This window comes from Lethenteron reissneri, chromosome 27 (genome assembly GCF_015708825.2).
Source record: "Lethenteron reissneri isolate LAM-NWPU_2019-01 chromosome 27, ASM1570882v1, whole genome shotgun sequence".
Lineage (NCBI taxonomy): Eukaryota > Metazoa > Chordata > Hyperoartia > Petromyzontiformes > Petromyzontidae > Lethenteron > Lethenteron reissneri.
Genome location: NC_083805.1, coordinates 15,588,121 through 15,728,547, shown reverse-complemented (window position 1 = coordinate 15,728,547; position 140,427 = coordinate 15,588,121). Strand labels below are relative to the sequence as shown.

The 140,427-nt window shown below is 49.4% G+C and overlaps 1 protein-coding gene across 1 annotated transcript; it reads right to left on the bottom strand.

Moving 5' to 3' along the window:
• Positions 1-20,962: 20,962 nt before the first annotated feature.
• Positions 20,963-120,123, bottom strand: LOC133348458 (barH-like 2 homeobox protein). Its single transcript, XM_061561274.1, has 5 exons — positions 119,647-120,123; positions 109,560-111,512; positions 88,464-88,830; positions 81,328-81,744; positions 20,963-21,095 (listed from the first exon to the last, which is right to left on the bottom strand). Exons 2-5 carry the CDS (start codon positions 110,326-110,328, stop codon positions 20,963-20,965), a joined length of 1,686 nt encoding a protein of 561 aa, XP_061417258.1. The 5' UTR covers positions 110,329-111,512; positions 119,647-120,123.
• Between the last annotated feature and the right edge of the window lie 20,304 nt (positions 120,124-140,427).

Sequence of the window (140,427 nt, the reverse complement as noted above, 5' to 3'; positions counted from 1 at the left end):
CTGCCGCCTCCACTAACAATAGAGCATAGACCACCGTTAGCTAACAGGAATCGATATGCTCACCACATTAGGATGGAAAAAGAGCTCCTAGGGAGTATGAAGACTCCCATGCAAGTAGCGAAGGGAAGAATACCAACTATACCCACACAGGAGGAGGACACACCCAGCGCAAAGGTAGCCCAAGTGAACGTAGGGAAGACAAGAAGCCTCGAAGCAATCACCGAAGTGGTACCAGAGGGAAAAGGGTACCATCTGGGGGAATTGATTCTCGTAGGACCAGTCGGACGAGTCCACGTGGAAGTAATACTGCAAGACACCCTGACCAGCCAGGGCCTTTGTGATACTGGAGCAGAAATATCCATGATATCCAGAGAATTATTTGACGAACTCCAGACTGCCCTCCAGAGGAAGAATGAAACACTACAAATGATGCCAAGTAAACTTACCTACTCAGGATGTGAAGGGACCCACATGCGACCATTGGGCAAAGTTATGACGAAGTTGACGTTCAACAAAATCAACATGAACCATCCCCTATATGTCGTACAATACCCAGGAAAAGAACTGATTATTGGGATCGAACTACTGAATCGCCTGAAACCCATTATGAACCTTGAATCCCGACAAATTTGGGCACAGTCAATGCCGGAGCAACAAAGGGACTCAGAAGATGAAGACGTTATGAGAGACTCCACGGGAATCCAAGTGATAACACAAGAGCTCGACGACCTATCAACGACAATCAGGAACGAAGACGAGCTCCCAGCAGGAATTCGAATCACTCAGCTAATGACTAACAGACTGAGAGAAGACCGAAAGGAAGCCGACTTAGAGTCAGTATCACCAAATGAACGTCCCCTCATAGAGTATATACCGCCCCCTGGAGGCCAAACCGACGAACTGCAAACTGATGAAGGAGAACACAAGGGCAAGAGCGTATTACCCTCGGATGAAGCCAAGGCAACTCAACCGATAGTAACGCAAAAGGAACTTTCAACCGAGCCGCCCGAAACCACGAAGGCCTTGGACCCAGACCCAGGACAAGGAGTCTCCATAATAGAAGAACAAATCGAACAACAAATTGAAGCAGCAGACGCCCTCGAGAACGACACTCAACGAAATGAGCTTCGTCAACTGCTCCACAAATACCACTTCCTGTTCTCAGAAGACCCCTATGATTGCGGCAAAACCGACCTACACGTGGTATCTATTCCCACACTGGAAGGAGCGCCAGCGGTATATGTGAAACAATACAAGGTTCCACTGGCTGCCTACGAATCAATCCAAGAAACCTTGGAGAACCTACTCAAGAAGAACATAATTCGAGAATGCAACTCAACCTACAACTCACCGATTTGGCCTGTATTGAAACCCACAGGCAAGTGGCGACTCACCATCGACTACCGACAACTCAATAAAACAGTTCCCCTATCTCGATGGCCAATGGCAGAAATCGACCACGGTCTCAACCAAATAAAAGGCGCAAAGGTACTCACCACAATGGACCTAGCAAATGGCTTCTGGACCATGCCAGTAAAAGAAACCGATCAATACAAGTTGGCCTTCACCTTCGACAGAATACAGTATACTTGGAACCGATGTCCATTTGGATACTCAAATTCACCTGCGGACTTTAACATATTCCTACACAAGGCAATGGACGACGCAAAAGAGCGAGGTACCATCGTCTACGTCGACGACATACTGGTCAAGGACTCCTCATGGGAAGAACACCTCGAGAGCCTCCAGCATACCCTCGAGCAGTTAAAGGAAGCAGGCGCAAAGATTTCAATACAAAAAGGACAGTGGGCACGCAAAAGGGTGGACTACCTCGGGCTCCAGGTCGGCACTGAGGGAATGTTACCCCAAACCAAAAGACTTGAAGCCCTCCTCGCACTCAAATCGCCCACCACAGTCACGACCCTTCGGAGCTTCTTAGGGATTTGCAACTACCTTCGACAGTTCGTGGACGACTACGCAGGAATCGTTCGACCCTTAGTCAAACTACTGCAAAAAGACGAACCATGGGAGTGGGGACAGGAACAGGAAGCCGCAGAAAAAGAATTAAAACGACAGATCACAGAGGCATCCTGCCTAGCATACCCAGAGAAAGGGAAAGAATACTACCTGAAGACCGCATACTCAGATCATAGTATCAGCTCGGTACTGTACCAGAGACAGGAAGCAGAGAAACGAGTTATTGCCTATGCCAGCAAAGCCCTCCGGGGAGTGGAGATGAAGTTCTCCGAGTGTGAGAAGGCGATATTTGGAAACATCTGGGCCATACAACATTTTCGGAACTTGTTGAACGGAGAGAAGATCATCCTGGAAACGAATCATGAATCCTTGGCATACCTCAACAGTAAGAAGATTCGAGAGGGCCGCGTAACCAGCAGCCGAATAGCCAGCTGGGCACTGACACTCCAAGGCCTACCAATCACAGTGAAATACGCAAAAAACAAGAAAAGTCCAATGGCCCAAGGTCTTGCCGATTTACATGATTGTACCCTTGACAGCATAGAAGCAGAGGACGGAAAGATACCTCCGGAGGACAACAGGTACCTGCCCTTCAGGAAGGAGACATGTGCCGACCTACCAGTGGTATACATCGATGGATGCTCCAAGATGAAGGAGAACAAGCTTCACGCTGGGTCAGGAGTTATTTGGGAAACTGGCCCACTCACAGGGATTCAAGAGGGATTTCAGCTGGGACCAAAGTCAAACCAGTATGCAGAGTTGGTCGGGGTACACATCGCTGTCCAAATGGCATCCGATAACCAAATACGGACCATGGTGGTGTGCACTGATTCCAACTACGTACAGCACAGCTTCCTGCACCACCTACCCATATGGAAAAAAAACGAGATGAAGAACCATAGGAATAAACCAATTCGCCATCGAGAACTATTCGAGGCCATAGATAAGATGGTTCAGAACAAGGATATGAAGATATTTTGGAAGAAAGTCAAAGGGCACTCCAAGATACCTGGTCAAGAGAAAACTGGGAACGACCAAGCAGATGCCATAGCAAAAGTGGGAAGCCTGGAAGGCACCCCGTGGAAGCTAGAAGACCAAACCGACAGAGACGGACAACAAGAGTCGACGAACCAAGACATCGCCGTGATAAGACTGGTCACAAGAAGTGGGAAGAACCCGGCAGAAGCTGGAACCAGAGCCCAATTGAACAGTGCCCAGCCTTCCGAAGACCTGATCAGAATGCAACAAGAGGACGAAACACTAAAGACACTCGCCGATCATATCCAAGATCCAGCAGGAAAACCAATCACTACTGACAACTTGAATGACAACAAAGAGCTCGAGATCATGCATAGCCAAATCAAAAGGTTCTCAATGCGAAAAGGGCTACTGGTATACACAAACGAAAAAGACGGTCGACCTAGATGGGTAGTCCCCTCTCAATATCGAGAAATAATGTTACAACACGCCCACAATGAACCGTGCAGCGGCCACCGATGCGAGGTGAATACGGGACAGATGCTGCGACAGGTGGCCTACTGGCCAAAAATGGGGGAAGACATACACAAACATGTGTCCAACTTGTTGAACAGTAAAGAATTCCATATGGTGAAATTATCCCTCAGCGAATCAGAGATTAACATAACAGATCTTACTTGGGCGACCGAAGAGGCTGGATATCAGCGAAATCAACAGATGGGGATGGGAATCACAGGGGCAACAGGGATGATCATACTAGTCCTGGCTATTCTAACCTTAACATACCATGTGGCCAAAATGAATGCCGAACTTAAAAGACTAATCGCAGGCACAAGCCACCTACCATTCAAGCCCAGGAACAGGGATAGAGCCAAGGCCTGATGATGCCACCCAAGAATAACCGTAGAAACTATCTTTTTAACGATAGCTCCTATAACACGTAGTCAATAGAATAATTTTTCCCTCCCTTATCGTCTTACCTTCCTTTAGAATATTTTTTTTTCTCTCTTGTCACATATAACCTGTTAAGTTGTGACACGTACGCGCGCGTTGTAAGGAATAGCAGCAAAACTTGAGGACAATCGATGGTTCATGATGGAAGAAGGGTATACATTTTTTTTAAAAATAACCCGTGGCCATTTGACCACTGGTCATTTTTAAAAGGGCGGAATGTTGTATCCTAACCCTTCTTCCATAATTGAGATTAATAATATTTGATGATTTTTATATATTATCTTTTTACTTGTTTTTTTAATGAGTGAAACACACCAAAGCGCACCAAACTGCAAAACACCAGGTGTTGTTAAGTAATGAACGAGAGGAGGGCTAGGATGACAGAATTGCAACCTTGCTTCAAGGCAAAGGCAGTGAAAGGAAGCAGAGGCGCCTTTGTCTAAGTCATAACCACAGAAAGCCAGGAATCATCACTGATTGTGTGTTAGGGATTCCGAGCTAATTAGAACACGTGCACACAGAAAGGGAGGTAGAAGCACGCCTTGTTCTCCTGCAGCTGAGGAAACAAAGATAAACCCAAAAAGGCCTTGGACCTGAAATTAAGAATAACATTCCCAGAGCAGAAGGTTGGAGGGCCACAGGGAGCTGATTTAAAAGAGTGTTGTATATCTCTCAAGGCGGGCAAGACCCAGCTGAACAACAAGGCTGCGGGGGTCACCAGAAGTTCGCGTTCGCCTAGTTAAGGCAAAAAGCTCAATTATTCCGTATTGCTATTAAAGTAACGTTAAAGTCGGAATTTAACAACAGGGTAGGCTAAAGTTTGATATTCACACCCACTCCAATTAAACCAGGCCACAAGTTACGCCTACTGAACCATCACCATCATTAAGTCAAATGAAATGTTATTTCCATACTTTAATACTTTCTATGCAACTCGACCCGAAGCATATGACAATCAGAACCTTCCTAAGTCAAAATTGAATCGCACCCAGACAGGAGCGAATATATCATATATAAGGTTGAAGAGGGAAGGAAATTAAGAGCACGGCGGCAGACAAAAACCAGAACTGACTCCAAGGCTCAACCGCCCTCACCTCAGGAGTGACGGAAATTAATGAGGCCTTGAACAACGGCCAGCTGGACGGCAACAACAACGGCGAGCAGAGATAGGGTGGGGCAAAGACTGCGGGGCTATGAAATGCAACTTCGTGTCAGTAAAGCTCTGACAAACAAGTTAAGTTAAAGACATCACAATACATAATATCTACATAACATCAATGTTAACGCTATTCACCGTAAACTAAAGTAAAACTTATGAAAAGCCAGGATAACGGGATGAATCACCACCAGGTCGAATATAATACATAATAAAAAAAAACGATGTTAAACCCAGGGTCGGAGAGGAAGGGAGATCCCGGCCGTCTTTGTATCCCCGCAGCGCGGGATAGGAGTGTGTATACGCTCGGGGAAACACCTCCACTTGAGTCAAGCACCACGATGGGAAACGACAGACCTTAGGTTACATACAGAATCATAACTGTGAAATAGTAAGGGACAAATGTTAACTTAAAACTTTTAACCATTTCTTTGTGCGCCGGGTCGGAGAGAGCGTTGCCCCTCCCTCCAGGTGGTGCGAACAAAGACGCCTATGAGACATTTGTAACGTCTGTGTTTTGGGTTCATGAAGAAGGCCAGACAAGAGATAATATTGCACCCAGACAGAGAGACGACCTCGAGGCAATTTGTAACATCTGATTGTTGCTCGTGGGTTCATGGAGGGAGTGGGACAACGGAATACCGTGAGTAATGCACACAAGGACATACGGACGTACGGACACACACATGGACACACCTGCCTACGGACAGATCCTGACACAGCAAAAATCGGAAAGAAGCCCCGCCTTGTGGGCGGGATCCAGGGGGATTTTTCGGCATAAAGTAAAGGATCCTGAGCATTGGAAATCAGTGCGACGGGAGGGTCGACTCAGGAACGAGTGCGACCAGAGTGGGTCCACTCAGGAGTGCGACCAGCGGGTCCACTCAGGAGTGCGACCAGAGGGTCGACTCAGGAGCGAGGGCGACCAGCGGGTCGACCCAGGAGCGAGCTCGACCGGGAGGGTCGACTCAGGAGCGAGCTGCGACCAGCGGGTCGGCTCGACTCATCTTCAGCTCGTCAACCTCTGCCGAATCGGGGGTCTCTGCTGTCACCGGAGTGGTGAGCATCGCGGTTCGGCGACAACCCAGAGCTGCACGCTACGAGCGAGTTGTGGGCGCCACCTACCGACCGGGTTCCGAACTGCGACAGCGTATCAACAGCCATCCGAACCAGTTCGCCACGGTGACAGGGGATCGACTGATACGTATGACGCGCACCGCCCCCTCACCACACGACCACCAGGCGTCTGTTTGACCTAAAGAATCGACTCCGAACACTGACTATTCAAGACAACTCTTACCACTCAAAAACACTCGAACCCATAAGCCATCCGTGGCTGGAAAGCATCACAACGAGACCGAGTGATGGCCCTCCGTCGTTTATAAGAGTATTCTTAATTTTTATCTTTAATATTTAGTGGGCTGTACTCTTAATCGCATAAATTCCCAACAGATCCATCAATACGAACTGATTCTTGGCACCTCCTTCCGCCGAGCTACGCTCACGTGGGGAGTGGTGGCCCACCGGATCCTTATCAGGTGATCTGGTCCCCAATTAGTAAACTTGGTATAAGATAACGATCTTCGGAAAAGGAGCACCGTCGCAGGCCCTTACTCCGAGCCGTTCTGTTGTCAGATAACCTGCCGATGTATCTGTTGAGATTGGTGCCTTTAAGAATAATAACTGTTTTGATTGTGTTTTTTTTATCGCCGTATAATCTTTCAAGTATCTTCCAGTCATAATCGCCGCACGTACTCGCATCCTCTACAGAATATTCAACTGTCCCGTGACCCAAGGTGTTAACAACGTGATAAGGGTTGCGTATGGTCAATAAGGAGTGTGGTACTGCGTGAACAATATTGAGTATAATCATTCATTAGCGTTAAGGTTTTCTTAGCATAGTATTTGCATATTTCAACGACTCTCTCTCTCACTAACAACCATCGCGTTATGAACAATATTGAGTATAATCATTCATTAACATTAAGGTTTTCTTAGCATAGTATTTGCGTGTTTTAACGACTCTCTCTCTCACTAACAACCATCGCGTTATGCGGGATCCATGTGCAGTTGTCAAAGTGAAATCAGACAATCGTTGATGATACTGTATTGATGCCGTGTTGACGTTCCGGGATTGAGAGTTCGCATAATATATCATAGTTAAGGTTGAATTAGTAATAAATTGATTAATACAGAAGTGGTTGTGTGATTCTTTCCTGAAATCTATGCATAAGATCTGCTTCTGCGTTGAGATTTGAACTTGGTGACCTTAATAAACACACTAATACATACTCAGTAAATGTTAAAGCGATAACGGGGTGAACCGGGGACCTAAATATAACCACGAATACACACTCTGGGAATGTTAAAGCGAGAATGAGACGAACCTAGACAACGATGCCGAGTTAGTCTAAGTTAATCTTGCATACTTACACCACACCTGCATAACCGCATACGATTAATTGCCTTATTCCGATCATAACCCACCCTCGTCACCGAGGCGGGGTCTGGTTATCATAACGACTTGCATTGTCATAATTACACCCACTCGCATAATTAATACGATTGCCTCTCGAATTGGCATAATTAAATGTGCATAATTACATAAATTAACATATTTTCGGATAATTACACATTTGGCCAAATTTCATTTAATTATTATTATTTTCACTGAATATTCATAACCCACATATACAACATAATAATTTCACCCACGCACGCATACAACATAACAAATTTTGATAACCAACATATACAACAACACGATGTGCCCTTTCTTAACATAGTAGCTTACTCTCTTGTATAGCTGTTCAGTACTAATGTGGGTGCCTGGTCCATCCAGGATCTATTGTTGAGTTTCATGTTATCTAAGACAATGTTATGATGCTGTAGTGTTCATTCATTGTGTAATGCGAGCGTAAACGTGGTTTGCTGCTAGGATCTGGCCCAAACACATGGCCCGGGGTATTGGGGGGCGGAGCCCAGTATGAGGGGCATGTGGGAGGCTCCGCCGTTCACCTCGGGTCCAATTGGAAGCGAGGTGAATGGGGGTGGAGCCAGCAGGGCAGTATGGGAAGGCCGGATCTGACGATCCGGAAGAAGAGGAGTCAGGGTCACGTGGTAAAGAGGATATAGGTGGGAGCCCGGAAGGGATCGGGGTCAATTGCTGGAGTAAAGAGGCTGAGCCACGTTGGGTGTCGCCTGAGGGGATCCGCGCCATCGGCCAAGTGGCTGAAGGATCTTCGGCACGCCGTCGGCCAGCGGTGTGCAGAGTGGGGGAGCAGAGGAGCTGTTGGAGAAGCGCGCGTGGGCGTGTGCGAGGAGACGATGGTCCGCTGTCAGGACCAGCGGGGTGCGAGGAGGAAACTAAATAAAAGACCAACGGAGACCAGCAGTGCCTGACAAAGTCTTTTATTACAATTGTATTGATATTAACAGATGCAGTATTTGTGCTGTGTTTTTCTATCAATTTTACCTCGTTAAATTCATTAAATACGTTTAGAGTCGGATGTTCACCCTGGCTCTGAAGGTTTATTGAATGCGAAGTTATCTACTCGGATAGTGGTGCAACGCAGCACACAGCGAGGCCGAGACATCATGGATAAAACCACTTACAACAACAAAATTCAGGACCTTCTTAATGATGGCAGCTATACCAAAACCACCAACTGCCTAGCTACAAAAACCAAAAATATCATCACTAAATCGACTTCTCTAATCGATCAGACCAGGCAGAGCTCCCTGAAATCTTCAGCTGCTAGACCACTCAGATTTTATGGCCTTCCAAAAATCCATAAAATAGATACCCCGCTCTGTCCTATCGTCTCCACCATTAACTCGCCCATCTGCAAACTGGCCAGATTTATTTCTGAGACCCTGCTTCCGTTCACGGGCAAGTCCACCTCAGCTATACTTAACTCAGCTAACTTGGTTTCTCTAATCAAGGACATCTCACTGTCTCCAGATAATTTGCTTGTCAGTTTCGATGTCGTCTCTCTGTTCACCAATGTACCTGTACCTGACACCATTGCAATCATTGAAGACTTGGTCCAACAATGACTGAATCCAGATATACCAACTTTGGTAATGCACTGCCTTACCAACACATACTTCACCTGGAATGGTACATTCTACAAACAAAATGAGGGTACCCCAATGGGTTCTCCCTTATCGGCAGTGATAGCAAATGTTTTCATGGAGAAATTTGAGACAGATGCCATCCAGACGTCCACGCTACGTCCATCCTTGTGGAAGAGATACGTGGATGACACGTTCGTCATCTGGCCACATGGCCTGCCAGCACTGCACCAATTTCTCCAACACATCAATTCCATACATTCGTCTATCAAATTCACCATGGAAGCGGAAAAGGATGGCAAGCTACCATTCCTGGATGTTTTGATCGAGAAGAGACCTTATGGCTCGTTGGAACATTCGGTCTACAGGAAAGCCACCCACACATATGCCTATCTAAAGCCTGACTCCCACCACCATCCAACCCAGAAGAATTCCCTCATAAAAACACTACACCAAAGGGCCCATTGCATCTCCGACCAACACCAAGCCCTCAGGATGAACGGATACTCAGACCATACAATCCGCAAAGCTGTCTCCCCAACCATGGGGAGACAACCTTCTGAGGATCCAACCAAAACCATCATTTTACCATACATAGCAGGGGTTACCAAAAAGATTTCCAAAATCCTTAAACAAATACAAGATACAGGTTCGTTTCAATACAGTACACAAAATCCTTAATTTGATCCCATCTGTAAAGGATGTGATTCCTGACATGCAATACCCTGGTGTCTACAAACTGAGTTGTGGTTGCGGCAGCAGTTACATTAGGGAAACTAAATTACATGTCTCGGACTGCGTTTGATCTGAAATATGATAGTGTGGCACATTAGGAATGGATCACTCTTTTAATTATATGCTTGTGCAGCAAGGGAGTAAAGTGTGGTTCTGTGAAAATCCTTATGTGCTGTGGAGTGCATCAATGCATGTGTGTACAGCAGCATGTGATGACTGAGTTTGGCATATAGGTGGCTGCCATGGTTATTGAATAATCACACGTGTACACCAGCCACATGGTTAATGGCGACTCGGAAGAATTGCTGTGTGTGACACACGTGCTGTTGCATTCTACAGGTAAAGGACCCAAAGGTTGTTTTTTATTGTTATAGAAATGTTCTAGACTTGTTCTAGATTTTGCAAGAAACTCTCTATGGGTCACATAGTAATGCTGCTCAGCTGACGAAAGGACACGACGACCATAGGCGATTATGACCTCGACCCCACCCCTTCACCTGAGAGAGGACAGCCCTATTCCCAAATCACTGGCGTCGGTGTCGAGGATGAAGAGTATGGAGAAGTCGGGTATGCTAGGGGCGGAGCTTCTGTCAATCGATCGTGCAGCGTTACACAGGAATTTTACTCCTCTCTCCAATTAAACTTTATAATTTTAGGCAGTAAACGCATGCAAGGGCTTTGCAATTGTAGCAAATTGCGGAACGAACAGGCAGTAATACGAGGTAAACTCGACAAAACTCCGCCCATCACACACGGATTTGGGGATCGGCCAATTACGCACGCATACGGTTAACACCCGAGGCGCTCACCACATGACCCAAATATTGTACAAAGGTTTGCATCAAATGACATTTAGATGGTTCTAGTTATAAGCTGACTGATTGTACTCTGAACAATACCACGCACAATCGCTGCAAATATTCGACAAACGTGCAACCGAAAACCATGACGTCATAAATGTATATGAGGCACGAATCCAATTGCAATCCCGCTAAAACCAATTCCACCAGTCTTTGGAATGTTGCTGGCGCCGATTGAAGATCCATTGGGAGACAATTTAATCTGTAGAGCCCTTTTGAGTTTGGAAGCCTCGTCCAGGGACAATTGCCAAAATCCTGAGAGCAAATTCAGCGTGGAAAAATGTTTTGCTCCTGATAATGCATCTAATGAGTCGTCAATACGTGGGAGCTGATATGCATCCGCCAAAGTAATCTTATTTAGGTCTGAGATAATAGTGGCCGACGCCCCCATATCAATCAAGATACATACCTCTACCTCTCCTATTGAGCCGACTACTATGGAGGTACCTGTGGCTGCCGCTACAACCCACCGAGTTATCTTCCGCCACTGGTTGCCCAACTCGGGCCACCGGTGTAGAAGTGAGTCTCGGCCTTCCCCCGATGATTTTGTGACCCCCATTACAACTGATGCTCCCTGATACAGATGGTACATGCGATATGGCGATATGGCGATGGAGACGGTGAGAGGTTGTGTGGACTATCTAGCCGGGTGTCTGGGGTGTCGCAACTCACCTGTTTTTACAGCGCTGCAGATGCTGATGGAGAGGTGGATGCTGCCGATGCTGGTAGTAGAAGGTTGCTCCTGCACCTCCTTGTGATGTGTCCCAGTCGGCCGCAGTGATGGCAGGTAATGGGTGTAGTCCTCCGCGGAGTCGGCGTCCCCCCTCTCGGCTCCCATCCCTCTTGTTGCTGCGGCCCCTGCTGCTTTCTGCTGCCGCTGCGATGAGCAGACCCCCGCCGGCAGCGCTCCTCACCATACAGTCCAGGCAAGAGACACAGGCCACGGTTCCCTCCACTCAAGCCACCACCCGAGTCCACCGATTAATTTCCTCATTTGCCCACAGGCACCAGGCCACCCACAAGGAGGCCTGGGTCTCCTCTTCCATCTCTTGTACCAGGGCCAGGATCTTTTCCATTATTATGGAGTCCAGCGCTGCTTCATCTAGCCGAGGATACGCCGCCTGGCCGAGCGCCATCAAAGCACTGCGGCAGGCAAGGTGGGACTCGGCTTCTTCTCACTTGTGCTGCTCAAACTTCCTTTTCACGTTGGATGGCGGGTCGAATACTTCAGCCATCTCGTGGCAGACTGCTTGAAGCATAGCACTTCGCTCTACCGGTATGGCCTTAAAGATGGCGAGGGTTTCGTCGTTTAGGGTCGTGGGTAATGCCTTCAATGCCTCCTCCTCCGTCCAATTTTAGGCGGCCTGAAACCGCCTGGTGAAGGCTCCCCAGTTGCCTCCCGCTGCCACGAATACCTTGACCAGCCCCAGCTAGCGAGGCCTGTCGGGTGCTCGCACGTGCACCACCTGGGCTGGCTCTGGCGATGGTGCCCCAGCCACTGCTCTGGGCGTCCCTGGCTCCCTGGCGCCTCGACAACAGTCGGTCAGGCAGCTCCGATCGCCTTTTCTCCATCCGCCACCTCTGCCACTCCCGGTCTCTCATCCCTCCTGGTGAGCTGCAGCACCAGCTGGGAGACCGCGTCCGTGAGGCGGTCGATCCACCCCTCCAAGCGCTCCCATCATTGGGTCCCGAACGGCGTTCTGTTGAGTGGACGCTCTGGGTACTGCAGCTGCTCCTACTCTGTCATCATCAGTGCCGCCGCAGCCTCGAACGTTCGTCGCCTGGAACGTTCTGGATGAAGGCCTCTTCATCGTCGGATGTCATTGGTGGATTCTTCCATGAGCTTGGGCGCAACATTCTTTAGTAAGCCCACGCTTCTGATACTAGTTGTAGTGACGCTAACACACGTTGTGACTTTTAAGAGCCTTTATTCAGACACAGCATTAACGCTACCCAGGGATTGTTCTTGAGGCTTGAGCTCTGTCTCCTCTCGAACGTCCCCTCTCCTTGTAGTGTCTCATTTTATACCTCCCAAGTCCCCTCTCTGGAAGCTTCTATTACCCCACTCCCTTTGGCCAATCCTGACCCTTCCCTACCAATGGTTCTCAACCGTCCTGCTGCAGTCCATCTTTGCTTTCTGCCTTTTGACCTTTCAAATGTTTCCTTCAATCCTGTCTCCTGACCAATCACTGTGGAAGCCTCTCTGCACCAATGGGACGCCTTGGCCTACTTCCTGAGTATTTGTCTGACCGTACACTTGTGTCAGGTAAATGGTGTTATCTCGGTCATTAAACTGCTAAAGAAGCTATTCACCAGGGTCCAGGGAATTAGCCCGTCCGCTGTAGTGTTCAAAAAACGAGTGAGATGAGCCGAAAGACTCACCATCGGAACCATTCACTCTTGTAATCAGGAGATGGTCGCCTCCTCGTCCCTAGATGCTACAGACCGCTTAGTGGCAAGATATCAGTATGCCAGTGCAGAGGTAGGACATCAGTATTCTACGTGGACCTGTCAAGCCAAGCACCCAGCACTGTCGTGGTGCGGTCAAGGCAAGAGAGCCACCGGCTTTGACAGTGGCCCAAAGTGGGAGGTACACAGTTCACACAAGGCGCTTAGATTTGGTGAAAATGTTTACTGATATATACTCGCTATTTTAATTTATATTTTACATTTATACTGACAACTCGTTTAAATGTATGTTTTGTGTTTGTGTGTTTCTCCGGTTGTGCCTTTAGGAGTGTGCTGTAGATTTAAATGTTTCATAAATTATTGCTTTCGATAAAAAAGCCCATGTAAAATATACGCATTTGTGGCAGTGCATTGTGTATTATGCTAAAAAAGCAACTTTACACACAAGTGTGCATGTGCGAAACAAATGGCATACTGTAGGTTAGTGTGCACTTGCTTAAGATTTGTGAGATTTTTACAGGTTTTGGCAGGACATATCGCTATAAGGGATTACACCTGCAAGTCTACTGATGAGATCAATGGATGACATTTGTTCTAAAAGAGCAGTTCTCTGCGTTTTTGATAAACTATGGACAATTATACAGTTATGGAGGCTAGCTGAGGGAAATGTTTTTCATGACATAATTGGGAAGGTCTGTAATGAAGTAATTTGGTGTATCACATTTAATTAATTTGCTATCAGTTCCACGTGCTACACTTGATTATGGCAAGCAATTCGACTTATACATAGCATCTCTTATCAACGAGTCTATAGTTAGCAATCTTCTTTCCTTTCGTATGGCTGATGTAGATGCAGAGCAACAACTAAAATTTCACATTCGGGTGGTCTAGCTAGATAACTGCATCTGGAGCAGCGGAGTATATTACTTTAATGTCTCCTTCATATTTATGAATCAGGAATTGCGTCGTTATATGTTGTATGGTCTGTTCTGGATGACCACAGTCGCATACTAGAGAGTTTTTAATTTCCATTTGTGCATTAGGTATTCGCATCTGCCATGGTTTGTGCAGATGCAATTTAGGGTGGACCATGAGTTTTGTGGAAGATCAAACACAGGGATCTTCTGTGTTGGGGCTTTCACAAGGTGTTTGCGAGTTATTTTGAACTCAATTCAGCTCTTCAAGCAAAAGAAGTTACGAATTATAAATACAAGTTAATTTTTTTAAGGTGCCTTCTTCAAACCCAAGTCCCCTTACATACATTATCTTCCATGAAATTGTAAAAATAATTCATGCAATTAAATAGCAATTATGTTGATCGACAAGGATACATTTTGTATATTTAATTTTCCTCTAAATTTCAGGCTAAACAGGTATGTTATAAATTATATTTTTACAACATTGGTCAGGCAGTCCATTATCTGGGGTAGGGAATTTGACAGAGTAGAAGCATGTGAGTGTAGTGATTCAATCACAACTGAAAATACCTGACGTTATGGACACGGCGCGCATGACATGGCAGTCGGGAAGTAAAACAAGCGCTTTGATTGGTACTTAAGGGGCCTGATTAGAGGCAGGGAATTGAATGGATTGGAGGAGAAATGCAAATGGAAAGAGCGGGAACAGAGGATAATTGACAGGTGGATTGTTGGAATTTGTTAGGAAAAGTGGAAGGTGATTGGCTGGAGGGAAAGCAGGTCAAGGAACCTTCAGGAAAGGGGCTGTAGGGATATATAAAAGGGGAGCAAGGGAGTTTTGGACATTTGGAGTGAAAGGAATCCTCGAAGACCGTGTCAGGTGTCACTACATAAGTAAAGAAATGGGCCCTAGACGCTTACAGTCGTACCCTGGGGATCCGTAGCAATCCCTTTCAGTGGATCAAAACAGTCAGATGGGGCAGTCAGCACGAAGTACAGGGTGCTTAAACATTTTAACACTTATATGGGACTATCGTTTTCATGGAAAAAGAATACATAATGCACTGTAACATGATAACAAATGTATGTGAATAGCTTCAAAAAGTCAAAAAGTCTCCACTTGTTTTCCATCATTGTCAACACATGCCTGGAATCTTCTCCAGGTGGTCTCCAGCGCCTGGAGGCACATTTCTGGTAGTATTGTTGCAAATTCTCAGAAGTGTTAATTTTTTTTTTAAAGCACTCTGTATATATTTCCGGCAGTGGAGTTCCTGGTCATGTAAGGCTTGATCGTTCAAAAGATTGAACTTGAAAATAATGTGCACTGGCAGCCACTTCAGTCAATGGAACTTAGGCGTAACAGTAATATCTCAGTTAATGAAGTAGATGCGTTCCATGTCACTTCATTATCTTCACTTAACAAACTTCGTTACCAGAGGTAGATAATAACATGGAAGGCATAGGGTTGCATTCCAAGACCTCAGAGAAGGGAGGTACAAGAAGAAAACGTTGCTGCACAGCAGCCTTCACTTTGTCTGGTTTAAAATGGTCTTTAAGGTGGACTGCGGTAACCCTAATGAAAGCTCCACTTCACTTTTCATCTCTATACCTCCTTACGATCTGCATTTTAATCTCCAAATAAGATAAGCTTTACGCAGCACTTCTTGCCCAGTAAGGCCACTAGCCCTAGATGTTCGTTTGGATGACATAATGGGGGTAGTAAAATAATTTTATTACTGCAAAAAAAACGATAACATTTTACCAACACGAGAACATCGAGCAATGGCGGGCGGGAGAGGGAAGGACTGGGAAGCATGCCACTGGTTGTGTCGATTGAGGGAGACTCACAAAGCTCTTCGCTGATTGACTTCTGATCATGTACAGTAAACAAACTCCACTCAGTTGCATTTACAAGACATCCACAATCTTTAAAACTGTACTATTCTGCATTATTGCTGAAGATTGTTTTCACTAATATAAGAAGGGGCCCTCCACATCGAGGTATTACTGTATATATATAACCTGGCAGCTGCATCCTGCACCAGCTGCAGGTAATGGACATCAGACTCCAGTAGCCCTAGGTATTGGGAGTTGCAGTAGTCAAGGCAAGTCATCACAAAGGCATGAACCTAGATGAGATCAGCAGAAGGAACCAAATGTTTAATCTGGGCGATATTTATCATCTATTATAACAGCCCGGCATTCCGTTTTTCTGTCAAATAAATTATAAGAGCCTCTCAGAAGTCCTGAATAAAAAATTAGAAAAAGTTGACCCTCCCACCCGTCCCCCAGATGTGGGGGTAAAAAGTTGATGCAACAGGTTTCCAAAAATTGTCGTCCCCCAAAAAAGAAATGTATTTAGTAGGCATATATGTCTACACACCCTACATACAATAGTGTCAGTAGTATATGCGCACATGGGGGGGAGGGAGTACATCAGTGGGGGTAAGGGGTAAGGCATGAAGCGCTAAGAAGCCCTCCGCAGGAGCTTATCCAGGCACTGTCGCTTCTTTAAGGCCCTGGTTTCTGCTAGGGGTTGGTTAGCATTCCGCAATGCTGTTGATGGATGGTGTTCCATCCTTTTTGATGTGTTGGGCTACATAAGGTGCCCTGTGTTATATGACTGCTGGAGGGGATATCCCACAGAGTTTGAGGGTGGATATTATTGTTGTCTGTGAACACAGTACACAATGGGGTGAATTGTGGAAAAACACTTGGATTATATATCTTTGAAGGTGTATTATTTTCACAATTGATGCTCACTGAAGGGGTGTGGTATTATGTTACGTAAGTAAAGGTGTAAATATATGTAGTGTCTTACAACAAAAATAATCCAATCAAAAATGAAAGCCAAACAAACTGACATAAAACAACCTAGATGATGAATGAAGCAAAGTTCCGATGACCAAGCTATTTTAGTTTTTTATATCAGAAAAAATGAGGGGAGGGAAGGATAGGTTTTCTGATGTCATTCATTTTAACATGCAATGAAAATTCACTAGAAAATGTTCGAAGAACATCACCAAATAAGCTGTGAAAATAATGTACACGTATGTAGTGACATAAGAAGGGAGGAGCTGCTGGGGGCTCTGGGACCCCAGGCGGGTCCAGACGCTTAAGCCTCTTGGCACCAGGCGTGAGTTCCCAGGCGGGTCAAACGCTTAAGCCTCTTGGCGTCAGGCGTTGAGTTCCCAGGCGCTTAATCCCTTTGGCGCCGCCAAAGGGGGGGGGGGGCTGTGTGTGCTCTGTGGGATATCTGGGGGTGCACACGGCCCCACCCCTCGTTGGGGACTGGGCATAAAAGCGGAGCTCCCTGGACGATCAGGGCCAGTCGTAGCTCAAGACCCAAGACCCAAGACCAGCCATCGGAGGACCCTGGGACGCTGTGAGAGCCAGTGGTGGGACTCTGGAACTCCCGACTCTACGACCTTGTGAGGGCGAGTTCCAGAGCGTAGCCAGAGTAGTGTATCTAGGCTGTGTACCTAGGCTGTGTACCTAGGCTGTAACAGAGTATCAGGACTGTTGGAGAGTTGGAGTGTTGGACTGTTGGAGAGTTGGAGTGTTGAATCGTAATAAAGAAGTTACATCTACAAGTGTCTCCGGAACCCGATACATTTGGCGTCAGAAGTGGAAATGGAGACAAGAAGTAAGCCACGTACCTTCAGTCCTGACGGCGATGTTGAGGAGCAAGCGGCGACGGGGCAGCCAACTCGGGCCGACAACGACGCCGCACCGCCGGCTGAGCAGTCGTCCATCACACCTGCCGATCCTCCTCCAGCGTCAGGAGCAGCAATGGAGGAAACGCTGCTTCGCCTCACCGAGCTGCTCCACGCCACCGTCTCCATCCTGGACGACATGCGTCGCTCACAGGCGGAGACAGGAGGGAGAGAGGCGGCGCAGCGGCCGCGCCATTCCGCCGGCTCCAACACAAAGATGGCAGCCGTTCCCGCCGCAAATACATCCGGGTGTGTCGTCACTTCTGCCGGGGGAGCAATGACCGCTGGGAGCGACGTCACTTCCGGGCCCAGCGTCGGCCAACCCTCGCCGCCGAGTGACAGCGCTGCGAACGCGAAGCCGGGTTGCCAGGCAACGATATACAATGCTCAAATTAACAGAGCACTAAAAGCCAAATCACGATCGCAAAGCAACACTGCTGAAAGCGATCAGATTATTAAAACAATAAAAATACCATTTATCACAGGAGTAACTGATAAATTAGCCCGTGTTTTGCAAAAGCAAAACATTACAGTAAGATTTGGTACAGTACACAAAATTCAACAACTAGTAACGTGCACTAAAGACGAATTACCTAAATTATCAACAGAAGGTGTATATCGGATTAATTGTGTATGTGGCAGATGCTATATTGGACAGACAGGGCGTAACGTTAGTGTAAGACTAAAAGTACACCAGAGAAATATTAAACTATCACAAACACAACTGTCGGCAGTAGCAGAACATGCATGCCAACAGGGACACTCAATTGATTTTGACAACGTGGAAGTGTTGTGTAAAACTAGTTACTACTGGCAAAGACTAATTAGAGAATCGATTGAAATTGAGAGAAACAGAAATAACTTTAATCGCTCAGACAGCTACAGGCTTAGTGCGGCCTGGAAGCGTATTATTAAATAAGATACATTACAATTCCTTGTAAGGGAAACAACCACTAACTGATTACTAATGTAGCATAATCACAATAAAACACATTCCAAATGATTACTAATCTACAACTCGCATCGTAACAATAGCCTGATTACTAATCTAGTATATAATTACAATCACTCCCCCCTTGAATCTTTGCACCTGATGAGTTAATGAGTTAATGATGACGTCACCCTGCTGCTGCTCTATATAAGAACGGGAGACACAGCAGAGCCTCACCATTCTGGCGAATTGGCCGATGATGCTGGATGCAATTACCAGCGAAACGTCGTACTCAAATTGTAAATGTTGTGGCTTCAACACACCGGTGGGCTAAAGCAGTGAACTATTTGTCTTTGTCAACGTGACACATTTTTACTGATTGGCCGTGTCGGGTGGTGGAGGGTTACGACACATTTATAAATAACGCGATCTAAACCCAAAAACGTTGATTATGAATCTCAGATGTTAGTTCCCCTCCGGTTTCGTAAACCCCTTGACTACGACGCGTTCATGGGGGGTGCTGTGATCGGGCCTTCACGTTCAGCTGAGCGGGTGTCGGACCTCGTGTGTGCACAAACGCTCGTGCGAAGCGACCACGACCCCTTTATCCAGGTCCTTAACGCGGGATGAGAAACGGCTGTTATTTGTCAGGGAATGGTGCTTGCTCACGCGACGCCAGCCCCGTCAGAAGATGTGATCGTGGGTCACGTAGGGGGCGAGTCCTCTTCCATTGCCAAGCCAGGTCCTGACACAGGATGGCTCGACGCGCTTTGCTCCACTTCTGCCGATTTGTCACCATTACAGCATGCTAAATTACGCACGCTGCTGAGCGATTTAACCGACGTTTTTAGTCAAAGCAAATTTGACATTGGCTGCACTAAATTGCTAAGCCACCACATCGACACGGGTGATGCCGCTCCAATTCGTCAAAACCCGTTCCGGTTGAGCCCAGCCGAAAAGGAACATGTACGGGTGGCCGTCAACGATATGTTGGCGGCCGATGTCATTGCGCCATCAAATAGCCCATGGGGGGCGCCGATCGTTCTTGTTAAGAAGCACGACGGGAGCCTCTGCTTTTGTGTTGACTTCAGGAAACTTAATAAGATTTCTGTGGCCGACGCCTACCCGCTTCCCAGGATGGACGAGTCGATCGATGCCTTAGCAGTGCACACTACTTCTCCACCTTGGATCTCCTCTCGGGGTTTTGGCAGCTACCCCTTGATGACGCATCCAAACCAAAGACGGCCTTTCGCACGCCGCAGGGATTGTTCCAATTCAACAGACTTCCCATGGGGCTTCACTCGGCCCCGGCGACGTTCCAGCGCCTGATGGAGCTGGTCCTCGCTGGGCTCCAGTGGGGTTCTTGCCTAATCTACCTCGACGATGTAATCGTGTTCAGCAAAACTTTTGATGAACACCTCACACGATTGAAGGCAGTTTTCCTTAAAATGCGAGCGGCTAACCTCAAATTCAAACCGCAAAAGTGTCACCTCATGAGGGATTCGGTTCGTTACTTGGGCCATATTGTCAGCCACTCGGGAATTGCCACGTACCCCGAAAAGACAAATTGCGTGCGCTCATGGCCAACTCCTACCTCTGTTGGGGAGGTGCGGAGTTTTATCGGCTTCGCCTCATATTATCGACGATTTGTTGCGGGATTCGCATCCATCGCGAAGCCCCTCCACGCATTAACGGCCAAAGGGGTAAAATTCCATTGGGGAGAGTTAGAACAGGCATCGTTCAATGCCGTCCGAAAAGCACTGGTCGATGCTCCTACCCTGTCTTATCCAGATTTTACCACTCCGTTCATTCTGGATACAGACGCCAACAACACCGGAATTGGAGGGGTGCTGTCGCAAATTGTCAATGGAGTGGAGCGCGTCGTCGCCTATGGCAGTAGGGTGCTGTCGCCCGCGGAGCAACGTTACTGTGTGACGCGCCGCGAATTGCTTGCTATCGTTTTTTTCATAAAGCAGTACAGACCATACGTGTATGGCAGGCATTTCACAGTATGCTCCGACCACGCGGCGCTACAATACGCCTTGCGAGTGGACCAACCATCTGGACAGCTCTCGCGTTAGCTCGAGATCCTCCAGGACTTTGCGTTCACTGTCATTTACCGCAACGGGATTCAACACGGGAATGCTGACGGGTTGTCGCGACTGCCGAACAATGGGCGCTGTGCTTGTTTTTTGGGTGCGGGGCGTTGTAGGCAGCCTGACGGGGTACCGCCCCCATCCCTTGCGGCCGCGTTAGGGGATGGGGTCGGGGACCACGGGGCTCCCTCCACACAAGTTCCGCAGGACGCATTGCTGGGCCTCGGGTTGGACGACTGGGGACGTCTTCAGATGGAAGACGTCTCCCTCCTCAAATTGAGACGCCGTGCTAGGGATGCCGAGGGTCACAGGGGGCAGGGGGGCCCCGTATCATATGTCATCCGGGAAGGCGTCCTCATGCATTGGGATGGGGGGTCCCAATCCCACACGTTGGTGGTACCCACCTCCCTGCGGGGGCGACTTGTGTGGGAAACCCACAGTCGCCTCTTGCACTTGGGTGTTCAGAAAACACTAGCTAAAATCCAATTGGAATTTTTCTGGCCGGGCATGGCAAATGATGTGGCTGACCTTGTGCAAGGTTGCACAGAATGTGCACGGCGGAAATCACCTGCTAGGCCGTCCTGCCCGCCGCTCCAATCCATTAAGGTTTCCCGGGTCAATGAGATCGTCGCATTGGATATTTTGGGTCCGTTTCCCGCTACTCCTCGGGGTAGTAAGTACCTTTTGGTTGGGGTCGAATATTTTACCCGATGGGCCATGGCCTGGCCACTCCCCAACCAGTCTGCAGCAGCCATTACGGAGGCCTTTTTCCAGGGCTACGTCCTGGATAAGGGTGCTCCCGAACGCCTGCTGACCGACCAAGGGAAAAATTTCTTTTCCACCCTGTTGCGGGATGTGTGCAACCTGCTAGGGACACACAAAATTCGCACCTCGCCATATCACCCCCAGACTGACGGTATGGTCGAGCGATTACATAGGACACTTACCTCCATGCTAAGCCACCAGGTGTCTGAGTCACAGACTGATTGGGATCTCCACATACCTGGTGTCTTGGCCGCCTATAGAATGGCGCCCCATGCTGCCACGGGGTACTCGCCATTCTATCTTATGTATGGTAGGGAGGTTTGCCCCCCAATCGACGTACAATTGCACATTAAACAGCCCGCACCTAAGGCTAAGATTGCCGACCACATCCGTGCTAATGTGCGTCGTCTCGTGGATGCCCGGGAGGCTGCTCAAAATAACTCAGAAGCCCGTCAGCTTGCCAACGAGCGGTTGCAGAATCTCCGCACATCCCGCCACGTTTGGGTAGAAGGGGACCGCGCCTGGCTCCACTGCCCGCAGGTACCATTGGCTACTTCCTCAAAACTGCTTAAGCCTTGGAGAGGCCCGGTTGTTATTATTCGCGTTCTCCGCCCGCAGTGTGTCAGGATCCAGCATGGCAAGCGACGTTGGTTCGTACACCCGTCACGTCTAAAACCTTACATTCAACCCTACACACCTCCTTCACTTCTCCGGGGCCGAGAGCGCGACATGTCTGACGAGCCGCGCCGCGATGATGCTGCTTCTAACTCTCGGGCAGGTCCCGCTGTCCCGCCCTCAGGTGCCTTGGGAATGAAACCCGCCACGGCCGACCCAGCTGGCTGGTCTTGGGTCCGCGGGATAGCGACCCAAGACACAAGCGCAACAGCGGGTCGTCGGTCCCCTCTCGCCTCCGTCGCGACCGATGGACCTGCCACTCGGACTCGCTCAAAACTCAAACGATTTTCATGACCCCCGCCCACGAACTCTCGTCCCAACACGACGCCACTCACCTTGCCATCATGTATAATAGGCGATTGGGGCGTGCGTTCATCCTGCATATATGTGTTTATACAGTGTTGTTCTGCATCGGTGGCCTGGAGTTTTTTTATATATACGCGTGACCACAGGAGGGGGAGAGGCACTTTCTTCTAAAAAAAATTCTTGATTTGTCACACACTCATTCGGATGGTTAACAAATAATTTATTGGACAATTGTATTTTTTTTGGACAGCCGGGTCGGCTGGAGGCTACGTAGAGGGGGGTAATGTAGTGACATAAGAAGGGAGGGGCTGCTGGGGGCTCTGGGACCCCAGGCGGGTCCAGACGCTTAAGCCTCTTGGCACCAGGCGTGAGTTCCCAGGCGGGTCAGACGCTTAAGCCTCTTGGCGTCAGGCGTTAAGTTCCCAGGCGCTTAATCCCCTTGGCGCCGCCAAAGGGGGGGGGCTGTGTGTGCTCTGTTGGATATCTGGGGGCGCACACGGCCCCACCCCTCGTTGGGGACTGGGCATAAAAGCGGAGCTCCCTGGACGATCAGGGCCAGTCGTAGCTCAAGACCCAAGACCCAAGACCAGCCATCGGCGGACCCTGGGACGCTGTGAGAGCCAGTGGTGGGACTCTGGAACTCCCGACTCTACGACCTTGTGAGGGCGAGTTCCAGAGCGTAGCCAGAGTAGTGTATCTAGGCTGTGTACCTAGGCTGTGTACCTAGGCTGTAACAGAGTATCAGGACTGTTGGAGAGTTGGAGTGTTGGACTGTTGGGGAGTTGGAGTGTTGAATCGTAATAAAGAAGTTACATCTACAAGTGTCTCCGGAACCCGATACACGTATATTAAACAATATTTGTCATAAGGATTCAAATGGAAACCACACCAGAGTATGTATACTTACAGCAGTTATTGAGGGAGGGGGGGGTGAGAAGAAAATTCTTTAATAAAAAATTGAATAAGATCTGGTTGGAGTTCAATGCAAAACTGAACTTCACAAACAAAACCAACTTACCAATGTACCTACGATGACATAGATAACACAGATGGGCATGATAGAATAGTACAAAACCTTAAAATTGTCTATTGATCAAAGCTTTCTTCTTTTCACACTGATGTTATTATACACGTGTGGAGACATATGACGTCATTACCGTGTCGGGTCTGTATACACATGACGTGATTGCTATGTCGGGTCTGTACGCATGACGTCACTGCTAGGTCGGGTCGGTACGGATGACGTTGCCGGGTCGGGCAGTGTGGAGGCTGTTGACGAGTGCCACGGGGGTCGTGTCAGGCGGTGGAGTGAACCCGACGGGACACGTGACCGGATCAAGGTGGGGCAGGGGCCCCAGGGGGGACCTTGGGGGTCACGTGGTCGGGGAACTGAGCCTTCTCGAGGGTTCGAGTAGGTGGGCGTGGCCTGGGTGTGGCCGGCCACGCCGAGGCACATATAAGAGGGCTCTGCACGAAGAGCTAGGCTGTTCGTGTCCGGGATGAAGACGCCTTATGAAGACTGAAGACAAGAAGCTGCAAATCGTCGTGGCCAAGCAGAAGCCCTCCTGGCTTGGCCACGCCAAGTAGTACCCGAGTGTTAGTGAGACTAGGACGGTGGTCACCACTTTATGTTTAGTGTGTGTGTTGCAGTTGTGTTAAATAAAGTGCTGCCTCCACACGAGTGTGTGCGCCTCTGTCGAACCATTACACACATGTATGTAGAGTCAAATTTCATAAACTCTTGAAAGAAATGCTGTTCGTGAGCACATTAAGGGTTGCACAGTGCAAGATAAGTGGTGTGGCTAACACGCACCCTCATCCCTAATCCTACAGCCATTACCAATTCCACCTCATCCCACCCTATTCTCTAACCCCACCCTCATTCCCAACCCCACTATCACCCACAATTACCCCTTATCCCCATCCCCAAACTCAACCCCACCCACATCCCTCACCCCACCATCACACCCAACCCCACCCTTATCCTCAAGACTACCATAACCGCAACCAAAATACTGTATACTGTGGTCTGAATCAGAGTTGTTATTCACTATTTCTTCTTTTTCAGGTTTGACTGCATTCCTCTTGGTCACCAACGTGGATATGTTGATGGAGGAGAGCATTAAACATATTTTTGCAAACATACACGTGAAGGAAAAGGTATCTTGCTTTAAAACTGGCTTTGTTATATTAAAGTTCTTCATTAATTGTGAATATATGAATATAGACCAGTGTATAATATATTAAAGGGAGTCCACAGAAGTCGTCCTGGAAAGGGAATTTTATTGTTCCAGTCACAGAACACCCAGTAACACACTCAAAGCTCTTTCTTCAGCCACTTTCTTCTCCCGGAGCCTCGAACTGTCAAACATACATACTTTATCATCTCACTCCGACCTTCTCAGCTGCTCCTCCTTGTTTCCTGCCAAAAATGTATCATTTGGGTTTCCTCCAATCCCATCTCCCTTTCCACGCCTTCGTTACCACCATCTTTTAAATGTATCTTTGATGTGGCCCCGCATCCCCGTGTGACCCTTCCATCCGCTTGGGTGTTGTCCCATATTCCCCCAACTAACCTTAGCATGCCCCCATGTGACCTTAATGTCACATCTCCTTACTGTCATACCAAACCATCCTCGGCTTTACCAATCCATGCTTCCCTAATAACTACCCTGAAGCATAATGCACCATCAAACATACCCCCCTCCTAATGTCCCCGGCATGAGCGAAAATAGAAAAAAAAACAGCAGAATTAACGGTGGAGGGTAACTACAAAACAAAGGAAAAGCACATCTTCCATTGATAGCCCGTACTGTAAAAGAACCGTCCTTCCCTTTATTATCTCTCGCATCCACACCACCAACTCTGCCTCCTCTCTCTCTCACGACCACACTGACATACGTCCCGGCCCAGACACGACCCTGTCCGCAATGCACTGACGTCGCCGACCGGGACAGCCAACTACGTCCGGCTGCGCAATGATCGGGCGAAGGAGGCAGCGACGAAGGCGGCGATGACGACAGCGACGACGAAACGAGTCTACTCCCAGAACCAGCAGCCCGGAACTCTCGCTCTCCGCTGCTTATGTTCCTCTCGGCACGGCTTGGCTCCGCCCTAGCCGCGCCTCCCTTCTCGAACCCACCAGACGGTTCCAGGGGCCTCCCCACGAGGTCTACCATAACCCTTGCCCCAGTTCCTCCGCCCTGCCGGCACACCCGTGCTTACGCTCAAGTGTGTGCGCTAAGTGTCTACCTGCAGTTGCAGCTGCTGTACAGCAGTCAGCGCTGTGTCACTACACATGTACTATGCAACTTTGAAGACATGCTGACCGGCACTTGTGAACAGTGCAGCCATGCCAAATCGTCTATATTCTACTGTGTACATGTCGCAGTCTTTGCCCAAACCCATTCGTATTAAGTCTGGGCTGCAGCAGAGGATACCCGAGCAGCCTCTCTCGCTTCCTGCAGGGAAGTTACCATATGGCAGAAAGATGCCAAACATGAGCTTGTGTGGGCCGATGTTTTGGCTAGCTGATTTTCAATTAGGGGTGTAAGCTCCCTGCCGTACATCAAGTAGAATGTGGAAAATCCGGTAGCAGTATATGTAGCCTATCGGTAGGCTTTGAGAATGCCCGGAATGTGTAAATCACAGTTTGTTTCTCATTGACTTCCTAGAATAACATGGTCGAAAGAGCGATTCAGCCTTTCAACCATCCTATTCATTTGCAGGTGCTAAGGTGTGGTACGCAGTATTTTAGTGCACAAATCAACACATTCCTCCTTTAGCAATTGGGTTAAAAATTACAACCCTGTATGTTGATCTTCTTTTGCACCATAGCTAGCCAACCATGCCAAATAATGTTGTACACGCTGCAGCTTGGTAAAGTTTTTGGCAATTGTCGCATAGAGTAGTGAGTTGCAATAACCGAGCCTTGTCGATTCTATGTTACACGCCACCGTATTGGCTATATCATGACTCAATAGTGGGCGAATGTGTCGTAGAGCCCTGAAATGAAAATTGCAAGACTTGACGATATTTTGCACGTGGTTATCAAATGACATTCAGGCTGAATATGGTGCCGAGGTTCTTTAGATGCGTGGAAAACTGAATTCTGGAGTCTGCGACCACAACACCGGTCCCTCCCACAAATGTTTTCACCTGTGTCTGAGTGCCAACTTACAAACCTTCACGATTTTTCTTGATTAAGCAGGATTTCGTTTAATGCAATCCATACGTGCACCACTCATGTGTAATCTTCGAGATTACCGAGGCTCTCCATATCTAACGCTGACTTCACTGTGGAGTACAATTATGTATCATCAGCATATTGATAGAACTTGATGTCATGAGATGACATCGGCGATCAAGGAGACGTATGTTGAAAACAGAAATGGCCCGGGTACAGACCCCTGTGGTACGCCAACTAGACACGGCATAGGCGATGACTGTTCATTACCAAGCTTGACGAACAGTCATCAACGATGTAGATATGACTCAATCCAGTGCCGTGCTCGATACACTGAACCTTGACCTTAGCCGCCCAATACGTATCTCATGGTTGATGGAGTCGAAGGCAGCTGAAAGATTGATGCCAACCAACGCTGTGGCTCATCGGTCATCCATGACCTTGTAGAGATCATCAGTGATCTTTCGTAGAGCCGTCTCAGTGCTGTGTAACTTCCGGTATGCCGACTGCATCGGCTTGAATATGCACGTAGCAGTGACGTGGGGAAATAACCTTGACCCGTCTTATCACTTGCATTTTAACATGCAAAGTGACACTTTGGTCACATTTTCAGCATTAATACTTGCAGGACTTTTTCCAAACATTAGGGGTCAAAATGCTAAAAAAACACACAAAAAGAAGGCATCTTCTCGGTTGAAGTTATATCTATGTTTATATATATGGATGGCTTCATGAACAAACCTTTGAAAGTAGCCCGAAGGTTTGCAGAGTACCTTGGAAAAAAACAATATCATGCGAGTCCACAGCGTTATAACAATGGTCAGCCACGGCAGAGGTATTGGTTCTGCCGTGTTTCAGATCTGCCTTGTGTTCGCCAACATGGTCCGAGACATGTTGTTTCGTTTCCCCAATGTAACAGCTACCACAGGTAGACTCCAGGATATTGCATGTCAGGAATGACATCCTTCACAGATACTGTGTTGAATCGGACCTGGATCTTGTGTTTGTTTAACATTTTTGAAATATTTTTGGTAACACCTGCTATGTATAGTAACGTGATGGTTTTGATCGGCATCTCAGGGGGTTGTTTCTCCATGGTTGGAGAAACAGCTTTGCGAATAATGCGGTCTGAGTACCCATTCATCTTGAGGGCCTGGTGTACGTGTTCCAGTTCACTAGCTAGGTGGTGTTGATCGGAAATGCAGTGGGCCCTATGGTGTAATGTTTTGATGAGGGAATTCTTCTGTACCGGATGGAGGTCTTATACTATATACACATCATAAATGTGTCGCATTTTATCCCGTTTTGTCAATGTGTCTTGTAAACTGGATGAAATGTTTCTCAAATTGTTTCCCAAATTAGAAATCATCATTTGTATTAACATTTTAAAATACGTAAAAACAACACTCTTTAGAATCATCTATCACAAATGTTATGCAATCAAAAAATAGGCTTTGTAAAAAAAAATCCGGACAAAGTAACAAACTCACACTTGTTTCATGATAGTATGATGGTTCACCAAATTTTCCAAGTACATAACACTTTTCAAGAAAAATAAGAGCAGATTTCTAGCTACAAATATCCCAAGTTGAGCTGAACACTGTCTAAAGAACATCTACTTCTCGTGGCAAGGTGACTTTTATAAACAAAAGGAAGTAGCAGCAATGGGCTCTCCTTTGTCTCTTGTGATAGTGAATTTGTACATGGAAGATTTTGAAACAAAGGCAATAGCTTCAAGCACACTAATGGTAAAATAACACAGTGTTGACTGAAAGAAAACGCATACTGACACCTATCTGAATGTAGATTCACACCATCACCCCGCACAGAAATCTGCTCTTAACAAGACTCTCATCCATCTTGCTAAGAAAGTGTCAGATGGTGACAGTCTGAGAAGTGAAATTAAACATGTTAAAGACGAAAACGGGATGAGGTTCAACATCAAAAAGACGGAGTATATGGAGTGTGGCCCCCAAACCGACGGCACCATCAGTATTGACGGAGAAGATTTGAAGAAAGTGACGGACTTTAAGTACCTGGGCTCCACCATCAGCTCAGATGGTAGCATCACGACTGATGGGAGGTCACGAGTCAATGCGGCGTGGATGAAATGGAGGCAAGTCACCGGAGTCCTCTGTGATCGGAAAATGCCGGATAGGCTGAAGGGAAAATATACAAGACCATCGTCCGACCGGTGGCACTCTATGGATCCGAGTGCTGGCCAGCCACAACTGTACACGAACAAGCTCTCCACACCATGGAGATGAGGATGCTCAGATGGAGCCTCGGGCTCACTCGATGGGATCGTGTCAGGAACGAAGACGTTCGGAAGCGACTTGGTGTGGCCCCCATTGCGGACAAGATGCTTGAGGCAAGGCTTCGGTGGTACGGCCATGTGATGCGAAGTGAAGAGTCATCAGTGGCCAAGACTGCTGTGCGTATTGAGCCAGAGTGCCGCCGTCCACGCGGACGTCCGAAGAAGCGATGGATGGACCGAATAAAGGAAGACATGAAGACGGTCAACGCATCCCCTGAAGATGCCCTGGACCGAGCCAAATGGAGAAGACAATGCCGAAAAGCGGACCCTGCGCCACAGCGGGAACAACGCTAGGAAGAAGAAGAAAAGACGTGCTGCAAATGAACGGTTACAATTATGCACAAATCAACAGGGCATTGAAACTGTCCAAGTTAATTAAAACGATCAAAATACCGTACATTGCGGGAGTAACTGATAAACTAGCCAGATGTTTGTAAAAACAGATTTGGCACGGTACATAAAATACATCATTTAATATCTGGTACAAAAGATGTATTACCGAAGCTATCAACAGAAGGTGTGTACAGTATTAACTGCACGTGTGGTAAATGTTATGTTGGGAAAACAGGACGAATGATCAGCACGAGACTAAAAAAACCATCAGAGAAATATTAAATTCTCCAAAATGCAACTGTCAGCAGAAGCAGAACACGTGTGCTAAAAAAGACACTCAATTGATTTTGATGTTGAAGTTTTGAGCAAAACTAGCTACTACTGACAAAGACGAATTAGATAATCTATCGAAATTTAAAGAAATCAAAATAACTTTACCCGTTCGGATAGTTACCGTTTTAGTGCTGCGTGGAAGCGAATCATCAAATAATACGTAATTTAAATGCATGCCTACAAAGGGCAGCGTACTTCAATCAGGATTACCGTTGGTAGGGCTATTTGAATAAACACAATAGACAGGAAGGACAAGTTCAAAGGGCTCGCATAATGCCTCAGTAACCCCCCCCCCCCCCCACATTGTGCAAGAGCACAGAAGGGTGGTCAACACATCTACGCCTCTATATAAGGAATGGAACAGTAAGACTTCTCTACAAATCTGGCTGTCGCCTGATGAAGCTAGTTATAATTACTGGCGAAACGTCGTACTCAGTTTGTAAATGTTGTGGCTTGGCTCTCCAACACACCGGTGTACTGTACTAGTGAAGAATTGGCATGTTCTGTTTAAGTGACAACCCTTACTAGTTGGCTGTGTCGGGTGGTGGCGGGTTTAATCGACACATTTATATATTTACGCGATCTAACCCAAAAAACTCTATTATGGCTAATATTGGTCGCGAAAGCCTACGTGTTATATGTGAAGTACATTGCATTACAACTTAGGATTAAATTTTAAATTCAACTCAAATAATCGGAGCTCCGCGTGACGTAGACGTAACAGCTCAATGGACCACGTGGCTCTGAGCTGAAAGTCACGTGCCCGCTCATGTGTGGCCCCTCTGCAATAACGCCTTTACAGTATTGGACATTACAATTACACTATTCCCGCACACTCTTCACTAGAGGGCGCGATCCTGAACACAATTTAACACCAACCTGCTACAACGACTAACGTGTAAACAGAAAAGGATACATGTCAGATGCAATCGCAACTGAAGTTACGACAAAGAATGGTAACTTTTTAAGCATAGAACTGTGATTTTATGGGAGCGTAGCCATGGATGATCTCAAGATAATTGCATAGAGTAACCTGCTACCGTGTGTAACTGGTGGGACCATTCACTGAACGTGGGGTGGTGTGATACACGAACAGTGCTGCACGTCCCTATCGTTATCTTTATCGTGTAGGACATACAATAATTTGGCAGTCCGTTAGAGCCTCTCTGGATTTTCATACAGAATCTGGGATAAAAATGTATACCTTGATCAGCCAGTAATTTGCAGGGGAAGGGTCTTGTCAAAACACATAGTCCGGGAGGAACGCGTCTGAATTTGTTTCAGTTTAAAAAAAAATCAGATACGGTCCATGCTACCAGCCATCTGGTTAGATATTCCACAGATTCCAAAATATGTTTTTTTCCCTCAAGGCCATTATTGAAGTCTGTGGGATTTCCAAGAGCCAAAAAAAGACCATGACTTTAGAATAGTCGACTTTTTTTCCTTCTAAAGCAATACAATCAGACGTTCATGACTAGCACAGAGATGACCAAGGGGAGCTCAGAGGTCAGAGCACTGAGCTCAGAGGTCAGAGCATTGAGTCAGCGTGGAAGTTTGAAGCCGGGTTACAGCCGCCCACGAAAAAAACCCAAATCGCTACTCGGGGCTAAATCTCTATTAGCTCTGTCAATTGGCACATCGGCTGCGCCACCTACTGTCTAAAGGATAGAACGGTCACTCGCAGGGGTTTGTTTTCTCTTTTGCAAGACACGCCCGTGGGAAGAAAAAACTACTGACGCAAGGGGGATGGCTGACAACACAATCTGAATATATTGGTGAAGACGTGTATACGTACAGCTCTTTATTAATCCACGGCTGGATGAAGCGCCGCCGTGGCGAGTAGCTTTCTCATTCGTCATGGTGCGCAGGAGGTCCTGGTTTCTATCTCGGACCCTGACGATGCCTATTGTATGTTTGCAGTCCCCGTGTTCTCTCTCTCCCCGTTGCGGTCGCGTGGATTGTTCTCCGAGCCCTTCGGGTTTGCCCCCCTCCACATTTAGAAACACGCGTTTAGATTATTTGGCTGCTCCTATAGATTCCCACGTGTGATGATGATTATGATATAAGCCACTTCGAAGCATCACGTGTGACCAGGTCGCCTCTGAAAAAGAGCTCAGCTCAGCTGGCTATACTTGGTGAATAAAACGGTGTAGTTTTGTTTAATGGCATCCCCACGCTGTTCGGGTCGTGAGGGATTATTGCACCATACTTCACCACGTTGGTCAGCAGTGACGGACTGGGAATAAAAATCGGCCCAGACATTTGTAAACACACCAACCAAAATTCGGGCTATTGACATATATTTTTTATAGTTGTTGTGCGACAAACTGTGGAGTACTAGTAGCTAGATTTTCGATGCGACGTTTTAGCGTGATTTTGCCGAATATGAGACTTCATGCCAACTGTGAGCGTAAATAAGCAATGGACCGTACACATTAGAGGTAACAAAATATTTTAATGATAGTGTAGTGAGTCCAACTGAGTCACATACGTTGTCTTAGGAGCAACACGTTTATTAACTCTTGATTTGAAGCTTTCGTGACTTCAGGAATCCTTACTCTTTGGTTCTTTCGGGAAACTCAAGTAGGTATAAAATAAAATAAATCACGATGTTTCGATCGCAACACAAGTGGAAAAAATATAATCCAGCAGTGAAACTGCTGAACCAGCGAGAGAACAATCCAAAGGACATGTGAGAGATCTAAGAGAGAGGAATATATAGAGAGACACAAAGAGTCGGATATAACAGCTATCATAGGAAGGTAGGATAGAAACATCACAGTCAGTTAAGACTTTACCTGGTTAATACCGTCCTGTTAATTGGTTTTTTACCCTTTTATCTGGCAACAAAACTGACACATTTTTTACGAGGAGTCATGTTTGTGTAATGCGAGCGTAAATGGGGTTGTTGCTGGGCTCTGGTCCAATCACACGGCCTGGGGTATTGGGGGGCGGAGCCTGGTCTGCGGGGCGTGTGGGAGGGGCCACCGTTCACCTCGGCTCCAATGGGAGGCGAGGTGAATGGGGGCGGAGCCAGCGGGGTAGTATGGGAAGGGGAGGAGTCGGGGTCACGTGGGGGGAATGGATATAAGTGGGAGCCCAGAAGAGATCGGGGCAGTCGGGGAAGTTAAGAGGCTGAGCCACGTTGGGTGGTGAGAGAGAGATCTGCGCCATCGGCCACGTGGCTGAAGGACCTCAGCGCACCGTTGGCCAGCGGTGTGCGGAGTGCGGGAGTGGAGGAGCTAACGGAGGAGCGTGCGTGGCACGTGAGAGGGAGCGTGCGCGGGGCGCGCGCGAGACGACGCTGGTCCGTGGAGGAGACCAGCGAGGTGCGGAGAAGAACCTGAATAAAAGACAAGCGGAGACCAGCAGTGCCTGACGGAGTCTTTTATTACATTTGCATAGACCACAATACCTGCAGTCATAATGCAAACAAAAAACATAACTCTGATAATGTATGCACTGTCCTTGAAGTTGATTGGTCAACACCTGAGACAGCTTTCCTTAGAGCCTAGTCTCACATGGGTTGGACCAGATGACGCCAAAAGGCGCACATCTCAAAGACAATGCACCATCAGAGTATGAGAGCTCGGGGTAAGCATTTACACCTTTGGTACCCTTGTCGGCTGAGAGGATGACAATGTCATCTCTGTTTTTTTATTTAGAGAGTTCAAAATGCTCATCCTTGCTAATGTTGCTAATGGGTTTCTTCGCGTTTTTGAGGATAGCAGCGATTTCAGGTCTAGCAACGTCTGTCGGGATGTGTCCTAAGCCTTTGAGGGCTACGTCGACCTGGGCAATTATACTATCCACTAGGATATGTTTAGGGGTGCCTGCGAAAATCAACCCTTTACCTCGTACCGATTTTAGGCTGTCAGAAATTGGGATGTCATTCTAATTGATGACAATCTTGCAAACTTTTAACTTTTTAACGTATGGCTCTGGCTTCTTTTTTGACAGGAGGTTTACTTTAGCGATCAAGTTAACTTTAAATTTGGTTGACATTGAAGTAGCAGAAGAGACTGTCATGTTATCTACATGATCCCAATCAGAAGTGGGCATTTTATCTGTTAATTTTAAGTGTGATTGTCTAAATTGTCTAGTTCAAATCGGAGCAATCTTATTCTCTCTGAGATCAGGGCTAGGCCGGCCCTGAACAAGATCCGCTTAGCATTAGGAGAAGTGACAGCAGCAGATGTCAGTGCAAAGGCGTTTGGTATTGCCTTCATGTCGCGGAATATCTTCAGAAATGTGAGCGACTCGATCAGATGAACCTTCTTGTCTCGAAGTTTGTTAAAAGATCTAATAGTTGTGTGGAAACCCTCCCTTTAGAGGTGATTAAATCTTGACTGAAAGCTTATGTGACTGCAGGAATTCATATTATTTGGGTCTTTCGGTCAAGCCACGTTCGATCGCTACACAAGCAATCGTCATCAGGTGAAAAAATATAGCGGCAGAGCTGCTGAGGCAGGATGTTATAAAGGTTTGAGATGGGTGTAGCCCAAGGGTCATAAGCCAAGTGGGCATGGCTAGAAATTAAATTTGCATGTAAATGTAAAATCGGAGTGCTGAGCTACCTCCACAACAACGAAGCTTTAGAGGTGGCCATTATATTGTCAGATATTAGCATGTCAATGTAAGAAAAACGACCGTCACCGCCACGTCGAGGAAAACGAGCAATGGTGGTTGTATTAGTGAGATATTTAGCCTGTTAATGTAATGACATTTAACCTGGTAATGTAACTCAGAGAGTCTAAAATAACTGCATAAGCAAAGTGGGCGGGGCTATAGATGAAATTTGCATATAAAAGTAAGATCGGAGAGCTGAGCTACCTCCACGAAGACGAAGATGTGGAAGTGGCCATTGTATTGTGAGAGATTAGCATGTCAATGTAGGAAAAACGAAAACCACCTCCACATCGAGGAAAGCTAGCAACGGTGGCTGTGTCAGTGAGACATTCAGCCTGTTAATATAAATACATTTAAGCTGTTATATTAGCATGCCAATGTAAGAAAAACGACCCTTGGGCTACACCCATCTCAAACCTTGATAACATCCTGCCCTCAGCAGCTCTCCCGCTATATTTTTTCACCTGATGACGATTGCTTGTGTTGCGATCGAAACGTCGTGATATTTTTTATTATTTTTCTATCTACATGGCTTTACCGAAAGACCCAAAGAATATGCTGTTACAAAGTTAATTTTTTTCTGTAAGTAGTGCAATGCTTTGATGTTGTCTGCCAACCGAGTCGCCCTTTGAAAAACAGCTTCTTAGCTCAATATGCTTCAGTCGGGAAATACATTTCTGACCTCTGACTTTGTTTGGCTCCTCAATCGAATGGCCTCTCTTACAGCTGTAGCGGTGTCTACACGAGGCGATGCACCGTTCCAATCCAGAACTTTGGAGAAAGGGGTTATGTGGTTTATTCAGAACTCGTGGTGTGCATGCCATGGCAGTGCAACAAGTGGGTTCTAGAGTGGGTTCTGTGGTCACCTGTGCACACCTTTGAACGTCATATCCGCGTGTGCGTGGGCTTTCTCTCTGGGTACTCTGCTGTAATCTCACGTGCAAAAACATTCATAACAAACAAACAAACCAACCAACCAAAAACTCAACACGTTCGTCAGTAGCACTGCTCTAAAAAGAAACATTTATAGAATTCGACGTTTCAAGCAATGACTCTTTTTCGTAGCTCATGAATAGAGGGGCCAGAGAGGGTTAATACGAGTTGGAGACTGCACTTGACACCATGGGGTCTGATGAGAAAAACATTTAAAATGTATTTCTAAATAGGCAAATGAATAGTTGCTTTTCGATTTAAAGCTTTCGTGATTGCAGGGATTCATCTTCTTGGTTCTTTCGGTAAAGTCACGTAGAAGGGAAGTAATAAAATAATAAAAATAAAACACAATAAAATATTTTATTGTTTTTTATTTTCAAGATGAATAGTTGCTATTGAGTAGTAGACACACCCTTCAACAATCAATGTATTAGTGAACTGCGTTGAAACAAAAATGTACAAGCCACTGAGTAAACATTTTAATGAACGCAGGATCCTCGAGAAATAAATGAAGACATTGAGTGAGGCTTTCTTGGATACATGAAAGGAATTGTAGCCAGGTAACTGGAAAAACGGGATCATCCGTGTAACAAATACAACATCAAACTATTTTCCGGATTTTTTTGGGAAACTTTAAATATCGTGAAAAAAGGTAAGCGTTTATTTTGAGACGGCTCAAACCTTGGGGTATAATTGAATAGCAATACAAAATTAAACTTTTTCAGGAGGGTTGCTGACCGTTCGTGGTCAATCCGTGTGCTTGTAGCGAATGTTATGGTGTTAGGACTGCGTTGCAAGTAAAGACGAGATTATTACGGCTTCTCCTACGTCGAGGTTAGTGTGTGCGCGCGTGTGTCTTTGTCTTTTTCAATTCGGGTGACTTAGAACAAAATACCCTTCGCGTGTATTGTGGTCTTCAGTGTCCGAGATTAATGCCATCGGCAAAAGGTAGCGAGCGCTTTGATGGTGTGGCCAGCACCTTGAACCTTGAACTCGGATACGTCCACGCATCTGACACCATGCTTTTGGCAAAAAGACACACACACACCAACCTCAAAAGCGGGCGGTCATGTCTGTGTATGCACGTACGGCCATCGGGGAGATAAGAATAATAATAATTGTAAGATTTACATGGACATGAAGCAAGAAATAAGTGAAGTTAACAGATAATGATTTTCGAGTCATAAAGACTCGTGGTAAGCCACGCGGAAACATCGTGGCATTTTTATATATAATCAATATGTGCAGGGAGAGGGGGGCGGGGGGCGTGCGGGGGGAGGGGGGGGCAGACGCGGTAACGCAGAAATCTTTGTACGTATCAAATCGCTTGTGTTGACTCGGCACACACACCGCGTGTACGTATCATAACGCGTGTACGTATCATAACGCGTGTGTTGACTCTGTACACAAAGCGCGTGTACGTATCGTAACGCATGTGCTGACTCGGTACACACAGCGCGTGTACATATCATAGCGCTTGTATTGACTCGGTACACAAAGCGCGTGTACGTATCATAACGCGTGTGCTGACTCGGCACACAAAGCATATGCTTGTTGAGGACCTCACCACACAGTGAAAGTCGTGGGGGCCGGTGGCGCTAGATGACCATACTTCACCCCGCTGGTCAGTGCCGATTGGCGAAGACGGCGGAGCACAGACGCCGAATCATTGCAGTGGAGGACAACCACGGCTGTTAGCTGCGCGCTACCAGAGTGCACGCGCACGCGACTAACAGAACCCCCCCCTCCCCCCCTGCTTCACAGACCGCCTGGCTAAGCACAATTGGCGAGCACTTATTAAGGCTTGCGTGGTCTCAGCCTAAATCCCACCTCTGAGAATGACAATTATTGGTCTGACTCTCTCGTGCGATGAGCACCGCCGTCCGTGTGCAGAGCAGCGTGCGTGGGACAGGGGGGGGGGGGACTGCTGCCCGCGACTTGTGTACGAGAGGTCGCTTGAGGATATGTCAGTAGGAGCTTCGTGACCCCCCCCCCTCATTCCGCGGGGGGCGTCCTCCGGAGGCGGGCCGAGCAGCGCGTTGCGCCGCTCTGCGAGAGTTTGCGCCATGGATTCATTGTCTCGCGACGTGACACCGAGAGCACAATTGGGACACAATTCAGGGGAGGGAGGGAGAGGGGGGTACGGGGGATAGACAGAATTAATTGAAGGCCAGCACTGTACACGATGGGATGGTTCTGGTCAGAGCGACACCCGGCCGCTTTTGTCTCTCCACTTTGCTGATGCTGACACGCCCCAACCGAGTACTAATTTTGCGCTGAGTTGGCCCTAAGGTTGGCTACGTACGGTGCGAAAGAAGTTTGCCATGCATACAATACATCTATACGCACGTTAACGCTTAAATAAATCATACATTTTCTCGTTTATCCAGGAGATCCACACTGAGTCGTACGACTATTTTTCAAGAGGATCGCGTGATATTTGATTTTTATTCCAAAAAATTTCGCCCAATTCATGATGACAGTTTATACACGTGGGAGGAAACCGGAGAACCCAGCGGAAAACGCCACGCGTGCAAGGGGGGCAACACTATACCCGTACAGATGGAAACAGATGGCGATCAGTCCACTTGCTGCACAGCCTTTTCCTGAGGAGCCAGATTATGGCTTCTCCTCGACGCCTACGGGAAGGGAGTTTCACAACATCCGTGGGTGACCCACCAACCCTCGCTCCCTCCACAGTGCTGGATCGCAGGCCACGTGCAGCAGCCACCACTGAAGTTGAATATCAACGGCAAATTACACCATGGGCCACTGCAGTCGCTCGCCTTCAGATGCCATCAAATCACAGCGAGTGGGCCCATCCCGCGGATGGATAATTAATGCTTATCACTAAGTAATCATGTCCCTTTTTAGCCAGGAAAGCGTCACTTGCGTCTCGAGACTCTTCAGGGGAGGGCCCTGCTTGGGATCGTTTGGCAATTTGTGGGATTTATTTGCGTTCGGGAGCGAAATTAGACACGCCTGGAAGTCCCCCCACAATTGGCGAGGAGGTAACACGAACAGGTTGCAGCGACCTACTTGCTGTACTGCCTTCTACATGCTAGGGTCGGTGTCACAAGAGTGGTCATCGTTGCGTGATTCGCAAACCCTTGCTTCTAACGCACCGCTGGTTTAGTTAGAGGCACGCATCGTCACACTCAGGTATTGTCACTCGCAATATACTGTACACACACACATATATTTAACCCAAATCATGTAAAAAAAAATGTAATTTGACATGGCGTCGCCACGAGGTTGACAACATTTCGTTTGGAGCTCTTTTTTAGCGAGCAGTGTGACATCACACCTTGTGCGAGGTTTTAGCATCCGAAAGGTGACGTCACGGAACCAAGTCTAAAGTCTTGTCCACTATCCACACTCAGAGTACAACATTAAAAACCATCTCAGAGCTGGGATTTAGCGAAATTAAGTGTGTGTGTGGGGGGGGGGGGGGTTAAAATGTATTATTTAAAATGATGTATTTGTTGTGAAGAATTTTCTAACCTGTCTGACACCATCATCTCGCGACACTGGAGAACCTGGTTTAATCATGGACGGTTTAAGCCCGGATTCAAACCTTGGACTTCAGAGGTCGGCAGCTCAGAGCTCTGGCTCTGTCAGTTACCTGAGCCACCTGACCACCGCTAATGCATCGTGACAGTTTGTCTCAGATTCCGTTAATGCTCTTTACAAATGTTATATTAATTTTATAGTAACTTGCTTATGCTAATATAAATATTATTTTACAAGTAGTAGACTTGTGAATTCCGCTTGTTTACCCAGAAAAGCATCGCTGAGTCTCAATATCACAACGTTTCGATGACGATTGCGTGTGTTGCGATCGAAACGTCGTGATATTGTTATAATTTTTTTCTTTCTACGTGGCTTTACCGAAAGACCCATAGAATACACGTAGATATGTTGAACTTCTATCGCACCGTACGTAGAACCGTGCTAATTGGAGGTGCGGGGAAAGGACAACAAACTAAATACACAAAGCAATTCTAAATGAGCTTTCAATCTACATTTAAAAGTGCTCTAAGAGCGTTCCAGACGGCTGCAGAAGTGCATCTGAAAGTGCGTGATGCATTGACCGTCTTTTTTCGATGGCTAGCAAAATGAAACGTGTATAACGGAGGGTTATTGTCTGCTTAGGTTGAGTTAAAATCCAAGGTCAACTCACAAACCCTATATTATCTTTAGGATGGATTAAAATACGTTCCGATTTTCTGCGAATTAAACCAACCGGGCTTGGCTATGGAGAAAGACTGACCCTGCCATTGGAATGTGGAATGTCCAACGATGCTTTTGGAGTCTCCAGGGGGTAATGCATACCACCCCAGGGTCATTCGAGGCGCGAGAATCCACGCGTTTTGGTTAAAACAGACACTTTGCGATCAATAAGTTGCACACGCATTGTGAAAGTGTAACCTCGACTTCGTCAGAAACGTCTCCATTGCATATCTGCGACCGGTCCCTCTGCGAACGAGAGTTCAGTTTGAGAGAGACGGCTGCGATGTCACTTTGTGTACGCGCAAAATCCTGCAGAAAATTGCGTTCACTTCGGTACGAAGCAGACTGCGACCTTCAAAGGAACAGCGCCGCCCCCGTGGCATGGCCCCCACACCCCCCACCCCCCGTGATCTGTGGATCAAATGAATCACTCGAGACGCCGGTGATGTACGGGCGGCTAGAAGCAGTTTATGGGAATGCCGTCGCAAGAGAGGTCACACGTTTGGCGCAACGATCCTTCGCTGGCTATGCATGGCGAATGAATAAACAGAGAAATAAATGTTCACAAACGCAGTGTTACTTAACTCTACTCCTTGCGACACCCACCCCCGCACCCCCACCGCACAGCTTTCCGTGATTACCAACCATCGGGTGTGTGCAGCGAGTGCAGTGGCTGAACGTACACGCATCGAGATTGATAATCGCGAAATGGCGGACCACGTGGGTGGACGCGAGGACTGGAGGGGTTTATAAATGCCGGCCTAGCACTCTGCATGTATAGCACGTGGGCAGCAAGTTGGCAATCCACTGCTGGATATCACGGCTTCCCCACGCAGGTGTCGGTCGTCGGAGTTATTTGACCATACTTCCCCCCCCCCCACGTCGTTCAGCGCGGGCTTGTCGAAGGCGCGTCAGCATAAACGTGGACACACAGTTGCGCTGTGTAACAATGCATTGGTATGCACTCCCCTTGGCATTACCCACAGCAGAGCCCTGCTGCGCGCCGACGAGGCCGAGCGTTGTGCGTGGTGGGTCCCGTGCAAGTGCTCTCCAGGACTTAAAATCCTTGCCGAAAGCTTCGGAGAAGTGACGAGACGGGGCGCATTGCGGGTGACTTGGTCACGAGAGCTGCGGTCCATTGGGTGAGAATGACAGCGAGCGCCGTGAGAGAGAGAGGGGTCGGAGGCCGGAGGACTGCGAGAAGGGCTGGGTGCAGATGCAGCACTTGTCATAAAAAAAAATTCATAGTAATATTACAAATATTACATAGAAAACATAGGGGAACATCGTCATGGAGTAGGGAGAGAGGTGGTAGCGAGAGAGGGGGGGGTAGAGAGAGAGGGAAGGGGTAAGGAGAGCAGAGCGTGATATTTATTGTGAAATATTTCATTTAAAACAGGGGGGGGTTACATAAAGCAAAGCATTAAACAAAACTAAATGATGAACGAAGCAAAGTGCCGACTACACCGAGCATCTTCTTGTTTCCTCTGATCGTAAAAAAAGAGAGAGGGGGGGGGGGGGAAATGTACGCGCTCTCTCTCTCCCGGTCTCTCCCGATCTCTCTCACGCACACAAAGGGCTCGCTTGGCGTCGTAATGATGCTTGGCGGCAGCGTGGAGAAGAGAGGTTTACCCCCAGCAGCCACCGTGCAAACGGCCCAGTCGCATGAGATGTTGCCGGTAGGTGGAGCGATGCAAAGTGGGCCCATTAGGAGACCTGGGGGGAGGGAGGGGGGGTTAAATTCAAAGGCGCTGGCTCCGGTCCACCAAAGTGAACAGAAGACGCTTGGCAATTGGCTTGAAGGCAGCCCCCGGTTGAACGCCGTCTCTCGGATAAGTTGGCGGAGCGTAATAACTGTCAGGGACATCGCAGACTTGTTCTCCATCTCTCCCCCTCTCTCTCCCTCCTCCTGTCTGTACCAGCTTGGACGGCACCCTCGTGTTCACCTTCTGAAGCGCTCGCTCGTCACCGTGGCGTGCGCGATGACCACCACAACCACCACCACGTGGCTTTTCTTTCGTGTTGTGCGCGGTGCTTTTAGCGCCACAGCGCGTGGATTTGTAGCGTTTATTTTCATTTTATTTGCTGGTGACTTTGTGTATTTCATATCGAAATCGCCTCCAGTGCTGTTGCTGCTGGCAGCAATACAAGTTACTGTATTTAAAAGTCAAAAAGTCCCTCCTCTCTCCTTCTCCCCTCTCTCTCTCTCTCCCCGTTCGGTGAGGATCACAGGCTGGGGGTAGGGCACGAGTTTTCTCGTGTGTAATATAATTATTAACTTTGTGCTGAGAAGAGATTTTTCCTTGTTTAATGATGAATGGATGAATGAATGTTAAGCATCAGCACGGTGCGCGTACGATTTACCCTGCACTGCGAGTCTAATGGCTGATTTTTACATAATTGATGCGGCTAATGGAACTCGAGGAAACGTCCCCGTGACTGCCTTGTCCTCGGCCCCCTCCTCCGCGGTTCTCGTTCTCCGTGAGCCCAAAGTCAACGACTTCGTTTCGTCTCCCCTTCAACGTCGTTCACTGGCGCTTCCAATTTGGCTTCGTTTGCTCAAGCAAAGTTACGGAGGAGTTTTTTTGCGTGGTGTTTCTTCACCCACAATTCAAATGGTTTAATAGATATTTAATATAATAATTATTTAAACAATTCTCAATGGTTTGAATTGTTTAAATAATTATTATATTAAATGTATAAATCAGCATCGGCCATTATCTATCCACTGCTGGATGAAGGCCTCGCCAAGCAGTCGCCATCTGTCACCACCAGCCTACAAAGTAATAATCAATTTAGCGTCCGCACATGAGCTGAGTTTATCATCCCCCCCCCCCCATACGTGCATACTTATTAAATAACCCCCCGATATAATTACATTCGAGAGCAATAGAAATATGTTCAAGCGCTTACATTTCAAATAAATGCATTCGGGTGCAATGCAACCCGGATGTGAACCCATGTTTTACGCGGTCCTGGCTCAGTCGTTAAAGAAGATGGTTCCTTAAGAGTCTGGATGGGGTGGGTCAAGCGATCTATTGCTGCTAAGTCAGAGCTATAGCTCGCCACAGTCGAGATCCTGTGTTAGAGTCCGTTTGTCATCCACACCGCGACTACACCGCGTTCTCGGGTGGGTTGAGTCAAAGGTCTCAGCCCGGACCCCAATGGCTGCACAAATAAAATAACAAAATAATAAAAATAAAACATAATAAAATAATTATCACGACGTTTCGGCCACAACGCAAGCAGGACGGCTGCTTGCGTTGTGAGAAATGTATTTTATGATGTTTTATTTTTATTATTTTATTATTTCCCTTCTACGTGACTTTACCGAAAGAACCAAGAAGATGAATCCCTGCAGTCACGAAAGCTTTAAATCGAAAAATAAAATAACGGGTTTTTTTTAGTCCGGTTCATTCCGGTTCTGAGAAGAGGAAAGCATTTTATTACTGAAGGATCGCTCAACGAAGTGGCTTATTATCAAGTAGACATTTATAGCAGCAAAAGACTCCAAAACGCATGTTTCTAAATGTGGAGGGAAAAACCGGAAGACCCGGAGAAAAATGCACACGACCACGGGGAGAACATGCAAACTTCAAATATATATAGCAGGCGTCAGGGGTTGGGATTGAACCCAAGGCTTCCTGTACACAGGCGAGGTAGTTAACGTCTCGCCACCGTGGCGACCTATTTTTAACGTGCGCTGCATACACTTTTCAGGGCATAGCAAACGTGCGCTCCTAGTTTGCCTATTGGCGTGGGTTTAAAACTAGTTCTCTGACATCATCATCTTCATCATCTTTCAGGGCTTTTCTCTGACACAAAGTGGTGCACTGCTTGTTGTGAGAGTCCTTAATATAATGTACTTGTCTCTTAAAAATAATTATGGTGACACAGTTGGAATATAATTGCGGGTTAGTAAATAAATAAAATATATTGAAATGTGTTTCATATAATACTAGCGGGAAGTACCCGGCAAAAAAGAGACACTCACACATCGACTTACACACACATAGACTTCGACCCACACACACAAACATATCGACTTACACACACACACATGGACTCAAACACAACAACAAACGCCATTCGCCACTAAGTGGCGGTGACGTCACCACCACGCTTGTGCCAGGCTATGTGCACTTTGAGACCACGTGAAGTGCCGAACGCCCGCTGACAGGAGGTCACGGGACAGACCCAGATGCCACAGGTCGACTGGCTGATGAACCACCTGTGCCCCCCACTGTACCAACTTGCTGTGCTTTAGCTCCGATCGTTGTTGTGAGCGTCGCTCCTCCGCCCTCCATTGTTGTTGGAGGGCGACTGCCTCCAACTGTCCAGTAGCGTCCTTCACGAGCCTCCTCCACAGAGGCCGATCTTGACACCGCTGGTACCAGTCATCGGCAAGTCCACTCAGCTCCACGTCCTCCTGTACCACATCACTCCATCTCTTCTCTAGCCCGTGCCGCGCCCGTTTAGCCCCCTCGATCCGGCCGAACAAAAGCTGTTTAGGCATGTGGTGGCTGGGAATGCGGGCTACATGACCCAGCCAACGCAGCCTTGCCTGCTGGAGGAGCTCACTGATGGGACTTTGTCCAGATCTTTCAAGGATTTGTGAGCTCCTCACACAATCCAGCCTGGTTAAACCCAGGATCAATCATTGGCAGGCCAACCTAAATGTTTCTAACCGGCGAAGATGTTCCATTAGGGGGGTCCACGTTTCGCAAGCATAGAGAAGGGAGGGAATGACTGTGGCTGAGAAGACCTGAAGCTTCGTGCGGAGCGACAGACCAGGCAGCTTCCACACAGCATTACACAACCAATGAAAATATGATGCCGCTCGACTGATTCTGAATGAGACCTCTGCTATTAAACCGAAGCCGGTCATGAGCACACTCCCCAGGTATGGGAAACTCTCCACTCTATCCACAACTGCCCTATCACCAATTGGGAGTTGTGGAGGTGGAGTGTCCGATGGTACAAAACACCCAGGCAGGTGGTTAATTTTGGTGGGGCTGATGGTTAGGCCCCACCTCTTAGTGGCACACTCCAGGTTCAGCAGCAGCGCCTCCAACTCCTCCTCTGAGTGAGCAGCAATTACCAGATCATCGGCATACGTAACATGGTTGAGCAATAGGGAGCCATCCCTTGACCGCACCCAAATCACCAGGAGATAGCGAGATGTCCCTAACTAACTTTAATAAGTGAGCTGAGTTAGGTACAGCTGAGGTGGTCTTACCAGTGAATGGTTGTAAGGTCTCAAATAGAAATCGGGTCAGTTTGTAGGTGGGTGAGTCAATAGTGGAGACGATGGGATGAAGGGGTATACCCTCTTTATGGATTTTTTGTAAGCCGTACAATCTGGGTGGTCTAGCAGCAGAGGGTTTTTAGGAAAACCTCTTGGTTGGTTCGACATCTTTAATCGATCTTACATCAACATGCTGATTTCTCACATTAACATCACTAGCCCCGCCCACTTCGTTTATGACCCTTGGGCTACACCCATATTAAACCATTAAAACAGTCTGCCTCAGCAGATTTCTCCCTCTTTTTTCTTCCTGATGACAAGCGCTTGTGTTGTGGTCGAAACGTCGTAGTTTTTTGTTATTTTCTTTGAACCTATCTACGTGACTTTACCGTCCCAAAGACTATGAATTCCTGCAGTCACAAAAGCTTTAAGTCAATGGGGGGGGGGGGGGGTGTCCATTTGGAAGACGTCACCTGCTCATGATTATTAATGAGGGGGGCTGGTCGATGTGGAGTGATGTCACGAGCGTTAAGGACAGATATTCCTGGGTGATTATACTGGTAGAAACCACCTGGTTCCACCAGCCCACAGGGGATTATTGTGCCCGTCCGTCCGTCGTGCATCCAAAAATGGGAGGGGTAGACCTGGGTGGAGAGGGGAGGGTGGGGAGGGGCTGGGTGAGTAGGGTGGGGAGGGGCTGGGTGGGGAAGGGAGGGTGGGGAGGGGCTGGGTGGAGAGGGGCTGGTCACCCCGTGGTGCCCTTATAAAACTCAACGTTTAACCTACTCACGCCGGCTTGTGCCCGCCCTCACAGTCGGCCATATTTGCGGAATACACCACGCCGCCGTTGACCCTGGCCATTGACCGAGCAAACCAACGTTCCTACCAGCTCCCTCCGCAGGAATGTGTTAATAACAACACAGACAAATATCATCTGTATAGCCTTAACAGACTGGGAGCAAGTGCTGTTAGCGAGCACCTATTCATGCCGGCACTGCGCACGAGGAGGTGAGTGGCCAGCATCACGTCCGGCCGCCTTTGTCTTCCCAGTGGCGCTGCTTTCCCACCGCACCAGCTACTCGTGTTTAAGGCTGAGTCGACCTAGGGGATGTCCGGGACCGATTCAAATATTCGCCACAGGCGTACAGACACACACACGCGCGCGCGTCCACATGCACGCGCGTATACACAAGCGCACACATGACCTCCCATGCACCCACACGCGCTCTCGCTCAATTAACGCTAATTGCGCGCGCGAGTCCCCCCAATCGATCAGTTCGCAAGTGAAAAGCCAGCAAACTTTAAAAAAATCATTTTCTTTAAATAATATTTTCTTGAAAATCAATGCCTCGCTCAGGTTAGGGCTATGGGGGTTGGGCGGGTCAACGTATTTTTCAAGACGCATGCACGCGGAGAGACAGCCACGCAGAGAAACAAAGACAGAGATCCCCCGTATAGCCTTTACAGACTGTTGGAGCAAGTGCTGCTAGCGAGCAGCACATATAAATGATGGCACGGAACACGGTGGGGTGGGTGGCCAAGGACCCTTCAAGACGCCTTTGTTAGTGACTCATTTGAAGCTGAGTCGACCTAGAGGAGCCATAGGACCGGTTCAATTATTCGTCGTTAATTTTGGCTGTGAGTGGGAATTGAACTGGGGCACTAGGTTGGTAGCAGAGCGCGCTAACCGATACACCACCGCCCACCGCCCCCATGCATTGCTACACACAGACACACGAGAAACATAAACAAATACACAGACACAAAGACGAAGATCCCATAGATAAGCATTTAACAGACTGTTGGGACAAGTGTTGTTAGCGATCAATTATAATTAAGGCAAGAATGGAGCACAGTACGTGCTGCTTTCAGGCTGAGTCGACGTACGGGAGGCCCAGTAATATCACTGATGAAAGGTGCTCGCTAACAGCACTTGTCCCAAACGTCTGTTAAGGCCACACAGAGGATTTGTGTTTGTGTATTTACGTGTGTATGTATGTATCAGGTATCAGTGTGTGTGTGTGTGTATCTAAATGTATCTGTATGTGGGTGCATGTTGTGTATTTACGTGTAAAGACAGTGCGGAGCGATAGTGGGACAGTATGGTTCCTCGAGACCATGGTTACTAATGGACGTGCTAATGGTGATTGATGAGACAAACGTTGACAGGGTCACGTGAGGGGCAGCACGGGATCCAATGGCGGGGGAAGTGTAATTATGGCGGTGATTGACAAGAGCAGGTGTGGCGTGGAAGAGTCGAGAATAGGTGCATGGCCGGACCGGGCGAGGCTTAAGAGCCGGCGCGAGCCGGAGCTGGTGGCTGTTGGTGTGGGGAGTCGTCGTCGTTGTCGCCTTGGAACGGGTCGTCTCCATCATCTTCGAGATGTCTTGAGACTAGAAGCTAACACATTCCTGCGGAGGGAGCTGGTAGGAACGTTGGGTTGCTCGGTCAATGGCCAGGGTCAACGGCGGCGTGGTGTATTCCGCAAATATGCCCAACTGTGAGGGCGGGCACAAGCCGGCGTGAGTAGGTTAAACGTTGAGTTTTATAAGGGCACCACGGGGTGACCAGCCCCTCCCCACCCAGCCCCACCCCTCCCACCCCCCACAAAGCCCCACCTTCCCCACCCAGCCCCTCCCCACCCTCTCCTCTCCACCCAGCCCCACCCCTCCCATTTTTTGATGCACGACGGACGGACACAATAATCCCCTGTGGGCTAGTGTAACCAGGAGGTTCCTACCAGTATAATGTCCCAGAATAGAGTCGTGTAACTAACCAAGTGTATAGAGCCACTCGTGGTTACTCGTTGAGTTGTCAGTGGACTTTATTACAATAAATATACGGAACGACAAGACGGTGTCTTTGAGAGCTACATTACCTGTGTACACGTAGATGTTGAACTTTTATCGCACCGCACGTATCCAACTGTGCTGGCCGTTCAGGCCATCGTCGGTGCTCCTCGCTAGCAGCACTTGCCCCAAGCAGTCCACACGGGGAAGCTTTGTCTTTGTCCGTTCACGAATCAAACTTTAATGCTCATGTCGCGGCTCATGCCGGCGGTAGCGGTCACGGGCGATCTTACCGCGGTGCGGTGGAGCGGGCGGGCGAGCGACTGAATGGGCCGATATTCCGTGCGATTTGTCCGAGTTAATAATGACAGTGCAGCGTGGAGTGAGTGAGTGACATCACGGTGCAGGACTCTCGCTCGCCCGCGCACATCCACCAATATTTTTGACGAGACAAAAGACAACACAGACGAGACGAGAGACGTCACAGACGAGACGAGAGACGTCACAGACGAGACGAGAGACGTCACAAACGAGACGATAGACGTACAAAAACTGACACCCTTATACAAGGCATCATGTTTGCAATAACCACAACACAAGCAGTCAAAATTCAAACAAAAAGAAACAACTCTGATGATGATAATGATATTCACTGTCCTTGAAGTTGATTGGTCCTCACCTGAGACAGCTTTTCTTAGAGCCTAGTCTCCATTGGTGTTGGTGTCAGAGTCCACTCAGACGAGACGAGAGACCACACACAGACGTTGACGATGCCTCTAAGTCCTCCGGAATGCGCCGGTCCCGTCGGATCTCTGGGAAGCTAAGCCGGGCTGAGACCGCACAGCGCACGGTAGCCAAAGCCATGACTTGACAACCATCGTGAGATTTGTGTTTCAACAACAGTGTAAGAGAACAAACACTCTATTCAAACGCGGTTCGTCAATGGGTGTTGATGGAAATGCTTTAATTTACGTTCCCCGTTTAATTTTTATTTAATCAGAGCAGTGTCGTAAGGGGCCGTCCATAAATGACGTCACGCACCTGGGAGGGGGCGGGGCGGGGTCAGACATTTGTGACGATGTGTGACGATGGGGGGGGGGGGGGTTGAGAAATGTGACGTCACATCAAAATGCGCAACTTTATATAAATATAGACAACACATTCTACTTATTTAAATACACTTTTTGATAAATGTTTTCTCCTACAACATCAGAGTGCAGCGCCACATTAAATGCGCACTACAATGACAATAGTTTCAATCGATTTGAAGCATGTTTTTTTTGGGGGGGGGGCAGAGCTTTGTGACGTCAAATTTGAGGGGGGGGGGGGTCTGACTTTTTGTGACGCAGTGTGACGAAGGTGGGGGGAGGGGGTCAAAAATCGTCCATAATCGCGTGACGTCATTTATGGACGGCCCCTAACATTGCAAAGAGGTTCTACTGCGGAGGTGTTGTCGCTGCGTTTCGCGAAGACGGAGCGCCCCTAACAGCGTTAAATGTTCGACGCCGTGAGCGTGACGATGTGATTAGGCAGGAGATGAGCCGCGATATGAAGGTGCGACTGTGCGAAACAACTCAAATATATACTATGGGGACCTCATTTGCCAGTAAAAATATGATAAGTGGTTTTTTACCCTTCTATCTGGCAACAAAACTGACACCTCTTTACAAGGAGTCATGTTTGCATAGACCGCAATACCTGCAGTCATAATACAAACAAAAGAACATAACTCTGATAATTGTTTGTATTATGACTGCAGGTATTGCGGTCTATGCAAACATGACTGCTTGTGAAAAGGTGTCAGTTTTGTTGCCAGATAGAAGGGTAAAAAAACAATTATCAACTCATATATATTCTAGATTTGAATCTTTCTCAAATATCAAATATACTTGCCCTACCTTAACGATTACCGCACCCCCTGAGTTGATAACGTAGCTGCTACTACGCCACTGTTGTATGCACACACCTGCTGTTGTTATTACCTTGCTGCGGTGCCAATGTGCTGGGCAGCAGAGGGATAGTGCAGCAAAGTCCCCTGTCATACCATACCGCTATGCTTCCGCCGTCATCAATCCGCATTGACCGGCGCGGTGAAGCACGGTCAAACAACGCTGCGTTTTGACAGAACGCAGCGCAGGATGTGACGTCACTAGCGCGTGGAGAATGTCATGATGTGGAGGCTGTGCACGTGGCCTGCAATCCAGCGCTGTGGAGGCAGCGAGGGTTGGTGGTTCAATCAGGGACGTTGTGAAACACCCTTCCCCTGATGCGCCGAGGAGGAGCCATGCCTTAGCTTGCCAGGAGAGGGCGGTACAGCAAAAGTGTGGACTCGACACATTCTGTCTGACACGCGCTCGAGTGTTCCCCCCTCGCACGCGCGAGTTTTCTCGGTGTGCTTCGGTTTCCTGCCACATGCAAACACCCGTTGATTGGCCGAGAACACCTTCGTATATAGAGGACCGCAGAGCTTGGGCAAATTGTTGTCTGTGGTTCCGCCTCGCGCCTCTGAGTCACTGGCGGAGCGAGGGAGGGGGGTGGCACGTGCCCCCCCCCCCCAATGATCCGATCGAAATCCCTAATTTTGATCGGATCATTGGGGTTTATTAGTAATAAATCGGCATTTTGCGACACCCCCTGCCACTGTGTAGCATACTACTAAGTGCCAGGGACGCTATGAGATGATAGTACAATAGTCCATAATTGGCAATACCTAACGGCTAAACAGTTCTAAGTGTCTCACAGAATTGTGCGCAGTTGCGTATACGGTACACGACTTTCCTGAAGGCAAACACCTTCAGCGAGCGCGATGCCGATCACACGCGGTTCGAATTCGACCCTCGGTCGATGGCTGCGCCATCGCTGCACACGCTTCGAATAAAAAGCTCCTATAATTTTCCTATCATTTTTCATTGAAAATCCTGGCTCCGCCATTGCTCTGAGTCTTTCTCTCTCTCAAGGAGAGTGAGCGAATAGAGCGCGACCCGTTACAAGTGGCGATTAAAATATATTATATAAATAATGTATACTTATATATGTATTATGTATGTCACCCTAACCTTCGTGCTCAAGCTCCTTCAATCCCATCTGATCCCACTCCTCCCCCCCTGTAACAACACCGCACTCCCTACCAGCGACACCCGGGATAATATTAAGCTATCGATTCTTACACGCGCGGTCACGATGCGTGTATCGCGAACGTAGTGGCCAACATCGACAGCTGCCAGTTACGGCTACCATCAGTGAGTAGATAGTCAACTCTGAATTGAATCCTCCGTATACAGCAGATGAAACTGTGCTGTGACCGTCATTATCAGCTCCAGGGGAACAGGTTAGCCTGTTAATAATGACAACACGTGGAGATTGTAAATTAGAAATTATAACTTGGGTTGGAACTTACAAGGGAGCACACAATCCCCCCCCCCCCTCAAGGGTGTTAGATGAATTGTGGTGATTCCAGGTTGCAATTTTTACCATCTCATAAGTCCTCGCTATGTTTCGCTTGCTTCTAGAGACGTTCGCTTCATTGGTTGAATAGTTACACGAGTATTAGCATCTAATTTACATACTGCATACGAGCTAAACAGAAGAATGGCACTGTCAAAATATATATCTCCGAAAATGGGATCTGTATACAAATGTATTATTTGCAGCAAGAGTTGGAATATTAAATGTGTGTATTATCTTGAGCTTCTTCGCATCGTACGTAGCCAACCGCGCTAATCGGAGGTACTGCGGAAGGGTAAACTAAACACAAAAATCAGGTCTAAAGAAATCAGTTTTCAATTGTACATAGCTCCAGCGGCTTCTTAATGTCGGAAGGAAGAGCGTTCCAGACGGCCGCAAAAGCGCATCCGAAAGCGCGCGATGCGGTGACCATCTTTGTTCGATGGCCAGCCAAAATCCGCTGCGAGAATGACCGGAGTTTGCGTGATGGTCTATTTCCCCCCAGCGAGGTAATATGCAGTGTTACATGTGAAAGCCGGACAATTACACAGATCCTACAGATCAAACAAGACGCAACAGAAATGTGGTTTGTAAGAAGGATGTTAAACATCTCACGTACGGCCAAGATGAGTAACATAAACGTATTACGGAGAGCAGTCAGCAGGGTTACACAAAGATAAAATTAATCAGAATAATTCAAGAAAGGCAGGGTTATACAGGGTCTTATAAAAAATGGACTCAATTTCAAAGCAGTATACTTTATGATGGAAACATGTTACAATTACACAAGTTACAAACGGTTTAATGAGTTATCAAGTTTTACTAACCACTTTATAAATGCTCTATGTGCCCTCCAACATCGAGACGATAGTTGAATTCGTCCCAAACGCCTCTCTCCTCACGTTTTCCTCTGAGGTGCATGGTCGCCCTGTGCTCTTCCCCTTACACAAACAGCCTGTTTCCTCAAATTGTCGGTACCAATGACGAATGCTCTTTGACATCGGCGGATCAATGCCAAAACGCCGTTTAAACGCACGCTGCACCGCAATTACGAATTCAGTCTTGCTGAACTGCGGAACGCAAAACGCCCCTTGTGTGTTGCGGGGTCACCGTCTTGCGAATGACTGAGGCTAGGGGCTGTTTGTGGGCTGGGAGAGGCATCTAGCGGTAATCATTTGAAACTCTATGCCCCGCCCTCTCTATGCCCCGCCCTCTCTATGCCCCGCCCTCTCTATGCCCCGCCCTCTCAAGTGGTAAGAATTCCATTCATGGGCGGTTCGTGGTTGCAGAGATATAGCGATTTCAAATTGGGTCCATATTTTGAATCACTTTGTATTGCTTTGACTTCATGGTGGTTTGACTGGGAACAAAAACAGAAGACGGGGAAGACGACGAATTAAGTTGCACATTCATGCAGTTTGAACAACTGCATGCAACTTGGAGTGTCTATTATAAAGTTCTTGAGTAAATATCACATACAGAGATGAATGAAAGGAAACCCATCCTCACGGACATATTTGATAAGCGACGTGGATCACCTAGAGAGAGAGAGACCATTTGAAAATCATATTTTTCTCTTCGCCATGCGAATCACTGCATTGATTGCGAGCACGAGGACTCTACAAACACATTTCTGCAGAGGGAGCTGGTAGGAACGTTGGGTTGCTCGGTCAATGACCAGGGTCAACGGCGGCGTAGTGTATTCCGCAAATATGCCCGACTGTGAGGGCGGGCACAAGCCGGCGTGAGTAGGTTAAACGTTGAGTTTTATAAGGGCACCACGGGGTGACCAGCCCCTCCCCACCCAGCCCCTCCTCACCCTCCCCACCCAGCCCCTCCCCACCCAGCCCCACCCTCCCCACCCAGCCCCTCCCCACCCTCCCCTCCCCACCCAGCCCCTCCCTCCCCACCCAGCCCCTCCCTGCACGACGGACGGACGGACACAATAATCCCCTGTGGGCTGGTGTAACCAGGAGGTTCCTACCAGTAGCATCTGTGAGTATACGCAGCGTCACACACTTGACGCACACATCGCGAGTTTGAAGAATCAATGCACACTACACCTCGACCCCTCTCTCTCTCGGTGAGCCGATGCTCAGTAGGCCGCTCCAAGAACCTCTGCGGGAACCACATATCACCCCAGGATTGATGGATTTATTCATCTTGAATCCAGAAGTTATGACCCTTTGTTATTTTATATTTATTTAAAGCACGCGATAATAAATCCGATTGGTCGATTCGTACGAATCACATGATGCTGTTGCCTGATGAATTGCGAGTTGCGCATTCCGGAGCCGGATCGAAGCAGCTGGAGCTGGAGTGACATTGTGGAGCCAGATCCGGAGAGGCTGCGGAACTGGATCGGGTCGACTGGAGCCTGGAGCCGCAGTGGAGCCATCGGAGCCGCTTCCGAGTCGAAGCGAGGAAACCTCCAAACCGCTGCCCAGCCCAACCACCAACCCAATGACCTCGGGTTCGAATCCGTTTGGGTAACATCAGTGACGCGTGATGTCTAAACGGGTCCTGGACCGACCCTAGATCGACTCATCCTCAAAAATCAAGTACACTACCCGGTTACAGTGTGCGAACGTCAGCACTGGAGATACAAAGGTGGCCGGGTTAGGTTCTAACGACATCACCCTCTCGTAGGCGATCCCGTCCTTAATAAGTGCTTGCCAACAACATATCCCCAAACATTATACTTCGGCTAATTGAATGATATGTTGTGCATTCAGTGTGTGCAGTCGTATATGTGTGTGTACATGTCTTTGTGAATATAGTGTCCATGTAGGGAGTGGTAGTGTAGCGCTACGAACTAGACGACCCGAGTTCAATTCTCGCTCACGGTCAACACCAGTGACAACTGAACTGGTCCTGGATCTAGGTCGACTCAGCCTCAAATGAATACCTGCTGCGGTGAGTAAACATCGCCACGAGGGAGACAAAGGCCGTGTCGGCCTTCATAGGTGCTCGCTAACAGCACTTGCCCCAGCAGTCTGTTAAGGCTAGTTGGGTGATCTTTATCTTTGTATCTGTATATAGATGTGAATTGTAAGGCCTTCGTATGTGCTCGCTCACAGCACTTGCCCCATCAGTCTGTTAAGGCTTTTCGGGGATCTTTATTTTGTGTCTGTGTGTGTACATATGAATTGTAAGACATTCGTATGTGCTCGCTCAGAGCACTTGCCCCAGCAGTCTGTTAAGGCTATTCGGGGGATCTTTATTTTGTGTGTGCGCATATGAATTGTAAGGCCGGCACATTAAGTCTCACACACGTGCGCTTGCCTTTCCTCGGGCTAAGAGGCAGAGATTTCTAAAAGCGGCCCCTTGCCCTCCTTCTGCGCGCTTCATTACAATGAAGGGAAGGCGGCATTAATGGCCTAACCGACTTAGCGCATTCGTGGAGAGAGGGGCGAAGGGACGGGAGGGGTTGGCTGGGGGGGGGAGGGGGCAGTGGTTAGCGCGCTGCGCTACGGACCCCCCCCCCCCCGAGTTGGATTCCCGCTCACGACCAATCACAGTCGACAGTGAATACCTGAAATGGTCCTGGTGGGAGACAAAGGCGGCCGGGCGTGATGCTGGCCACCGACCCCCTCGTGTCGGCATTAATAGGTCATCCGCTAGCAGCACTTGCCCCAACAGTCTGTTGAGGCTACGCGGGAGATCTTTGTGTATGTGTGTGTGAGAGAGAGAGCGTTAGACACACGAGTGTCAAGGCATGTGTTGGGCAATAGCGCCCTAAATCCATGGGGGAGACGGTAAGTCCCTATACCCCTTTACCGATACGACTCCATAATAGCTCTTCAGACAAGGGTATATGGACTTCCCGACCACCCCGTGGATGATGCTGATGCAGTGTCTCTGCCGCAACGCGCATCTCCTCCGGCATCTCCGAGGTAAGGAGAGTTGTGGAAATTCCACATTTCCATGACACGGAGAAACGGTCAGCCTTTCTACCAATCGACCACGGTTGATTACCCCACAATTAGGAGGGGCATGCGTTGCAACGTTCGGACCAATTCATTTTTAATGGAACTAATTCTCTTGGTGATGATGCTGCGTACGTTGACAGTGGTGCACGAAAACACAAAAGGAATCCCAACACGATCTTCAATAACACCGGGAGCTCAAAAGCAACACGTGTAATTGGCGACGTTTCGAGCAGTGGCCCTTCTTTAAGCAAATAAATGCACGCATGAAGACACCACAGGGTTGACGGTAAGTCATGCACACACACAATGTATTTCACACACGCACAAAGACAAATTCCCCCGTATAGCCTTAACCGATTGTTGGGGCAAGTGCTGTTAGCGAGCACTTATGAAGGCCGGCACAGCACACGAGGCCCAGGACCGGTTCAGATAATCGTCACTGGTGTTGGCCGTGAGCGGGAATCGAACCCTGGTTGCCAGGTTCGTAGCGCAGCGCGCTAACCGCTACACCACCGCTCCCCAACCAGACACGCACGCTTGCAGACAAGTGGGGTGTTGTGTGTGTCCGGTCGTGCGTGTGTGTGCTTCTTAACAGCACTTGCCCATGTTTTCTAGACACGGATAAACGACGTTTGAGTTTTAGTGTATGTGTGTGTTATATTCATCCGTTGTGTGCGGGGAGGGGGGTGCAGTGGTTAGCGCGCTAAACCTGGCGAGTTCGATTTCCTAGTCACGGCAAACAATCAGTGGGGAGTGTAATCTCAACCAATCCTGGGCATCCGCAAAAAAATCGACTCAGACTTAAACAAGTACTTGCTGCGTTAATTATCATCATCATCAGCAGCACTGGGGAGACAAAGGCGACCGGGACAGGTGTGCGTTCCTGGCCGTAATAGGTGCTCACTAACAGCACTCTCTCCAACAGTCTTTGTATGCACACAGAAGGACGTGGAGCTGAGTTTACTTGCCGATGACTGGTACCAGCGGTGTCAAGGACGCTGCTGCTACTCGGCAGTTAGAGGCAGTCGCCCTCCAACAACAGCGGAGAAGAGCGACACTCACAACAACGAGCGGAGCGCCGGACGGTTAAAACGCAGCGAGTTGGCAGAGTGGGGAGCACAGCTGGTACATCTGCCGGTCATCTCAGTCAACCCATGCCCACTTGGGTCTGCTCCATGACCTCCTGCCAGCCAGCCCTTGACACCTCACGTGGCCTCAAAGTGCACCTAGCCTGGCCTCCCCTGGGTCGACTCAGCCTCAAATGAGTACCTGGTGCGGTGTGTAAACATCGCTGCTGGGGACACAAAGGCGGTCGGGCGTGGTGCTGGTCACCCATCCCCTTTGTGTACTGTGCTGTTCTTCAAAGGTGCTCGCTCACAGCCCTTGCCCCAACAGTCTGTGAAGGCTGTAATGGGGATATTTGTCTTTGTGTAGGCATACACGAACTGCACATATGTACAATTTTTCATATATTGTATGTGTACAAGCATGCGCGTGTATTTGCGAATGTATGTGTTGTATGTGTGCATTATTATAGCTGAACCGGTTAAGATGTTCGTCACTGATATTAGCTTCGGTCGACTCGATCTTAAAATAGCACTTGATGTGGTGTTTTAAACATTAGCACTGGGAAGACAAAGACGGCCGGACACTTGCCCCATCAGCCTGTGTAGCCTATACAGGGGGATCGTTCTCATTGTATATGAGAGCATGTAAGAATTTATTGTATACGTGCATGCAGGTTTGTATACTGTGTGTGAATATGTGTGAGCATGTACACGTGTGTGTACACATATATATGTGCATGCTTACATGTGCTAATATCTGGGGAGACAAAGGCGGCCGGGGGTGGTGCTGGCCACCCACCCCCTCGTGTGCCGTGCAGGCCTTCATAGGTGCTACTCGCTAACAGCATTTTCCACAACAGTCCGCGAAGGCTATTCGGGGGATCTTTGTCTTTGCATTGTGTGTACGCATGTCTGCATGTATATACACGTGTAGATGTGTACATGTGTATTTGTGTGAGTGTACATGTACATATGATACTTACGCGTGCACGTAAATGTGTGTGTACATGTATGGCATGCACACATGCATATGCACGTGTGCATGTAAATGTGTGTGTGCGCGTGCGTGTGTGAGCGTGCGTGTGCGAGCGCGCACGCGCGTCGCCTGAGCGAGCCGTAACTCGAGGTGACGGCGCGTGCGGGTCGCGCGCGCCAGACCAGCGCGCGCCGCATTAGCGAGGGGGGGGGGGGAGAGGACGGAGAGGGGCGGGGGGAGTGGGGTGGTGGGAGGGGGGGAGGGAGGGGGTTGTTCGGTGGGGTGGGAGCAGAGTGGGAGGCGAGGCGTGGGGCGAGAGAGCGCGGCACCGATAAATGACCACGTGCTGTGTTCCCATGCGCGTGCACGCCAGCTGCGGTACAGACGAGGAGGGACGGAGGGTCCCACTGTGAAGTTTCAATCTCAGCGGCTCTCGGAGTTCTCCGGCTGTTGCGATGATTATTGGTCAGGAGGGGGCGCTGTGCTCAGAGGGCTCGACTCACAGTCGGAGAGTCGTGATTTCAAGATCCCATCCGCGACCACACTTCTCCCTGTTATCCTTACGAGGTCGATGGCATTTCGGACTAATTCGTGGGAAGCCAATAGCGGTTGCGGCGACCTGGACTCTCCATGGGAATGTGGAGTTTCTACAACTTGATCGGGGCCGCCAATAGAGACGATTTTATAGTTTGACCAAAGAGATTCTCGCCATCTTCCGTCTTGTTTGGTGGAATAAGTTCGCCGCATTTTACATTACACACCTCAGACCGCATTGCCTCCTCGTGGGAACTTCCCTGTCACCTGGTGGCATTGTAAAGAAAACAAAAACGCGTGCTCAATATTTCGACTGCTATTGTTTATTCGACTTCAGTATACACCCCGGAAATTCCCCATTACGGTGTGTGCGTCAAATATTGCACTGCAGGATTATCATTAATTAAAAGCCCTTGCGATTCAGTGACACTTCCTATGAATGAAGAACATGATCAACAATTTTCGGAGAGTTAGCACGTCGCTGTGCTACGAAGACGGGCCATAGAAACAGAATCAGAATATAACTTTATATTGGAGGAATCCGATGAGCTATAAAGCTTTTTCACAGATGTCCACTGGTTTCACAGAGGTCCATTGCTAGAAACGTCGCCGATCATATATGTTTTCTCCCTTTAAGGCCGCAGTGTTGTTGGCGGACGCGTTGAGTTCTTTTGAATTTTCATCATTTGTTATTTGTGTTTGTGCACCGCTGCCAACGTAGCGGCAGCAGCGTCGACAGCGGCAGCAGCAGCAGCAGCAGCAGCTGGTTTGTTTAATCGTGGAGACATTGACAGTGGCTATGCTCCTCCTCCATGGGAATGTGGAATTTCCACCACCGGCTCATGGGGAGTAACGGAGCCGGCGCATAGAGATGACTCGATGCATCGATGACTCGATGCATCGATGAATCGATGACTCGATGCATCGATGACTCGATGCATCGATGACTCGATGCATCGATGAATCCGTTCACGCGGAGTTCTTTTGTAAATCCACTGCTAGATGCGGGCCTCCCCCCACACTGTGCGGATCGCGGGGGTTAATTGACCATACTTCACCACTCTGGTGAGTGCAGGTTTAGTGACGACGGAGAACGCAATAGACGTCGGAGCGTGGCACCGCACAGCAAATAGATGTTTCCTCTGCCCAATGTTTGGATATATAATATGCGCAAATTGAAAGATATGGATTCCTACTCATGCGATTCAATGCACGTATCGAGAGCCTTAACAATCGACATTGATCGATGCATCGTGGCACCATCGCTACTTGACTCCAGCGTTCGACAGACGTTCAGCCAGGGCAGACAGTTAATGGCACAGCTCATTCCTCATATTAAATTAGGCAGTGTGATCTTGACTGTGAGAAATCAATCGGACAAGTCTCGTTTGCGGTCAATGCGGCCTTAATCCCAACACTGTGGTTGCTCATACGGGGTTGCCAGATGTGGCTCTTGAAATCCATCGGCAAAAATCCCACTGGTGTGCGGCAGGGAAACGTGCTGCCCTGGTGTGAACGTAGCCCGGGTGTGTTCGCAAAGGGGGGGGGGGGGATTAAACAGCAACATCCATGCTGGCGAAATTAAATGTAAAGCATCGCGACTCGAGAAAACCCGCTCGTCTCAGGTTCAAGTATATTTTTGTTTGACCAGGTGAAACCGACTCCTGCTGCTCCATTGAGTGAGTTTGATTGCGACTCATTACCAGAATATAATTGACAGTTATAGAGCGCCTTCACTCAATCTCAATTTTGGAGCTTTCGTGACTGCAGGAATTATTCTTTGGTTCTTTCGGTTAAGTCACGTATAAAGATAAAATAATAAATTAAATAATAGCATACTACGACGTTCACTCAAGGCTGCAGAACGATGAAACAGAATGGAATGGTGTCGTTGACAGGGGCGTGCTACAAGGATTGTAGAATGAGTGACAGCGATAGAGAGGTGCTTGGGGATCACGAAATGGAAGGGGAGGGACGGGAAGGAGTGGAGGGGGGAGGGGAGGGAAGGGAATGGGCGATAGAGAAGAGGTGATCTGTAAGAGAGGAACGGAAAGAGGTTAAGGAGGGGGACTGATTAATGTACAAGAGCAGTGTTGAGTCTATGGGCAGTGTTGAGTCTATGGGCAGTGTTGAGTCTATGGTGCAGTGTTGAGTCTATGGTGCAGTGTTGAGTCTATGGGCAGTGCTGAGTCTATGGGCAGTGTTGAGTCTATGGGCAGTGTTGAGTCTATGGTGCAGTGTTGAGTCTATGGTGCAGTGCTGAGTCATGGGCAGTGCTGAGTCAATGGCAGTGTTGATTCTATGGTGCAGTGTTGAGTCTATGGTTGGCAAGTGCTGAGTCTATGGGCAGTGCTTGAGTCTATTGGCAGTGTTGAGTCTATTGTGCAGTGTGAGTCTATGGTGCAGTGTTGAGTCTATGGGTGTGCTCAATGGTAGTGCTGAGCTCTATGGGCAGTTTGCGTCTATGGTGGTTGAGTCTAATGGGCTAGTGCTCTGAGTATATTGGTGCAGTGTTGAGTCTATGGTGCAGTGTTGAGTCTATGTGCAGTGTTGAGTCTATGGTGCCGTGTTGAGTTCAATGGGCAGTGTTGAGTCTATGGTTGCAGTGTTGAGTCTAATGGGCAGTGTTTTTCGAGTCATATGGTGCAGTTGTTGAGTCTATGGGCAGTGTTGAGTCTATGGGCAGTGTTGAGTCTATGGGCAGTGTTGAGTCTATGGTGCAGTGTTGAGTCTATGGGCAGTGTTGAGTCTATGGGCAGTGTTGAGTCAATGGGTAGTGCTGAGTCTATGGGCAGTGTTGAGTCTATGGTGCAGTGTTGAGTCTATGGGCAGTGTTGAGTCTATGGTGCAGTGTTGAGTCTATGGGCAGTGTTGAGTCTATGGTGCAGTGTTGAGTCTATGGGCAGTGTTGAGTCTATGGGCAGTGTTGAGTCAATGGGCAGTGTTGAGTCTATGGGCAGTGTTGAGTCTATGGGCAGTGTTGAGTCTATGGTGCAGTGTTGAGTCTATGGGCAGTGTTGAGTCAATGGGCAGTGCTGAGTCTATGGTGCAGTGCTGAGTCTATGGTGCAGTGTTGAGTCTATGGGCAGTGTTGAGTCTATGGTGCAGTGTTGAGTCTATGGGCAGTGTTGAGTCTATGGTGCAGTGTTGAGTCTATGGGCAGTGTGAGTCTCTATGGTGCAGTGCTGAGTCTATGGGCAGTGTTGAGTCGATGGTGCAGTGCTGAGTCTATGGTGCAGTGCTGAGTCTATGGGCAGTTTTGAGTCTATGGTGCAGTGCTGAGTCTATGGTGCAGTGCTGAGTCTATGGGCAGTGTTGAGTCTATGGTGCAGTGCTGAGTCTATGGTGCAGTGTTGAGTCTATGGTGCAGTGTTGAGTCTATGGGCAGTGTTGAGTCTATGGTGCAGTGCTGAGTCTATGGGCAGTGTTGAGTCTATGGAGCAGTATTGAGTCTATGGTGCAGTGTTGAGTCTATGGGTAGTGTTGAGTCTTTGGTGCAGTGCTGAGTCTATGGTGCAGTGCTGAGTCTATGGTGCAGTGTTGAGTCTATGGTGCAGTGCTGAGTCTATGTGCAGTGTTGGGTCTATGGTGCAGTGCTGAGTCTATGGGCAGTGTTGGGTCTATGGTGCAGTGTTGAGTCTATGGGTAGTGTTGAGTCTATGGTGCAGTGTTGAGTCTATGGGTAGTGTTGAGTCTTTGGTGCAGTGCTGAGTCTATGGGCAGTGTTGAGTCTATGGTGCAGTGCTGAGTCTATGGGCAGTGCTGAGTCTATGGAGCAGTATTGAGTCTATGGTGCAGTGTTGAGTCTATGGGCAGTGTTGAGTCTATGGGCAGTGTTGAGTCTATGGGCAGTGCTGAGTCAATGGGCAGTGTTGAGTCTATGGAGCAGTGTTGAGTCTATGGTGCAGTGTTGAGTCTATGGGCAGTGTTGAGTCTATGGGTAGTGTTAGTCTATGGTGCAGTGCTGAGTCTATGGGCAGTGTTGAGTCTATGGTGCAGTGTTGAGTCTATGGTGCAGTGCTGAGTCTATGGGCAGTTTTGAGTCTATGGGCAGTGTTGAGTCGATGGTGCAGTGCTTAATCTATGGGCAGTGTTGAGTCTATGGGCAGTGTTGAGTCTATGGGCAGTGTTGAGTCTATGGAGCAGTATTGAGTCTATGGTGCAGTGCTGAGTCTATGGGCAGTGTTGAGTCTATGGGCAGTGTTGAGTCTATGGGCAGTGCTGAGTCTATGGGCAGTGTTGAGTCTATGGAGCAGTGTTGAGTCTATGGTGCAGTATTGAGTCTATGGTGCAGTGCTGAGTCTATGGAGCAGTGTTGAGTCTATGGCCAGTGTTGAGTCTATGGGCAGTGTTGAGTCTATGGAGCAGTATTGAGTCTATGGTGCAGTGCTGAGTCTTTGGGCAGTGTTGAGTCTATGGGCAGTGTTGAGTCTATGGGCAGTGCTGAGTCTATGGGCAGTGTTGAGTCTATGGAGCAGTGTTGAGTCTATGGAGCAGTATTGAGTCTATGGTGCAGTGCTGAGTCTATGGGCAGTGTTGAGTCTATGGGTAGTGTTAGTCTATGGTGCAGTGCTGAGTCTATGGGCAGTGTTGAGTCTATGGTGCAGTGTTGAGTCTATGGTGCAGTGCTGAGTCTATGGGCAGTTTTGAGTCTATGGGCAGTGTTGAGTCGATGGTGCAGTGCTGAGTCTATGGGCAGTGTTGAGTCTATGGCCAGTGTTGAGTCTATGGGCAGTGTTGAGTCTATGGAGCAGTATTGAGTCTATGGTGCAGTGCTGAGTCTATGGGCAGTGTTGAGTCTATGGGCAGTGTTGAGTCTATGGGCAGTGCTGAGTCTATGGGCAGTGTTGAGTCTATGGAGCAGTGTTGAGTCTATGGTGCAGTGCTGAGTCTATGGGCAGTGTTGAGTCGATGGTGCAGTGCTTAGTCTATGGGCAGTGTTGAGTCTATGGCCAGTGTTGAGTCTATGGTGCAGTGCTGAGTCTATGGGCAGTGTTGAGTCGATGGTGCAGTGCTTAGTCTATGGGCAGTGTTGAGTCTATGGCCAGTGTTGAGTCTATGGAGCAGTATTGATTATATGGTGCAGTGTTGAGTCTATGGGCAGTGTTGAGTTTATGGGCAGTGTTGAGTCTATGGGCAGTGTTGAGTCTATGGGCAGTGTTGAGTTTATGGGCAGTGTTAAGTCTATGGGCAGTGTTGAGTCTATGGGCAGTGCTGCTCAATGTACAGGGTAAGTTGAATCCAGTGGAGGGATGCAAGGAGAGAGAAAGGACGGAATCGAGATTGGGCACAGGCAGAATGAGGAACAGAGAGAGGGAGAGAGAAGCCAGGGAACGAAGAGGACGAGAAGAGGGGGCATGGAAGGAGATGAGAGAGGTGAGATGAGGTGGCACAAGGCCATAGAGACGTTTAAAGATGAGCGTCAGGGATTTGAAAAGACAGCGGTGTAGTCTACGGGAAGCCAGCGGAGTTGAAGGAGGAGAGGCGAAGTGTGATAATTGCAGGGAGATTGACAATAACTCGTGCAAGAAGCATTTTGCATTTGTTGGAGGGAAGCGAGGGCAGAGGCCAGGGAGACCGAGAGGAAGACAATTGCGGCGCCCCAGACGCTCAAGATCGGCATGGCCCACCCGAGCGCCGTGAACCGGACAAGGCAGTTGAGTAGCCGTCGAGTGAGCGCAGGCGGTGCAACTGCGCCGGAGTTAACGAGGGCGCCCGCAGAGAGGCGCAGATCGCCTCGGCTACGAATATGGGAAGGAGCAGGGGGGGGGGGATTTGACAGCGGCCCCAATTTAATTTCTTGCACCAGGGCCCTTGCCGACCACGCTAAGCCACTGCGACAGGGGCCGATTGAAGAAGTGTTTGGTGTATATATATATTGTTCTGTACACATTGGGTCAGTGCTTTTTAAGCAGCATATTAATAAGAATATTGTCGACGCAGCGCCCCGAGTATCCCGGGACATCGGTGTTAAGGGGCAGGTAGACTGACCAGAACGCGGGTGACATCGCCGTGGCCGGGTGAAATCAGCACACAGCGCACGCTGCGAGGAACACGCACGGCGAGACGATGTGTTGTGTGTCCAATTACATTAGCAGGCTGTGCAAAGGCCCTGGGGCTAGGGGCAATATTTTTATTTTTTTTAGCTGTTTTTTTTCTCCATCCCAATTATATTCCATTTGTGCCGCTATGTTGTCATGAGCGGAAAACATTTTCACTTCGGACCCCTCGCAACGAGCAGCGTGACCAAATCGCGCAAAGGGAGCAGCCCTCGTCGGTGTGTGACGTCACAAAAACCACTCCTCATTCACTGCCTTCAACAACACTGTGTAGCAAACAAACAAAACAAAAAAATTGTTCCTGTGTAGTAAGTGTTCTTTTCTAATTGATTATGCCTCAAACGTACAGAAAATGAGTATTATTCCCCACAAACTTTGCTTTTGTGAGCAGGGCAGTGATATTTGGAAATTTACCTATTTTCAATGAGAAAACGTGGGTGTGCTTTTGTGTCATTCCTTTCACGTAAAGTCCTGGTCACAAAAGCAAAATTTGTGGGGAATAATGGACATTTTCTATACTTTTGAGGCATAAGCAATTAGAAAATAACACTTACTACCCAGGAACAAAGAATCGTGTTACATCGTGAAATAACTCATCCGCCACTATAAGGGCATACCGTGAAATTCGCTCTGTTTAGTGTTGACGCAAACTTCATGAAGTGACAAGACATGTTTAATGTCACGGTGAGGGGGGGCGGGTGTTGTAATACCATTGATGACCTGGTGACATTAAAAAATGATGTTTCGTTGCATCTGTATATTTGTTGAGTGATTATTTTACCTTTGTATTATTTGTTGTTGTTCCGTTCCGACCACGTGCCCCTACTAGACATCTATGAAAAAGATCTGCACAGCTCATCGGATTCCTCCAGTCCAATTAAATATTCCGATTCTGAGATCATCCACTCGCTACACTCGAGAACCCGGTTCGATCACGGGGTAGTTGAGAGGCCCGTACTTGAACCCAGGTTCTCAGCAGTGCCGACTCGGGTGTGTCCGGCACAGCCACCACGAGCCCCCCACCCCCTGAGCTCGGTAAGAACACGTGACATGAAGTGACGAGGCCCCGGTGGTCGAGGCTAACGACTGAGTAGCAGCCAAAGAAACAATCGCGTCTCCGACAGGACGCGCACGCGTGCAGGCGCCAGACCAGGGGATTCGGCAACCAAAATAGCAAGAAGGGCCATTTTTACTTTCTAACTCGGTAACTAAAAAAAGAGCCGTATGGATTCCTGCAGCCACGAAAGCTTCAAATGCGTATGATGAATACGAAACATTGACGCCTTAATAAATAACGCGGCGACGGCTTGGGAGGCCTTCATCCAGCAATCATGGGCGGTGCTGGTGATGATGATAATGAGCCACCCGGCCAACTATGGAGGAGAGGGCAGTGTTTGGAACGCGAGGAGCCTGCGTCTATGCCGTTTAGATTTCATCAAGGCCCAGAGTGGGCGGTGTTTGTACGGGAGGCCACGCGCGCTCCCAGAGGCTTGCGCGGGGTCTCGCGGTAGAGTTCGGAACGGGTCCAAGTGTAATGCGAGCGTAAACAGCCTCGCGGATATGACGTAACAGGGGGAGGAGTTGGGTCACGTGGGGAGAGAGGAGAGCTTTTAAGGGCAGGAACCGGAAGGGCTGAAGGAGAGTGTGGGAATAAAGACAGGAGGAGGCCACGCAGGGCAGGAGGTGGAAAGTGGCGCGATCGCCACAGGTCGAGACTCGGCACCGTTGGCCAGCGGTGTCTGGGCACGGAGGAGGCAGAGAGCCAGCAGCGGGGCTGCACGGAGAGCAGCCGTGGGGCTGCAGGTCGGGGACAGAGAGGCTGAGTGAAGAGCCAGCAGCGGGGCTGCATAGTGAGCCGGCAGCAAGTCTGCAGGAGCGACGGCAGCAGTGGGGCTGTCGAGCGGGAGACGGAGGAGACTCTGAGTGAGACGCCGTGCGGGCAAAGTTGTGCGAACCACAATAAAGGACAACGGAGACAGACCCAGTGCAAGAGTCCTTTATTACACAAGTACAGAGAGCTCCACCTCCAGCGGCCCAATTGCTGCTGGACAGCCAAGATCAGTGGCCATGGAGCCGTGCGTCATGCGAGTAAAAGTTCACCCCAGCGATTCCATGAAAGGTCAACGATTTGAGGCTGCCAGTTGATTCGAAATTCATCTTTTTTTTATGTATCACGATTTTAGTTTGTATTGTTTCTAGTTTTTTCCGTCCTGTTTGTTTCTTTAAGCCTCGATAGCGTGAAAGTAACAAGTGCATCGAGGTGCATACATGGTAGTCGATTAGTCGTTGTCCCTTATCTGGCCACCACTCCTCCGTCGTTAGTCTCGACCACCGTCCATTGCCCCTTCCACAGAGACGTCTCCTGGTCAGGCCCCACGACTCACCGATCTGAACAATCGATGTTGACGCGTTTAATTTGCGTATGCTCTCTGAGTCGTGTGTTCCTCTTTCTGTCTGTCCGTGTAATTCTCAGGATGGACCTCTCCCTGAATTTTGTTGCATGATTTCGACCTTTAGTCCGACCGTTTTTGGTCAAAGTCCACGTGTCCACTTCTTATGCGCCTCGGTGTCAGAACCGATAACTCGCACTCGGTCGACCAGACTGACTGTTTCGTCTCAGCCACACTGTGTTCAACCACCGTACTGTAGGTCACAAAAACACATTCACACACCCACTAAACCACCCACCCACTCACTTACCCACTCACCACCCATCCACCCACTAACCACCTACCTACTCATTTACCCACGAACCATCCACCCATTAAATTTCGATTTAAAGCTTTCGTGACTGCAGGGATTCATATTATTGGTTCTTTCGGTAAAGTCACGTAGAAGGGAAATAATAAAATAATACAAATAAAACATAATACAAATAATTCTCACGACGTTTCGATTGCAACACAAGCAATCATCATCAGGTGTGAAACTACAGCAATTATTTTATTGGTTTATTTTTATTATTTTATTATTTCCCTTCTACGTGACTTTACCGAAAGAACCAAGAATATGACAACCACCCATTAACCACCCACCCACGCACTCACCCACTAATCACCCACTCACTCCACCACTCACATACTCACCCTCTCACTCACCCACTCACCACACTGCAGGTCACAACGCTTATATTTCTACTACTTACATTTCACCGCTCCACTTGGGAATTCCTAAATTCTAACTACTTTTTCTCAATTCAAGATACGTTTTAACCCGTATCTACTACACATTACATGATGCTATTTGTTGCGAGCCGCTTGGCGTATGAACTCAGCAGCCGTGATGCAAAAAGACTTGTCTTTGGGGCACATTGGTATTTTGCTTTGCGTAATATTGTGTGTGTTTCCTTCCCAATAGCACTCTAAACTGCTGTATTCCGCCTGTTGAATTTCCATGAACGGATTCTATTTCGCCATAGCCGGAGCTTTTCTGACCATGATGGAACCATGACTACTCAGGTGGCACAATCATCGAGCTCACTATTGTCCGTCGGCATTGGACCGGGCCCCATCGCTGTCGTAACCTCATGCTTGAGACATCACTGTGACTACTCTGTGGAACGTCAACGATGTTTGCAATGGAGTCAGTCACGTGTGTGCGGAATTTAAGTGGGGGTAGGTGGGAGTTAGGGGAGGTCACGTGACAGGCATTGAAATGGGCACCGGAGAGAAGTTGGTTTAAAATGTAAAGACCGAGAATTTACCCAGAAACCCCTTCCCGACTCTTCATCTTGAGGGTTCTGCATCGGAATGTTTAGTCCTTCACATTGAAGGAGTGCTTTGCATGCGTGAAGCGAACCAGAGTCCAGTACTTTAGTCGGAGAAAACCCCACCAAATTATATACGACGGTGTTTAAGTCACTGCCGGAAGTTTTGTCGATGAACACTCATCGGTGCCATACGACGACAACAACAACAACGACAGCATTAATGACAACGCCGTGAGGCAGCCGTGCAGGCGGATGAGTTGAGAACGCGCACGTGTCAGGCACGAGAACAGATAGCGGGCAATGAGGCGACGCCGTGGAGTCGTGGAGGAGAATGGTGATGGAAGTGTCTTCGGGTCCACGCACCATTGTGACATCATCGATATCATCATCTCCATCATCATCATCTCCTTGCAACGTGATTGTCGCGACTTCCGTACTTCCCACGGACAAACGCGTTTCGGGAATCGTCACAAGAAGCCACGCATGCGCAGGGTTATTCTCCCTTTTTTATACAATAATTCCTCGTTTAACGTGGAAGTGCCGGATTAAGCGACAAACGCGTAAAGCGAGGAATTGCTGTTCCTGAATCACATCCGCGCTATGCAATCAGCCTGTGGTCATCCCATGGCGGGTTAAATAACTGAGATGAGGTACTGTATCATTCTGTGTACTGTATCGTACTGCTCAGCCGCGTACTTCAAGAAAGTAGTTCGTCGTCAAACGCTCAGAGACCGCGTTACAATGGTGCATGCTCCCCATTATAACGACAGACTTGACTTTTAAACAACTTTTATTGCCGCCAGCAGTAAAAGCACTGGAGGCGATTTCTATATGAAATACACAAAGTCACCAGCAAACAAATGAAAATAGACGCTACAAATCCACGCGCTGTGGCGCCAAATGCACCGCGCACAACACGAAAGAAAAGTCACATGGTGGTGGTGGTGGTCATCGCGCACACCACGGTGACGAGCGAGCGCTTCAGAAGGTGAACACGAATGTGCCGTCCACGCTGGTACAGAGAGAGGCTTTTCCAGCTCCCCAGCGTTCGAAGAAGACGTGCACATCACCGACTTATAACGACAGAAGAACCTCGTTCCTGCGGAATCGCGTTTTGTGAACGCGCATCAAGCGAGGATTCTCCCGACTTAAAAACTTTGGCAAAACTTTATATCTCTCTCCCCAGCCCACCGCGCACTCCCCCACCGCCCACCAAGCAAGATTAGGGCGTCCTTATTTACACACCAAAATAGCGAGCGTCACACCTCATCTCCCACTTCATGGCCCGTGTTCGCGGCTACTGCACCATAACTCGCAACGGAGGGAGTCGCGCTTGTGTTAGGATAATGAGAGAGAAAGAGAGCCTTGTCTGGGGTTGGTTCAACGCTGCATGTGTTTGTTTTATAGCAGCGCTTAAACATCTTCATTACAATTCCTCTATCCAGCAGGAGCCAGGCGTGGCGGCGAGCCGGGAGGGTTGCAGGTAGGGATGAATGGCGCGCCGCGTAAGGAAATAATGACTCCGCTGCCGCCGATATCCCCCGAAAGGGCCTTGGGTTGGAATGGAGTCAACTCTTGAGTGTGGCGCGTGGCGGCGGGTGGCAAGCGACTCGTGCGAGGTTCGATGTTGTGAGCTCGGCTGGCTGACCTCCGACTGCGGTGTTCACGCGTGGTCCGGGTTTTTTGGGTTCCTGGTTCAGGTTCGTGGGTTCGTAGTCAATCCAGGATTGTGAGTTCATAGACCAGGTTTGTGGGTTCGTGGTCCGCCCATCAGGATTCTCAGTCCGGTTTCTGCAGCGTGCAGGGTGTTCATGGTGCATCGAGTATGATGTTAACAGTGCAGTCTGTAGGGTGTTCATGTTGCAGTGTGTAGGGTGTTTCGTGGTGCAGCGTGTAGGGTGTTCGTGGTGCAGCATGCTGGTCGACGTTGTGTTCATGTGGAGTGCACCGTGAACACCATCCGATAAGAAAAGCGTTGCTTTCCTTTCCTTGTTAAATTCTACGCGGGTCTCTTTGTCTTTGTGTGTGTCAAACTGTACATTTCGGGGAGCAGTGGTGTGATGGTGAGTGCACTATACCTTACGACCTCGATGCCCTGCATTTTATTTCCCTGCCACAGTTAACATCACTGGGTGCTGCGTTTCCTCTTCGCCGAATCAGCCTTACACGAGCACTTGGTGAAGTTTGTAAACATCAGCACTCGGGAAACAAAGACGGCCGTGCGTGGTGTTCGCCACACCACCTCAAACGCCATACCGGCCTTAATAGGTGCTCGCTAACAATACTTGCATCGACAGTCCGTACGGCTTAAGGGGGTGGGTCTATTTATCTCTGGGAGACTGTCAGTATATAGCTACGTGTCACGAATGTATGGTGGTTTCCACAACAACTTGGAACCGTGCTGTGCAGGCCCTGGAATAACAGCCCAGACCATAGCTCATTCCCCCACAGAGAGAGAGAGCGAAAGCGAGACTGGGCACAGGGCAGCGGAGGGACGGCAAGAAGATAGGCAGCTTGTGACCGGAGCAGGCGTGATGGGACATTTAAGGAAATTAGAGAAGTGAAGGGGGAGCCAGTCCAAGCAGAGCTTTGAAAACAAAGGTGAGCGATTTAAAGAGACAGCGGTGATGGATAGGACGCCAGTGACGTTCGCGAAGGAGAGGGAAGCAAAGATAGGTGAAGGGAAGGTTCAAGATGGCGCGTGCAGCTGAGTTTGGAATTTGTTGTAGAGGGGCAAGGGCCTAGGCACGGATGCCGACCAGGAGCGAGTTGCAATAATCCAGACTCGTGAAGACTAGGGAGTGCACAAGAAGTTTGGCAGCGATGATAGTGAGGAGGGGGCGAATTTCCCTGCTATTGAAAAGATGGAAGCGGCTTGTGCGAGTGATGTTGGCGATGTGGACAGTGAAGGAAAAGGAGGAATCAAAGGTGACGCCAATAATTTGGACGGAAGCGATCGAGGGGAGACTGAGCGGGGGGGAAGATATTGAGGGGGGCAGGAGGGTGAGAGCAAGAGATGGGAAAGTAGAGCACGTTGGTTTTAGACGGGCTAAGAGAAAGGAAATATGGCGTCACCCATGCTTAGATGGCCAATCGGCAGGTCGAGATGTGATCGGAAAGGTCAGGGGTTAGTGCCTTTAAGGACAAGAAGATGTGCGCGTCGTCGGCGAATAGGTGATACAAGAGATTGAAAGAAGAAAGGATGGGCTCCAGGGGAGACGTGTAAAGGGAGAATGGGAGAGGACTCAGTCAGATCCTTGGGGGATGCCAACCGTGACGGGGGAGGAAGAACCATGGTTAACATAGACAGCAGATGAACGAGAAGTGAGGTAAGAGCAGAGCCAAGAAAGTAGGGTGCCGGAGATACCGAGGTTAGACAAAGTGGATAAGCGGATGGGGGGCTCAAGGATGTCGAAAGCCGCAGACAGATCGAGCGAAATTAGCACAGAGAATAGTACCAAGTGACATGAGATAGTTAAGTGGTTGTGCACGTGGAGGAGAGCGGTTTCCGTGTAATGGAGTTCGCGGAAACCCGACTGGTGGAGGGGATAGACTTGACTTTTAAACAACTTTTATTGCCGCCAGCAGCAACAGCACTGGAGGCGATTTCGATATGAAATACACAAAGTCACCAGCAAACAAATAAAAATAAGCGCTACAAAGCCACGCGCTGTGGCGCTAAAAGCACCGCGCACAACACGGAATAAAAGTCACGCGGTGGTGGTGTTCATCGCGCACGCCGCGGTGACGAGCGAGCGCTTCAGAAGGTGAACACGAGGGTGCCGTCCACGCTGGTACAGAGAGGGGCTCTTCCGGCTTCCCAGCGTTCGACGTGGAGGGGATAGAGAGAGTGAGAAGCGACGTAGGAAGATAGGCGGGTGTGATCTAAGCATTCAAGGAGTTTGGAGAAGTAGGAGAGTAAGGAAATAAGGCGATATTGTGCAGAGATGGAAGGATCTATGGAAGGCTTTTGAGAAGGGGTAGGATAATAGCGTTTTTTAAAGGAGTTGGAGGGAAGATGTCAGATGAGAGGGAATGGTTTAAGTGAACCAGGAGGAACGGGAGGATAGTGGAGATGGCAGATGGAAGCAGGGAAGGCGGTAGGCGATCAAGGGAGGAAAAGGTGGGGTGAGTTTTGGTGGCGATGTTTGACAGCTCCAAGATTGAAGCGGGGGAAATGGTATTTAAAGTAGATGAAGAAGTAGGGGGAGGAGGAGAGGGACAGGTAGGTATGGTGCTGACAGGAAGGAAGGGAGGTAGTGAGGTGGATAGAACTAATTTGAGTAATCTTACACTATGAGATCTCTTTTACCAGTGGCAAAATATAGTAGTAGGTTTTTACCCTTTAAAACTGGTACAAAACTGACACCTTTATTCAAGGCATCATGTTTGCAATAACCACAACACAAGTCAAAAAAGCAAACAAAAAGAAGCAACTCTGATAATGACTGTGTTTGAGTTATACGCCTTCTGGTGTCATCTGGTCCAACACCAATGGGGACTAGGCTCTAAAGAAAGCCGTCTCGGGTGTGGACCAATCAACTTCAAGGACAGTGCATATTATTATCATTATAAGAGTTGCTTCTTTTTGTTTGCTTTTTTGACTACTTGTGTTGTGGTTATTGCAAACATGATGCCTTGAATAAAGGTGTCAGTTTTGTACCAGTTTAAAAGGGTAAAAACCTACTACTATACTTGAGTAATCTTCTCCAACAAATAGTTGTAGAGGACTACAGGGGAGGGGGCAGAAGAAGAAATGGCAGGTAAGAGTGGAGAAAGATGTAGCAGAGTATTTAAGGTAGAAAAAAGCAGAGCACGGTGCACGGAAAGGGAAGAAATTAGAGATATAAAATAGGATTGGCAAGTGGCCTCCAGTGTAGAAGTAAAATCGGAAAGGAAACGTAAGTAGAGTGGGAATCAGGCGTGGGTAGGGTCTTCCAGGTTCGCTCGGCTTTGCCTACAAGGCAACGGTGAATCTTTAGCCCAGGTGTCAGCCAAGGCCTAGGAGGATGATTCGTAGGGGTGAAGGGCAAGCAGAGGGGCAAGAACGTCGAGTGAATAGAATGGTGCAGAATGTAGGATGGATGATGCTTTGTCTGGGTGGAGGTCGGCGAAATCAGATAGGGGTGGAAGGTAAGCGGAAACCAGAGAAAGAAGTGCAGAGTCATCAACGGAGCGTAGATTTCGGCGGAGGCGAGGGGAGGTGAAGGAAGGGCTCGAGAGTGAGGGGGATGGAATTGAGAGTGTCATGGTTAGTAATTGGTGATCGGATGGAGGACGAGATATACTAGGGCATGGGAAGCTGAGCAAGCAGAAATGAAGATAAGGTCAAGCGGAGGAGAGGAGACAAGGTGTAGGTTGAAGGAGCTCGTGGGAGACAATAAAGTCGAGGACGTAGATGGGGAAGTAAGGTTGAGGTTCAAGTCTCCCAGAAGAATCAGCGGAGATGAGATAGGAAGGATTGTGGAAAGAAGGCAACCCAAGTCGTCGAAGAACGAGGAGGGCTGACCAGGGGGGGGGGGGGGGGGGGGTGGTAAATGATTGGAAAGAAAAGCGTGAAGAGAAAGATAGTTGAAATTCGAAAGAGGGAAAGGATGGAAAGGCAGCAGATGGAGGCGAGGGGTTACAGGTGGAGGAGAAGAGCAACCCAATGCCACCACCGAGCTTGCCAGAGGGTCATGGCGAATGGATTAAGTTGGTGCAGGATGTGGAAAGCGCAGCTGGAGTGGCAGTGTTCAATGTGGATATGCAGGCTTCTGTAATTGCTAGGGCTTGAAGGGTTTTTTTTAAGGCGTCTAGGGTGGATGCGGGCTTGTTACAGACTGAGCGGGAATTCCAGAGGCTTAGGTGAATGGAGCTGATGGGTGGAGGGAGCAGGGAAGGGGAGTGGGGGGGCAGGGGTTGTTCAGATCGTGGGGGGATGGCGATGAGTTTAGAGTCACGTTTCGTAAATACGGGTGGCGTATAGAGGGTGGCCGATGGCGGGGACGGGTGGTAGGAATTTGGGGATATAAGGGAGTAAGCGATTTAGGCGGTGTGGCAGTAGCTGGTGAGGATCGGGGCGTGGAGTGGGCTATCTGCAGCGGGAGCCATCGTGCCTTGTGACGTAGTGTCTTGTGACATCATCTCTTGTGACGTCGTGCCAGCGAAGGGCTTGCAGGTTCATGCAAAGGCACGTGGAGAACAAGCGTATTTCGGTGCCGCGGTGGCAAGATGTTAACTACCTCACCTGGTATACAGGAGGCCGTAGATTCGATCCCTACCATGATGCCTGTATATTAGGAGTTTGCATATTCTCCCCATGGTCGCGTGGATTTTTCTCCGGGTCCTGCTATTTTTCCATCCGCATTTAGAATCAGCATGTGTTTAGAGTTTTTGGTTGCTATAAATGTTCACATGAAGGGCTACTTCGTTGAGACATCTTTTGTGGCCAGGTATCTTCTGAAAAAGAGCTACATAGGTTAGTGGGCCTTCGCCTGGTAAAATAAAAAGTTAAGTTTATACAAAATAGTTTTCGTTTTTAAAAAATTGTTTTAGTTGAAATCTCACACGCCCATGGGTGGAATTCTCACTAGATATTTTCTGGAATGCTCCTTCTTGGTTGTTTCGGTAAAGTCACGTAGAAGGCAAATACTAAAATAATAAAAATAAAACAATAAAATACAAGAGAATTATATTTTATTATGTTTTACTTTCATTATTTCCCTTCTACGTGACTTTACCGAAAGAACCAAGAAGATGAATCCCTGCAGTCACGAAAGCTCTAAATCGAAAAATTCCGGAATGCTGCTAGGCTGGTGTGGAATAGGGATAATCAGTGCAAAGTATGCTTATCTATAGTAATCCTAAATTATTGTACCCTCTATTCCTACAATCCCACGAACACGTTCGTAAAACATATATACATATATACGCAGTTTCATGAGGACAATACAAGGCGAGATGGATGTGGCGTGCCAAACATACTTCCCGCGATATCATTCCCTACTGTTCACTTTATACATGCACTTTACGCGCGCACTAAGTCTCTTAAGATCAGTACGAGTTCGGATTGCCTGGGGCTGTGCAGCAGTAGCAATAATTGCATCAACAACTGCGGTAATAGTGACTGCAGAAACATCTACTCCTACATTGTCAACAGCGTCGGCTTCTACATTATCTGCAAGACAATTATGAGCTGCAGAAATTGCATATGAAGCGGCAACATTTGCAGCATTAGCGGAATCAGCAGCAGTAACCTCAACAGCGGCATCAGCAACATCATTTTACGTAGTTTTTTTTCAGTACGGTAAGTGGCGGAATGTGCCCGTTATAACGTGGACGGTGCCCGTTATAACGCGGTTTTGGAACAGTCGACGACAAACTACATTCTTGAGCTGGTATCACACAGTACGCGGAATGGTATCCCTCTCTCATCTGTTCCTCCAGCTGTGTGTGTGCGTACATCGTATCTCGTCAAACTTAATAATTATAACGTATTATACATTATTCATGGGGAAACAGTGTTAGCTTAATGCGTGTTTCGCTTAACGCGGCCCTTTTCAGGAACGCATGTACCGCATTAAATGAGGACTTCTATATATATAAAATCTCGAATCTGTCTGTCTGTCTGTGTGTCGCCGGACCATACGCAGTTTCATTGGACGGCGGTTGCCCCTGGCAATGGGTAGCGACGCCTTCGCCGCGGGGTGGACGCCATTTTTAATTCCCGTTAAAAATAGGCGCACGCATTAACACGCGACTCTGAGGTAAATTCATCAAAGTTTCACGTCCTCTTCACTCCCCCCCCCCCCACCACAATGTGTGCAATTACTATTATAGGGTCGGTAGATTATAAAATTATAGCGATTAGACAGTATTATTGTAGCGCGGGGGGGGGGGGGGGGCGGCACCCGTACCCAGCCTCAGCCGAGTGAGCAATTTAGGCGAGGCCGGAGGCTCTGCACGGTGCTAGGCCTCGACACCCACCACGCGACTCTGAGGTAAATTCATCAAAGTTTCAAGTCCTCTAGAGAGTGGTGAGGGAGGGAGAGTGGTGAGGGAGGGAGAGTGGTGAGGGAGGGAGAGTGGTGAGGGAGGGAGAGTGGTGAGGGAGGGAGAGTGCTGAGGGAGGGAGAGTGCTGAGGGAGGGAGAGTGGTGAGGGAGGGAGAGTGGTGAGGGAGGGAGAGTGGTGAGGGAGGGAGAGTGGTGAGGGAGGGAGAGTGGTGAGGGAGGGAGAGTGCTGAGGGAGGGAGAGTGCTGAGGGAGAGTGGTGAGGGAGGGAGAGTGGTGAGGGAGGGAGAGTGGTGAGGGAGGGAGAGTGGTGAGGGAGGGAGAGTGCTGAGGGAGGGAGAGTGCTGAGGGAGGGAGAGTGCTGAGGGAGGGAGAGTGGTGAGGGAGGGAGAGTGGTGAGGGAGGGAGAGTGGTGAGGGAGGGAGAGTGGTGAGGGAGGGAGAGTGGTGAGGGAGGGAGAGTAGTGAGGGAGGGAGAGTGCTGAGGGAGGGAGAGTGCTGAGGGAGGGAGAGTGGTGAGGGAGGGAGAGTGGTGAGGGAGGGAGAGTGGTGAGGGAGGGAGAGTGGTGAAGGAGGGAGAGTGGTGAGGGAGGGAGAGTGGTGAGGGAGGGAGAGTGGTGAGGGAGGGAGAGTGGTGAGGGAGGGACTCAGCCTCAAAACGAGTAACTGGTGTGGCGTATTAACATCGCCACTGAGGAGACAAAGGCAGCCGGGCGTGGTGGATCCAAGTCCCGGGCGAAGCCGGGTAGTACAGCTAGTTACTGTATAAAATTCAGGAACAACAAATGCAGCAGCGTTGACATAGCAGCATCATCAGCAGTAAGCCGCTGCCGTGTCCCTTCCCTTGAGAATCGTTGAGGTCCCGCACCGTCGTGGAGTTACACGTGGACAAGATCAGATAAAGAAAGAGAGGCGACCACCAATGATGAGTTGTACACGCTGCAGTTTATTGGGCGAGTGCGTGAGCGCCTCTTGCGTCTCACTCATGGGGCCCCCACGTGCGGCTGCGATGAAGAGTTCGTGACGCAGAGACTCATCATCAGCAATACAGAGCCACGTCGTCAGCAATACAGAGAGAGAGCAGGAACTGAAATCACGAGCTCTCTAACAAACCCAGGGGACCACGCATATGCCATTGATTCATTCATCCAGGATTCAAAAGAGAGGCGGTGGTCAGTAGTGTATCGCTTTGTGGAAATTCCGAGGACATTCTGGCTCTTGCCGTAGGAATGTAGAATTTCCACCGCTGCTTTGAGGCGCAAAAGGGGATGAGTGCCACCATACAACCATTGGAGGAGGAAGGTGGGAGATCCACATTTCACATTCTCGTGGCGGGGGCTGTTTCATTCAGAGGACAACCAACGGTTGGGCTTCCCGCAAAAAGGTACTCGTTTTAATGGCATTAACGGACTCATGGGCCGAGTACATCTTTGAACATGACCACAGCCCCAACATAAAAAACTGATAAACACCAGTCGTTAGTTTGACACATTCAGACACGGCGGCAGTAAACAACTCTCACGCGTTTCACGGGCATGAGAATCAGGAGGTTTTTAACATCGAGATACCTGGTGTACCGGGGCTCACACAACCATGAGTCAATCTCTCGCACTGCCCATCGTTCAGCTGGAGTTGTCTCTTCACGGTTTGGTCTTCATAGCGACTGAAATGCGACTATGACTTAAGCGAGAATCGATGCACATCCACCCCACCCGCCCCTCTCCAATCCACCCCCTTGCGATTCGATGCCACGTTTCAATGATCGAATCGATAATTATGTTCTCGTTATGTGTTTGGATGTCGTGTGGGGGACACGGCCAGGGTTGAATGTCGGGGTCATGCAAGGGACCACGCCAAGATAAATAATTAAATGAAGGCGCTGGGAAAGAAAGGTGCGAACAAGGAGATTGGGGGAGAATCCCCAAAAGATACAGAATGGCGGGAAAGAGCAGTGAACTGGTGACGATAGGTCCACTACCTCGTACAGGATGCAGCAGCTCGTGGGTTCGATCCCGACCCTGACCACCTGTTGTATATTTGGAGTTTGCGTGCCTCTCTCTCTCATCATCATCATCACGGTGGCTAGGATATGTTAACTACCTCGCCTGGTCTACAGGAGGTCGTGGGTTCGATCCCGACCCTGACGCCTGCTGCTGTATATTTGGAGTTTGCGTGTCTCTCTCTCTCATCATCATCACGGTGGCTCGGAGATGTCAACTACCTTGCCTAGTATACAGGAGGTCGTGGGTTCGATCCCGACCCTGACGCCTGCTGCTGTATATTTGGAGTTTGCGTGTTCTCCCCGTGGATTTTTCTGCGGGTCCTCCGGTTTTTCGCTCCAAATTTAGAATCAACATCACGCGTTTAGAGTGTTTTGGCGGCTATACATTTACAGGTGATCGGCCACTTCATTGAGCTATCATTTGTGGCCAAGTCGCTTCTGAAAAAATAGCAATATAGCTCAGTGGGCCTTACCTGGTAAAATAAAAAAAAGAGTTTATAGGTGAGGGACAAGGGCTCGGGGCTATGGGAAGAAAAGGCTAAAGTCACCCATAGTGTCCGTGCCCTGCACGAATCCTCGCTGTGCCTGCCCTGCCCTGCGAGTGTTCATGTTGTTGGTGTTGAACGGAAACAATCCAGCTGCCTTACCAGGACTACTCGTGTGGACTGCATTTCAAATGCATTGCCCGTCTCGTTTAAGACTGTCTCGTATGTACTGTTGCGTTTGTGTCGTCTTGTTTCATCGTTTGTACCGTCTTGTCTGTATCGTCTCTATTCCCGCTCGTTCGCCCACTCATTCGTTCCAACCGTTAGCCTGAAGGATTCTTTTCCCTATATAGTTTTCACCGAATCGAAAATAGTCAATTCTTACACCCACGATCTGGTGTGCGTATCGTGAGTATAATAACCGACTGCATTGGATGCATCAATTATACATTAATACCTGTGAGTTGACATTCAGTCTCTTCGTGGTCTCCTGCTCACCACCGCCATCAATGTTTTGGCTTCTCTGCCCACTCTCTTTCTCAGTGCGTGTGGAGTCTACGCATTGACCTGTGGTATGGACGGGAGTGAATTGATTGTGAAGAGTCTATGCACCACACGTAAGTCCGGTCCAGAGTCGAATCACGCACCTGCTCATTTCTGAGTCAAATCAAATGTTCTGTGGGGTGGATTGAGGGGACTTGAACCCAAGTGCCAAGCTTCCAAAAGACCCATTGGTTTCATGGTTCGTAGTTAGATCACGTCGGGAATTCACAGTTCGAGTTGCACCAGGCGAGAGTGGCGGTGCTAATCCGCTCAGTCACTGCTGCGTCACCATTCGGAGTGATCACCAGGGCTTTACGCAACATTTTGTGTGCGCGTGTGTGGTTATCTCTGACTGACGTGGAGTGGGGTTTCTGAGCTTGTATTGGTGCTGCAGTTGAGGTCACAAATGTCCCGCATCAGTCACCATCCAGCAAAGTTCCAAGGGGATGGCCCCGTACCGATACAGAGCGGTGCCTTCAGTTGCAGGGCAGCGCGTGCTGCAGAGGCCAAGAGTGGCCAAGAAGTCCGCGGTTGTCCGTACGTTGTTTCTGTTGGAGCGGGTGGAGCACAACCTCTTGTAAGCCTGTGTCCTGATGTTAACTTGTTGACCGAATAAACACCATCGTGACCTGCACCAAACGTTACCGACGTTGCGGCTTGTATGAGCCTGCTCGTTGCTTTATGCAAATTCAAATCGAAATCTACAGCAAATCCCAAATAACTTAAGACATTTAATAACGACCATCACATCTCGAGTCCCGCATAATGTGAAACAATCTACAAACACTACCCCCTGCTTACGAAATACACTCATTTTAAATTAAACTGTTCAAACATAAGTTGACGGTTTGGTGTGTAGACCCTAAGCATATATGTACCCAAGCATATATGTAGCACGGTTGGCTACGTACGGCGCGAAAGAAGTTCAACATACATACATACGTACCCGTACTGATCGGCACCATGTTACGGCGCCATCTTTGATGAACGTATCTTGGTTACCATTATGAATCTATGTACACATTTGTGTGTCCTTCGTCAATGCTGTACATTCCCTTTGCAATACAATTGCCAACTTAAAGGAAGACGCGACCCATTAAACTGCCAGCTGTTGTTTTACAGACAGGCCTGCACATCTAGGCTTTGCAGCCTTGGCTGCCTCGCGGTTTAACGTTCTTAATGCGAATACAAAACAAAAAAATTCACAGCCACGTGCCTTTCACGTGTCTAACGCCCTCTAGTGACGTCACAGCCGCAATCGAGCCCCTCGTCGCCTACGTCAGGATGCTCGCTGCATGCTCCACGTTCGTCTGCCGAGCCCAGCTCAAGGAGGGGAATTTGAAACCCATACTCATGGCACACGGAGATGTGTCCGGATTTGATGATTTTTTGGGGGGGTTATTTACAAAGCAGATTTCAACCACCTTATTACCACGAGTAGACATGGTTACTATAGAATAATACAATAGACATTTGGGTTGGGTCTTCCTTTAAATCAGCTATGATATATTCAGCTACATTACATCTGGGCTAATGAGCTGTGGGGGTAATGGCCTGGACTAGGCTAGACTCGCTAGCTAGATTTGAAACGCGTGAGTCACATAAATAGGCTACACATCGACACAGAGCCCAAACAGACAACGTAGGGTTGGTTATGCTAGAGGCTACGTCATTACCATCACACACAGGACCACACACACACCAAACTCTATATTTTTCTAGATCAACTAGGTTACACTATAAATCTTTTAAACATATATATTTTTTCAAGGGTTACACGTCCAATTTACAGCTTCAATACACTTGAGAAAATAATGTCGCCCAATGTCCAGGGAAGTCTCACCAAATCTCAAGACTTTTATCAGGAAGAGCTTGCATTGAGATGCTTGGCCAATTCCAATTTTAGTCTCGCAGAACGCAGTGCCATGCTTATGTGTATGAATATAGAGTAGAGCTGGCGCTATAGTTCATTTTTCAAACGGGCCAAGCCTTCCTTGAGCGAAATGAGACCTCGTTGACACCACGCCAGGTGGAGCGCGGCTCAGCTGACAAGTTAACAATAGCCCCTTAGGCCAGTATACACATCATCATCAGTAACTATCACGTATATTCCCACCACTAGCTCCTCCAGAAAATTCTGATTTCTCTCCATAGGACGATCACTGTTGACTTCCTGCAGCATAGTACGTTTTTATCGACCACAGAGGGATGATGACGGGTTGAGTCGACACTCGGCTGATATTTACACTCGTGATCTTCAGGTTGTGAGCCGAGTGCTGTGACCGCAGTGCCGCCCAGCCGCGTTGTAACTTTTAGGGCCAATGTACCAGCTACTACTATCGACGCACCTCTGCCTCACCGATCTGTCCTCCTCCTCCTTGCAACCTTGAGTTCTCACACTCCTTGCCCATTTTGCGCCTTATAACCATAAATACCAAGCCCATTCCCTCTCCATGACATTCACGGGTGACGTGTCCCAGTCACGAAGTCCCACGTTGCTGCCGAACACATCTCCTGGGTGTTGGCACTCGACAATGAGAATTAGTCGCCTTTTCATGCATGGGCTTGCCCCCTGCCTTCATCTCTTCCCCTCTCTCATTTCGCTCTGTCCTTCCAGTGCCACTGTCGTCCAGCAATTAAGGCCTCGTCTCTAGACCCTACCAGTCAACATCTGCTCAGTGGATGATGGTTGCTCCTTCGCTTCTGCTGCCCCCTTTCTCTGGAAGTCCCCTTTTGATCGTAATTCGAACTACACCCTCCACGATTCAAGTCCTGGCTCGAGAACTTCCTCTTCTGCACCTACGATTGTACCGCCTCTCCAACCAATGTCGTCCGTGCTATTCTCATTGCACCGTAGCCGTGCCCTTCTCGTGTCTGCCTCCGTGCTCCATCGCCCTCCTCCCAGTCCTCCCATTCGCCAATTCCTCCGCAGTAACGCACGGCGCTCCACGCGAATCCACGCGGTGCACCGTCGACCGCACCGTGTCGCAGTGTTACCGTGTTCTGTGTTTTAAACAGCCATCGCCGTACAGTGGCACTGAGCGGGCCTGTACCGTCCCGCTAGTGAGGGTGCCCGGCAGGTGGCCCAGGCCCGCGCCATGGATGAGGACACGGGGCGAGCCGAACATGGGCCGGTGTCCCAGGTGCACATGCGCCGAGTGCTGCGCCTGGGCGTGCGCGTGCGACACGTGCTGCTGCTGGGCGTGCGATGGCCCGGCCCGGTACAGGTACATGGCCGCGGCGGCCGCGGCTGGGTCCATGGCGGAGAGGTGCGGTGGGTAGAGCTGGAAGGCGTGGCCGCCCGCGATGGCGGCCGCCGCGGCCGCGGCCGCCGAGAGGTTCGTGGCGGCGCCGGGGTTGTTGGGGAAGAGGCGCTGAAGGGCGCCGTACGTCCCGGCCTCGGCCAGGAACTCCAAGCCCACGGCCGTCTGACGTTTCCACTTGGTCCTGAGGGGCAGCCGGCAAGGGAAGGAAAGAAGGAAGGTGGACATTTGAAACAGCGATGGTCGGTTGCGCAGCAAGGTGATTGGAACCGCGCACTCGGGATTGCGACGAGCTGTCATCGTTCAAAAATGTTGCACGCGGATGAAATACGTTCCCGAAAATCACCGAGCCGATCGATCGCTTGAGTAGTCAATTCTGTCTCGACTGCAATCAACTGGTTGTGCAACTGCTTGCAACCGGTTATGATTCATTTGCACTCAACCAATAATGATTGTGTACGAAATATTCTTATTTGTTACGTGGAGAAACAGATATGTGATGGAGACGTATCGTATGCGTATATATTTGTTACTTATATTCCCCACAACTGCGCGAATGGTGCTTTCAACTGATCGTTACGGTGTGGAAACCCCAACTTTATATGTTGGAGAACCAATCAGGTTTGAGCCCAGCACTGGCACACACCATCACCACTCCTCGCCTTTGATTTCCAACAATTACACATTCCTGCAGAGGGAGCTGGTAGGAACGTTGGGTTGCTCAGTCAATGGCCAGGGTCAACGGCAGCGTGGTGTATTCCGCAAATATGGCCGACTGTGAGGGCGGGCACAAGCCGGCGTGAGGAGGTTAAACGTTGAGTTTTATAAGGGCACCACCGGGTGACCAGCCCCTCCCCTCCCCACCCAGCCCTAGCCCTCCCACTCCCCACCCAGCCTCACCATCCCCACCCAGCCCCTCCCCACCCTCCCTTCCCCACCCAGCCCCTCCCCACCCTCCCCACCCAGCCCCATCCCTCCCATTTTTGGATGCACGACGGACGGACAGACGGACACAATAATCCCCTGTGGGCTGGTGGAACCAGGTGGTTCCTGCTTGATGACAGAGGCTTGTGTTTCCTCGGAAACGTCCTGATTTAGTTATGTTTATTTTATTTTCACCTACGTGACTTTACCGAAAGAACCAAAGAGTCTGGGTAGCCAAGATCATTCATGAAGGTCATTGGGCCAAAACTGCAAATGTCCTTGCTGTGGCAGCACCAACGTTTTGGAACAGCCTTGTATCCTCCCTTAACATCATACATTTTCCTGCAATAATATTATGAAGCAGTCGATTAGTGGCAGATAAAAGGCACCATTTGCCAATGTGATTTGTAACTTTGATCCTTCACCTTGTATCGATAGTTACATTTTAATGTGCAATATAATTGACAGACTGTGTTGTTGTCTTGGTGTGGTCTGGGACTGTTGTTGTTTTGCTGCCTTGCCCCAAGCATGCATTCTGTGTTGACAAATCGGCAGGAATGTATGTGCTTGTGCAACTTGTACTTCTAGACTTTATATTCATTTATCTTCAGTGACCTCACTTTTTCTCTATCTTGCTCTTCTTATATAGTTTATTTTGTATTCTTTGTTGATGTAACTTGCTGACCCGCCCCTACTGGACATTTGTGCAAACGAGCTTCCGAGCTCATCAGATTCCTTCTCCTCCTCCAATCTAAATGAGATTATGAAAATATGATAAATTCTGGCTTGTACCCAGATGTTAACCTTGAGTGTAGCGAGTTGATGTTCTCAGCCCCGTGGCTGCACAAATAAACATGGAACATTTTCGATTTAAAGTTTTCGTGACTGCAGGGATTCATATTCTTGGTTCTTTCGGTAATAAAATAATATAAATATAATATTAATAATATAAATATTATATTTATATTATTTTATTATTTCCCTTCTACGTTACTTTATCGAAAGCACCAAGAATATAAACATGGAACATTTGGTTTTTCGTTCATGTTGTCTTCTCGGAGTAAAAAGACAAGCAGTACTCTGATGTTGATTTACGAAAGCTCCGCTGAGTCCCAAGGCAATTTTTCAGAGGGGATGGGGGGGGGGGGCTCTGCATTGGGATGTTTGGCCAGTTCTGGAAAACAACCCAACTCGCGAATGAAAGGGATAACATTCAAAACTGCTGCACAGACCTCCTGTCCGCCTTGCCCAGACCATTGGGATTGGTGACTTTCACAGATCTCTACGTGATTCAATAGAGTGCTGCGATTCAGGGTCACAGTGAATGCGGATACAGTAGGTTCGAGTGGCTTTGCAGTGGTCACGTGAACACATTGCACACGAACTAATATGGGAAACATTGATCCGGCTGTTACAATGCCATAGTCCGGTGGTAGGGAACAGTCTGTCTATATGACGTCCACTGTTTACTCACAAAAGTGATCATCGATGTGTTGACCCTGAAGCGATGCTGGTGATAATGATTGAGTATCCCCCGATATGGTATTATAACTCATAAACCTTTCGATTGTATCGCTCTAAGCACAGTGCACCCAGACACGCACGCGCACAGCTTAGCAAATGTCAAAGTGTGAGTGCGTGTGAGACAATGTGAATGCATAGTGGGGAGCGGTAGTGCAGTGGTAAGCACACTGCGCTACGAACCCTGCCACCCAAGTTCGATTCCCGCTCACGGCAAACATCGGTGACGAATATCTGAACCCATCGTCGACCTCACCTAGGTCGACTCAGCCTGAAATGAGTACCTGATGCGTGATACTGGCCACCCAACGCCCCTCGTACGCCGTGCGAGCCTTCGTAGGTGCCCGCTAACAGCACTTGCGTCAACTGCATTTGTCGGCTACATGGGGGATATTTGTCTGCGTTTACATGTGTTGAGGAATGGAGTGCTGACGTCAGGTCACACTCGCCTCTGGGGGAATGCCGTCAAGGAAAAGTGACGTCATGCCCCCCCCCCCCCCCCCGGGGTATTTGAGGGGAGACCCGTGACGTAGACGGGGTCTTCGCCGTGAGCCAGAGGAGAGTGAGTGGTAGGGGAGTAGGGGGCTCCGGGATAGAGGGTAGAGAGCCAGGCTAAAGGGGGGGCTGCTTTACCCGGCTGGCCGAGTTGGCTGAACCCTCGGCCAGTGCTGTGGGAAGAGCCCGATAGCCTGGTGGGGTGTAGGGAACTCCCAGTACCCTTCCCCTGGGGAGATTAGTTACTAACTCTGTGTTAACCCCTTCCCCTGGGGAGATTAGTTACTAACTCTGTGTTAACCCCTTCCCCTGGGGAGATTAGTTACTAACTCTGTGTTAACCCCTTCCCCTGGGGAGATTAGTTACTAACTCTGTGTTAACCCCTTCCCCTGGGGAGATTAGTTACTAACTCTGTGTTAACCCCTTCCCCTGGGGAGATTAGTTAAGAACTCTGTGTTAACCCCTTCCCCTGGGGAGATTAGTTAAGAACTCTGTTAACCCCTTCCCCCGAGTTAGGCGCAAGCCCTTAAATAAAGAGTTGGCGTCAGCCCCTACACGACTGGCTTCAGCGTCCTTCTTACCACACAACACATGTGAGGGGCAGTGGAGTGTGTGTGTGTGTGCGTCAGGGCTGCAGATGACACGGGCAGCTCAGGTACAGGGAGCTCAGATAGGGGTGAACTCGATGGCTCGGTGTTCAGCGGCTTCACTCGACTGATGAGAAGTGCGCAAGGATTGAGGGGAGAACATTGGGTCACCGCGGACTCGGAACGCTCGGAGCTGATGAGAGTGAAACAGCGGCTGCGAACGTGCGCCGTCTCCGCTTAGAAAGTTCAGAAACACGAGCCAGTTCCCCATCTTTATATCCCCTGATTTTCATAACCGGTTCGGCTTATGGTTAACGGTGTGTGTGCGTCACAACGTGATATATCTGGCCCGCATATTGCGTCAATAAAAATACATGTTTAAAAAAAAGCGTTCAGAGGCAATAACAACGCAGAGACACTAAGCGCTATAAAACTGTGCAAGGATTATGCTAATTATTCACTCAAGAAAAGGCCCAGCCAGGGTTTTTCAACTCGGGTTCTGAATTGCAATATTTGGCCAAATTCATCAGTGAGTGTTTGGCCTCACGTGAGGGAGCAAACAGCAAACCCCGGAGAAACCTCCAGCCATGCATCAGAGGGGATGACACTCAGCGCTGGGTTCATCTGACCACATCGCAGCCCCACAGCCTACAACGACTGGCAATCCCTGTTGGTCACCCATCCCAAGCTCAAGCTTGCTGTAGGTGTGAACACGTGGAAAGGTGGCGTAGACGCTCGTTCGTCCAATGAGAGGGCAGGGTTCTGAATATGCATGAGGTCGAACCCATAGACCCCTCCCCGCCCCCATTTATTCACAACTGATTTGGGGATTATCCCCAATGAATTCACAGAGACTCCCTTCAATACCCCCCACCGCCTACCTACTACAGTTGCAATGGCACGGCCCACTGTCACACACACACGATGGATGCTCGTGTTTCGTGTGTGGAGATGTATTCGTTTGTCGTAGGTCTTGAGTCCAACGCAGGCAGACGAATTTCATCGCGAGTTCAATGCTAGAAGACAGCTGTGAAAAGTGGTTGGTGTTGAACCGAGAACTTCTTTCGCGCCGTACCTTGGCTCCTCCCACCCTCAGCCAGTATATATACAAATACGGTTTTCTTGGAATTTCTCTCACTTGATACAGCTATCGTGCTGTGACTGTTCCACCTGAAGACGGAAGCTTGTGTTGCCTCCGAAACGTCGTGATTTTATTTAATTTTTAGTTTACTTTTATGAATTTTAAGTTTTTTACCTACGTGACTTTACCGAAAAAACCTAAGAATATGAATATATATCCACATTTATTTGATATTTTTCTTCTGCAGTTTTGATTGAAAATGCAATATTTGATATCTCCAAAACCTGATGCGATAGACAAAAACTGATGCCAGATTTGGAATCAGCACCCCAAAATTACCTTAAAACCGTTGGAATACCCTATGCCAGAAAAAGTGTGTTGACCAGTGAAATCCACAGTTGTGCTGTACGATACTTCCCGCAGCTCTCTGCTCCCCCCGCGTTAACCAACCCACATTTAGCAGCGTGGTGAATAAATCCGATTCCACAACGCCGCCGCGCCAGCACGAGGAGACAAGAGGCCTTCATCCAGTAGTGGAGTGACACGGGGGTGAACATGTACACGCGTGCAACCCCCACTCGCGCTGAACAGGCCCCACCTGTGCCCAGCAGCGGCAGTAGCAACAACAGTCGCCATTCGCCACGAGACGTTCTTTAGATTGTTTCGCTGCGACACATTTCCACGTGACAAGCCAATTTGTGGCCAGGTTGCTTCGAAAAAACAAATTAATGCCTCGTTGGGCTTTACCTAATGAGATAAAACATTTTATTTAGTTGTATTTGTATATTTTTAAGCGATGCGTTTACCTTTACGATACTCCGATCGTGGTTTTGTATTGTTTATTGTTGAAACGTCCCGACCCGCTTCGACTGTATATATCTGTGTAAAGAGCTTTATAGCTCATCGGATTCCTCCAGTATAAAAATTCTGAAGTGGCGGTGACGTCACCATGGCGGGCCAGGTGCACTCCGTGGCCGCGTGTGGAAGGCTCCCTGATAGGTCACGGGACTGACCCAGCAGGTGCCATGGGTTGACTGGTTTTAGCGCCCGGCGCTCCGCTCGTTGTTGTGAGCGTCGCTCCTTTGCCCTCCGTTGTTGTTGGGAGGGCGAATGCCTCCAACTGCCCAGTAGCGTCCTTCACGAGCCTCCTCCATAGAGGAGCACACAGATAAAGTCAAAGGTCGCCCGTATAGCCTGAACAGACTGTTGGGTCAAGTGCTGTTAGCGAGCACCTATGAAGGCCGGCACGGCAAACGAGGCGATGGGTGGCCAGCACCACACCCGGCCGCCTTTGTCTCGCGGGTAGCGATGTTTACATACCACACCAGGTACTCATTTGAGGCTGAGTCGACCTAGGGGAGACTGCACCGATTCAGATCGTCGTTACTGGTGTTGATCGGGAAATAGAACTCGCGGTCGCCGGGTTCGTAGCGCAGTGCACTGCCGCACACGTGCACACACACACAAGTGCACAAAGACAAAGATCCCCCATATAGCCTTAACAGACTGTAGGGGCAAGTGCTGTTAGCGAGCACATATGAAGGCCGGAACAGTACACGAGGGGGTGGGTGGCCAGCACCACGCTCGACCGCCTTTGTCTCCCTGGTGACGATGTTTACACACCACACCAGGTACTCATTTGAGGCACACACACGTGCGCACACACGTGCACACACACGTGCACACACGTACTCACGTACTCACACACGTACACACACACGTACTCACACACGTACTCACGTACACACACACGTGCACACACACGTACACACACACGCGCTCATACACGCACTCACACACGTGCACACACACGTGCACACACGCGTGCACACACGCGCGCACACACGCGCACACACACGCGCACACACACGCGCACACACACGCACTCACACACGTACTCACACACGTGCACACACACGCGCACACACCCACGCGCGCACCCACGCGCGCACCCACGCGCACACACACGCGCGCACACACACGCGCACACACACGCACTCACACACGTACTCACACACGTGCACACACACGCGCACACACCCACGCGCGCACCCACGCGCGCACACACGCGCGCACACACACGTGCACACACACGTGCACACACACGTGCACACACACGCGCACACACACGCGCGCACACACGCGCGCACACACACGTGCACACACACGCGCGCACACACACGTGCACACACACGCGCGCACACACACGTGCACACACACGAACACACACACGTGCACACACACGTGCACACACACACGCGCGCACTGCACCCGCAGCGACGGCGCGTCACTCACCTGCGATTCTGGTACCAGGTCTTCACCTGCGTGTCGCTGAGGCTCAGCGAGCTGGCGAGCTCCATGCGGTCCTGCACGCTCAGGTACTTCTGGCGCTCGAAGGAGCGCTCCAGCTGCGTCAGCTGGTGGTCGCTGAACGCCGTGCGCGCCTTGCGGGGCTTCTTGGCGCGCGACTCGCGGGGGCTCTCGCGAGAGCTGCTTGCGCCGCTGGTGCTCGAGATCTCGCGCTCGCGCTCGGCAGCAGCAGCAGCCGCAGCTGCAGCAGCTGCCCCGGCCGGGTGGGTGAGCCGCGCCACGCCAGACACGGCGGCCAGCGAGGACGAGGAGACGTCGCGGTCGAGCGGGTGATCGAGAAGCTTGGAGGAGCCTTCACGAGGGGGCAGGGGAGTGGCGCAGGTGGGAGGGAGGGAGGAGTGAGTGAGTGAGTGAGTGAGGAAGGGAGTGAGTGAGTGAGTGAGGAGGAAGAGGAGAGGGAGGAGTGAGGATGAGGAGGAGGATGAGGAGGAGGAAGAGGGGGAGGAAGGGGAGGAGAGTGATGGGGAGGAGTGATGAGGAGAAGGAGGAAAGGGAGGAGTGAGGATGAGGAGGAGGAAGAGGAGAGGGAGGAGTGATGATTAGGAGGAGGAGGAAGAGGGGGAGGGAGGAGAGGAGAGTGATGGGGAGGAGTGAGGATGAGGAGGAGGAAGAGGAGGAGGCGCGCGCATTATTTTCGCAATAGATCAGCAGAGACAGACAAGATGAGAAGCAGCATACCTGCATTACGGACAGCGGGTGCAATCATATCTGAAAGATTACTTCGAAAAAGTCAGGGTTAGATGTATTGGACATTTGAATGCGAAAACAAGAGTCTGAATCTTAACTATGGCTCTGTTTGGGACAATTAAATGCACCACAAGAAGTCGGGGAAGACGGCGAATTACGTGACACCCTGAGCAGTTTGAACAACTGGTTGCAACTCGGAGGAGAACTAAAAATCAGAGAGTCTGAATATTTATTTATACTGGAGGAATCCAATTAACAACACAACTCTTTTTCACAGATGCCCGGTAAATGCAAAGCGCTTGAGCAAGACAGCTAAGTGGATGGAAAGCCATAAACACCGACGTCTTTGAGAAAAGACAAGGAGGCTCGCAGAGAGAGAGATCAGCAGCCAATTCTTGCCTGGTCTCTCTGCAGCATTCGGTCTCACGAATAATTACACTGGTCAACACAAAAATAAAAATGTTTCTGGCCTGGACTTTTGCAGATGTTTTAGACTAATTTCAGGGTGCTGATTCCAAATCTGATATCACATCTCATTTTATGCTATCGGAATACCCCATTTTCATTGATTTTACCCGAAATTAACTCTGTCACTTATGATTGCAAGTTGTTACGAGTCAGTGACAGCTTTAGTGTTAAAATATGGTGCTGCATTTTTAGGATAGTGTGTTTATAATATAATTTTATGTAGATATCCACATTTATTTAATATTTTTCTTCTGCAGTTTTTATTGAAAATGCAATATTTGATATCTGATGTGATAGACAAAAACTGATGCCAGATTTGGAATCAGCACCCCAAAATTACCTTACAACCGTTGGAATACCTTATGCCAGAAAAAGTGTGTTGACCAGTGTTATTCACAGTCTCCATTTCCATTATGGATCCACTACTGGATGAAGCCCCCCACCCCTCCACCTCTCCCTCTGCTCTGCAGCGGTCGGTGTGGGGGTTGCTGGACCACACCAGCGGTCAACATCGCGAGGCGCCACGGTGGCTAGGAGATGTTCACTACCTCGCCTGGTATACAGGAGGTCGTGGGTTCGGTCCCCACCCGAATGCCCTGTATATTTGGAGTTTGCGTGTCTCTCTCTCATCATCATCACGGTGGCTAGGAGATGTTCACTACCTCGCCTGGTATACAGGAGGTCGTGGGTTCGGTCCCCACCCGAATGCCCTGTATATTTGGAGTTTGCGTGTCTCTCTCTCTCTCATCATCATCACGGTGGCTAGGAGATGTTCACTACCTCGCCTGGTATACAGGAGGTTGTGGGTTCGATACCCACCTGGATGCCCTGTATATTTGGAGTTTGCGTGTCTCTCTCTCATCATCATCACGGTGGCTAGGAGATGTTCACTACCTCGCCTGGTATACAGGAGGTCGTGGGTTCGATACCCACCCGGATGCCCTGTAGATTTGGAGTTTGCGTGTCTCTCTCTCATCATCATCACGGTGGCTAGGAGATGTTCACTACCTCGCCTGGTATACAGGAGGTCGTGGGTTCGATACCCACCCGGATGCCCTGTAGATTTGGAGTTTGTGGTGTCTCTCTCTCCCCATGGTCGCGTGGATTTTTCTCCGAATCTCCAGTTTTCCCCTCCACATTTAGAAATATGCCTTTAGAGTACTTGCCTGCGTTCAATTTCCACTCAATAAGCGACTTCATTGGGCTATCATTTGTGGCCAGGTGGCTTCTGAAAAAGAGCTACGTAGCTACCTGGTAAAATAAAATAAAAAGTCTAGTTTATCACTCGCGTCGTTGCGGAGAATGCAATTAACACAATAAATAAGCAGACTGTGTCTGCTGAACTTATTTCACAACATACGTAGCCAACCGTCCTAATCGGAGGTGCAGAAGTATTCACGCCCAAAGCTGTCTCTACACACAAACAAACAAACGTGTCCTTGGTTCTTTCGGTACGTGACTTTACCGAAAGAACCAAGAATATGAATCGCTGCAGTCACGAAAGCTTTAAATCGAAACAAACGTGTGTTTACACCCGCCCGCCCGCCATTAGCTACGTCAGGAAATGCATCATTTAAGCAGCATTAGTTTTACACAAACCGTGGACCGATTCCAACATGCAGTGTCTCATCAACAGGGCCAGTGCGGGCTGTTGAAGGTGGCGCAGGAGGAGGAGGAGGAGTCACGCTCGGACCGACTCAGGTAGAACTCGCAAGTTAACCGTGACCTGCAATCGAACTCAGGTCAGCAGGGTTTCGAGTATTCGGCTGCGATAAATTTCCACACGATAAGCCACTTCGGTGAGCTATTACGTGTGTGGCCAGGTCCATTCTGAACAAGTAAACCCGTAAAAACAAAGTTTTTCACTATAAATCCTTTATATGCGTGGCATCGGGGCGGCTAGAGTCCTCTCGTCCTCTGGCTTGAGATGGCTGCCACCTATGGGTCAGATGATTGTCTGGCAGCATTAAACAATTCGTAATGAAATATTTATTTATTTTTCCCTAAACAGGGTAAAATTTTTTACAAAATTTTTCACGAAAATGCATTGTCACGCACGACGAGTCTGTGTGCAAAATGTCAGCTCCATTGGATCACGGGAAGTGGGTTAAAAAACGACCGAAAGGTTTGCACGGTCCTAAGCAAGCAAGCGAACTTAATATAAAGGATTTAAAAAGAGCTTTCTATGTATCTCGGTGTGCCTTACCTGGTAAAATAACACATTGTTTAGATCCTCACTCGCGCCGTTGTGAATAATATAATGAACAAAATGAAGCAGACGGTCCGTTTCATTCCCAGAGCTGCCAGTAATGCGGTTCGCCAACCACTGCGCCACCGCTCCCCTCCGCAGGGGAGACAAATTGAAGACGAATATTGGTTCTAGATTTGAAGCTTTCGTGACTGCAAGGAGTCATACTCTTAGGTTTGTTCGGTAAAGTCACGTAGGTAAAAATTTTTAATTAATAAAAGTGGCTGTGACGGTTCCACCTGAAGACGGAGGCTTGTGTTGCTTCCGAAACGTCGTGAATTTTTTAATTTTTTAATTTTACTTTTATTAATTTAAATGTTTTACCTACGTGACTTTACCGAAAAAACCTAAGAGTACGAATATTGGTCCCACTGAGGCTTCTTGGCAAGAGTCCTGCCTGATCCCCCACCCTCCACTCCCCATTTAGCCTTTTAGAGACCACAAATAGGAGCAGGTGCTGTAGGCGAGCACCTGTTAAGGTGCCAAGGTAACGCACGTGGGAGTCGTGCCGCCAGTCCACCTTTGTCTCCCCCACCCCGCCCCCTAGCGCTGGTGTTCCCACACTGCGACCAGCTTTTGTCAAGGCGCCCTTCCCCCCCTTCCAACCCAGCTTAAATATACGCTCCAAGCATGGTGCTGATTCATTCAGACGCTGTCTCCCCGACAGACCTGGTCTTCACCTGAGGACGGCTGCTTGCGTTGTGGCCGAAACCTCGTGATAATTATTTTATTATGTTTTATTTTATTATTTTATTATTTCCATTATACGTGACTTTACCGAAAGAGCCAAGAAGATGAATCCCTGCAGTCACGAAAGCTTTAAATCGAAAAATGCGACCAGCTTCTCATTTTAAGACTAAAGCCGACCTCGGGGAGACTCTGTGTTGCTTCCCACCACACGACATACTGATGTTACCTACCCCCATAGACCGGAGCGCGCACAGCGTGAACCCCCAGCTGTACCGTCCAGCAAAGACAAACATCCTCCGTAGAGCATTAACAGACTGTTGGGGCACGTGCTGTTATAGCGAATAGCACCTATGAAGGTCGACACAATGTACGAGGGGGTCGGTGACCAGCGCACCACGCTCGACCGCCTTTATCTCTCCGGCGGTGATGTTTACACACCGCACCAAGGACTTATTTGAGGCTGAGTCGACCTAGGGGAGGCCCAGGACCGGTTCAGATAATCTTCACTGTTGTTGGTGGCCGTAAGCGGGAATAGAACTCAGGTCGATGGGTTCGTAGCGCAGCGCACTGACCACTAGACTATAGTGCTCTCCACACACACACACAGACAAAAATCCCCCATGTAGACAAACAGGCTATTGGGGCAAGTGCTATTAGCGAGCAGCACCTATGTAGGCCGGAATGGAAACACTAAGGAGTGGTGTGGCCAGAGCCACACCCGGCCGCCTTTGTCTCCCAAGTGCGAATGCTACTCACGTTAAGGCTTGGTCGACTTCAGGGAGACCTAACTCCGGTTCAAGATAGTCATGATTGATCCCAGCATGACAGTGTGTATTTATCAAAAAGGAATCCGAGGAGTTACTGTCGGGGGAAAATGCGTTTGCTCTTTGTTCTGAGTTAGGCCTTCAAGATTCTGGCAAGCCCTTGATGTCTTTGGCCGCTCTTCTATTGGGTAAATCCCTCACAGCAACACAACTTTATATGCCAATTCAGTTGGTAATAAATTATATATCTGTGGCTGTCTTCATATGTACCGCAATGGCAGCACTCGTGCCTCGAAGCAAGAAGAGCCTGGGTTTGATTCCCGACTCAGGCACCTTTCTGTGTCGAGTTGGTATGATCTCCCCCTGTTCTGCAGAGTGAGAGAGAGTGAGTGGAGTTTGTATGATCTCCTGTTCTACAGAGTGAGAGTGAGTGAGTTGAGTTTGTATGATCTCCCCCTGTTCTGCAGAGTGAGTGAGAGAGTGAGTGGAGTTTGTATGATCTCCCCCTGTTCTGCAGAGTGAGAGTGAGTGAGTGGAGTTTGTATGATCTCCACCTGTTCTGCAGAGTGAGAGTGAGTGAGTTGAGTTTGTATGATCTCCCCCTGTTCTGCAGAGTGAGTGAGAGAGTGAGTGGAGTTTGTATGATCTCCCCCTGTTCTGCAGAGTGAGAGTGAGTGAGTTGAGTTTGTATGATCTCCTGTTCTACAGAGTGAGAGTGAGTGAGTTGAGTTTGTATGATCTCCCCCTGTTCTGCAGAGTGAGTGAGAGAGTGAGTGGAGTTTGTATGATCTCCCCCTGTTCTGCAGAGTGAGAGTGAGTGAGTGGAGTTTGTATGATCCTCACCTGTTCTGCATTGAGAGAGAGAGTGAGTGCAGTTTGTATGATCTCCCCCTGTTCTACAGAGTGAGAGAGAGAGAGTGGAGTTTGTATGATCTCCTCCTGTTCTACAGCATGCGAGATTGAATGGAGTTTGTATGATCTCTCCCTGTTCTGCAGAGTGAGAGAGAGTCAGGGGAGTTTGTATGATCTCCCCCTATTCTGCAGAGTAAGAGAGAGTGAGTGGAGTTTGTATGATCTCCCCCTGTTCTGCAGCATGAGAGTGAGCGAGTGGAGTTCGTATGGTCTCCCCCTGTCCTGCATGTTTTTTCTCCGCGTTCTCCGGTCTTCTGGCATAGCTAACACAAAACAAACAAACCATACAATGTAACTGGTGTTGGCCAAACACATTCCCAATGCTGAAAAATGCCCTTCAAATGACTCAACGGGGATTCTGGTTAATCGCCTGATGGGGATGGTTATTGTGATCACCAGCGAAACGTCGACATGTAAATGTTGTGGGTTTACTCTCCAACACACCGGTGTGCTGAAGTAGTAACTAATTAGCACGTTTTGTTTACGTGACAAACCTTCGTAATTGTTTGCGTTGCGTGGTGGTGGGTTTAACGAAATATTTATATTTACGCGCCCTAACCCAAGTTTTTTTTTTTATTATGGATAATTTTGGTCGCGAAAGCCTCCTTCTACGCGTTAAACTCAACTGGGCTTACACACACACACACAGCAACAACATCGCCCCCTACTGCGACAACATTGGTAGGACCCTCCTTAAAAGGAGTTTTGGTACTCTGTGAGGCTTTTCCTGGCTCACAACGACGCCGACGATAATGATGATAACAATAATGGATAGTCTGTGCGAGATACAACGTGTTGCACACAAGACACGCTGACAGGACCGGAGCTCATACGACATTCACGTTTGCAACCTATATTTTAAAGCATTTTTTCCCTAAACACGTCTTAGAGTATGGTTTCGCGATTCGGAAATCGCCACGTCGAACGGGAACAACTGAAAGGCCGCGTGGTCGTGCGGAGTCTGGAAAACCTGCCCCAGACTCGACGCGAGAGAAGAGAGCGAGAGAGAGAGCGACATGGAGTAGTAAGAGAGAGGGTGGCAGAGAGGGGGTAGAGGAGAGCAAAGCGAAACATATTTGTGAAATATTTCATTAAAAAAGGGGGGAGGAGGGTTACGTAAAGCAAAACATAAAAAACCGAAATGATGAACGAAGCAAAGTGCCGACTACACCGATCATCTTCTTGTTTCCTCTGATCGTAAAAAAGAGAGAGAGCGAGTGATAGGCAGAGTCTCCATTGCGAGAGCGGCTACTGCCGCTGTTGCTGCTGCTGCTGCGATTAACACAAGGCGCTGGCAGCAGTACAGGTGAATTCCATAGTCACAGGTGAATCACACAGAATAATCTCACAATCCCAGGTGAATCCCAAAGGTGAATCTCACAGGTGAGTTTCACAGTCACGGGTGAATCTCACAATCCCAGGTGAATCCCAAAGGTGAATCTCACAGGTGAGTTTCACAGTCACGGGTGAATCTCATAATCCCAGGTGAATCCCAAAGGTGAATCTCACAGGTGAGTTTCACAGTCACGGGTGAATCTCATAATCCCAGGTGAATCTCAAAGGTGAATCTCACAGGTGAGTTTCACAGTCACGGGTGAATCTCACAATCCCAGGTGAATCCCAAAGGTGAATCTCACAGGTGAATTTCACAGTCACGGGTGAATCTTACAATTCCAGATGAATCCCAAAGGTGAATCTCACAGGTGAAGCCAACAGAGACGCAGGTAACTCTCGCAGTCACAGGTGAATTCCACAGTTGCATCCCAGTCACAACGCCACCCCGCAAATAAAACCAAAAACTTGCTAACGGTAGCAGTCTCATGAATGGACCTGCCGCCGCCATGGCAATGTGGAAATCCCTACAATTGACTCCAGTACACAAATGGAGATGCGCGCCGGCCCAATGCGCACCCGGTGCAGCACCTCAAGTTGGGCCGGATTCACACGGCGACATCAAAACGGGGAAGTTGAGCCATCGATGGCCCTTGAGATGTTTCACCATCGTGTGTGATGGCTGATGGAGACGCCGGGCGCGTTGTCGTCCAGAACTCGTCTGGCATAGGAAGCAAGGGTGGCACAATCGGGTTTTTCACAATCGGGTTTAATTGTCTTTTTATATTAAACCCGATCATCTGAGATTGGGAGAAATCCGGTTGAATTGGTTCTAATTGCAGAACCGCACTTCGCCAACTTCTCAACGATGGGCTTCATCCATTCCAAGCTAAGGAACTCACTGGCGCCCACGATTGTGGAGAAGCTCGTGTTCATCAAGACCAACCTGCCCACCGCATTCTACGACTACCCCGTGCCCGACGGCCCCGAGTACGATAGCAGCACCGACGAGGAAGCAGCCTAAGCCTTGGATCAGAGTTTCGTATTCATTAAACCAGGTTTTAAATCCCCGAAATCGGGTTTAATTGTATTAAAGAAAAAACCCGATGCCTGCCGCTGGAAAAATCGGGTTTTTTTCCACCCATGATAGGAAGGAACGTTCGTCAACAACGGGTGACGCGTGTCCCAGAGTGTCGTCAAGTTGAAGATGAGAAATGTTTCGGCGACAGATAGAATGTCACGCAGCAGCCCTCCTGGCGTGTCCGCAGGGTGCATTTAAACGCGTGCGGTTGCAGTGTTTACAGTCCCGCAGGGGCTGGCACACGGACGAACGGACGAGGTGAGAACGTGGCCACCGTAACTCCCGCCTTGAAAGTTTGGAAAGTGAACTTGACACGGTCGAGTTCCAGAAAGTGAAAAGTTTAGACCGGTGCCGCGTGACCAAATGTCCTCTCAGACTTCAGCAGCAGCAGCAGTAGCAGCAAAAAAACACAAACACCTTTCATTTGTGACACCAGAACGCACCGTGCAATGAAAGTCACAGGCAAAAAGTAAACAACAACAACAACAAGAACAACAACAGAGAGAGAAAGAGAGAAGCAATCTCCTCTGCGCAGTAACGACCTTGTTAGAGAAGGCGGACATGAAACGCCGCGGCGCTATCAAAGTCACAGCGGAATATATTGAGCTGCGAAACACAATTTGGGAGAACAAATGAGAGAGAGGCAATTCCATATAACAACAAAAAGAACACAAATCATAGGCAGTAACAAACGCATGGAAGTTGTGAATAAGAAACTGTCACATTGATTATATCTAAGCCGCACATTTTTTTTTCTCTCTCTCTCTCGGAGGAGGAGGAAGAAAGGTGAAAGCTAATGCGATGGAGCCTGCGGAATGAAAGTGCGGTGTCATTTTGGCCATAATCTCTCACCGCGGAGCCAAATCCATAACCAACAGCAGTGTAACTCAACTGTGATGACGAGGGTGGCGCTTTCTGTTGCAAACATTTGTACCGTTGTGAAGCATGCGATCAGTCGAGCGAGGGTGGTCGGTGGGGAAACCCAAGCCAAGCTACGATCAGCCGTCCTCAGGTGAAGAACAGGTCTGTCTTTCCGACAGACCTGTTCTTCACCTGAGGACGGCTGCTTGCGTTGGGGCCGAAACGTCGTGAGAATTGTATTTTATTATGTTTTACTTTTATAATTTTATTGTTTCCCTTCTACGTGACTTTACCGAAAGAACCAAGAAGATGAATCCCTGCAGTCACGAAAGCTTTAAATCGAAATTCAAGCTATGATCGTTACCATTAAAGTTGAGGAGAGGAGGTGGCGTCTGAGTTGAACACGTGTGCAGGGTGGAGCAGCATCAGGATGAGAATCACAATTTGTATTTATACTGGAGGAATCCGATGAGCCGTGAAGCTCATTTTTGCACGGGGGAAGAAAGCAGCTTGCAGGTTTCCGAAACGAGCGTGGCACGAACGCGCAGTGAACGCTGTCGGCAAGAGGGAGGAGGTGGTGGTGGTGGTGATGGTGGTGGTGGGACGCGTGGAGATGAAGGCGGGCGGCAAGTCTTCCAACACGCGTTGCATCGGAAGGAACGTGGCTGACGCGGGACGTTGCAAACCCGGCGAACTGTGCGTGTTTGTTTGGTTGGCTTCCCAGTCACGGCTCACATCAGTGGCGAGAGAAGTGTGAACAGGTCCGGGATTCTTCTTCCCCCTCCCCTCATTCTGTGCCCCCCCCCCCGCCGTCCCTCAACGCCTTCACCAACCAGTATGTGGGGGCCTTCATCCAGCAGTGTATTGAACTCGCGCCGCAGGTGATAATATTGTTGCAGTTATTATCACAATGAAAAGGCGTCGGGTGACGGAGCCGCGGAATTCAGCTCACGCCACCCGCAGCAGACCAGACGAGGCGATTGCCCCACAAGTGCTGAACATTCGCGCTGGATGCTGCCACATTTGCAATGTGCTGCTTTGATTGATACCTGTGTATCGATCGTTCAATTTGAAAGTGCCATTTTATTGTGTGTTGTCGTCTTGCTGCGGTCTGGGACTGTCTTTGTTGTTGTTGTTGTTTTGCTGCCTTGCCCAAGCGTGCATTTAGTGTTGAAAAATCAGACTTACGTAATTCTATTATATTAATAAAGTACATATTTCCTGCACATGGCCAGATCGATTTGAAATTAAAGTACTTTTTATTTGATCAGGTAAGACCCACTGAGCTTCATAGATTTTTTTTCAGAAGCGACCTCACCACAAATATATAAATACAGCCAAAGACTCTAAACGCATATTTCGAAATGGAGGGAAAACTCCAAATATAGTTAACTAGCTTTACTACCCGGCTTCGCCCGGGACTTGAATTCACCACGCCCGGCCGCCTTTGTCTCCCCAGTGGCGATGTTCACACACCACACCAGTTACTCGTTTGAGGCTGAGTCGACCTAGGGAGGCCCAGGACCGGTTCAAATAATCGTCAGCGGTGGTGGCCGTGAGCGGGAATCGAACGCAGAGCGCTAACCACTACACGACAATGCGTTACGCTTCCACATGCGCGGGTCACGTGACAGATGTGACGTCACAGCTCACTTGCCGTGCAAAAAATCAATGCATTATTGAGCTCCCCCCCTCCAAAAAAAATACAAAAGTGTATTTTAATCATGTTTGCATGGCGTACAGTCTAGAAAGTACCCACATGGCAAATTTCAAGTTTGTCGCATGTCGGGAAGTACGCTAAACATTTTGAACAGACACACATAATCACAACTTTGCTTTTTATATATATGGAGATATACAGCAGGTGTCAATGGCGGGATCGAACACACGACCTCCTGTATACCTAGCGAGGTAGTTAACATCTCGCCACCACGATGCTCGATCCGTGGCTCACACGGAGCTTAATGATTTATGTCTGGTGACCTTGGTTTAAAGAGAGGCGCCTGAAAGAAATCAAGCTTGATTTTACACCAGATAATTGTGTTTTCTCGAGGCAATTGTGGCCAGGAGATAGCAGACGTGGAAGGCCCTTTCCCGTAACTACCCCAGTTTTCCTGCCACAACAAAGTAAAACCACTCGTCGAGAGTGGAAACGGACAAACATCCCAATGCAGAGTCCTCGTGACAAATCTGTATCGGATGAACGCCACTGGGCGCTTTGTTTCACGACAACCAATGAACACGTTCAAAGTTTGCTCGTGTCCATGCTGCCGAAATGGATATAAAATCCCGCTTTGCGCGCGGGCCCACGCATCTAACAGAGAGGGTCCTTGCCTATAAACACCAGCATCGGTTCATGAGAGCCATGGCTCTGCTGATGAGATGGTGAATGTCAAAACCAGTTCTTATCTATAAACGTTTGGCAGTTATACTCTTAGGTTTTGTCGGTAAAGTCACGTAGGTAAAAAATAAAATTAAAATTTATAAAAGTAATAATAGAAATAAAATAAAATAATTTCTTATTTTATAATTTCTTATTTTATTTTATAATAATTACAATCATTTATTATTTTATTTCTATAATTACGTTTATTAATTTTAATTTAAATTTTTACCTACGAAATAAAATAAAATAATACATTATTTTATTCTATTTCTATTATTACTTTTATTAATTTTCATTTTATTTTTTACCTACGTGACTTTACCGAAAAAAACCTAAGAGTATGAATCCTTGCAGTCACGAAAGCTTCAAATCTAGTTTGGCAGTTAACCAGCATCAGTTCAAACAAGCCTGACCGCCTGACTGCTGATGAGACGATGCATGTCGAAACCGCTCCTGAGTCTTGCAATGTGTTGTTGAGCCAGCTCTGCTGAGATCACGCAAACCCAGATCTAATTGGGAGCAGAATCCCGTGATGCATTCATATCACACCGACACAAAGCGGCAGCCACCACGCACCGCGTGACTGTGCCGTCACTAGAGGGCGCAACGCCACGAGGCTGTTGACATTTCATTGACGAGGGAAGGAAGATGTCAGACTCGAATGCCGCGTCGCGGTTGGGCAACGCTTGAATGGGCGACCCCCCCCCCCCCTCCATGCACAACCAGGTTGTTACAGGCGACTACGGTGTTCCCTGGTGGTCAACAGGGGGCAGTGCAGCTAATGGTTGTACTATACTTTCTATGCCCCCCCGCGTCTACCACGTTCTCTCCGCCTTCACCGACCCGCACTGATGGCAGCCTGGTGACGCGTGTGGACGATGAACTGCCACGATCCACGGCCACGTGGACAGGCCGTCATCTGGCAGTGGATTGAGAGGACACGACTGCGGACGTGTGCATGTGTCGTGCAACGGTGACGCGAAACCGGCGACCCGAGTTCGATTCCCGCTCACGGCCACCGACAACAGCGACGAGTATCTGAACCGGTCCTGGGTCACCCCTAGGTCGACTCAGCCTCAAAAGAGTACCTGGTGCGGTGTGTAGACATCACCGCCGGAGATACAAAGGCGGCCGAGCGTGGTGCGCTGGTCACCTACCCCCTCGTACAATGTGTCGGCCTTCATAGGTGCTATACTACGAGATATGAAGAGTTTGTGTCGTTTTGCTATTCCTCCTCCATTGAAGGAATGCAGACTACGTACAACGGTTCAATTTATTCTCAATAGATTTGGTTTTGTGACCACAATCCCACCACTGTGGCTTGCCTTTAATATATCAATACGTATGTATGTCTATGGGTTTGATATGTATCAGTATGAATATACGTGTGTCTATGTACCCCTATGTATCTCTATTGGTCCCGCTGTATGGGTATGTGTCTGTGTGTTTACTATGAGAACCTGGTGCGGTGTGTAGACATCGCCACTAGGGAGGCAAAGGCGGTCGGGCGTGGTGCTGGCCACATCTCGTGCACCGTACCGGCCTTCATAGGTGCTCGCTAACAGCACTTGGCCCTACAGTCTGTTTAGGGCCACACGCTTTAGAAGCGCGGCCCGAGTGAGAGGGCTGGATGCGAGTGGGGGGATCAAGGGAGGGAGGGAGGGAGGTGGTGGGAGGGAGACAAACGCGGTCTTCTCCCTCCCCCCGCCCGCCCGCCACCGCCCCTACCAAGTGGCGTTCTGCCCCGGTGCGCAGTGCCGCTGCCGGCGCGACGCCTTCTGCTTCATGCACTCCGATGAACTGACGCGATGATAAAGGCGAGAGAAGGGAAATAATGAAATAAATAACGTCCCTCTGCAAATGAGGACTGCCCCCCCCCTCCTCCCCCCCCCCCCCATTCGTCCCCCCTTCACACACTACTCGCGGCACGGAGGAGCAGCATCACAGCCTCGCGCACTCTTACTTTATTCATGACCAATTTACTGACAGAGTGGTCTCGGTTAGCCCTGCCGAGTGAATGTAGACCCCCCCCCCCCACCAATAATTGGCCAAGCATCAAAAAATGAGACGACCCTTTTTTATTCGTTAGCGATTTTAAGGAGGAGAATTTTGGGTCAGTCCCGCTGAGCGATTCGAGGTCCTTATTATTGTATCCGGGGTTTTTTTCATGAGAAAAAAATATATTCTTTACGGAAGGAAGGCTCAATGGCTACGCCACTTCTATGACCAGAAAAATCGTGATTATCTATCTTCCCCATCCGTCAGAAGGCACTTCAAAGGTTTATACAAAGACTGTCGAAACCCCGATAACAATTCTTGCCGACGATGGCAATATAATCAGAAGCCATGCGCCAATGTCGAGATATGAAGAGTTCGTGTCGTTGTGCTATTCCTCCTCCGTTGAAGGAATGCAGACTACGTACAACGGTTGACTTTATTCTCAATAGATTTGGTTTTGTGACCACAATCCCACCACTGTGGCTTGCCTTTAATATATCAATACGTACGTATGTCTATGGGTTTGATATGTATCTGTATGAATATACGTGTGTCTATGTGTCCCTATGTATCTCTATTGGTCCCGCTGTATGGGTATGTGTCTGTGTGTTTACTATGAGTACCTGGTGCGGTGTGTAAACATCGCCACTAGGGAAGCAAAGGCGGTTGGCCGTGGTGCTGGCCACCCGCCTCCTCGTGCGCCGTTCCGGCCTTCATAGGTGCCCACTTCGAGCACTTGCTCCGACAGTCTGTTACAGCTACACGGAGGATCTTTGTCTTTTGAATTTACTCCATGGAGTTTACTATGTGATCAACAGATTGGGTTGCATGGCCACCATCGCACTGTGCTTTGTCTTTAATGTATGTTCACGCATCTATGTGTGTCTCTATTTATAAGTCTTAATGCAAAATGTGTATATGTGTATCTATGAGTCTCTATGAGTCTCTATGTGTCTCTATGGATTTACTATAGGGTAAACAGTTTGGTTGACATGGCCACAATCACACTACTGTGACTTGCATCTTTCATTTTCCATTGTGTCCCAACCCCTACATCGATGGCTGGCAAACGTACCACACAGATCGACAAAGAGCAATGTTTCTGGGCACGATTCGCAAAAACAATTCGTGCAAAGATTCGTTTCATTTTTTTTACTAAATAATTATCGTTCTGCTGTGTCAACCAGCGCGCCCAACGGCATTCAGGGCTGCTGTCTTCTTAATGGACTGGCAATCCACTTCGTTTGTACCAACGCTGCCTCCCTCCTTCCTTCTTTCTTTCTTTCGTCCGTGGATTTCGTCTGAACATCGCCTGCGCTTGTAAGAGCCCGCGGCTGATTATTTTAATATTTCATTGTTGTGGTTGTATCGCCAAAGCGGAGCTCTGCTCAAACGAGCATTAGAGCGGTGCACCGCGAGTTTGCTGGCTTGTGCCAATAGTTGAAATTCCACGTTCACAGGGCGAGGACCATTCTCCCCACGTAGGACGACTACCGATGACTCCCCACTAAGTGGCACATGGCTGAAATTGTATTTGAAGACCCACACACGACGTGGGGAGGCCATCCGCCAGCGGATGAGCATAGGGCTGTAGCACGATCTTATTATAATTATAGTGAATAACAATATGAAATTAGCCCATCACGGTCAAAGCCGTTAAGCGCAACACCACACGCCTTGTCACCGCCTTCTACACTCCGACAGATACGCCCCCCGCTGCTCATTCGAATACGCGACTTCCAAGAATTCTGCCCTGTCAAGTCTCCCACCATCTGGTCTTGGGTCTACTCTTCCCACTTACCAGCCACGTTCTCTTCCGGACTTCAGCGCTGTTCAAATGTCTTCATGGACTCGCACGTGGGAGATGACCCGGGGACATGCAGCCTGGGTGTGTAGCCTATACGGTTTATAAAAAACAAGTGACGCTATAATAGTCATCATTATTAGGTTCGTATTGTTATAATCTATAGCCCCTGTGTCAATCCACCGCTGGTCGAAGACCTCCCTCGCGCCGGGTCGGACATGCGGGTTGTTTGACCCTTCTTCACCACGCTGGTCATTGCGGGTTGGTGAAGGGAAGGTTGTGGCTTGCACAGGAGTTGGTCAGACATTACTCGCCACCGGGTTTCACAGCGCAGTGTGCAAACACCTGCACTGCCGCAGTGGATAGACCATGGCTCGTTACGATGATGGATGATGAGATGGTGAGGGTGACACAACTTTGCGCGTGCCGAATACCTTAAATAAACGTGTATTGATATGTGATGGTCTATGTAATGGTGATCAGATTTAAACAGACACACATATATACAGGCGGAGAAGCGAGCGGGAATCGAATGAGCGCTAAATTAGGTCATCATAACATTGTATATATGGGGATGCGTTTCTAAAACAAACAGCGTTATTTTTCGATTTAAAGCTTTCGTGACTGCAGGGATTAATATTCTTGGTTCTTTCGGTAAAGTCACGTAGAAGGGAAATAATAAAATAATTAAAGTAAAACATAATACAATAATTCTCACGACGTTTCGGCCACAACGCAAGCAGCCGTCCTCAGGTGAAGAACAGGTCTGTCGGAAAGACAGCTTATTATGTTTTATTTTTATTATTGTATTATTTCCCTTTGTCGTGACTTTACCGAAAGAACCAAGAAGATAAGCAGCGTTATTGCTTTCGTTTGAGCAATATATGAAGGCTTCATTGGGATATCGACAATAGCGCTAATAGTAATACTACATATGGTAAACATTATGTCATGAATAGAAAATGAGAACTTATTTTAATAGCATCAGTATAGGGTTATAGACCTTCTGAAAACACGGCTAAGCTCTGCCAAAACCAACCCATGGAAGTCTCGCGTCTGGCCTAAGTGCACTCACCAAAGTTCCATTTAGATTTTCACTTTTTTCGTTTCGTCTAAATGCTTTGAAACATCGACGGACACGGACGTGAGATTCACACCTCCGCATACAGCCTCTCACTCAGCACCAGGACACATACTATGACACGCACATCGTGACACCGCTTCCCACTCGTGCTACATCTGCTGCACGTCTGGCAATCGAATTCGTGTCGCCGCCCAGGGGTGCAGAGCGCAGCGGCGCTGACCACTCTACCACCGCTCCGCACGTTTCATTTTCTATTTCACGTCATGTAGGACACAGCGAGTGAGCGAAAACACATCCTTGTTGTCATTATTATTGTGTATGCAAGTGCACTGATTTACACCGCCATGGCTAATTGGATACCCAGCGATTAATTAACATTCACCGCAAGCAGCGACTTGTCCTGACAAGCAGCAGCAGCAGCAGCGTGGCCGCGATTGCTTTCTGTTGATCTCAAAAGTAAAATCGCGAGTCACGGAAGACGTCTCCTCGCTCAAGCGACACGTGGCAAGCGGCTGCTGAGTCGGCGATGGGAATTCCACATTGCCATGGCGCGCACGGTCACTGCCGACCTCTCCGACACAGTTGGTACGCGTTGTGCGGAGGGTGATGACGGGCTGAGTTCATCCCCCAGAGTGGGGTTTGAATCTGAGTCGACCGCAGGGACACAGGCTGGCTTATGATAGAGCCCTTCATCAACCCACTACTGCATGAGGGCCTCCCCACGTCGTGTAGAGAGCGCGGGAGGTTATTTGTCCATACTTCATCACGCTGGTCAGTGCGGGTTGGTGAAGGCGGGGGGGGGGGGCATAGACGCACGGCACAACAATGGGTTCGTCCGCGCTGCCCTCTGTGCTGCTCACGATGTAACCCCGCAGCCTATAACACCTGTTTTATACATCGTGGCAGTGAGCCAGCAGGAACCCCCCTCCCCACCACTAAGCTCTGTAGTCCTCTAGATATGAAGGTGTTATACGTCAATTCATGAGCGTTTACACGTGAGAATAAACCGGAGCACCCGGAGAAAACGAGGGAGCAACACCATATCCCGCACAGATGGAACAGGTGGAGTCGATATTTTTGCTCGACTACATTATCCTGGCTCGTGGTAATCCACCAACCCTCGCTGCTGCTGCTGCTGCTGCCTCCACAATGCCTGATTACAGGCAGCCACGTGCCACCACCACCGCCACCCGGCGTGATTGCCGTGCGACGAACGCCTCTATACCTCGGCACGCGAGATGGTGTAGCGCCTCGAGTCTGGGATATGAGGTCATTTGAGGCACCTCGGAATGAAAACCGAAAATAAAATAAAGTATTTTATTTACCAGATAAACCCCACTGAGCTACGTAGCTCTTTTTTCAGAAGCGACCTGGCCACAAATGAGAGCTCAACGAAGTGGCTTGTCACGTGGAAATTTTTAAGCAGCCAAATAATCTAAACGCGTGGCGATGTTGATTACTAAAAGTGGAGGGAAAAACCGGAGGAGCCGGAGAAAAATCCACGAGACCACACGGGGAGAGAGAGAGAGATAAAATGCAAACTCCAAATATACAGCAGGCGTCAGGGTCGGGATGGAACCCAATACATGCTGTACACCAGGCGAGGTAGATAACATCTCGTCACCACGGCGCCACAATTGTTATTATTAATCATTATTATTTATTCGATTCCACTTTGAGGAGGCCGCTTACGACGACCCATGGCGATGTCTCGATTAAATTATGCGAAAGAAATGTTCCACTGGAAACGTCTTCATCTCACGAGTGCTGTTCGTTTCCGGCTGCCTGGAGTTTTGGGACCGTTTGGGGTTGTCCCTTAGATATGGTGTTAAATAAATAAATATATCAGGGCCATTGGATTATAAATAAATGGTAAAAAAAATCCACAGAACCTATTTCCGACATTTAACCGGGCACATGAAATATAACCCCCAACCCTCATCCAACAGATATCTTCTCAAACTGACTCTCACCTGATTATAAACACAGGTCATCTGTGGGCTGGAGCGGTGGTGCAGTGGTTAGCACACAACGCAATGAACTCGGAGAACTGAACCGGTCCTTGCCCCCCCCCCCCCACCCTTTCCATCAAACTCTCCACCAACCCGCACTGAGAGTGGAGTGGGGAAATATGGTCAAACAACCCCAAATGAACCACAAGGCGTGGAAAAGCCTTCAGCCTGTAGTGAATTTACAAAGGGCTGCACATTTACATCTGTTGGTGAACAAGGGAACACACTACCGGCTTAGAGTGGCCGCTCACAGCTTCACCCATTTTGTGATAACACGTGTGTATGTGTGTGTGCACACGTGTGTCTGCGTGTACACGTGCGTGTGTATCCGTGTCCTAGGCCATCCCCTAGGTCGACTCAGCCTTAAATGAGTACCTGGGAGACAAAGGCAGCCGAGCGTGGTGCAGGCCACCCACCCCCTCGTGTGCCGTTCCGGCCTTCATAGGTGCTACTCGCTAACAGCACTTGCCCCAATAGTCTGTTAAGGCTATACGGGGGATCTTTGTTTTGTGAGCCGATATGCACGCGTGTACTCACGTGTGTACCCATGTGGGTGTGAGCGTGTATCCGTGTGTCTGTACTCCTGTGTGGGGGAACGGTAGTGTCGTGGTGAGCGCTCTGCATTACGAACCCGGCGACCCGAGTTCAATTCCTGCTCACGACCATTAACGGGTGGCGAATATTTCAACATATCCAGGGCCGCCTACCCTAGGTACCTGTTACGATATTTATAATAATATCAGCACTGGGAAGACAAAGGGGGTCGGGTGTTGTGCTGACCACCACCTCCTCGTGTACCGCGCCGGCCTTAATAGGTGCTCACGAACACCACTTTCCCCAACAGTCTGTTAAAAGCTACACCGGGATTTTTGTTTTGTCTTCGTATACGTGCGTCTGTGTGCCCCTTTGTGTGTGTGTGTGCATGTGCGTATATCTGCGCCCGTGTGTGCTCCCGTGTGCGGATCTGCTATGTATCTGTTCGTGTCCCCGTGTATGAGGAGTGGTGGCACAGCAGTTAGCGCACTACACTGCTACGAACTCTGACCGCCCGAGTTCGATTCCTACCCATTTTAGCCATGAGTGGGCATCGGCGAACATTTGGTCCCGGTGTGGTCTGGAAACATTCGCGATGGGGAGACAAAAAACGACCTGAAGCAATGCTGGCAACCCACCCCCTCGTATGCAGTGCCAGCCTTTATAGGTGCTCGCTAACGGCACTTACCCTAACAGTTTGTTGAGGCTATGGGGGGGGGGGGTTTGTCTCTGTACCTATATACGCGTGGTGCGTCTCTATTGACTTATTCCGATGTGTGCACGCGGCTGTGTGTGTGTGTGTTTCCGTGTGTCAACCTGGCGACGTATCGATTGCGCGTGTATGCGCGTGTTTGTGTGCATCTGTGCGTGCAAGTGCGTGTCTGTGCACGGCGCGCGTGCAAGTGCGCATTCGTGCATGGATATTGCCTTCTACAATGTGTGAGACTAGGCGTGTGTTTGAGTGTTTGTGTGGGTGGGTGTTTGTAATCATGCATTTATGCATACATTTGTATGTCTTTGCGTGCTGTTCTTGGCTTTTGTTAAATATATATACACACGCAGTTATATACACGGTATATAGACACTTCGTAGGTGCTAGATTAATACACATGCCCCAACAGTCTGTCAAGGCTATCCGAGGGATCTTTGTATTTGCGTGATATATATGCGAATGTGTGTGGTGCCGTTTATACTCTATGCATTGTATGCACGCGTGCACGCGTGCGTGCGCGTGTGTGTTTGCGCCGCATTGGAGAGCATTTAGTGCAGCGCTTTGCACAGCGCGCGCTCCGAAACCGGCGATCTGAGTTCGATTCCCGCTCACGACCAGCAAACATGCGGTGAGAGAACATCTGAATCGGCCCCTGGCTTCCCCTAGGCCGCCTCGGGCTGCAACGCTGGCTAACCCACCTCCGACCTGAACACGCGCTCTCACAGCACTTGATCCCCACAATCTGTGTTGCAGGCTAGCGGGTGGATCTTTGTCTTTGTGGGTGTGACTTTGCAAGTGTGTGTACACATACTATTCTTTGACTGAATACGGGTGTATATCTGTGTGTGTGTGTGTGCAAGCCTCAAATGAGCACCTGGTGTAAACTAGGGAGACAAAGGCGGCCGGGCAAGTCCTGGTCACCCACCCCTTCGTGTGCCGTTCTTGCCTTCATAGGTGGCTTTCTGTTCTCGCGAACAGCATTCCCCCCAAAAGTCTGCGAAGGCTATACGGGGGATCTTTGGCTTTGTGTGCGTGTAAGCGAGCACCTTAAGATATACGGGGATCTTTGTTTGTGTGTATGTGGGGTGTGTGCGGTGTGTGTGTGCGATGTGTGTGCGGTGTGTGTGTGCGTATGTGTGCATGTGCGCGTGTGTGCGTACACGTGTGTGTGTGTTTTTTTTATGCGGTGTGTGCTCGCTAACATCACTTGCCCCAACAGTCTGTTAAGGCATACGGGGGATCTTTGTCTTGTATGCGCGTGTGCGCGTGTGCGCGTGCGCGTGTGGGTGCGCGTGTGTGTGTGGGTGCACGTGTGGCTTGGGTGCACGTGTGGGTGCGCGTGTGTGTGGGGGTCACGTGTGGGTGTGGATGCGCGCGCGCGTGCACGTGTTGGTGCGCGTGCACGTGTTGGTGCGCGTGCACGTGTTGGTGCGCGTGCGCGCGCTCACCTCTGCACGTGTCGACGCCCCCCTTGCACCCCGCGTTCCTCGCCAGGGCCCCCGCGGGCCCCGCGTCCCCTCGCGCGTGGCCGCCCGCACCCCCGGCGGCCCCGTGCGTCGCGTAGGGCGGACACGTGGCGAGCGGCTTCGCCTCGCCCAAGATGTCCCGGATCAGGAACGAAGACGAGGAGGAGGACGAGGAGGAGGAGTTGAATGCGTTGGTTGACGGCAGCGTCGACGATAACGACGACGATGTCGTCGAGGTCGTCGACGAGGAACCCATGGCGATGATGGCCGACGATGGCGATGACGTCACAATCATGCCGTCTCCGGGCCCCGGGGGCGGGTGCGCGGGGGGCGGCGCCGCCGCCTTGAGGAGGAGCCGCGTCCCGTGCGCGTCGCAGTTCGAGTCCCCGTTCGCCGCCGCCGCCGCGGTGGCGGTAGAGAGCATGGAGGAGGGCGAGAGGAGCAAGGACGCGGGAGGCGACGGCAGCGAGGCGAGGCGAGCGCCCGAGCTGAAGGGAGCGGCGGCTCCGACCTGCGCCGTCTTCTGCGCGAGGCCGCACTGAACCCCGCGGAGCGCCGCGGCGTTCTCCGCCATTGAGGCCTGCTCGACGCAGCACAGCCTCGGGCTCGCCTGCTCGGACGTCGGGCTAGAGGCCGTGCTGCCCGGGCTGGGCGGGCTGGGCGGGCAGGGGGGGTGCCCGGTGTCCTCGCGGGGAGACGGCTCCGATTTTCCAGTCAGAATTCGATCGATGCCGAAACTTGACCCCTCCATGGAGCCGCTTACACCGCGCTCGGTCCGTTCAAAGGAGACGTTCTCGCTCGGGAAATGTGTGTTTCCCGATATATTAGAATATCTGATCAAAGTCGGTAGAGAGAGAGGGTGGAATGTGGGGGGGGGGGGGGGTCCTTTCCCTTATTAGCTCACCGATACAAAACAGCCGACTCGTGTTCGATGCAATTGTAACGTATTCGGTGAGTTCTCGCATAAGTTACGCATTTAAATAAATCGTCCTATGCTGGTCACTCATTCTAAATTGTTTTAGCAACAAAACATTTTATTTATAATGTTTCTTGAAAAAAATCGACCGCCATGAGTTGGACATTTTTGATGAATTTATGTCAATTGCTGTAGACAAAATCGTCGAAACTTAAAATGCCGCTTGTATAGGCTTCTAGATTACTATCGCGACTGATGATACATTTTGCATCGTCTCGAACGCTTAACCGCCGCGCGCGTGTGTATTCGTTGACTTAAGCCCCAACATTTACATTTTAACATCAAACAACGGAGGCGAGACGCGACCGATGAATTGAGCTCAGGCACCCCACACACTTTGAATCAAAAAAAAAAATTATTTTTAAAAACAAACCAGTGCCCGTCCTAAGATCGTTCGCGCGTCCACGCCAATTGTTCGTCGCAAAATGTCTCGGGAGGTTCCCTCGTTAACCCGCGCCAATCATCACGACGACGACGACGTTAACCCGTGACCTAGACGGCTGCTGGGGGAGTGTTGGGGTCGTCGATACGGTGAGAGCGAGAGAGAGAGAGGAGACGAGAGAGAATAGAGAGAGGAGCGCAATTTATACGGAGCACGGCGCAATATATTAAATCCGGCAATTTAGCCGCGCGCTTTGTACGGCAAATGGAGCCATTTTATTGTCTGGATCGCGGAATGATATTGCAGTGGACAATCCCTGGCTTAGCGATCGCGGAGCGCACGAATCCAAATCCTAATTTTCTTTTTTAAAATCTTCTAAGTCGTCATCGTCGTCGTGGCTGTGGGTGCCCATTGACGTGGGTGCCGTTGACGCGTCATCTCCCCCGGGATGATGCACTCGGTCTTGGTGGAGCGGTGGGCAATCACGCGAGATGTTTGCTTGTTTGTTTTAAAATAGATGGCGGGGGCGGGGGGCACCTTGATTGTTTTTCACGAAAGAAGAGGATCGATTTCAAATCTGGAAAGAGGAAAGCGAAAAAAAATGCTGCATTTCGTTAATGCCGCTGTTGGTGCGTCCGCAGTGGTGCACAGGGACAATTAACAACAATAAAGTCCACACGTTCATCAATAACACCGCACGCACATGTAGACAAAGACCCCCCGCGATATGTTTAAGGGATGGGTGGCCAGCACCACCGCCCAGCCGCCTTTGTCTCCCTAGTGGTGATGTTTACACACCGCACCGGGTACTCATTTGAGGCCGAGTCGACCTACGGGAGGCCCAGGACCGGTCGTGAGCGGGAATCGAACTCGTGTCGCCGGGGTTGTAGCGCAGCGCGCCAACCACTGCGCCACCGCTCCCCGCTGTGCCACCCCTCAATGCATACCTCTACATGTGTAAGCATGTCTACATGAATACATACATATACTTAACACTCATACACACCTATATACACTCACTGCTACATATATTAACATTCTAATACACACATATACACTCCCCAAATACAAGCGTAAATACTGTACATACATTAATATACTTACACATATATACTGCCCAAATACACACCTAAATACATACATTCATATACGTATATAGCTACACATACATATAGCATATACATGACTGCATATATGCCGCAAACGACACACATATACCGAGTATCAACACGGCAACTCATTCACGAACATGCACGCTCATAAATGCATTACATGTATACATACCGTCCTACATATACTGATGCACACAAACCAATACGATTTATATTCATATATATACTGCACACACACCCGTAGCCGTGAATATACGTGCACGTGAGTGGGTGTTACGGCACAGGGAGGAATACAGCTGATGCATACGCGAATCATCTCAGTCGGTCAACCCCGTGGCACGACCTGGGGGCTCGTTCCCGTTTACCTCCTGCCAGCGAGCCTTCGACACTTCACGTGGCATCATGGTGCACCTAGCCTGGCACAAGCGACGTGGTGATGTCACCGCCACTTTGTGGCGAACGGCGGTTGTTTGCAGCGCGTAAAAATACTTTTTGAATACAGTATATATGTGTGTATATATGTATATATATACGTGTGTATACGCAAAGGCGGTCAGGCGTGGTGCTGGCAACCCACCCCCTTGTACCATCCCGGCCTTAATAGGTGCTCGCTAACAGCACTTGCCCCAAGTCGTGTAAGGCTATACGGGGCATCTTTGTATATACGTATGCCATTCAGGTATTAACAGACTGGATGGGGCAATCGTCGTTAGCGAGCACGCATGGGTGGTGTGCCCACTACTATTCCAGGCCATCTTTGTCTCCCCCAAATGCCGATGGGATGCTCTTTTTTTTTTACACCGCTCCAGGTGCTGTATTACTCATTTAAGGCGTATCCGACATAAGGGAGGGTCCAAGAATCGAACCCAGGTGTCGAGCAAACAGAAACGTCGTCGCTCTCGCGACCAAAGCGAAAACACAGGTGAACGATAAGCTTCAGTCTCAGACGGCTAAGGGGAATCCTGCTTGCGAACAGCTGGTCACAAGCGCCCCGTACATAAACAAACACAAAGGTGCCCCGTGTAGCCTCAACAGACTGTTGGGGCAAGTGCTGTTGGCTGGCACTTATGAAGGCCGGGACGGCACACTAGAGGTTCGGTAGCCAACAACAACGACTGGCCGCCTTTGTCTCCCACACCGCACCAGGTACTAACTTGAGGCCGAGTCTACCTAGGGGAGGCCCAGGACCGGTTCAGATAATCGTTACTGGTGTTGTCCGTGAGCGGGAATCGAATTCATAGCGGCAGCTCGCTAACCGGTACGCGATCGCTCCCTACACTAAGCAATCATCAAAGACACACACATACACATATCCCCAAATGTATCATCATTGTACATGCTGCTGGGAAAAGTCCTGTTAGCGAACACCTATTAAGGTCGGGACGGCACGCGAACGAATAATGTGGATAATACCACGCCCGACCGCCTTTGTTTACATATTTTTTAATTTCGCGCATCGCACCAAGTGTTTATAATTTCAGGCTGAGTCGACCCAGGGATGGTCCAAAACCGGTTTGGATAATCGCTACTGTTGTTAGCCGTGATCGATAATATAATCAAACTCTGGTCCCCAGGTCGGTAGCACGGTGCCACCACTGCTCACACACACAGACAAAGAAATCCTCTCGTCCACGGTGTCGGAATTAATAGGTGCTCGCTAACTTTTTCACACACGCACATCCAAAGACAGCGATCCCCTGTGGAGCGTGCACAGACAGCTGGGGCAAGTTCTATTAGCGAGCACCTATTAAACACAAAACAAACAAATCTTCCGTATAGCCTTAACAGACTGTTGGGGCAAGTGCTGTTAGCGATCACCTATGAAGGCCAGAACGGCACACGAGGGGGTGGGTGGCCAGCACCACGCTCAGTCGCCTTTGTCTCCCAGGTGGTGATGTTTTTACGCACCGCACCAGGTGCTTATTTTAGGCTGAGTCCACCTAGAGGTGGCCCATGATCAATTCAGATAATCGTCACTGCTGTTGGTAGCCGTGAGCGGGAATCGAACTTGGGTCACCAGGTTCGTAACGCAGCGCGCGAACCGCTACACCACCACTCCCCACCACCACTCCCCACCACCACTCCCCACCACCACTCCCCACCTATTAAACACACATGCACAGGAACACGCGTAGACTGAAAGCAGCGTTGTATCTCTTTGACGGGAATATGACAGGCACACCTTGAAGTGATTGAAGCATTCGATGTCACCAAACAACAATCGTGCCAACAATCGAAACTATCCAATAATATATAGATGCCAAGTGCCTGCTTCTCAATGCTACGAAGACGGACCACTGTCTGGAACATCGCAGGTGAAATATGTTTAAAGCAGTGTTGTCAAAGAGTGTTGACTTTTGCGTTTGCTTCTCAAACGAAGCGATTGGACAATGCTCATCTCCCATGCACGGTGAGCCTGAGCCAGCGGTACAAATTCCACATTCCTATGACGGAGCCGACTCCATCCAAAGCACGACCACTGTGTTCTTTCCACAAAGCGTTGTATCCTCCTCTACCTTTTTTTGAACAATCGACCAAGCAGAAATAAGGGGTCGAATCTCGCCCGATCCTGGCGTTGAACTCGCATATTTGGGCTTGTGAGTCGAGCACTCTGTGCCCCCGCGTCTCCACGCACCCAGCCTGATGGTGACCGACGACAGCTGGGCTAACCTCGCCCACCTACCCCCGAGCTCACCACCCCAAGCCATTACCGGACACCGCTAGATCCGTCAGTCTTTTGCTTGCCAGCATCAGGTTTAATAAATAAAGTCCAGATCATAATAAAAATCAAACGGACACCTTAACGCGAGCCCCACACTCGCCTTAGAGGGCTACGAGATGGCCCCGTGGTGCAGTCGGCAGCGCTGCAAGTAGGTTGCGTATCTATCTCGTGCGGAACTTTTGTCGGTAGCCCCTCGGTATTGTCCGGGTACACGAAGAGGATCGACCAACGCGGAGATGGAGCGATGAGATCGGTCCAAGGGCAGGACTGAGACTGCATGGGGAGGTCTCCATCCAGCAGTGGATAGACACTGGCTGCTGATGATGATGTTGTTTACTCCAGTCTCCTACCTCGCCATTCACAAAATAAAGGGCAGATGTTCTGTAAAAGACTGGACATTGAAGTGATTTATTAACGTAATAACGACAGCTGTTTGGAATAATATTAGTTTTTTTTCTTTCAATAAAAACAAAATTATTCCAACGGCAAAATCTTAAGGAGAAGAAAATCCTTCGAAAAAATTTGGAGCTAAATCAGAAAGCCAAGAAAAAAAAACGCCCGCCGCAGAGAAATTTTTATAAAGCATCCACTCGTACTATCTGCACCGCGCGGCGATGAAGCGACGTGAGCTCCGAGTGATTTGAGGAGCGAGACAAAAGTCATTCTGGGCTGCGAGTGATTTGAGGGCTGGGATTACAGCGTTGGGACATCGTCGATCATGATAACGACGATGATCAAGTAAGTACGTTACACGTCTAAGAAGAAAACAACTGAGCTTCAGCATCAAGGTGACCGGACTACTCTCCTCTCTGTGTCAGGAGACAGGAACTCTTTGATCAGAACTCGCGCGCTACGACCTCCTGCCGGGTCAGCTTGGCACTGGGGGGGTCACGATTCCCCATTCTGGATCAGTGCGACTCGCAAGGCCGTCACCGACTCACTCACCACGTGCGTGCGATGTGACAAACATTTGCAGCTCAACCGTCAAGCAAATGAAGACGAAACAGATATCCTTTAACAGACTGTTGGGGCAAGTGCTGTTAGCGAGCACCACCTATGATGGCTGGCACGGCACACGAGGAGGGGGTGGGTGGTCAACACGCCCAGTGCTGATGTGTTTTACCCACCTCACTCACCGGGTACGAATTTAAGGCAGAGTAGACCTATAGGAGGCTCGCTTCAAATATTCGCCGATGTTATTAACCGGTCGTGAGCGGGAATCGAACTCGGATTTCCGGCTTCGTCACGCAGTGCGCTAACCACTCCGCCACCGCTCCCCCCGAACCGTAAACTAGACAGCACTCTAACTCGCGTACAAACGCGCACTGATAAGTCTACAAACACCTCAAATGATAACATTACATCGATTTAATAAGAATAATACATACATGTATATATAAACACGAAACAATTATCGGAAGTTCATTTGCAAAATAACGTGTTAAGATCGTTTCAAACATCTGTGTATATATCGTGTCGTGTGTGCGGGTTTAGCTGGCTCGCTTGCGACATCGCCAGCGGTAACTATAACAATTATTGTTTCCTAGAACCACGTGCCAAACGAGGCCTGTGTAATGGGACGTCATTACTACACCGGCGTAGCGAATTTGCGCAGTTATACAGCGGCCTTTTCAGTCGGCACTTGCATTGCGCCTTGCTTTGTGCGAACCAACGGCTCAGGTTCACGGTTGGAACCGCACCGAATGTTCGTGACATGGTCGCTGTCTTTGGTAACAAAAAAGACAGACATGGGGGCTATTATCCCGTTATTGCAACGCCGATTGCCACGTGCACGACAGCGGTGGTGGTGGTGGTGGCGGCGGGGAGCGGTGGTGTAGCGGTTAGCGCTACGCTGCGCTACGAACGCGCAAGAGCCGGGTTCGTTTCCCGCTCACGGACACCAACACCACCAGTGACGATTATTTGAACCGATCCCGGGCCTCTCCTAGGTCGACTCAGCCTCAAATGAGTACCTGGTGCGGTGTGTAAACATCGGCACTGGGGAGACAAAGGCGGCCGGGCGTAGTGTTGGCCATCCACCCCCTGGTCTGCCGTGCCGGCCTTCATAGGTGCCCGCTAACAGCACTTTCCCCAATAGTCAGTTCGAGACTATACGGGGGATCTGTATCTTTTATTGACCCATATAATCAAATACGAATGAACATACTTATTTGTGAATCGACCGTGCAGTCGAATACGTGTACATACCCGAGCATATTTACATATAGCACCATATAACATGCAATTAAGTAAACTTAACACATTCGTAAATAAATACTGTGGCCTTAAAATCCCAACATTAATATATAACATGCGACGTTTCGGGCAATGGCCCTCAATCATAGCACATATATTATCACATTAAAAAACATATTTTATTAAACGTTAATATATATTTGTTTCACCCCACGGCGATGATATTAAAACGATCTTAACAATGAAAACATATGGGTCTTTCCGTGTAACATTAATCCGATGTGCGATGACGCTTTTTTTTTGCACGCATGTTCAGTGCAGGCACGTGGGTGTGAGGGTGGTGGTTAGCGCGCTCGCTTCGCAGTCAACAACAAGAACAGAGTTGGAAGCTCGGACCGGGGGTCTGCGATTAGCTCCTCTTTCTAGGATGCTGAAGAATGATTTGAGACGCAAGTTGGACACCCGTTACGATAAATATCAAAATATACCGACAGTGTGCTGCTGTGTCGTCTTGCATATACTTTGGGAGATGTTTATACACATGGTAAATGTATATATATAAATTGATCAATTAACATTTAATAATGATACTCTTTTCTTTATGTATATACCTACACGGTTAGCTGGTACGTTAATACATTTTTTTAAAAAGGATGTCATGCATCCGAGTTGGATTTCACGAGCGAGTTTACGTACGGAGAATGAGTGCGCAGCGTGACGAAATGTTTAAGTAAATCATACATATTTGCGTGTGTGTGTGCCCTGAAAACACACTGACAGATGTCACGCGTTCACGTGAACTACACAATTGACACAAGCTGTATACGTGTGTGTATTTGTGTATATTCGTATGCAGTAAATACTGCGGTGGTTAAAATCGGGTTTTCGTTGTTGCTGCAATACCGGTAACCGTACGGAATGTAACCGATATTTTTTTGAAACATCCGTTCCCGGGAAATGATGCATATACAGAGCGTTAAACAAAGGCGACTGTCAAAGTGGCTGTACGAGTCGGCTGTACCCGCGCGGTTCGATCCTATCTCCCCGCGCGGCAGTCAAAAACAATAGCGCAAGTTTCTTAAATCACGCCCCCCCCCCCCCCCGCACCAGCAGCTGTATGAAATGGTTAGTGGTGAGGTGTGGTGAGGGTACATTGTGGCTACTACCCCCTCCCTCTCGACCGATGACAATTTGCACTGGATACGATGACCGGCCGGTTCCTTGTTCTGTGAAGCGACGCGGTTTGTCGATTTTTTTTGACAACGGTCACCGCTTGGCAAGTATACAAGCGCAATAATTGCACAATGTGCGTTTGCATATTAATGTTATATTACATTTAAAAAAAATTTGAAAAATATTCCGCCATAAAGTTGTGAGCGGACTATTGGGGGAAGGTTTGCTGCTGGCGAGCAGCGTGATTGAAGGCCGGCACGGCACACGAGCGGTGACGTTTATACGCCGCACCAGGTACTCATTCGAGGCTGAGTCGACCTAGGGGAGGCCCCAGGACCGGCTCAGATAATCGTCACCGGTGTTGGCCGCGAGCGGGAATCGAACTCGTGTCGCCGAGTTCGTAGCGCGACGCGCTGAGCGCTACACGACCGCTAAATTCAGGCTACGCGCGCGGATAATGCGCGTGGACATGTTCGTGTTATTACATGAACAAAAAATCGATACACATAAATAATGTTCACGTATATATTAGTGCCATTACGTGAAAACGATCCCACGTACGCGTCCATATACAATTCATGATACATACAATGCATATTCTTCATACATTGCATATGTGAAGACAATGGCTATTTGCGTGTATACGAACAGGCATGCCATGCACACGCACACGCGTACACTGAAGTAAGTGCATACATTTGCTTCATAATATACACCAACATATGCGGCAGGTTAACACGTACGCAAATACAAAACAATATGTGCGCGGATACATACATATTGAAAAAAAAGATCCCCCGTACAGCCTGAACAGACTGTTGGGGCAAGTGCTGTTCGCGAGCACCTATGAGTGGGGTTCGAACTCGGGACACGAGGTTCGTAGCGCAGCGCGCTAACCGCTATACCACCGCTCACCACCACTACATACATGTAGCACACACACACGCACGCGTACATATGCACAGACATTGCATGGCACGGCTGAGCCGGGGGTGAATATCCGTGCATACATTTACTGCTGGCGAAATCCGACCGCGGTCGCGAGGCATGCAAATACACACAGAATAAAAGCAAAGGTCCCGCGTCTCGCCTTTAGCAGACTATTGGGGCAAGTGCTGTTAGCGAGCACCTTGTGCGCGCACACACAACACAACGATCGCGCCCTGGTGTTAGCGAGCACCTATTAAGGGCGCTGGCGTAGCACACAAAGGCAACACCGCACGTGCATGAATATGCACACAAAACACACGGACGAATATGCACACGCATACATGCATACACAAGACAAAGATCCCCCGTATAGCCTTCAACAGACTGTTGGGGCAAGTGCTGTTAGCGAGCACCTTTACAGGTGCTCACCTATACGTGAGCGGGAATCGAACTCGGGTGGTCGGGCTGCGTAGCGCAGCGCGCTAACCACTGCGCCACTGCTCCCCCCCCCCCAAAAAAAAACCACACACACGGAACAGACAAAGACACACTCACAATACACGACACTCACTCCTCACCTGGAGGGCATTGTATCCGATTTGAATAGAGGGCTGAGTCTTCTCATCCACCCGCGTCAAAGTGCGCGGACCCACCACTCTCCACCCGGCCAGCAGAGCCCCCTCGCGTGGGAGCGAGGTGGTGGGGGGGAGGGAGACGCGGCGGCGAGGGGAGGTGGGGAGGTTGGTAGGTGGGGAGACGACAGCGTCCCGCGACAGACGAGCGACGCGACAGAGGAGAGCCAGCGAGCGAGTCACAGAGAGAGAGAGAGAGCGTGCGGCACGACCACCGCCAACACCATATGTCACCGGCAGCCCATCCACGCCTGGCTCCACATCTCAATATCGGTTACGGTTTTGACCCGAACAAGCCCCGTTCGTTTGGTCAAGCAGCAGGTTATGCGTTGCTAGCGGTGGAGGATTATGCTGTCGCTGCTTGTCATTGCGAATGATAGTTAATGGTGGTGGTGGTGAGTGTTGTTGTTGTGAGCGACTCGATGCTCGCAGGATCGAGACTCGCGCGTCCCGAGCGCGCGCAGCCGCTAATGATGAGCGCGCGGGTCGCGCGCGCGCGCGCCTTCTCCGTGGGGGGTGGGGGCTACGGGGGAACCCCCCCCCCCTCCGCAACTCTCCCCCCCCCATACCCCCCCCCCCTCCTCCTCCACCCACCACCCTTACAAGGCCCATCACAGCCGGCCAAGCCGCGACATAAGCACTCGGATATATCGGCGCTCCTCCCCCCGCCGCCTCCAAATCCCCCCCGCCCGCCCGCCCGCCCTCGCGATGTAAGCGAATGGACGCGCTCCGCTGCGGACGACGACGACGGCGGAGAGGGAGGAGGGAGACTTTTCACTCCACCCGCCGCCGCCGCCGCCGTGTGACCCAGCAAGCATCGTGGGTGGAGGCGGGCGACGCGCGGAGACAAAGGGGAGGCGAGCGGGCGAGCGAGCCGGGCGGGAGAGCCGAGCAGGCGGCGGTGGTGGCCTCCAGGATCTCCAGAGAGCAGGGGGAGGGCGGGGGGGAGGGCGGGAGGAGGTGGTGAAATTGCTCCACTTTTAAATTGCCAATTCGATGGTTTCGCTCGCTCTCGTATTCACTGCGTCGCTCTCATAAACGGCGAAGCGGGGGGCTCTGTGCGTGTCTCCGTTGCTTTTGAGCGGCACGCATTTGTCAAAATGAGAAGTTGAATTGTGTGGGGTTTTTTTTACCCCTTCGATATTGGCAAAACCCTTTGCCCTTGGATAGAGCGGTGGTGTAGCGGTTGCGCATTCACGGCTAACATCAGTGGCAAGTGATACCAGGAACCGATTTTGTACTTTTCACGTCCTTGCACCAACTCGCACTGACCATTGTGGGGAAGTATGGTCAACCCCAAACAGAGATCCCCAGTATATCTGCACTTGACTATTGGGGCAAGAGCTGTTAGCGAGCACCTATGAAATCCGACACGGCACACGAGGGGGGGGGGGGTGTTGCCAATATCACTCACGGACGCTGTTGTTTCCCTTGTGGCGTTGTTTACATCGCACGAAATGCTTACTTCAGGCTGAGCCGACCTCGGGCAGGCCCAGAACTGGTTCAGATCATCGTCATTGGTGTTGGCCGGGAGTGGGAATCGAACCCGGGGTCGCCCCCACCTCCCCCCCCACCCCGGTGCCCGACACTCAAACATAAAATAACAAAGTGGCAACCAGGCGATTTGGAGCAGTGATGAAGATGCGGCAATTCACAGCGAATGGATTTTGTTTTTTTGTGTTCAAACCGATCTAAAAAAAAAACAAACCAACAGACACGAAACACTTCACAATTCCATTTCGCCCCGCGTTCCACCACGCGCACGCTCGACGCCCACGCATTTCACAGTCGGTCGTTCCTTACAGAGACCCCGATGTCGCGGCGTCGGCTCTTAGCGGAGGTTATGCCCTCGCCAGGTGTTAATGAGCCGATTCGTTCGAAGGCTCGTCGCGCTAGGGGGCGCCAGGACATCTGCAGACTCTGTTCGCCCCCACGCTGCCCGGAGTCGCTGAACCCCCATTGCATTGCTCAAGCCCAGGGATCGACAACCTTTCAAAGAACACGAAGAAGAAGAAGAGCCGTTTATTCTAGATTTGAAGCTTTCGTGACTGCAAGGATTCATATTCTTAGGGTTTTTCTGTAAACTCACGTAGGTAAAAAAAATAAAATAAAGTAAAATACTGTATAAATTTTTACTTAAAATTGTTTTACGTACGTGACTTTACCGAAAAAAACCTAAGAATAAGAAGAGCCGTTTGTTTCTGCTCCTGTTGTTGTTGTCTTTGACAAATATAGTTCACCATTGGAACCTCATTTGCCAGAAGAAAAATATGATAATTGTTTTTTTACCCTTTTATCTGGCAACAAAACTGACACCTTTTTTACAAGGAGTCATGTTTGCATAGACCACAATACCTGCAGTCGTAATGCAAACAAAAAACATAACTCTGATAATGTATGCACTGTCCTTGAGGTTGATTGGTCCACATCCGAGACAGCTTTCCTTAGAGCCTAGTCTCACAATTATCATATTTTTCTTCTGGAAAATGAGGTTCTAATTGTGTAAATGCTTACCCCTCGCTCTCATACTCTGATGATGCATTGTCTTTGAGTTGTGCGCCTTTTGGGGTTATCTGGTCCAACACCATGTGAGACTAGGCTCTAAGGAAAGCTGTCTCGGGTGTTGACCAATCAACTTCAAGGGCAGTGCATACATTATCAGAGTTATGTTTTTTTGTTTGAATTACGACTGCAGGTATTGTGGTCTATGCAAACATGACTCCTTGTAATAAAGGTGTCAGTTTTGTTGCCAGATAAAAGGGTAAAAAAACAAATTATCAAAAATAGTTCAGAGAGCCGCATGAGACGCAGAGTTACTTGTACGCAAACACAACAGCAGGCATACAGCTGATGACGTAAATTCTGACTTAAATAAACTAAATTGGTCATGGAATAAACTGCGTCTATTTAGTCCCCCCGCCCTCCTCAATTATATTTTAACTCGATAGTTTGACTGTTATACATGTTGTTACCGCCAAGACATTCTGCAATGACCCGTTCCCTGTCAGATTTAATCAATAATTCTCAGATTAAATTAACGTCGTAAGATTTCTATCTTTTTAAACGGTCTGCCCGCAAAACGGGGCAGCCAACGAGCCGCAGGTCTCCGATCTCTGCTCATAGACGAATATTTCGTGTTCACCGACCGTCCGAGTTCATCCCAGGGTGACACTGCGCGTCGCAATGTGCGGCCACGCAGAGACGTCAGCGAGCACCTATTAAGGTCGGCGCGGGGCTCGTCACGGTGGATTCTCTCCAGTCGTCTTTGTATCGCGCGATGTTCTAATAATCACGATGTTTTATTTTATCCACGAAGGCCACGCAGATGTCGTGAAACTCCCTTCACCGCGGGCGTCGTGGAGGTGCCGTACCCTGGCTCACCAGGAGAAGGCAGGACAGCAAGTGGGCTAATGTCCAACTGTTTCCATCTGTACGGGGGATATAGCGTTGCCCCCTCGCGCAAGGCGCGGGGTTTCTCCGGGTGCTCCGGTTTCCTCCAACACGTGAATAACAACAACGATAATAATTAATAAACACGACTCAACATGAATTGTCTGTGAAGATCTTACACGTAAATAAATCAACAATGTATCTGGTCCCTCCTACAAAATAAATATTGGACTCATCGTGTTGATGTTTACACGTGACTGCCGGCAGTCACCCGCACTGCGCCCGACCTCACGTGCTATCAAAAGCTAAGCGGGACTTGAGCCTGGACAGTGCTGGGATGGGCGACCACTGCGAATGCGACAGCTGCTGCTATCAGAGGGCAGCCGAGCAATGTCCACTGTTGTACTGTACTATGATTACTGTCTATGATCGCCGCCTACACAAAATCGTCCCGGCCAGCGCGCTGAAACAATCCACCACGACCCGCGTGGCGTGGGGAGGGCACTCATCCAGCAGTGGATCGGCGAAGGGGTCGTCCGTGTAGATGCACGCGAACAACACCGTCAGCTACGGATTTAAGCCCGAGCCGACCTACGGGAAGGGATGTCCGAGACGAGTCGTGCCGTACGCATGACCCAATGAACGGGAACCTCGCCGATGGTTGGGCAGGTTCATCGCGCCGCGGTGTCACTCACCGCTGCGCCACCGCTCCTCCTCCGCGCTCACTCGCTCGGAGTCGAGGGGGAGCGCGGCACTCTCTCCGCTCTCTCTCCGCTCTCTCTCCGCACTCTCTCCGCACTCTCTCCGCTCTCTCTCCGCACTCTCTCCGCTCTCTCTCCGCTCTCTCTCCGCACTCTCTCCGCACTCTCTCCGCTCTCTCTCCGCACTCTCTCCGCTCTCTCTCCGCTCTCTCTTCGCACTCTCTCCGCTCTCTCTCCGCTCTCTCTCCGCACTCTCTCCGCACTCTCTCCGCGCTCTCTCCGCACTCTCTCCGCACACTCTCCGCACTCTCTCCGCTCTCTCTCCGCACTCTCTCCGCACACTCTCCGCACTCTCTCCGCTCTCTCTCCGCACTCTCTCCGCACTCTCTCCGCTCTCTCTCCGCACTCTCTCCGCACACTCTCCGCACTCTCTCCGCTCTCTCCGCACTCTCTCCGCTCTCTCTCCGCTCTCTCTCCGCACTCTCTCCTCACACTCTCCGCTCTCTCTCCGCACTCTCTCCGCACTCTCTCCGCACTCTCTCCGCTCTCTCTCCGCACTCTCTCTCCACGCTCTCTCCGCACTCTCTCTCCGCACTCTCTCCACTCTCTCTCCGCACTCTCTCCGCACTCTCTCCGCACTCTCTCCGCACTCTCTCCGCACTCTCTCTGCACTCTCTCCGCGCTCTCTCCGCACTCTCTCTGCACTCTCTCCCTACTCTCTCCGCACTCTCTCCGCACTCTTTCCACGCTCTCTTCGCGCTCTCTCCCTACTCTCTCCCTACTCTCTCCCTACTCTCTCCGCGCTCTCTCCGCACTCTCTCCCTACTCTCTCCGCACTCTCTCCGCACTCTCTCCGCACTCTCTCCACGCTCTCTCCGCACTCTCTCCGCACTCTCTCCGCACTCTCTCCCCGCTCTCTCCGCGCTCTCTCCGCGCTCTCTCCCGCGACATGCGCCAGCTGCCGCCTCCACCCAGCTCCCTGCGGCATCGCACCGACTCACCCGCCCTCCCCGCTAACCCCGCTCGCTCCGCACTCTCCTTTCTCCCTCTTTCTCTCCCCATGCCACGCGCGCTCTCACACCCCCCCTTCCCACCACCTTTACGCTCTCCCTTTACTCTGCGGTCGACTTCCTGTGTCACTTCCCGCCCCTCCAACCCCCCTCTCTCCATTCGCTGGTCTCAAGGGGCCTTCACCTGGCTCTCAACAAAGCCCGGCTGCTGCGGAGAGGGCTGCGGCAAAGGTCAAGGTCGGAGTCGAGAGTTGACCGATGGCCGCGCGAGTGAAGTGGAATGCAACCCCCTTCGGCGGTCACTAACGCAAATTCAGCTTCGTTACGGCGAATGGCATTCACGTCCAGAGGACAATCGCCGTCCAGTCAGTCACAGAAGGTGCTGGGGGGTTTGCGCCTTATCTGAACCACGGTGGAACGAACCAAAGAGCACGGTGGATTGCCTGTGTATTTTAGCGGCCACGGAGACGGTGGTGGAAATTCCACGTTGCTCTGGCGGGCGCGCCTGTGACTCCACAGGACAATCCCGAGGATGAGTTCGCACAAAGACAATAGAATTGGTATTTGTTTTTACGACCCCCCGGTACTGATGTTTACACACCAAATTACAAAGATCCCCCGTGTAGCCTTCAACAGACTGCAGGGGCAAGTGCTGTTAGCCAGCAACTATGAAGACCGCCACGGCACACGAGGGTTGGGGGGGGGACAGCACCACGCACCGGCCGCCATTGATGTTTACACACTGCACCAGGTATGTACTCATTTAAGGCTGAGCCTACCTAGAGGAGGCCCAGGACTGGTTCAAATAGTCGCCTCTATTAATGATTTGGTCCTGGGAATCGAATTCTGGTCGTCGGGTCCGCAGTCCAGTGCGCTAACCACTGCACTACTCGTGACGTCACCACGGCACTGGTGCCAGGCTAGGTGCACTTTGAGGCAGCGTGAAGTGTCGAAGGCTCGCTGACAGGAGGCCGCGCGACAGACCCAGCAGGTGCCATGGGTTGACTGACTGAGATGACTGGCAGATGCACCACCACCTGTGCCCCCTACTGTGCCAACTTGCTGTGTTTTATCCGCCCGGCGCTCCGCTCGTTGTCGTGAGCGTCGCTCCTCCGCCCTCCGTTGTTGTTGGAGAGCGACTGCCTCCAACTACCCAGTAGCGTCCTTCGCGAGCAACAACAAAGACAAAGATACCCCTATAGTCTTAATACACTGTTGGGGAAAGTGCTGTTAGCGAGCACCTATGAATGCCGACGCGGCACACGAGGTAGTGGGTGGACAGCACCACGCCCGGCCGCCTTTGTCTCCCTAGTGGCGATGGTACACACCGCACACCAGGTACTCATTTGGCCGTGATCGGAAATCGAACTCGGGTCACTTTGCCCGCAGCGCATCGCGCTAACCGCTACACTACCGCCCCCCAACACAACAACAAGCCCACAGACAAACACGCACACCAGATTTGAAGCTTTCATGACTGCAAGGATTCCTACTCTTCGTTTTTTCGGTAAAGTCACGTAGGTAAAAAATGAAATTTTAATTAATAAAAGTAATAATAGAAATAAAATAATAAAAAAATCACGACGTTTCGGAGGCAACACAAGTCTCCGTCATCAGGTGAGACCGTCACAGCCAGATTAGCTGTATCAGTAAATCTAGCTGTGACTTGATACAGCAAATCTAGCTGTGACGGTACCACCTGATGACGGAGACTTGTGTTGCCTCCGAAACGTCGTGATTTTTCATTATTTTATTTCCTTTATTAATTTTTATTTCATTTTTTACCTACGTGACTTTACCGACAAAACTAAGAGTATAAACACGCACACATTCGCTCCACCGGAACTAATTACTTCTGCGGTGGTGGCGATGCGCGGCCGTAATCCAGCGCTTCGGAGGTGACGGGGTTGGTGGGCCACGCAGAGATTTGCGAAGCTCGTACCCTCCCTCGCTCGCGATCGTTTCGCCTCGGGGCTCTACCGTTGACTCGCGAATGTGAATGAACCACCTCCTGCCGTCAGGGGAATCGGTCAAACGTCTCAATGCAGGACTCTCTTGAACAACAGTCTTGAGACTCAGCGAGGCTCTGAGTCCCTTATTGGCTCGAAGGGGGGCAAGGGGGGGGAGTGAAACTGGGGGGGGGGTGTGAAAGTGGGGGGCGTAAGTTCTATGATCGCAGCTCATAAGCGCAGAGACAGTGCCGTGTCTTCGAGCTTCCAGTTTCAATCGAGGGATCAGTAGCAGCTGCCTGGCGTCCGTGAATCAAAGATCACGCAACACGCACTAACAATGTGGATTGTAATAGCGCCTGCACACACGTTAATCCCACGACTCTTTTGCCTGGGCCTTCCTCCGCACCCTTCACCACAAGGCCGGAATTATAATATATATTGGGGATGGGGGGGTGACACACCCCCCCCCCCTCCCCAATATTCAAATATGCTCAAAATGTGCCCCCCAATCTATTGCTATAAAATAGATTCCTGTTTATATGATTGTGGTTATGGTTGTACTTTATCAATCCCTAATTTCTGCCATTATGCCATTACATACAATGAAACAAGAAAAGGCACTCAGAGCAATGTAATACAATACACTAATAGACATTATTGTAAATAAAAAAAAGTCCATCCCATGCGTTAGTGAATTATTTTTATATTTTAGGCAGAAAATTAGTTTTCAAAATTACATGTTTTTTTCTGGGGGGGGGGGGGCAGACCCCCTGGAAGATTCCCCCCCCCCAATGTTGACTCCATGGCTTCGGCCTTGCTGCACCAACTCGCACTGGCCTAGACCCGAGTTCAACTCCCGCTCGCGGCAACCAATACTAGTGGCAAATATTGGAACCGGTCCTGTGTTCGACTGAGCCCTATTATTGTTGTTGTATTGATGCCTTGCCAAAACTTGCATTTGGTGTTGGAAAATCGGCAGGAATTGAAAAACTTCATATATATCATTTCAATTTTTTTGTTTCGCAACTTTAGTGACTTGCTTACCTTTCCAATACTTTGCACTTCCAATCGGTTTTTGTTGTTGTAACTTTCTGACCCGCCCCTAGTGGACATCTGTGAGAAAGAGCGTCACAGCTCATCTGGATTCCTCCAGGAAAAAAAGAAAGATTCTGATTCTGAGCTGGTGCAGTGAGTATAAAACAGGATTGGGGAGACAAAGGCGGCCGGGCGTGAATAGTGTCCATTGGTGGGAGCTGTCAGTCGGGCAGTAGAGTGTTCGATACAGGCGCCTCCGAGTTCTTCTTCGATCAACTTCAATGCTCGTTAAAGTGACGTCCAGCATTACTGCTCATTATTGATTCGACTATATTTGCGGGGAGGAGGCGGGGGGCATCAGATAGCGCCATTGAATTGTGCGTCGTACACCCTCCACCACCCGACGCAGCCAATTGATAAACGAGTTGTCACGTGATGAACACACGTGCCCAGTTTATCGCCGCTTCAGCGCAAACGGCAATGCTGGAGAGCAATGCACACACACACGCACACACGCACACACACACACGCACACACGCACACACACACGCACACACGCACACACACACACACGCACACACACACACACGCACGCATTTAACACTTTGGTCCCATGTTATACGTACCCAATCGGACCCATGAAAAGGGGTAATTACCCGAAACGTCACCTATTATACATTTTTTCTTGTTTTATTTTTTTACGGTCACCGTTATTGACGCACGTGTTGGGGTTTTTTGTTGTTGTTGTGGACCTGTGGAATGCGTCCCCGCTGTGACGTCACGAACACGCGGCGTGTCAGACGACTCGAGGCGAGAGCGATTTCGCATTGACGAGCCTCGCTCGCTTCGGGTCTTCGGCGGCGGCGTTTGAAGCTCCGCTCACGAACACGGGCGAAGATAAGAGCCGCGTGTGTTTCTGCGTGCCTCTCCCATTAATGACCGCGATGAAGAGTGCGACCACATGCGGTCTCTTCACTTGCACGCGAACAACATCGCCCGTGTTATAATTCGAGTTCGAACGTCCAAGCGTCGTCGCGTTCCAACGGATAACGGCGACGCTGCGGCAGTGCTGGTAAATTCCACATTCCCATGGCGGGAGGTCAATACGAATCCACAGAGCGACCCACTTTTGAATTCCCGGAACACGATCGCGATCGTGCCGGCCCTACACGGAGGGAATCACCGTGCGGAGATGAGTGTGTTTGTACAGCCCCTTGTCATCCACTGTTGGATGAAGGCCTGAACTCCCTGGGGGGGGGGGCGTTGTTTGACCATACTTCACCACGCTGGTCAGTGCAAATTGGCTCAGGAATGGTTCAAAACGCAGTGTGCCGACCGCTCCATCCCTAGTTCGCGTATGCAAATATAAACACGTTCTAAGTAGCATTTAACAAAAACTGCATATCTCCGGAGTTTGTTGTTTCTTGCGTAATCTATTCTCCTCTGACCCCTTTCTCAATTAATTCTGCAGCTGCATTACGAGCGACGGTGCGGGAGCTAAGCTGCTGCTCCATTATCCGGGCCCCCTGCAGACACAAAGAAGCCACGTGCGGGAAGAGGAGGGGATGGGGGGGGGGCTGGGAGGTGTGTGGGGGGAGGGATGGGGGAGGCATTGCCCCCGGGTGAGTGAGCGCCGCGTGGCGGCCCCAGCGCCGGTGTGGAGGCCGCTCTGAGCGCCATGCTCGCGCGAGTTACGGGGCCAGCCGTGTGCTCATCTCTCTGTCTCTCTCTCTTGCGCGCTCTCTCTCTCTCTCCTGCTCTTTCTCGATCTCTCTGCCGCTCTCTTCCGTGCTCTCTGACACGGGCACGCCTTGCTCCGCAGATGTCCTTCAGGGGCCGAGTGCTCATCGCTAACACCCTGGCAGCATCCGTGCTGTGGCACAAGACCAAGGCCATCCAGCCTCCTGCTTGGCTACTCACCAGAGTCAACCGCTCACTCACGCACCTCGCCTGGCACGGGAAGCACTGGCTCAGGCCGGGCGTTCTCTGCCTGCCGGTGAGCGAACCCCCCGGCCACAGCGACTCCGGCAAGCTACTGAAGTTCCGAGGCTGCAGGAACGTTGCCCCTCAAGAGTGCCCCGAACACAGCGCTCTGCACGTGCTGCGTCAAGGCGCTCTACACGTGCTGCGTCAAGGTGCTCTACACGTGCTGCGTCAAGGCGCTGCATTCCCGGGACCTGGCCGACCTACCGGACACAAAAATAAAGAAACGGTTTCTCTCCCCTCATTGCGGCCGCCTCTCAGTGGAAATAAATGTACAAGTCTCCCGTAGCCAAACGCTGCGGTGACCTCCAGTGAAGATTGACACACTGCACGTTGCCATCGGCCGTGTGGCTCAGCCGAATCTCACTTGTGCATTTCCTGCAGTGCCAGGGAGGATCTGCCCCACCGGTACTTACGTTGCCAGCGGCTCAAACCAATGTTCCGCCCTCTGGGGGACATCTTCAGGAACTGGGACTGCCCTTGTACAACAGCAGCTTCGCATATGGGGTGGTGCCTTACCTGGCTAACAAGCGCCATGACCTCGCCAATTTCGCCTGTGCTCAGGCAAAGATGGCGATGTACAGAACGAGAAAAAATATGCTGGAGGGTGACACTGACGGCTGCTCTGTGTTTCCAGTGTTCAGGGGCCTGCTCAAGGCGCGGCTTCGGCGCACGATGACCACCACCACCACGTGGCTTTTCTTTTGTGTTGTGCACGGCGCATTTAGCGCCACAGCGCGTGGATTTATAGCGGCTGTTTTATTTGTTTGCTGGTGACTGTGTATTTCATACCTCCAGTGCTGTTGCTGCTGGAGGCAATAAAAGTTGTTTAAAAGTCAAAGTCTCTTTCTCGCTTTCTCTCTCCAGCGGTCTCGCCCTCTCTCGCTCTCTCACTCGCTCGCTCGCTTCTACCCTGCCAGCCTGCACCGGCAATTTGATTGATATTTGATAGGAGCATCTTCGTGTGGCCCATGATGGTGATGATGATGTCGTTTGGAAATATAGCCCCATTTATAATAGTAATGATAAAAACTTGTAACACTGAGCCGGCGATGCCACACAGTATCCACTCGCTCTCGTAGAGCGAGAGGGGACGAGTCAGAGGCGCCATGAGGAGGAACAGCAGACGAGCAGGAAGTCAGCAACAGCAGCAGCAGCCACGCGGTGAGAAGCCGACGCTACCAACCATTGCCCAAGCTCTGATGTCCTCTCTGCATTAAGACGTTTTCCCCTAATTCCTGAATGCTTCCATGTGGGAGGAGACAGAAGCGCCCAGAGAAACCCCACGCATGCAAGGGGGATACACTCTGTCACGCCTTGGCAAGCGAAGGTAAGGCACATGGCAGCGCCACGTTCAGGGTTGATATCCAGTCAAGAATAAATAATAGCACGCGAACATGTGCACTGCGCGTAGGAAAGAAACACGCGGCATTGTGCAGACCACTAGCTTCCAAGAACTGCATGTTGCAATTTTCGACCAACCAACTCAACAAATCGAGAAAGTAAAACGTAGTACCCGTAGCGGCACACCACGGGAAGGCGAGTAGCGTCGAGGATGTAACGCACGGGGGAGAAAAAATTCAAAGGGGACAGGATAGAAGAATAGGATGGGACAAGGATGGAGAAACGGGAGCAAAGGGTTCAGGAGAGACGAGGATAAAAATAGGCTTCACCCGTTCTGGCAATGAAAAAGGTGTAAAGATGTTCAAACACAAAATAGATACATTTTTGCAAGGTTAATGCAGACTCGGTGCCTTGCAAAAGGTATCTATTTGTTGCGTGACCATCTTAACGCCTCCTGTTTTATTTCCAGAAAGGGTAAAACCTATCCTTCTCAGAATTTGTGTTGATGCTGGAGGTATTCGATTTGCTGTGAGGGTCGTTTACACAGACGTACAGCGTCCAAATGATGGCCTTCACTGGCATGGCCGCTCGGACCCTCTGTGCCCCCCATCCTCCCCCCGTCCCCCCCATCCTCCCTCCATGAGTCGCTGAATGCCGAAACTTGTGCAGAGTGCTGCTTGTGCTGAATCAACGCTGCTGCTGATATCGTGCACTTCAAGAAGGCCGTACGACGGATGGGCTGTATAAGAAATATGTTTTTATTTTATTACGCGGAGTGACGGGCGTGTGAAAGAGACGTATTGTGTGCTTATCTATTGTGTTAAGTATCAACAAAGATCAGATTAAGACCCTGGCGCGCATTTTTAAGCCTGATCAAGCGTTTCCCATTACAAGTACAATGCGATAAAAACGAATGCCCATCGGGTTTATTGAATCCATATTCTCACTTGATTCGGTGAGGCTATTATGGAGTAGTGAGGAGTGGTGGTGCAATGGTTATCTCACTGCTCTTCGAACCTGAACAGGGCTAAAATAAAAATCTAAAATTTTACTTTTTTTTTATATTACCAGGTAACGGCCACTGAGCTATACAGGTCTTTTTCAGAAGCGACCTGGCCACAAATGATATCTCAACGAAGTGGCTTATCATGTGAACATTTATAGCAGCCAAATACTCTAAACGCGTGATGTTGATTCTAAATGTGGAGGGAGGACCCGGAGAAAAATCCACGCGACCACGGGGAGAGAAAGAGAGCACACATCAGGGTCAGCATCAAACCCACAACCTCCTGCATCAGTGGTGAGTGAAGTCTGAGAACCCGTCCTGCCCCCCCCCCCCCCCCCCATCAATGACAGACACGGCATGGGGAGGCCTTTATCTAGCAGTGACTTGGCAAAGGGCTGTGAATTAAATTGTTATTAATAATATTAATATTTATTATGAATTAGTAATATTATTAATAATTAGCACTACTTGTGAATAATAATTAGCGATACTTATGAATAATAATTAGTAATACTTATGAATAATAATTAGTAATACTTATTTATAACAATTATTATTACAATAAAGGGCCCTCCTTCAAAAAGTAAATCTTGGGATTCAGTGAGGCTTTCCCGGAATAATAATCACAGCGACACATGTCCTCATGCTCTGCATCTCGGGGGGGGCGGGTGTGTTGTGAGAAGGAGGTCAAGCCATGAATTTGCACAAGCGGAGCGAATTTTTTTTTTTATGGTCGCCATAAACCACTTTGGAACAGTACAGAGAGGTCAACTATCCTTGTTAAGGGATGGGTGTTTGAGGCAGCAGTAATGTCCTCGTTGCGACACGGGTCAGAGTGCCGGACCTTTACAAAAGCAACTTTGGAAATAAATAAGCTTCTGGGCCTTTGGAGAACGCGAAGAATTTCGTGGAAAGTAACGGGGTGAGCCCTGCACGCTTGGCCGTTGCGGAAGAGGACACGGCGAGGAAGAGGCTTGCTCTGTGCGTTGGGACTGGTAAGAGGCAACTGCGGAGGATGTGCCGGGTCGAGAGGACTACTCGAGTCATCACACGGTGTGCAGTAATGCACTAATGCACTTTTATCATCGTCGCTATTAACTTGATTGAGAGTATTTGGCTGAGTTGATGAGTTAATGATGACGTCACCCTGCTGCTGCTCTATATAAGAACGGGAGACAGAGCAGAGCCTCACCATTCTGGCGAATTAACCGATGATGCTGGATCCAATTACCAGCGAAACGTCGTACTCAAAAATTGTAAATGTTGTGGTTTCACGCTTCAACACACCGGTGGGCTAAAGCAGTGAACTATTTGTCTTTTGTCAACGTAACACTTTTTTACTGATTGGTCGTGTCGGGTGGTGGAGGGTTACGACACATTTTTAAATAACGCGGCCTAAACCCAAAAACGTTGATTATGAGTATTTGGCTGTTATAAATGTCCACATGATGTAAGCCACTTCGTTGAGCTGTCATTTGTGGCCAGGTCGCTTCTGAAAATGAGCTACATAGATTTAAAGCTTTCGTGACTGCAAGGATTCATACTCTTAGGTTTTTTTCGGTAAAGTCTAAAAGTAACAATAGAAATAAAATAATATATAAAATAATATTCTTTTATTTTATTTCCATTATTACTTTTAGTATTTTTTATTTATTTTTTTACCTACGTGACTTTACCGAAAAAACCTAAGAGTATGAGCTACATAGCTCAGTGGGCCTTACCTGGTAAAATAAAATAAAAATTGACTTATTTAGCTTTGTTTTTAGATTTATTTAAAATGCGTAAAATGCATGACCAGCCACGATCTACCTCCTGTCAGTGACCTCATTTGTCTCGTGGCTTGTCTGCACTACTCTGTTTTTTAAACGATGCTATGTTTTGCTCGGTGCAATGTTGTTGTTAATTAGTGGCGCATTTATGTAATTTATATATATAACATTTTATTGGAGATTGAAATTTAGCGTTTCTTTGGAAATGAACGTGTTTTACGACTGCCACTTTTTATGCCTGAATCTTGCACTTTTTTGATTCCGTAATTAGCTCAACATTTTGCAAGATACATTTTATATTTGAAATTACATACTTTCTTACCCTCTTTTTATTTATTAATTCATACTGTTCATGTATTATCCTCGTAATAGCTACTTAGCTCACCGGGTACTTCAAAATAATCTGAACTGAAATATACTGAACTGAAGATGAAAAGCCTTTCCAAGCCGAGGCCAATCTCACAATCTTTAGATGCAACGATCCGTCCAGCCTCTGCCGCCGCCGCCGCTGCTGCTGCTGCTGCAGCCCGCGGGTTGTCCTCTGTGAGCCCAACTGCGCTACGAACCCTGGTCCTTCGGGTCGACTCCGTGACACTTGCACGGACTACTCGAGAGCCAGGCACTGCGGTGTCTGCACATCAGCACGTGGCAGACAAAGGCGTCCGGGCGTGGCGCAGGCTACGGCACCGACCGTGAGCGCACAGTTTTCATCATTCATAGGTGCTCGCTACGAGCATTTGCTCAAAGGTCTTGCTTGTTAAAGGCTTCGTCTTTGGTCACTCGCATGGACAATTCTAGTAAACTTCGTTTCATCAGAGAGGGAATCAACATTGACCCATCCCATCTCGCGGGAGCCACACACAGACAAGATAAAGACAAAGATCCCACGTATAGCCGTAACAGGCTATTGGGACAAGTGCTGTTAGCCTGTAGCACCTATGAAGGCCGGAACGGTACACGAGGAGGTGGGTGGCCAGTACCACGCCCGGCCGCCTTTGTCTCCCTAGTGGCGATGTTTACACACAGGTACTCACTTGAGACTGAGTCGACCTAGATTCAGTAATCGTCACCGACGTTGTCCGTGAGTGGGAATCGAACTCGGGGCGCCGGGTTCGTAGTGCAGCGCGCTAACCGCTACACCACACCGCTCCCCTCCAGCACACACGCAGCGCGCACGCAGCGCACACACAGCGCTCCGCTCCGCTGATTTGATGACCCAATTCAGGGCCCAACAAACACCTCGCGCGAGCTCCGTTCTGTTGACTAAGTCTGCGGAAAAGGCAGAAATTACTGAAAGCTTTCGCAGGGCCTTGCTTTGTGAGTGCAGGAAGGGGTGGGTGGGTGGGGGATATTTTATTTATTTCGCCCGTTATTTTATTTTTAGGAAAGTTAAACCTGGCGATTGGAGCGCAGAAGAATTGTAAACACAATCACCCGAGTCTGGGATGATGTAGGTCAGACGCGCGTCTGTAATGCGTGCGCGTGCGCGCCGCTCCCGAATGATTTTTTGAGACGAGTCTGCTCCATAATGATCTCCTCCCACTCCTCGCGTGAGATCCACGGGGATCTCTCGCCCGGTTTGTTTTGCGTTGCTAAACAATACGAGGCCAGATCAGAGAGTCCGTGGTAGTCTGCCATATCAATCAATCTATAATCTTCGTTTCCAAATTGAAAACCCATTTCTTTAGAACTGCTTTTTGCGTGTTGAGTTGTTGTTGTTGTCCTTCCACCGCACATCCGATTAGCATTGTTGGCTACGTACGGTGTGAACGAAATTCAACATATTGTACATAAACCCATATCGATCAATTATATCTATTAATTCCAAGCGAGAGCCCATTGAGACTAAAATATGCCATGCTCAGCCATGATCTCTCCACTGCTGGAGGAATATCTCCCCAAGCCGTGGCCATCTCTCGCGGTCCTAGCGACGTCATCATCCATCCGACAACTTTCCCGATGAGCTCATCTTGTGGCCCCGTCTCCTCGGCGGTCATAGTCCTCCTCTCCGATCTACTCCATGCCGTGGCGAGTGTAGTCGCTGCACTACAACCACAACAACAATTACTACTACTACGAGTGCTGCACTGGGCCAACAAAGGAGCATAGTGCCCCGATCATGACGTGGGCAGGTGTGACACACTCAGGATTGAATCAGCCACGTGTGAATGTTCTCTTTCATATATAAACACACATAGTGAAGAGTAGCATTGACAACACATCATGATATTCTTGGTTCTTTCGGTAAAGGCACGTAGAAGGGAAATAATAAAATAATAAAAATATAAACAATAAATGTATTACTTTATTATTTCCCTTCTACGTGACTTTACCGAAAGAACCAAGAATGTGAATCCCTGCAGTCACGAAAGCTTTAAATCAAAACACATCATGAGTTAAACACGTAGTAGGTTTTCGCGACCAATATCATCCATAATACAGGGCGTTCTTTTTGGTTAGATAGCGTAAAAATATAAATGCGTCGTTAAAAAAGATCTGTCTGCCGCCTGATGATTCCGGTTGAAATTACTGGCGAAACGTCGTACACTCGGATTGTAAATGTTGTGGATTTACTCTCCAACACATTGATGATGCTGTACTAGTAACGAATTGGCACGTTCTGTTTACATGACAAACCTTACTAATTGGCTGTCTGGTGGTGGCGGGTTTAACGACGTATTTTTATTTCTGCGCTCTAACCCAAATAAAACCTGAATTATGAACGCATTATGATTCAAACGAGGCAATAAATTAAGTTGTATATAGAGTAGGTCCTCGCTTAACTCGGGAGATACGTTCCGAAAATAGTGAGATGGCGGGACAAATAACTAGGGGTACGCCGCCGTATCACTACACCACTCAGCCGTGCAACTCAAGAAAGTAGTTCTTCGTTGACCGCTCAGAAACCGCGTTATAACGAGCGCGTTCCGCATTATAACGGGCTCTTGCTGCATTATGACGGGCACTTTTTTGCGTTGTGCGAAGTGCTCCTGAATGGCATAACCGCATGACGGCAAAAAACGCGTTATGTGAACGCGCGTCAAGCGAGGACTTGCCGTAGAATTTAAATCAAAGCGGAGATCAAACACATTTGTATCCATATTGTTTGAAACTTGAAACCACGGGCGCATCTGAAACTGCCTCTGAAGACAGGTTTCAGAAACGCGCACCGTTGTACAGAGATCATGGCGGTAGGAGGCAGAAGAGCCCTCGTTGAGAATGAAGCGTAGAGTCATAAGAAAGAAATACGTGCATTGATTTTAAGGATTTGTCAATTCCGCGGCAATTGTTTAACTCGTGGTTGACATCATCTGTTTGGCGTTAACTGAATGGGGAGCGGTAGTGTAGTGGCTTGTGCAGTGTGCTACGAACCCAGCAACCCGAGTTCGATTCTTGCTCACGGCCACCAACACCCGTAACGATTATCTGAATTGGTACTGGGCCTCCCCTGGGTAGACTCAGCCTCAAACGAGTACCTGATGCGGTGTGTAAACATCAACGCCCTCGTGTGCCGTGCTGGTCAAAGGTGCTCGCTAGCAGCACTTGCTCTCACAGTTGGTTAAGCCTATAATGAAAGATTGAGAAGTTTGAAAAAATTGCATCGAAATGTCTGCAAAAATCTGCGGAAATTCATGGAAAATCTGGAATCAAACCCCAGACTCACCCGACTAGGCTCCCAGGGGCCTTCCCACATCGTCCCCGCCGCTGAAGAATCACTCAAGGAGGAGAGGAGGGCGATTTCTCTCGCCGAGGATGAAACGGTGCGAGCCGTGAGAGAGCGCTGTGCGGAGGGAGGCAAGTGTTTATACTGGGCGGGCATTCCAGATTTGAAGTTTTCGTGACTGCAAGGATCCATTCGTAGGTGAAAATAAATAAAAATTTACTTATTTTTATTTTATTTTCCCTACGTGACTTTACCGAAAGAACCAAAGAGTATGAGCGGGCATTGAATGCTTGGGACGTCGACGACGATGATGATGGTGGTGGTGACGATGACAATGAAGATGATGATGGTGACGATAATGATGATGGTGGTGACGATGATGATAACGATGATGATGTTGGTGGTGACGATGATGATGATGGTGGTGACGATGATGACGATGATGGCGGTGAAGATGATGGTGGTGACGATGATGATGACGATGATGATGTTGGTGGTGACGATGATGATGTTGCTGGTGACGATGATGATGATGATGATGGTGGTGACGATGATGACGATGATGGGGGTGGTGGTGACGATGATGATGATGATGGTGGTGACGATGATGACGATGATGGCGGTGAAGATGATGGTGACGATGATGATGACGATGATGATGTTGGTGGTGACGATGATGATGTTGCTGGTGACGATGATGATGATGATGGTGGTGACGATGATGACGATAATGGCGGTGATGATGATGGTGACGATGATGATGACGATGATGATGGTGGTGACGATGATGACGATGATGGCGGTGAAGATGATAGACCAAGTGCATTGCACTTCACGGGAAACGCGGAGAGAAATGGCTGTCTCCGGCCAAGGCTCCTCTCTACGCTCGGCCACGTCTTGCAGGCTTCGCGTCGGGGCTGCTGCTAAAGTCGCGAGGGCCCGACCGGCCTGTTGTACTACCCTAGGAACACGCACACACACACACGCACAATTATTTACGCACGGGGAGGGAGGGGTGGGGGCGTGAGGGGCGTGGGGGCGGGAGAGGGGGGGGGAAGTCAAATTAGGAAAGCGGCCGCGCGTGGGTTTACGTGCGCGGCTACCACCGCTCAACTCCCCCCACCCCCAGCCGCCCCAAATGTAAATAAATATATAATTGCCGTAAATAAATAAATTCGATTTTTGTCCACTTCCAGAAATCTCTCAATTTCGGTAGAAGGGGGGAGAGAAAAAAAATTAAGCAAACAAAATTACTTCCTTTGAAAAAATAGATTGAAAATAAGCTAAAAAAAATGTTTATATGAGAATTCAATTCCGCTATGCACACACGCGCACACGCAGTCAAGCACGTCTCGAGTCCTCCCCTCCTCCTCCCCTACCTCCTCCTCCTCATCCTCCTCCTCCACCCCTCCTCCTCAGGCGCATCTCCTCCTCATCCCTCATGCGTGCCATCTCTCCGCTGATTCGCATCAGGGCTCGAACCCAACGCGACCAGGCTGTTCGTCAGCGCCGGTGGGGTAAAACAAAAACAACAACAAAAGACACTTGACCGACGTTTGAGTTCTCACCCCCGTTCTGAGAAGGAGTCGAGGGGCGCTAACCGCAGCGCCACCCCTCCGAAGAGAATGATTGCGATGTTAATTCACGGAGCGCCTGCACGCAAGAGCGGCTCACCACGATGCTCTCTGCCGTTGAGTCAATGATTGGCCACGAACGGAATTGGCTCCGACTCGAGCCCCCCCCCCCCCAATTCCAGGCGATGCCCTCCCGGTTTCTACCCCACCACCACCACGACGACGGGCGGTCGAATCGACGCCCTCCTCGTTCCGTCCAGTATTTCCATATTCGTTGGCGCCCAGTTCGTCAAAATGTCACATTAGCATACCATTTACATCCCATTTACATAAACAACAAACATTATTATATTGACAAACGCGATCCGCTGCGTTCATGGCCAGGTTTCAGAATGAATATGACTCGATTCGTCGCTGCACAATTACAGCCTTATTATCCGCAACAGAGGTGTTTTGGTGAGGTTGCGGACACCTAAATGTGTTGTGAAACCGGGCACCACCCGACACAGCCATTGAGTAAAGGGTTGTCACGTTAACGAAACCTGCCAGTTCGTTATTCGTTGGAGAGTAAACCCATAACGTTTACAATTAGTGTACCGCTACGTTGCGCCAATAATGTGTGGGCTTGTGGCGAGTTCAACGACGCATTTCCATTTACGATCCAGCCCCCCACGAAAAAAAGCCTTTATTAGGAAAAAATATTGGTCGCGAATTCCTACGTGTTCAAATTACAGCCTCGTCGAGATATAATAGAGAGATCGCTCTAAATATTGGGATCCAGATTAGTTGAACAGCTGCTGCCTATTGACGAGCCAGATGCCCCAGGGCAGGAGCGCACCGGGACGACTTCCCACATCCGACTACTCGCGAGCCACTCGGCCCGCATACCTCTGCGCGGCTCAACAAGAATCCTCCGATCATCTCCCCGCACTAAGTCGTTGCGAGCAGCACGCGCCGTGTGCGAGTGGCGAGCACGATTGACGATGAGACTGACTGGGGAAGAAGTTAAATTGACGCAGCGCCCCGTGTGTGTGGTGTGTGTGTGTGTGTGTTGTGTGTGTGTGTGTGTGTGTGTGTGTGTGTGTGTGTGTGTGTGTGTGTGTTGTGTGTGTGTTGTGTGTGTTGTGTGTGTGTGTGTGTGTTGTGTGTGTGTGTGTTGTGTGTGTGTTGCCCGTGTGTGTTGTGTGTGTGTTGTGTGTGTTGTGTGTGTTGTGTGTGTGTTGTGTGTGTTGTGTGTTGTGTGTGTGTTGTGTGTGTTGTGTGTGTTGTGTGTGTGTTGTGTGTGTTGTGTGTGTGTTG

What these genes read in the sequence shown, in the direction of transcription:
- LOC133348458 (XM_061561274.1), bottom strand. Translation starts at nt 110,328, where the DNA reads ATGGAGGGGTCAAGTTTCGGCATCGATCGAATTCTGACTGGAAAATCG. An exon ending in GGGCGTCGACACGTGCAGAG is followed by an intron (nt 88,831 to 109,559) that starts GTGAGCGCGCGC and finishes CCCCTCGTGAAG; the next exon opens with GCTCCTCCAAGCTTCTCGAT. An exon ending in CAGGCCCGCTCAGTGCCACT is followed by an intron (nt 21,096 to 81,327) that starts GTACGGCGATGG and finishes CGGCATCCCTAG; the next exon opens with CACGGCGTCTCAATTTGAGG.